The sequence below is a fragment of the Lolium perenne genome, chromosome 3 (assembly GCF_019359855.2).
Source record: "Lolium perenne isolate Kyuss_39 chromosome 3, Kyuss_2.0, whole genome shotgun sequence".
Classification (NCBI taxonomy): domain Eukaryota; kingdom Viridiplantae; phylum Streptophyta; class Magnoliopsida; order Poales; family Poaceae; genus Lolium; species Lolium perenne.
The window spans coordinates 185,659,945-185,804,123 of NC_067246.2; the positions used below are offsets into that span (position 1 = coordinate 185,659,945).

Genomic DNA, 144,179 nt, shown 5'->3' on the forward strand with positions numbered 1-144,179 from the left:
ACTTTTATCCTCGTGATGGAGAGAGTATTTCTCAAGCGTGGGGGAGACTGAAGTCACTAATGCTCAAATGTCCCATTCATGAGCTCCCCCGTAATGTTATTGTTAACAATTTTTATGCGAGGCTTTCAGGACAACACAAGGACTATCTGGACGCGTGTTCGGAGGGATCTTTCACAAGCAAGGAGGTTGAAGCTAGGTGGGATCTTCTTGATCGGATTGAGGACAACGCTGAAGGATGGGAGAACGACAAAGGTAAAGAGTCAGGTATAAATTATGATTATGAATGCATTGAAGCCTTTATGGATACCGATAAATTTCGAAATATGAGTGCTACTTATGGTCTTGACTCTCAAGTTGCTGCAAATCTTTATAAATCCTTTGCTTCTCATTTTGAATTGCCTAAGAAGAATTTTGATAAGTATCATGAACCTTTTAAAGAGGCTTGCATGAAGAATGAAATTGTTGTTAATTATTGCAATAAGCATGCTCAAACTCCTAAGAATGCTATTTCTTATAAGCATGTTAATTTTTGTGGAATGCATAGACCCTGTGGAATTAATCAAGTCAAAGATGAATATTGCATCCATCATATTAATGAAAAAACTAGAAAGTGGCTTAGGGCTCTAGATGATCTTGGTAAAAAAGTTTGTGCCCTCTATCCTTTTATTTGTGAAGTTTGCCATGAAGTGGGTCATTTTAATTTTCAATGCTCCTCCAATGATAACTTGAACCCAATGAGTGCTGCAAACTTGTATTGTGATGATGAAATTACTCCTAATCAGCATGATGAACTCACTTTATTTTTGGGGTGTGAAGAATTGTCGAGAAAAATCTCTTTGTTACATATGAGTGATCTTGATATTGATGATGTCCTGCATGGGTGTTTTTCTTATTGCATTGATAATAGCCATACAAATACTTACATACAAAATATTTTAGAAGATGACACCTTGCCAAAATATGATAGGACCGCTGTGTGTTTTCAACTAATTAATGAAAAGGAGGGATCCTCCCAAGTTTCTTCTATTGTTTCTGAAAGTAAATCAGGTTATGCGGACAAGCTACCCTTCAAGCCTCTTCCTCCTAAAGAAGGAAATGAGGAGAAGGAAGAGAAGAAGAAGAAGAAGGGAACGAAGAAGAAGAAAAAGGAGAATAAAAAGAAAGAGGTAACGGCGTATCCCCGCGTGAATGAGATAACGCTAGGTAACCGTAAGTATGTTGCTCCTAATGATTATTGTGATAATGAATCTGAATACGATGATCTTCCTATGCCCTTTACATACATTAGCAATCATGATTTGAATGAACACACTACTTTTGATATTGCAAATCTCTGGAAACTAATTCTGAAAATGATGATAATAATTGCCATAGTGTCAAGTGCTATCCATGCTTCCTCCCATAATAATATAGAAAGCTGTAAGCTTGGGGAAGAGGTGTTTGAAAATCCTTTTGCTACTGATCATTATGTGTTTGATACATCTCCTTCTAATAACAATGATGGTATGGTCATAGATAAACCGACTGTGAAAGATAACTATTCTATTTCTTATGATGACACTGTGCCTCCGATCTTTGATGATTATTATAAAGAATGCTATGATATAGGTTATAATTATCCTTATGAAACTTGTCATAGTCATGATTGGATTACCAAAAACAATTCTTTTAATATGCAACTTGTTTACCATGTTCAAATTCTTGATAATAATCTTGCTCCAATTACTATTAATGAGAATAACTCTTCTTATGCCAAAATTAATGATACTTCTATGCATATGAACCATGATAAGAATGTTTTAAGTGATGGGTATATTGTGGATTTCATCAATGATGCTACTGAAAGTTATTATGAGAGAGGAAAATATGGTTGCAAAAATTTTCATGTTACTAAAACACCTCTCTATGTGCTGAAATTTTTCAAGCTACACTTGTTTTATCTTCCTATGCTTGTTACTTTGCTCTTCATGAACTTGTTTATTTACAAGATTCCTATTCATAGGAAGCATGTTAGACTTAAATTTGTTTTGAATTTGCCTCTTGAAGCTCTCTTTTGCTTCAAATACTATTTCCCGCGAATGGATTATTAAAACTACTGAGCCCATCTTAATGGCTATAAAGAAAGAACTTCTTGGGAGATAACCCATGTGTTATTTTGCTACAGTACTTTGTTTTATATTTGTGTCTTGGAAGTTGTTTACTACTGTAGCAACCTCTCCTTATCTTAGTTTTGTGTTTTGTTGTGCCAAGTTAAGCCGTTGATAGAAAAGTAAGTACTAGATTTGGATTACTGCGCAGTTCCAGATTTCTTTGCTGTCACGAATCTGGGTCCACCTCCCTGTAGGTAGCTCAGAAAATTAAGCCAATTTACGTGCATGATCCTCAGATATGTATGCAACTTTCATTCAATTTGAGCATTTTCATTTGAGCAAGTCTGGTGCCATTTTAAAATTCGTAAATACGAACTGTTCTGTTTTGACAGATTCTGCCTTTTATTTCGCATTGCCTCTTTTGCTATGTTGGATGAATTTCTTTGATCCACTAATGTCCAGTAGCATTATGCAATGTCCAGAAGTGTTAAGAATGATTGTGTCACCTCTGAATATGTTAATTTTTATTGTGCACTAACCCTCTAATGAGTTGTTTCGAGTTTGGTGTGGAGGAAGTTTTCAAGGGTCAAGAAAGGAGGATGATATACTATGATCAAGAAGAGTGAAAGCTCTAAGCTTGGGGATGCCCCGGTGGTTCATCCCTGCATATTTCAAGAAGACTCAAGCGTCTAAGCTTGGGGATGCCCAAGGCATCCCCTTCTTCATCGACAAATTATCAGGTTCCTTCTCTTGAAACTATATTTTTATTCGGTCACATCTTATGTGCTTTACTTGGAGCGTCTGTATGCTTTTGTTTTTGTTTGTGTTTGAATAAATGCTTGTGTGGGAGAGAGACACGCTCCGCTGGTTCGTATGAACACATGTGTTCTTAGCTCATAATATTCATGGCGAAGGTTGAAACTGCTTCGTTAAATTATTATATGGTTGGAATTGGAAAATGCTACATGTAGAAATTGGTGTGATGTCTTGAATAATGTGATACTTGGCAATTGTTGTGCTCTTGTTTAAGCTCTTGCATCATATACCTTGCACCCATTAGTGAGGAAATACATAGAGCTTGTTAAAATTTGGGTTTGCATGAGTGGTTTCTCTAGAGTCTAGATATTTTCTAGTAAGATGTTTGAACAACAAGGAAGACGATGTATAGTTTTATAATGCTTGTAATATGTCTTTTATGTGAGTTTTGCTGTACTAGTTCGTGCTTGTGTTTGCTTCAAACAACCTTGCTAGCCTAAACCTTGTATCGAGAGGGAATACTTCTCATGCATCCAAATCCTTGAGCCAAACAACACTATGCCATTTGTGTCCACCATACCTACCTACTACATGGTATTTTCCGCCATTCCAAAGTAAATTGCTTGAGTGCTACCTTTAAAATTCCATCATTCACCTTTGCAATATATAGCTCATGGGACAAATAGCTTAAAAACTATTGTGGTATTGAATATGTAATTATGCACTTTATCTCTTATTAAGTTGCTTGTTGTGCGATAACCATGTTCACTGGGGACGCCATCAACTATTCATTGTTGAATTTCATGTGAGTTGCTATGCATGTCCGTCTTGTCCGAAGTAAGAGAGATCTACCACCCTATGGTTAAGCATGCATATTGTTAGAGAAGAACATTGGGCCGCTAACTAAAGCCATGATCCATGGTGGAAGTTTCAGTTTTGGACATATATCCTCAATCTCATATGAGAAAATTATTAATTGATGTTACATGCTTATGCATAAAAGAGGAGTCCATTATCTGTTGTCTATGTTGTCCCGGTATGGATGTCTAAGTTGAGAATAATCAATAGCGAGAAATCCAATGCGAGCTTTCTCCTTAGACCTTTGTACAGGCGGCATAGAGGTACCCCTTTGTGACACTTGGTTAAAACATGTGCATTGTGATGATTCGGTAGTCCAAGCTAATTAGGACAAGGTGCGGGCACTATTAGTATACTATGCATGAGGCTTGCAACTTGTAAGATATAATTTACATGATACATATGCTTTATTACTACCGTTGACAAAATTGTTTCATGTTTTCAAAATAAAAGCTCTAGCACAAATATAGCAATCGATGCTTTCCTCTTTGAAGGACCATTCTTTTACTTTTATTGTTGAGTCAGTTCACCTATCTTTCTCCACCTCAAGAAGCAAACATTTGTGTGAACTGTGCATTGATTCTTATATACTTGCTTATTGCATTTGTTATATTGCTTTGCATTGACAACTATCCATGAGATATACATGTTACAAGTTGAAAGCAACCGCTGAAACTTAATCTTCCATTGTGTTGCTTCAATGTCTCTACTATGAATTTATTGCTTTATGAGTAACTCTTATGCAAGACTTATTGATGCTTGTCTCGAAAGTACTATTCATGAAAAGTCTTTGCTATATGATTCACTTGTTTACTCATTGCATTTACATTGTTTCGAATCACTGCATTCATCTCATATGCTTTACAATGGTATGATTAAGATTATGTTGATAGCATGTCACCTCAGAAATTATCTTTTATCGTTTACCTACTCGAGGACGAGTAGGAACTAAGCTTGGGGATGCTGATACGTCTCCAACGTATCTATAATTTCCGATGTTCCATGCTTGTTTTATGACAATACCAACATGTTTTGTTCACACTTTATATCATTTTCATGCATTTTCTGGAACTAACCTATTAACAAGATGCCACAGTGCCAGTTCCTGTTTTCTGCTGTTTTTGGTTCCAGAAAGGCTGTTCGGGCAATATTCTCGGAATGGGACGAAATCAACGCCAAACCTCCTATTTTTCCCGGAAGCGTCCAGAACACCGAAGAAGAGTCGGAGAGGGGCCAGGGGGCCACCACACCACATGGCGGCGCGGGCCAGGCCTAGGCCGCGCCGGCCTAGGGTGTGGCGCCCCCAGGTGCCCCCCTGCGCCGCCTCTTCGCCTATAAAAGCCCTTTCGACCTAAAAACGCAGTACCAATTGACGAAACTCCAGAAAGACTCCAGGGGCGCCGCCACCGTCGCGAAACTCCAATTCGGGGGACAGAACTCTCTGTTCCGGCACCCTGCCGGACGGGGAATTGCCCCCGGAGCCATCTCCACCGCCGTCTTCACCGCCATCTTCACCGCCATCGCTGCTGCTATGATGAGGAGGGAGTAATCCACCTCCGAGGCTGAGGGCTCCGCTGTAGCTATGTGGTTCATCTCTCTCCCATGTACCTCAATACAATAATCTCATGAGCTGCTTTACATGATTGAGATTCATATGAGTTTGTATCACAATTCATCTATGTGCTACTCTAGCAATGTTATTAAAGTAGTTCTATTCCTCCTGCACGTGTGTAAAGGTGACAGTGTGTGCACCGTGTTAGTACTTGGTTTATGCTATGATCATGATCTCTTGTAGATTGCGAAGTTAACTATTGCTATGATAATATTGATGTGATCTATTCCTCCTACATATGCATGAAGGTGACAGTGTGCATGCTATGTTAGTACTTGGTTTAGTCTGTTGATCTATCTTACACTATAAGGTTACTAAAACATGAGCATTATTGTGGAGCTTGTTAACTCCGGCATTGAGGGTTCGTGTAATCCTACGCAATGTGTTCATCATCCAACAAAAGTGTAGAGTATGCATTTATCTATTCCGCTATGTGATCAATGTTGAGAGTGTCCACTAGTGAAAGTGTAATCCCTAGGCCTTGTTCCTAAATACTGCTATCGCTGCTTGTTTACTGTTTTACTGTGTTACTACTGCTGCAATACCACCACCATCAACTACACGCCCGCAAGCTATTTTCTGGCACCGTTGCTACTGCTCATACTTATTCATACCACCTGTATTTCACTATCTCTTCGCCGAACTAGTGCACCTATTAGGTGTGTTGGGGACACAAGAGACTTCTTGCTTTGTGGTTGCAGGGTTGTATGAGAGGGATATCTTTGACCTCTTCCTCCCTGAGTTCGATAAACCTTGGGTGATCCACTTAAGGGAAAACTTGCTGCTGTTCTACAAACCTCTGCTCTTGGAGGCCCAACACTGTCTACAGGAAAGGAGGGGGAACGTAGACATCAACCACCCCTCTCTCTCTCTCTGTCAGTGGAGAATGCCCACCCCTCTATTTATGTGCAATAACGAGTTTGCCACTTAATATAGTTTGGGATATAGTATTGGTATAAACATGAGGCATACATATTTGCGGATTTCGGTGATTGCATTATTTGTCACCCCTCTAACAATTATCAACTATCTTTAGCTGTCCTTTTCTTTTAGGGAATATAGTTTGGGATATAGTATTGGTATTTTGAAACGGCCTAAAAGTGGTATAATTTTGTTATAAACATGAGGCATACATATTTGCGGATTTCGGTGATTGCTATCAACTATCTTTAGCTGTCCTTTTCTTTTAGGGAATATAGTTTGGGATATAGTATTGGTATTTTGAAACGGCCTAAAAGTGGTATAATTTTGTTATAAACATGAGGCATACATATTTGCGGATTTCGGTGATTGCATTATTTGTCACCCCTCTAACAATTATCAACTATCTTTAGCTGTCCTTTTCTTTTAGGGAATATAGTTTGGGATATTGTATTGGTATTTTGAAGGGACCCTATTTTGAAAGGGATCCCATTTTGAAACGGCCTAAAAGTGGTATAATTTTGTTATAAACATGAGGCATACATATTTGCGGATTTCGGTGATTGCATTATTTGTCACCCCTCTAACAATTATCAACTATCTTTAGCTGTCCTTTTCTTTTAGGGAATATAGTTTGGGATATGGTATTGGTATTTTGAAATGGCCTAAAAGTGGTATAATTTTGGTATAAACACGAGGCATACATATTTGCGGATTTCGGTGATTGCATTATTTGTCACCCCTCTAACAATTATCAACTATCTTTAGCTTTCCTTTTCTTTTAGGGAATATAGTTGGTAATTTCGGTGAATGCAAGCTTACTACCAATCTGTATATGCAATCTCTAAGAATCTGTATAAGTTTTACAACAATCAGGACATTCCCTGGGTTAAATTAATTTGGCAAGCTTACTACCAATATGGAGCTGTCCCAATAACAAGCACTTCCAGAGGATCTTTTTGGTGGCGTGATTGTATTGCATTAATTCCAGAGTTTAAGCAGTTCACCACATGTGCTCCAGGAAATGGTAAAAGTATTATGCTGTGGGATGATAAATGGCAAGATACCATTTTAAAGCATAAATTCCCCCATCTCTTTTCCTTCACCAAGAACAGGAATATTAATATTTTGGATGCATATAATGCTGCTCATGAGAATATATTTGGTATGTTTAATCTCCCTCTGTCCATGATTGCTGCACAGCAGTGTGATGAATTATCACAGGAATTGAACAATTTGCATCTTGATGACTTATCTGTTAATGACAAATGGAAATTTACATGGGGAGGAAATAAATACTCTACCCAGAAGGTTTATATGGCTTTGGTTAATGCCCCGGTGGCACCAGCTCCCTTTAGGTGGATTTGGAAATCAGCATGCTTGCCAAAGCATAAATTTTTCTTCTGGCTCCTCATACAGGACAGATTAAACACTAAAATGCATATGGTCAAAAAGAATTTCTTTGTGGGCAGCCAATATTGTGTCTTATGCAATGAAGATGCACAGGAAAATATGGTACACCTCTTCTTTCAATGTGACTTCAGTCAGAACTTTTGGTGGAGACTTGGGGAGGAATGGAATACTGAACTTGAGGTGATTGATATGATTATGGATACAAAAAGAAGATCAGTTAACAGTTTCTTTAATGAAGCCATGATAGCCGGTTGTTGGAGCATTTGGAACCATAGAAATTCCATTATCTTTGATGGCAAACTAGTTGACCCGGATAGATGTTTTTCTTTCTTCAGAGAGTCTATTTCTCTTATTAGACATAGGGTCAGGCCTAGTTTGAGGGAGGGTATGCAAGACTGGCTGGACATTTTATGAACTATCATAGTTCATCCCATGTACATATTCCTTTTCTTTTTATGAAATATAAAAAATGACACAGTGGGGAACTTCCCCACTGTTTTTGTGTCAAAAAAAAATTTCGGTGAATGCACACACTAACTTTGAAAACAACTACAAGTACATGTAACTGAATAATGGATTTGTAAGGTATCCCTTGTAACAACTTCTAGCGCCTGGTGAGCAATGATAAGAATCCGATCGTAATTATACAACAAAAAAAAAACCAGCCATCAGGTTAGCTTGCTTCTTCAACTCGATCAGCTGCCTTAACTGCTTGTTCATTTTCTTCAGTTCTCCCTTCACTTCCACCAGTTCTGCATTGGGAGCATTAGGCATAATCGGAACGGCTCCTCTCTCCGCCGCATTCTCTACAGCAAGTCCCCCCCTCCCAAATTGCGCCCCCCAATAGCGCCAATTGATTCCTGCAACTGAAGCCTCTGAACGTACACATCGATCCACTCGAAATGCCTGCATTTCTTCAAGATCTGAAAACAACAACGTGAACCCTAAATCCCAAATTCGAGGGAATAACAAGAAAATCGAGAGAAAACAGAGAAATTGGAGCGAGATCTAACCTTATCCCCCTCTCTATATGGCAAGCTCTCGCATGCAACGAACTCACGTCCACGGTTGCCGTTCTCGTCCGTCTTACGTATCGACCGTCAGAGGCTCTGGCACAGGCGATCAGGGCATCTTGTCAAAGGCACGGGTCCATACTGCGGCCATGAAGAACGGGAGGTCGAAGAGAAACTAGACATCACCCGCCTACCGGAGAAGGGCTGCCGCTGGCGGAGAAGAAGAACAATGGGGCGCGGAGAAAGAAAGGGGAAGCAATGGCACGGGCACGGGCGCGGGGCTGGCTCGGGCTCCCATTTTGCAACGGTCACCTGGGTAAGCTGTGGGTCCGGCGCGCTAACGTGGACAAGTTGTGGGTCCCACGATGATCTGGATAAGTGGAGACGTGTCCACTGCGGGGCACCAACAGCGGCCCCACTTGCCAGCACCAACCAATGTCAACTAAACGGGATTCCTTCCGTCCGAGCTCTTTCTGCGGGTTACAGACAAGGGCTTGGGGAAAACTGAGGAAAAACTAAGGAGCTGGGGAAAACTGAGTACAACTAAGGACCCGAGGGCACGAAAATAGAAATCCCTAATTTCAATGGTGAACACTCAAAGTGTTCATCATATCAATCATATGATTCATGCTCTACCTTTTGGTATCACGTGTTCTGAGACCATGTCTGTACATGCTAGGCTCGTCAAGGCCACCTTAGTATCCGCATGTGCAAAACTGGCTTGCACCCGTTGTATGCACTTGTTGATTCTATCACACCCGATCATCACGAGATGCTTCGAAACGACAAGTCTTGGCAACGGTGCTACTAAGGATGAACACTTTATTATCTTGATATTTTAGTGAGGGATCATCTTATAATGCTACCGTCGCGATCTAAGCAAAATAAGATGCATAAAAGGATTAACATCACATGCAGTTCATATGTGATATGATATGGCCCTTTTGTCTTTGCGCCTTTGATCTTCATCTCCAAAGCACGGACATGATCTCCATCATCTTCGGGCATGATCTCCATCATTGATACGTCTCCGACGTATCGATAATTTCTTATGTTCCATGCCACATTATTGACAATACCTACATGTTTTATGCATACTTTATGTCATATTTATGCGTTTTCCGGAACTAACCTATTGACGAGATGCCGAAGGGCCAGTTGCTGTTTTCTGCTGTTTTTGGTTTCATAAATCCTAGTAAGGAAATATTCTCGGAATCGGACGAAATCAACGCCCAGCATCTTAGGATCCCACGAAGCTTCCAGAACACCCGAGAGGAGCCAGAGGGGGGCCACAGGCCCACCAGATGATACCCTGGCGCGGCCAAGGGGGGGCCCACGCCACCCTGTTGTGTCGTCGCCTCGTTGACCTTCTGACGCCGCCTCTTCGCCTATATAAAGGTCCCTAACCTAAAACTTCGATACGAAAAAGCCACGGTACGAGAAACCATACAGAGCCGCCGCCATCGCGAAGCCAAGATCTGGGGGACAGGACTCTCTGTTCCGGCACGCCGCCGGGACGGGGAAGTGCCCCCGGAAGGCTTCTCCATCGACACAACTGCCATCTCCACCGCCATCTTCATCACCGCTGCTGTCTCCCATGAGGAGGGAGTAGTTCTCCATCAAGGCTAAGGGCTGTACCGGTAGCTATGTGGTTAATCTCTCTCCTATGTACTTCAATACAATAATCTCATGAGCTGCCTTACATGATTGAGATTCATATGATGATGCTTGTAATCTAGATGTCATTATGCTAGTCAAGTGGATTTTACTTATGTGATCTCCGGAGACTCCTTGTCCCACGTGTGTAAAGGTGACAGTGTGTGCACCGTGTGGGTCTCTTAAGCTATATTTCACAGAATACTTATTCACTGTTATGAATGGCATAGTGAAGTGCTTATTTATATCTCTTTATGATTGCAATGTGTTTTGTATCACAATTTATCTGTGTGCTACTCTAGTGATGTTATTAAAGTAGTTTATTCCTCCTGCACGGTGTAATGGTGACAGTGTGTGCATCGTGTAGTACTTGGCGTAGGCTATGATTGTGATCTCTTGTAGATTATGAAGTTAACTATTGCTATGATGTTATTGATGTGATCTATGCCTCCTTTCGTAGCGTGAAGGTGACAGTGTGCATGCTATGTTAGTACTTGGTTTAGTTGTGTTGATCTGTCATGCACTCTAAGGTTATTTAAATATGAACATCAAATATTGTGGAGCTTGTTAACTCCGGCATTGAGGGTTCGTGTAATCCTACACAGTTAGTGGTGTTCATCATCCAACAAGAGAGTGTAGAGTCTAGCATCTATCTATTTATTCTGTTATGTGATCAATGTTGAGAGTGTCCACTAGTGAAAGTATGATCCCTAGGCCTTGTTCCTAAATACTTTGCTATCATTGCTTGTTTCTTGTTTTCTTGCATCTCTATCGCCCGCAATATTACCACCATCAACCACACGCCACAAGCACTTTTAAGCGCCGTTACTCTTGCTCATACTTATTCATACCACCTGTATTTCACTATCTCTTCACCGAACTAGTGCACCTATTAGGTGTGTTGGGGACACAAGAGACTTCTTGCTTTGTGGTTGCAGGGTTGCTTGAGAGGGATATCTTTGACCTCTTCCTCCCTGAGTTCGATAAACCTTGGGTGATCCACTTAAGGGAAACTTGCTGCTGTTCTACAAACCTCTACTCTTGGAGGCCCAACACTGTCTACAAGAATAGAAGCACCCGTAGACATCAAGCACTTTTCTGGCGCCGTTGCCGGGGAGGAAAGGTAAAAGGCACTCATACTCCGGTTCCAGGTAACTAAGTACTTTTCTGGCGCCATTGTGTGTGTGCTCGAAGCTATTTCCTTTAGATCCTGCAATTGCATCTTTTTGTTTCTTGTTTACACTAGTAAGGCATAATGGACAACAATGAGCTTCTTATTCTATTTCCTGATTTAAGACATGGATGGTTTGATCCGAAAATTAAAAAACCCATGGAACATATTAATATGAATGCTTTGAACACTATTGTTGCTAATGCTATGGAAAATTCTAAGCTTGGGGAAGCTGGTTTTGATGAGCATGATCTTTTTAGTCCCCCAAGCATTGAGGAGAAAATTTACTTTGATGATACTTTGCCTCCTATTTATGATGATTATAATGATAGTAGTCTTTTGGTTCCACCTGTTATGGAGGATAAATTTGATTATGATTACAATATGCCTCCTACACTTGATGAGAATAATAATGATAGCTACTTTGTTGAATTTGCTCCCACTACAACTAGTAAAATTGATTATGCTTATGTTGGGAGTAGTAATAATTTTATGCATGAGACTCATGATAAGAATGCTTTATGTGATAGTTATATTATTGAGTTTGCTCATGATGCTACTGAAAGTTATTATGAGAGAGGAAAATATGGTTGTAGAAATTTTCATGTTATTAAAATACCTCTCTATGTGCTGAAATTTTTGAAGCTATACTTGTTTTATCTTCCTATGCTTGTCACTTTGCTCTTCATGAACTTGTTTATTTACAAGATTCCTTTTCATAGGAAGCATGTTAGGCTCAAATGTGTTTTGAATTTGCCTCTTGATGCTCTCTTTTGCTTCAAATACTATTTCTTGCGAGTGCATCATTTAAACTGCTGAGCCCATTGATACGTCTCCAACGTATCTATAATTTCTGATGTTCCATGCTTGTTTTATGACAATACCAACATGTTTTGTTCACACTTTATATCATTTTTATGCGTTTTCCGGAACTAACCTATTGACGAGATGCCGAAAGGCCGATTCTTTTTCTGCTGTTTTTGGTTTCAGAAATCCTAGTAAGGAAATATTTTCGGAATCGGACGAAATCAACGCCGAAAGTCTTAGAAATACGCGAAGCTTCCAAAGCACCGGAGAAAGGCCAGAGGGGTGCCAGGGGGGCCCCACACCCTAGGGCGGCGCGGCCCAAGGGGGGGGCGCGCCCCCCTATGGTTTGGGCAGCCCGTGGCCCCTCCGACTCGGATTCTTCGCCTATTTAAGCCGCCGTGACCTAAAACTTCGGGACCGCTTGACGAAACTCCAGAAAGACTCCAGGGGCGCCGCCACATCGCGAAACTCCAATTTGGGGGACAGAAGTCGCTGTTCCGGCACCCTGCCGGGACGGGGAATTGCCCCCGGAGCCATCTCCACCGCCGTCTTCACCGCCATCTTCACCGCCATCGCTGCCTCCATGATGAGGAGGGAGTAATCTACCCCCGAGGCTGAGGGCTCCGCTGTAGCTATGTGGTTCATCTCTCCCATGTACCTCAATACAATAATCTCATGAGCTGCTTTACATGATTGAGATTCATATGTGTTTGTATCACAATTTATCTATGTGCTACTCTAGCAATGTTATTAAAGTAGTTTTATTCCTCCTGCACGTGTGTAAAGGTGACAGTGTGTGCACCGTGTTAGTACTTGGTTTATGCTATGATCATGATCTCTTGTAGATTGCGAAGTTAACTATTGCTATGATGATATTGATGTGATCTATTCCTCCTACATATGCATGAAGGTGACAGTGTGCATGCTATGTTAGTACTTGGTTTAGTCTTTTGATCTATCTTACACTATAAGGTTACTTAAACATGAGCATTATTGTGGAGCTTGTTAACTCCGGCATTGAGGGTTCGTGTAATCCTACGCAATGTGTTCATCATCCAACAAAAGTGTAGAGTATGCATTTATCTGTTCTGTTATGTGATCAATGTTGAGAGTGTCCACTAGTGAAAGTGTAATCCCTAGGCCTTGTTCCTAAATACTGCTGCGCTACTACTGCTTGTTTACTGTTTCACTGTGTTACTACTGCTGCAATACTACCACCATCAACTACACGCCAGCAAGCTATTTTCTGGCACCGTTGCTACTGCTCATACTTATTTATACCACCTGTATTTCACTATCTCTTCGCCGAACTAGTGCACCTATTAGGTGTGTTGGGGACACAAGAGACTTCTTGCTTTGTGGTTGCAGGGTTGCATGAGAGGGATATCTTTGACCTCTTCCTCCCTGAGTTCGATAAACCTTGGGTGATCCACTTAAGGGAAAACTTGCTGCTGTTCTACAAACCTCTGCTCTTGGAGGCCCAACACTGTCTACAGGAAAGGAGGGGGAAAGTAGACATCACCCATCTTAATAGCTATAAAGAAAGAACTTCTTGGGAGATAACCCATGTGTTTATTTTACTACAGCAATTTTATTTTATATTTGAGTCTTGGAAGTTGTTACTACTGTAGCAACCTCTCCTTATCTTAGTTTTGTGCATTGTTGTGCCAAGTAAAGTCGTTGATAGTAAGGTTCATACTAGATTTGGATTACTGCGCAGAAATAGATTTCTTTGCTGTCACGAATCTGGGACTAATTCTCTGTAGGTAACTCAGAAAATTATGCCAATTTACGTGAGTGATCCTCAGATATGTAGGCAACTTTCATTCAATTTGAGCATTTTCATTTTAGCAAGTCTGGTGCCTCAATAAAATTCGTCTTTACGGACTGTTCTGTTTTGACAGATTCTGCCTTTTATTTCGCATTGCCTCTTTTGCTATGTTGGATGGATTTCTTTGTTCCATTAACTTTCAGAAGCTTTGTGCAATGTCCAGAAGTGTTAAGAATGAATGTGTCACCTCTGAACATGTGGATTTTTGATTATGCACTAACCCTCTAATGAGTTTGTTTCGAGTTTGGTGTGGAGGAAGTTTTCAAGGGTCAAGAGAGGAGGATGATACAATATGATCAAGAAGAGTGAAAGCTCTAAGCTTGGGGATGCCCCGGTGGTTCATCCCTGCATATTTCAAGAAGACTCAAGCATCTAAGCTTGGGGATGCCCAAGGCATCCCCTTCTTCATCGACAAATTATTAGGTTCCTTCTCTTGAAACTATATTTTTATTCGGCCACATCTTATGTACTTTACTTGGAGCGTCTGTTTTTTTTTGTTTTTGTTTGAATAAATGCTTGTGTGGGAGAGAGACACGCTCCGCTGGTTCATAGGAACACATGTGTTCTTAGTTTTTAATTTTCATGGCGAAGGTTGAAACTGCTTCGTTAATTGTTGTATGGTTGGAAACAGAAAATGCTACATGTGGTAATTGGTATGATGTCTTGAATAATTTGATACTTGGCAATTGTTGTGCTCATATTTAAGCTCTTGCATCATATACTTTGCACCTATTAATGAAGAAATACATAGAGCTTGCTAAAATTTGGTTTGCATAATTGGTCTCTCTAAGGTCTAGATAATTTCTAGTATTGAGTTTGAACAACAAGGAAGATGGTGTAGAGTCTTATAATGTTTACAATATGTCTTTTATGTGAGTTTTGCTGCACCGGTTCATCCTTGTGTTTGTTTCAAATAACCTTGCTAGCCTAAGCCTTGTATCGAGAGGGAATACTTCTCATGCATCCAAAATCCTTGAGCCAAACACTATGCCATTTGTGTCCACCATACCTACCTACTACATGGTATTTCTCTGCCATTCCAAAGTAAATTGCTTGTTTGCTACCTTTAAATTTCTATCCTTTATCTTTGCAATATATAGCTCATGGGACAAATAGCCTAAAAACTATTGTGGTATTGAATATGTACTTATGCATTTTATCTCTTATAAGTTGCTTGTTGTGCGATAACCATGTTCCTGGGGACGCCATGAACTACTCTTTGTTGAATATCATGTGAGTTGCTATGCATGTCCGTCTTGTCTGAAGTAAGGGCGATTTACCATGAGTTGAATGGTTTGAGCATGCATACTGTTAGAGAAGAACATTGAGCCGCTAACTAAAGCCATGATCCATGGTGGAAGTTTCAGTTTTGGACAAATATCCTCAATCTCATATGAGAAAATTAATTGTTGCTAAATGCTTAAGCATTAAAGAGGAGTCCATTATCTGTTGTCTATGTTGTCCCGGTATGGATGTCTAAGTTGAGAATGATCAATAGCGAGAAATCCAATGCGAGCTTTCTCCTTAGACCTTTGTACAGGTGGCATAGAGGTACCCCTTTGTGACACTTGGTTAAAACATATGCATTGCAATGATAATCCAGGTAATCCGAGCTAATTAGGACAAGGTGCGGGCACTATTAGTATACTATGCATGAGGCTTGCAACTTGTAGGATATAATTTACATAACACATATGCTTTAATACTACCGTTGACAAAATTGTTTCTTGTTTTCAAAACCAAAGCTCTAGCACAAATATAGCAATCAATGCTTCCCTCTGCGAAGGGCCATTCTTTTACTTTTATGTTGAGTCAGTTCACCTATTTCTCTCCATCTCAAGAAGCAAACACTTGTGTGAACTGTGCATTGATTCCTACATACTTGCATATTGCACTTGTTATATTACTTTACATTGACAACTATCCATGAGATATACATGTTATAAGTTGAAAGCAACCGCTGAAACTTCATCTTCCTTTGTGTTGCTTCAATGCCTCTACTATGAATTATTGCTTTATGAGTTAACTCTTATGCAAGACTTATTGATGCTTGTCTTGAAGTACTATTCATGAAAAGTCTTTGTTATATGATTCATTTGATTACTCATGTCATTTACCATTATTTGGATCACTGCATTCATTACATATGCTTACAATAGTATGATCAAGGTTATGATGGCATGTCACTCCAGAAATTATCTTTGTTATCGTTTACCTGCTCGGGACGAGCAGAAACTAAGCTTGGGGATGCTGATACGTCTCCGACGTATCGATAATTTCTTATGTTCCATGCCACATTATTGACAATACCTACATGTTTTATGCATACTTTATGTCATATTTATGCGTTTTCCGGAACTAACCTATTGACGAGATGCCGAAGGGCCAGTTGCTGTTTTCTGCTGTTTTTGGTTTCAGAAATCCTAGTAAGGAAATATTCTCGGAATCGGACGAAATCAACGCCAGCATCTTAGGATCCCACGAAGCTTCCAGAACACCCGAGAGGAGCCAGAGGGGGGCCACAGGCCCACCAGATGATACCCTGGCGCGGCCAAGGGGGGGCCCATGCCCCCCTGTTGTGTCGTTGCCTCGTTGACCTTCTGACGCCGCCTCTTCGCCTATATAAAGGTCCCTGACCTAAAACTTCGATACGAAAAAGCCACGGTACGAGAAACCATCCAGAGCCACCGCCATCGCGAAGCCAAGATCTGGGGGACAGGACTCTCTGTTCTGGCACGCCGCCGGGACGGGGAAGTGCCCCCGGAAGGCTTCTCCATCGACACCGCTGCCATCTCCACCGCCATCTTCATCACCGCTGCTGTCTCCCATGAGGAGGGAGTAGTTCTCCATCAAGGCTAAGGGCTGTACCGGTAGCTATGTGGTTAATCTCTCTCCTATGTACTTCAATACAATAATCTCATGAGCTGCCTTACATGATTGAGATTCATATGATGATGCTTGTAATCTAGATGTCATTATGCTAGTCAAGTGGATTTTACTTATGTGATCTCCAGAGACTCCTTGTCCCACGTGTGTAAAGGTGACAGTGTGTGCACCGTGTGGGTCTCTTAGGCTATATTTCACAGAATACTTATTCACTGTTATGAATGGCATAGTGAAGTGCTTATTTATATCTCTTTATGATTGCAATGTGTTTTGTATCACAATTTATCTGTGTGCTACTCTAGTGATGTTATTAAAGTAGTTTATTCCTCCTGCACGGTGTAATGGTGACAGTGTGTGCATCGTGTAGTACTTGGCGTAGGCTATGATTGTGATCTCTTGTAGATTATGAAGTTAACTATTGCTATGATGTTATTGATGTGATCTATGCCTCCTTTCGTAGCGTGAAGGTGACAGTGTGCATGATATGTTAGTACTTGTTTAGTTGTGTTGATCTGTCATGCACTCTAAGGTTATTTAAATATGAACATCGAATATTGTGGAGCTTGTTAACTCCGACATTGAGGGTTCGTGTAATCCTACACAGTTAGTGGTGTTCATCATCCAACAAGAGAGTGTAGAGTCTAGCATCTATCTATTTATTTTGTTATGTGATCAATGTTGAGAGTGTCCACTAGTGAAAGTATGATCCCTAGGACTTGTTCCTAAATACTGCTATCGCTGCTTGTTCTTGTTTCTTTGCATCTCTATCGCCGCAATATTACCACCATCAACCACACGCCAGCAAGCACTTTTCTGGCGCCGTTACTACTGCTCATACTTATTCATACCACCTGTATTTCACTATCTCTTCGCCGAACTAGTGCACCTATTAGGTGTGTTGGGGACACAAGAGACTTCTTGCTTTGTGGTTGCAGGGTTGCTTGAGAGGGATATCTTTGACCTCTTCCTCCCTAAGTTCGATAAACCTTGGGTGATCCACTTAAGGGAAACTTGCTGCTGTTCTACAAACCTCTGCTCTTGGAGGCCCAACACTGTCTACAAGAATAGAAGCACCCGTAGACATCAATCATCGTCGGCGTAGCGTCAAGGTCAACGACGCCGTCTTCATGGTTGTTCACCTCATGTAGCAACTATTACAACTACTTTGAAATACTACTCAACATGAAATTTAATGACAACCATAAGGCTCCTGCCGGTTTCCACAATACAATAATGATCATCTCATACATATTCATCATCACATTATGGCCATATCACATCACCAAACCCTGCAAAGACAAGTTAGACGTCTCTAATTTGGTTTGCATATTTTACATGGTTTAGGGTTTTCGAGAGAGATCTAATCTACCTACGAACATGAACCACAATGGTGATACTAGTGTTGTCAATAGAAGAGTAAATTGAATCTTCACTATAGTAGGAGAGACAGACACCCGCAAAGCCTCTTATGCAATACAAGTTGCATGTCAAACGAGTAACAAGTCTCATGAACGCGGTCATGTAAAGTTAGTCCGAGCCGCTTCATCCCACTATGCCACAAAGATGCAAAGTACTCAAACTAAAGACAACAAGAGCATCAACGCCCACAAAACCATTGTGTTCTACTCGTGCAACCATCTATGCATAGACACGGCTCTGATACCACTGTAGGGATACGTTGCATAGAAAACAAAAAATTTCCTAGAGCGAGAACACAATCCAAGCCAAGATGAAATCTAGAAGACGGTAGCAACGAGGGGATGATCGAGACTCACCCTTGAAGATTTCCAAAGCCTACAAGAGTAGGCTCTTGTTGCTACGGTAGACGATCACTTGCCGCTTGCAAAAGCGCGTAGAAGATCTTGATCACGGTGCCACGATCGGGCAGCACCTCCGTACTCGGTCACACGTTCGGTGTTGATGAAGACGACGTCCACCTCCCCGTTCCAGCGGGCAGCAGAAGTAGTAGCTCCTCCTTGAATCCGGCAGCACGACGGCGTGGTGGAGGTGGCGATGGAGATCTCCGGCGGAGCTTCGCTAAGCATTGCGGGAGAGGGGGAGGAGTGGGGCGGCTAGGGTTTGGGAGAGGGGGTGGCCGGCCTCCTTGGGGTGCGGCCAAGGTGGTGTTGTTGTGGTGGCCGGCCCCCTCCCCTTGGCCCCTCATTATATAGGTGGAACCCCCAAGTGTTGGACTACAAGTCTTTGAATAAGACCCCAACCCAAAACCTTCCATGTAGTAGGGAAACCTACCCAAGGTGGGACTCCCACCCAAGTGGGATTCCCATCCTTCCATGAGGGGGGGTGGCCGGCCCCCTTGGTGGAGTCCACCTTGGACTCCCCCCTCTAGGGTTGGTCGGCCATGGGAGGTGGAGTCCCTTCGGGACTCCGCCTTCCAAATTGATTTCTTCCGGACTTTTCTGGAACCTTCTAGAACCTTCCATAAAATCTTCCGGATCATTTTAAATCTTATAAAATGACTTCCTATATATGAATCTTATTCTCCGGACCATTCCGGAACTCCTCGTGATGTCCGGGATCCCATCCGAGACTTCGAACAATACTTCGAACTCCATTCCATATTCAAGTTCTACCATTTCAACATCAAACCTTAAGTGTGTCTCCCTACGGTTCGCGAACTATGCGGACATGGTTGAGTACTCTCTCCGACCAATAACCAATAGCGGGATATGGAGATCCATAATGGCTCCCACATATTCAACGATGACTTTAGTGATCGAATGAACCATTCACATACGATACCAATTCCCTTAGTCACGCGATATTTTACTTGTCCGAGGTTTGATCATCGGTATCACTCTATACCTTGTTCAACCTCGTCTCCTGACAAGTACTCTTTACTCGTACCGTGGTATGTGGTCTATTATGAACTTATTCATATGCTTGCAAGACATTAGACGACATTCCACCGAGAGGGCCCAGAGTATATCTATCCGTCATCGGGATGGACAAATCCCGCTGTTGATCCATATGCCTCAACTCATACTTTCCGGATACTTAATCCCACCTTTATAACCACCCATTTACGCAGTGGCGTTTGATGTAATCAAAGTACCTTTCCGGTATAAGTGATTTACATGATCTCATGGTCATAAGGACTAGGTAACTATGTATCGAAAGCTTATAGAAAATAACTTAATGACGTGATCTTATGCTACGCTTAATTGGTGTGTCCATTACATCATTCATATAATGATATAACCTTGTTATTAATAACATCCAATGTTCATGATTATGAAACTAATCATCCATTAATCAACAAGCTAGTTAAGAGGCATACTAGGGACTCTTTGTTGTTTACATATCACACATGTATCAATGTTTCGGTTAATACAATTATAGCATGGTATATAAACATTTATCATAAACATAAAGATATATAATAACCACTTTTATTATTGCCTCTTGGGCATATCTCCAACACTCCCCCCACTTGAAAAAGAGTCGTCCTCGACGATAAATCTTCATGAATGTGTAGAGGAGGTAGATGACACCAACGCTTGAATGTCGCTTCACTTGTCAAGAGCCCTATCAATAGCACAAGAAAAGCCAAGCAACACTCAAAGCATAGCCAATGTTCCACGGGTTTAGCAAGATAGTGTAAGTAGAAGGAGGTCACCTTAGCATAATGTCGGTGTGCTCTTATTGTGAGATCTTGTGTAGTAGATGTGTAGGGTTGAACCCATTTGTTGACGCTCATCCACAAGTCACTTGTACCTTCACACAACAAAGACCAAGCAAAGTATATGTGTGCGTGATAGAGGAGCATATCATCAATGACATGTCCATTCGTGTTCACAACACCGTTAGCACAACACAAATTTATCAATGCATGTGCAAGGTCAATGTGTAAGAACTCCGTATGAACATCTTCCAAATGTGGAAACACAAAAACTCCAAATTGTGAGATGACCGTGGTGTCCATCTCATGTAGAAAGTCATTTTCATTGTTGCTCTCAAGGCATCGGAAAGAGAAATTGTTCAACATCCTTGAAGCAACAAGTGGAGAATTTGGCAAAAACACATACGGAAGAGTGTCCAAAATATCATCAACATGTGTGCACACAAACCATTGGAAAGAGAAATTGGTCCTCATATTTGGTGCAACACACAACATATCTTCCAAAACGTTCATCAAAACAACATTTACACAACCGTGCGTGCCAACAAACCAAAAGAAAGAGCAATTGGTCAACTTGTTTGAGGCAACACCAACGGTAAGAATCACATCATCATGCTTGCAAAAGAACCATAAGAAAGAGAAATTGTTCGGCATGTTCAATGCAAAGCATGGGAAAGGTATTAGAGCCGGGTTCGATCTTGAACTTACGTGTATTATGCTCTCTAGAGCTCTCTTTGTCAACTCGTGTTCAATCGAGGTTGACATTGGCATTCTTGTACCTACACACACAATAGGCAAAGCAAAGAACATGTGTGCATGGTATATGAACACATCATCCATCATGATGATCCATTTCTTTTGCACATCACCATTAGCGTTAAGCAAAGCATCATAATAGATATGGTGAATATGCGGAGTAAACATGGGAACATGCTCAACATGGATATATGCAAAGTCTCCAAAATTTGAGAGAGCTATGGGGGTAATCTCATTTACAAGCGTATTAACATTATGGCAAACCAAGCATTGGAAAGAACAATTGTTCAACACTTTGGTTGCATTAATGGGAGAGTATTGCAAGCATCTAGCACAAAACATGTTCAACATTGTATCATGGTTGTCGACAAACCTAGGGAAAGAGCAATTGTTCATCAAGGTTGTCACAACACAAGAATTAGCATCATCATTTTCATTGCAAGCAATACATGGGAAAGAGCAATTTTTCGACATATTGCAAGCAATAGGATAGAAATCGAAACACTCATAGCATGGCATGGACATATTATCATAAGCAACTACTTCCACATGATCAACAATGGTGGTATCACAAGTATCACAAGGGAATGTGAAAGAAGCATATGACATAGCAATAGGATCATCCAACTCATGCAAGCACTCACAAATCATCATGTCCACTAGTGGGATCATGGCATCATCAACACCTATGTTGGTACCTTTGTAGTCCGACTCCTTTGAAGTAGGTGTTGTGGAAGAGGTAGGCTCCATGTGGCCTCCATGTTCATCTTCAATCAAGCATGGTGTGATAGCATCATCTTCATGCACCATGTACATCTTCTCCATGATCGGGAACTCGTCATCCATGGTACCCTCAATGTGGAGGCACTCAAGCTCATGTATAGTGGATTCACTCATCTCACATATAGTGGAGTCTATCATCTCACATATAGTGGAGTCGCTCATCTCACATATAGTGGAGTCGCTCATCTCACATAGTGGAATCCCTCATCTCCATGGCAATGACGTCGTCGATGTCCGAGCAACCTAGCAAAGAGGAAGACAACACAAGAGGAGTAGAGGTTAATGTGTTAGAAATCAAAGCGTCCTCACTCAACTCATGTGGTGTGTCAAGTAGGATTTGCACTCGGCTTTATCTTGGAGGGTCATGTTGGCTATTTGATCATCTAAGTTGGCGAAGTAGGCTCTCATCTCGGCTTGTTCTTGTGGTGTCATTTTGGGTGGCTCTCACTAGGAAGGTTGTATGTATGGTGGAAAGAGAACTACCAAAAGGTCAAAACTAGCAACACAAAATCGAGAAAATGGTTCAAGTTAGAGAATAACCGATATGTACTCACACACACACTCAAAGCACACGCAAAAGGCTAAGAACTCTATATGGTGGTAGGTGAGGAAGTGGATAGCAAACAAAAAGAACCAAAGAAAACGTCTATTGTCAAATGTGGGTAAGATCCAAAGTCAAATGTCAAAAGTGGTGATCTATGTCAAGGAAACACGGAAACACACACAAGGAAGAACAATGGGGTTAGCGCGACCAAGGAAGTGAGCAAGTAACAAGGATGGTCCTAACGAAGACTATTAGCTCGGTTTCGCGCCAACACAAGAGAGACCGTAGCTTGGTTGCATATGAGAGAAGCAACTAGATTTTCGCAAATGCCACTCTTCTCTTTTCTCTCTTAGTGCTTACAAGTTTTGCACTCCTTTGTATCGGTGGACGCACACTCTTTTTGTATTTCCTTTTTATTTTTCTCTTTTTTTTTCTATGCTTAGAAGCTTTATTTTTCTCTATGTCACACTTTTTCTTCTTTTGTGTATCTTTCTCACCGAGCTTGCTTCGGAGCTTTGCTCAACACAACGCACACACACACCCTCTCACGGTCGTGACACTTGTGCAATGCTTCGCAACACTCAGAAAGCCACTCTCAATGGGATAGGTACACAAAGAAAGAAACGGGGCTACAAGGGGCGGGGGCAAGTTATACCTATTGATGTTAGGCGGTGTCAAGCACACAAACTTGCGATGTTCGAGGTGGTGTCGATGATGGTGTCGAAGTTGCGCCGGAATCCGGGGTGCCAAAGGTGTCGTCGCGGTGTTGATGTAGGCGCGGAAGCGGATTAGACAACCAATGCACTCCACAAGGAAATCCGAACACAAAAGTCAATGACCGAAAAGTTGGTTCAAAACGAGCGATCGAAGTGGTCAAAATTTTGGAGTCAAATGGGCTCGGGAAAATTGTCAAAATTTGGAGTCAAGATGGTGGTATTATGGTCAAAATTTGAGGTCAAACGGCTCCGGAAAGTTGTCAAAAGTTGGGTCAAAGTTGGGTCAAAGTTGGGGTCAAAAGTTGCTGAAATTTGGGTCAAAAACTGCGCCGGGTGGAACTTCCGGTCAAGTTCCGGCCAAGTTCCGGAAATACACTGCTAGTATCCAGGGGCTACTGCGAGGAAAACGCGCAATTCCGGAAGTTGGGCGGAAGTTGGGCGGAAGTACCACCAGGTCGGAAGTACCGGTGATTTTGGCCGGAAGTTCCGGCCTCGAGGAATTTTCTGCAGAACTGGGAAAACAAACGCGCGATTTGGAGCTGGGCGTGATGTTGTACTGCGGCAGGTGGGGATCTGTGCTGCGGGCGCGTGGTTTGGCGCGTGGAGTAGCTGATGCGCGCGCAGATCGAGGCGCTTTGCCGGCGTGCGAGGCGCATTTTGGCGGTAGCGGCAGCGATCGGATCGAGCGAGGCAGGTGGAGATCGAGGCGCGGCCGAAGCGAGCGGGGGCTGTGGTGCGGCGGGGCCTGGAGGCGAGCTGGGCAGCGGGGGCCTGGGGCGAGGCCAGGCGGGAGCGGGCCAAGTGGGCCGGTGAGCTGAGTGAGGCGTGGGGGCACGGGGCGTGCTTGGCGGCGGGCGGCCAGGGGCCTGTGGGCGCGCGTGCAGCTGGTGGCCTTGGGCAGCGAGCGGTTTCCCTGCGAAGCGGAGGCTGGTGGCGGTGGGACCAGGCGGTTTGCAGCGGCGGTGGTTGGCGTGGGTGCGTGCTGCGCGGAGAACACGTTGACCAGATCGAGAAGAAAAACAAATCTGGCGTGAGCAGAAGTTCCGGTGGGTATGACCGGTAGTACCGGAAACAGCAGATTTTCCAGATCTGGATCTGCACGACGAACAGCACGAACACGGGGTGGAAAAGTGGGACGAAAATCGTCGGTTTCGAGGGGCAAACGGTGGAATTTGACGGTGAAAATTGGAGGGATGATAGATCAACACCAATAACAACAGATCTGTGGACCAAAACCACAAACAACGCAACAAATTCAGAGATCCAAATTCGAGCTATTTTTTGGGGAAAATTTTTGGGGAAATTTTTGGGCGAAATTGGAGGAATCGGAGGGTCAAATCCGTGGCAACCTTTTGTTCAGATACCATATGATGCGGGCTAAGCCCGAGGGTGTGCCCAATCTTTACGGTTTGACCCGGGTGAGTGTGATTGCGGAGGGGGATTCGCGGGGAAGTGGATGAACGCGAAGAACACGATACAACACACGCACACAACACAATCGGTTTGTTCTCGTTGGCCCGAACCACCAACTCGATAGAAGTTGCAAGGAAAAGACCTTTCGGTAGAAGTCCCGCAAAAAGATCGACGAATCGAAGATCCTATGAATCTAGAAGGGTGAAAAGACCAAACTCAATAGAAGTGCAAGCAAAAGACCAAATAGGTAGAAGTGCAAGCAAAAGATCAAGATTGGTAGAAGTCACCAAAGAGATACAATAGGATTCGATCGGAGCCCGGGTGATACAATAGGAATTAACCTAAGGTGGGGGTTTCCCAAATCCACTAAGGGATAATAGAGGCATAAGCCAATTCATCTAAACATCATCTCTCCCTCATGAAGGTGGGGGTAGGTGTCTATTTATAGGCAAGGGGATGAAGGGGTAAGTTACAAGCCAAAGGGGGCTGAGATCTGGCTGAAGTTCGATGGGGCGGAAGTTTCGGCCGTCCTGGGCGGAAGTTCCGGTCCTGGGCGGAAGTTCCGGCCATCAGGGGCGGAAGTTCCGGCCACAGCTCTGTTGGTGCGAGCATCTTCAGTCTTGACAGCATCTGGGCGGAAGTTTCGGCGATGTTGGGCGGAAGTTCCGGCCTGGAGCATCCAGCGCTTCTTCCTCCTTCTCTTCCATGCTTCCGTGACATCGGCCTTGCGTCCTCGGGTCTCCATGGCATCCTCTCTTCTCCCCGTACTTGTCATCGGGTTCCTATCATCAAGATATGACGGGATATGAAGTAGTATATCGTCCCAAATAGGCGATTCGAGGCACGCGTAAAGGAGAAGATTCACCTTAGCGTGCCGTCTTGGCGATGAAGCACATGATGCGGTGAAGACCGAAGGTCGCCCCGTATCACAAACGCCACGAAGGCTCACCCTATTCTCCGGAGCCTATCCCACGAAGGAATAACTCACTCACTTGTGGTAGACTTTGAGGTAGCCTCCAAACCTTCACAATCTTGTCAGGAGCAAATCCACAGCTCGGATGCTTCCAGACTTCTTTTGCCCACCTAGGGTTTCCAAGGAAACCTAGAGAGCAAGTATCTCGATGAATACAAGGGAGAACAAGATTTAGCTCGGTGGAACTGTAGATCAAGGCCTCCTCTAGATTTTCCTCGGAGGGATTTGAGTTTAGGTGGAGGAGGAGGGAGATATGAGGTTTTGTGTTTCTATCAATGGAGTATGAGAGAGAGAGCTCAAGAACAGTTTGTAATGTAGTGCCTAACTGTTCAGAGGTGGGAGAAGGGGTATTTATAGTGTCACTTGAAATCTGGTCGTTGCAACTTGACACCTCAGCAATTTCTTTGAGGAGCCCGGTCAACTGGGCCTGGGGCCGGGCCGCCGGCGCAGGGGCCAATCAAACCGGGCCACAGACCGGACCATCCGATCCTGACCGGGCCTAGCGCCGGGCCGTGACCGGGGCTGAAATTGACGCACAATAAATGGCCTCCGGAAGTCACCAGTGCAAGAGCCGGTTTGCGCCAGGGCGTCCGGTCCACAGCCCGGGCCTACCGAGTGAGGGACCGGACCAGTCCGGTCCAAACCGGGCGCCATGTGTGCACCGGTCCAGGGGCCGGTCGGCGTCAGGGCAGCCGGTGCCACGGCCGATCTGACCGGGCCAGAGACCGGCCAATTGCTGAGCAGCCCTTCTTCATTTCTATCGAAGTGGGGGGTCTCCCTTTACCTTCTTGTTCCATTGATACACCATTATGCCTATTTGGCTTATACCTGAGAATAATCTCGTAGACATGTATTAGACCAAATACTCTAGCAACGGTGTCACTGTTACCAAAATAATGGATATGGGTAAAATACCCTTACAATCTCCGCTTTTTGGTATACGATGACAAACCGAGCTAGAGTCACATATAGATATTATGATAAGCTTGAACCTTAATTCCATATAAGGGTGGATGGCAGCGTGTGCGTCATGGCATGAGGTACCCCGGTGTTCCACAATGTCTAACTTATGTTCTCGAATAGATTCTTGAATAAACAGATGCTTAGCGATATCCTTGAAACCTTCGCTATTCCAAATTAACGCTTGCACGATAACTAAATTACCTCATTTGATTTTTTCTTATTCGCGAACTACATCTAACTTTTAAATTATCTACTGCTATTTTGATTTTACGCCCATGTTTTTTCGTTTCAATTTGGCCAGGGAGATCCGCATGATCAGTCAAGTCGATATTGTGTTCCTCGGTTAAATCTTCGTAAAGATCAGAGACTTTAGAAACATATAAATTTTGTGGGTCATCATCATCTGTGTGCAAATTACTTTTTAATATTAGTAGAGACCTATCTCTTTCAACATTTTTAGATTCTTAAATGAAAAAGCTATCTCGTTTGTTGATTTATCAAGTGAAACACCCAAACTACTTGCTCTACGAACAATAACACTATCTGGAAGATCACAAAAAGAAAGTTTCGTACAGTACTTGAATTCATACCAGGAGTGACGTTATGGGCCTTGGCCAAGCCCATAGCCCTTTCCATCTGACTGGGCGAGTGGCGTTATCATTTGGTTGTGCGCGAATGGGATCACTTGAACACAGCCCCACACTCTGATCCCAGGGCCCAGGCGGATACTTGGCATGTTCCCCCTCGCTCAGGTCCATCCCAAGGAAAGCGAAAAGTAGCTTCTGGAATTACCTCCGAAAGCTATAATCTCCTCTTTGGAAGGTTGCTGTGGTGTAGGTGACCGTAACCCACATTGCAGGGAAATTCAATTTTGTTCATTACCATTTTGACTTAGAAATAACAGATTGTATAATTTGTTATTTCCAGGTCAACTAAGCTTACATCATAAAATTTAAACCACCACAGAAACCAATTTTGTTGCGTTGAGTCCACGGATCTTAATATCAGTTAAATTGCCTCTAGTAAGTGCCAACTGGCTTCAAACAGACTAGCATCTAAAGTAAGCTAGGAGTACTGTCTCCTAAGACATTACATAACCCAAATGTATACTGCCTAACACAAGTACTAATATCTGCCACGCGAAGGTGTTCAAGTACTGCTAGTATGAGAACACAAAAGATAGAGCTAGATAAACTAAAGTAAGACTAGAGTAAATGGTAAGCATCACGGCTTGGCACAGCTTGTTACAGAAAATGCATGCTACTCCCACCAGCTAGCACACGAATGAAATGCAGGTATTTAGCTGCTGCAGAGTCTGACGAAAGCCTAGGTACCAGTAGTCTTCCTGTACAGGCTAGCTCGGTTTAACTTGGACACTTACAGAGATTCTGTATAGTAGCCGAGGTCAAAAGGGTCAGGAAACGAGAAATCGGATGCCAGCTCGTGGCAGAAGACTGGAGATGCCACTTCAGGGTGTGGGCTTTTGAAGAGCTCAAGTTTGCAGGCTTTGTTCATCCATTTTGCACCGGTCAGAGGCTTGAGTTTGGCATTGACATCATCCCCTGAAGAGAGACATTCACCGGCCACCACAATCACCATCTTCTCCAGCACCCGAGCTCTCTCAGCGATGAACTTGAGGAAAGTAACCTCGCTTCTCGACCCTCTGAACTCGTAGAAGAACAACTTCTTCATGGACAGGACACATTTAATCGGACCACCTTCCTGCCAGAACTTGAGATTGACCTTTCCAGTTGTCTCATCACGTTTCTCGGACTGCAAAGGTAACCAACGAGCACACATAGTTGAGGATCAGTTATTCAGTTACGTAATCATTGAGTTGATTCACAGCTTCTGGTTATGTTAGTTGCCAATGCAGCAACTGGAGTTTCAGTGAGTTATACCTGGACATGTAGCGTTTCAATATTGGGGAAACATCTGAGGAAGGCAGGCACCTTCTTGACAGCATTACGGACCCCAAATGGCACCTCCATGGCGAAGACCTGGACACTTGGGACAATGTTGTGCTTGGTCCCAGCCTGCAACAATCCACCCAAACGGGCACTAATTCAGATCCATAACAGAGACAGTATATACTAGAATAGATGCATTAGAATGAATGTAGTAGTGAGGTGAGGTGCACACCAGGACGACGGTGTTTGTAATCTCCATCTCATTCTCTCTGGGCTGAAGGTATCCCAGCACGCGCAGGTTGGGTGCATGGCCAATCTGTATCCTCGAGTGCTGGCACATGTTGGGATTGCCCTCGGAGAGGTCACCGAACGTTGTCCACTGGAAGAGCCTCTCCAGACGAGGGGCATCCTCCACGACGATATCGTCCAAGTAGGCGCAGCCTAGCTCGACGCACCGGAGGCTGTGGCTGACGAGGCGAAGGCGCAGCCCGATCTGGTTTGCGATGATGACGAGAATCTCCAGAGCGGGGCTTCTTTCGAGCATGAAGGCGAGGTCCCGGTCCTGCATGACGTTGAAGCAGAGGCCGAGCTCCCGGAGGTTGGGGAAGCTGGCACGGCGCGGCACGGCGGCGGTTTCAGGGAGCCTCCAGAGTCCGAGGTAGAGGCGGGTGAGCGAGGCGCAGCTGAAGATCGTGGTGGGGAGGCGCAGGTCGACCGGCCAGGGACGGTTGACGAAGACGAGGTCGAGGACTCCCTTGGCGGCGAGGACGTCGAGCCATCGCGCCATCTCGCCCCGGTGCTGGTCCATGTTGGTGCAGGTGAGGTGGACGCAGCGGAAGGGCCCCGGGTGCGCCGCGAGCACGCGGGACACCGCGGCGGTGACGGCGCGGGGAGAAGGGGCGCCGGCGACGAGCGGCCCGCTCGCGCCGCAGTCCGGAAGCAGGTGGCTGTCGACGAGGGTGAGGGGCGCGGAGCGCCAGATGGGCCGCCAGCGCGAGGAGAAGGCGGCGGTGCGCGCGGCGTCCTTGACGGGTAGGCGCGAGACGATGTTGCGGAGGACCTCGTCGGGCAGGCGGCTGATGCGGTCGACGCCGTCGTGGATCCACAACGGCCCGGAGAGGGGGAGTTGGGCGGCGGGGGAGACGGGCGGATCCGGGAGGGAATCGTAGACGTACATGAGGAAGACGTTGATGCCAAGGTCCATGGTCTCGGGATCGTCAATTTGACTCATCCTGGTGCCGGTGGTCACCTGCGCAGTGGCGGAGCGCCCATTCTGGCAAGGTATGGCTTCTGCCATAGCTTGTCTCAGCCATTGCTATTAATACTAAGGTTACCTTGACTACTTCCAAGCTGGAACCAGGGCCAACGCTTGTAATATTAACCAATTTTCTAGCTAGAATCAGCATGAAAGCTCATTTTTTTGTCTTACTGATTCCATTAGAGGTAGCTCGTGTATGGATAGCTAGAATTTACAACACGTTTATTCATGTAAGCTATTACCGCCATACCAACCTTTTGATGTGTCCTCCGCCACTGCACCTGCGGGTCCATGGCCATGGCCGCCGGTGGAGGGCAAGCGGGACGACGTCGAGGGTTTGGGTTTGGCATCTGGGTTGGGACTTCGGGAGCAATGAATGTAATGCAAGCGGGTGCTACACTATGTGAATTTGTGATCATCAGTCGGTTGCAGCGGCGAGGGTATCAGGATGGCGATTGTGAATTTGTGATCATGAGCTGGGCTAGCTGCAATCACAGCTACACATTCTTCATGCGGGTTGATCATTTCTAACTATTCCATCACATCCATCAGACCATGATTCCCCTACTTCATATACGTTCCAACCACTGAATGGCTTCATCATAAAATTCAAGACCATTGCAGGAAAATATACATCAACAACAGCTAATTCAGGCATAGTTCGCCTGAAATTACACATGCCCCAAATCATGCCAACGTCAGTTGATGGCATAGTCCTGAAATACATATCTGTGAATAGTATACTTGCTACAATATTTTGACATATCCGTACATGGCAAAATTCCGATAGTTTACATGGTAGAGGTTGATCTCAGCTTCTACCCATTTGCTCGTGTCCAGGAAGCCCAGGTAAGTGCCACTTTCACATAAGCCCTGTCATACAATCTGTCACAAAGTGAGAACCAAGAAACTCTCCACTTCCTTTTGAACAAGAAGGTACAGAAGACTACCCAGATACCCATTATACATCCAGAACCCATGGCCTGGAAAAATGAAACCGCGTCGCTTTATATCATCATAATGTTCACGAGTAGCTGGAATTGGCTCGGGTTGCCAACATTTCCTCGCGAGAGGAGGACCACAAAGGCCTGGGTTGCCAACATAGATATATTCTGGGTCTTCGAGTGTTTGCAACTGATTTCCGGATGGTATCCGCCCCGTCAAATTGTTGTAGGACAGGTTCAAGCGGCTCAATGATGTGAGATCCGATAAACTTAAAGGGATTTCACCAGACAACCCATTGTGTGATAGGTCCAGTGACTCAACTTGCATTAAGGCGCCAATATTCTCAGGAATTTTTCCGCCAAAGGTATTCCATGATAAATTCAGATTCTTCAGTGCGACAAGATTGCCGATCTCTTCAGGAATATCTCCCATCAGATTGTTACAAGACAAGTCGAAGTTCACCATATGTATAATTTCCTGTGCATAAAATCGCTCTTGGCCCTTTGTGATTACCGTGTATTTATTGCCACGGTCAACGTATCGACTCTCAGTGTCATCATTTCTCACAAGCATCATCCCTGTGAAGTTAGCAATGGATTTCGGTATGCTCCCTGATAGGTTGTTGTCGGAAATGTCCAAATATTGAAGATTAACAAGCTTTGTGAGTTCCACCTGAATATGACCAGAAAACATATTGTTTCTCAGCCGTAAGAATTGCAAATAAGGTAGCTTCTCCCCAACCCATGCTGGCAACCCACCCATAAAACGATTATTTGTGAGATCAAGAAACACAAGTTGTCGGCAATTTTGGACAAAGGAAGGAAATTCACCGGACAGTTTGTTGTCCCTTAAATTTATATTCAGAACAACCAGCGGTCTTGTGTTTGCTACGGACGTGTTAAGCGAGCAATCAGGAATTGGCCCAGATAGGTTATTTCTTGATATATCTACAAAAACGTAGATCTCTCAATTTACAAAAAGAAGATGGAATCACATCGGAGATAGAGTTGTCAAACAGAGCAAGTGAATAAAGACGCAATGCTCCAAAGTCTTCCGGTAATGGCCCAGATAAATTGTTTTTACTGAGATCCAAATAAAGGAGACCGGTGGGAAACATACACTAGTGGAAAACGGGGCTATAGGCCCGGTCCATTTGGACCTTCAGTCCCGGTTCCCAAACCGGGACCAATTAGGTGGGACTAAAGGGGGCCCTTTAGTCCCGGTTCAAAGTTGCACCGAGCCTAAAGGCCTCGACACGTGGTGCGGCCAGGGAGCTCGCGGTGGATGGCCTTTGGTCCTGGTTCGTGGTACGAACCGGGCCTAGGTTTCTCTGCCGCGGCAGAGAATTGATATTTCTCTGCCGCGGCACAGGTTTAGGCTGTACCAGCATTTCTCTGCCGCGGTAGAGAAACGGGCAGAGTTTCAGCAATGCATATATATCATTCAAAAAACCACAAAAAATCGTCGTGAATATATATAGACATCGTCAACAGTACACGTAATGCATGCATATTTACAATATAAAGCTAGTCGGATCTCTTTACTAAATCTATTAGCTTCTACGAAGATCCTCAATCGTCACGAGCTGCCCATAGTGCTCTCCACCTGGGGTAATGGCCTCGGTAATAAAGAATCCCGCGATTTCCTCTTGAATTGCTCGTATTTGATCCTCCGTTATGAGAGTGTCCCGCAGGCGTATCATCTATATTTAAAAAAGGAGATCAATATATGAATGGAATTCAATACAATAGATGGTACTAATTAAGATTAATTGTGAAAATTTGTTATCGTACACGAGTATGTTGTATACGGGCATCCCCACCCTTGGGACAGGCCATGTCACGAATGAAGGTGCAGACGTAGTATCCACATAAGTTATTCCCGGGTTCCTGCCTCATACACTTTACGAAAAAATAGTTCGATCAAACTAATAATCAAGCATCGTATTGAAAGTAAATATCATATATAGAGTTTCACGGACATAGCTATATATATAGTACTACTTACAGGGTAATCTTGAAATGTAAGCTCCAGTTTCCATTTACCCGGAACAATATTGATGAACCGTTTCCAAGCCCTGCTCGGCAAAAAATAATGAGTAAATGAGTAATTGATTAGTTAATGATATCTTCGAATTAGAACAGATGAAGATGCCAATACGAAATTGATTGAAACTACCTCTCAAGGATGGCAGCCATGTCCGCCAATTCCGCATATTCTTTACGTTTCGAGTCCATGACTTTTACGACTCCTTGGCGAAGATCAATGATTAGGAGAATAAAGTGGAATCTGCACAAGCATAGCTCAATGATTACGAGAATAAAGTGGAAGGTGCACAAGCATAATGTATGTTATATATAACACTCACTTGAAGTTGTAGGGAAAGAATATATCCTCTTTGTCTGCTTGTTTCTCTAAAAACATTACGATGTTGTCCTCTGTGTCCTTGGTGAAGTCTCGAACCGTAACTTCATGAACTGTGTTTGGGTCTATGAACCCCAGCGGTAGGAGCTTGCCTCTTTTGTATTCGAGCTTCTTCATTCTGCATAATTAAATGTATAGCGTACACAAAGAATATAATGAGGATAATTGTTAGTGCAAATGAATGAGCTAAGCTACAGACTTAATTACATAAATAAATCACTTACAGGCAGTAGCAACTGATGACAGCTTTGTCGAGAGCGTCTTGATTGAATAACTGAAACAGTTCTTCTAAGTCAAGGTTTATCTCCTCCCACCCCCGGAAGTAATGCTCATCTCTAAGATACATCGTGAGGTAGCGATCACATCTTCGACAGGCTTTCAGGTACCATTCATGCAACCTTCGCATCTGAGTCCCTAGACGCGCGAGCTCACCAGGTTTGACGAGATCAGATCCGTATCTATACTTGTTTACCAGTTGAGCCGTTGGATAGTAATCTTCATACTCAACTGATGCTCCCTGAGCTCTAGCCGCCCGTTCGATCATCGATGCCGTCTCTGGATCATGATAGGGCTCCACGACGAAGTGGGGTACGGCCTGAATGTCCTGCTGTCCAAGCTGGGCGACTTTTTTTGCTTCTTTGCTCGCTCTAGAGGACTGTCCAAGAGAGCGATCATAATCAGCTCTCAGCTCAGGTCTCTTCATTCTCGTCTCGGCAAAGTGCTTCACTGTCTGTGGTGGAATAAACATCTTCTTCGGCGCAAGAAACGCCTTTTGCTCTTCAGTCTGCTCATGTGGTAACAACTCTGGAGTCTGTGCCCTCATCAGAGTTGATGATCTCTTCGGAGCTGTAGGAGGTGCCGCGGTTAGCTTCCTCTTTTGCTTAGGTGGAGGCGGCGGAGTCTCCTGACGAGGAGGAGGAGGCGGCGGAGTATTTTCACGCGGAGGAGACTGCTCATGCATAGGGGAATCATCATCGCGCAGAGGAGAATCATCACGCGGAGGAGACTGCACAGGTGGCGGAGGAGGCGGACGAGGTGGCCTGCTTGTTGGCTTCTCACCTGGAAACACAATGTTCTCCTTCCGCCATTGCACGGTGGTTCTACGGGCTTCTCCCAGTTCTTTGATTTCCCCATCTTCACCTGCAGGGTGCTCAAGCACCAACCCCTCATAATCTCTCAACACTTCATCCACCATCACAACAGCAAAGTCATCTTGGACCGGACGGCAATGGTAAGACCTTGTAGGTAAGAGGATGCCGACCGCCGCCTTGAAGGATAGGTTGAAAACTTTGACATGCAGCTCACAAGGACGGCTCTCAGTGAGATCATCCACGGGGGGGTAGCGAGGAGGCTCGACCACCTGGTCATCATCATCATTATCCACCTGCTGAGAGGAAGCATACATAGATCGGGTTCATGTTTATTTAACCCTAATACATCAATCAATACTACAACCTCTCAACCGCGCCGACCGGGTCCTAGAGGGCGCCGATCGGGTCCTAAGCCGCGCCGGGTGAACCCCCAAAGCCACGGAACAATCACGGGAGCATGGCTAACATGAGATCCCCGCATAACGCTCCATCCGGTCCTATACATGTTGTCTAACGCATACATGTAACGGCGAACGTGCTTGTCCTCCGCCGCAATGCGCTGAGCTACCTCCTCCGGCGGGGCCGGCTCCCTCTGAAACGACCGTGGCCCATAAGACCTCCACCAAAGAATATCCGGGTCGACGACGGGACACGGATTCCGCACCAAGGTGCGTGCCCCGGAAGCTAAGACCTCCCAGTGCCACCCCGGCGGAGCCCAGTCCCGGACCTCCCCCATCTTCTCCATCTCCTCGGTGAGAGTCAGACCACGGCGCGGCGGCTGTCGCGGCATCGTAGCTACGAAAACAAATCATATATATATACCAACATTAACATAAATTAAAAAATAACTTCACTACTTTTATGTTAGTCGGCGCCGGCACTACCGTTTGGGCGGGCGCCGGCACTACATACTCTATTTTGGGGGCGCCGGCAGGGGCGTCGGCACTACCGCGTAAGGGGGCACCGGCACAACATCCTCTATTTGGGGGCGCCGGCAAGAGCGCCAGCACACCGCGTAAGGGGCGCCAGCACAACATCCTCTATTTGGGGGGGCGCCGGCAAGAGCGACGGCACTACCGCGTAAGGGGGCGCCGGCGTACATCCTCTATTTGGGGGGCGCCGGCAAAAGTGCCGGCACTAGCGCATAAGGGGGCGCCGACACAACATCCTCCATTTGGGGGCGCCGGCAAGAGCGCCGGCACTACCGCGTAAGGGGGCGCCGGCGTACATCCTCTATTTGGGGGGCGCCGGCGTTTTTGCGCGCTAACTATTTTACACTAACTACACTAACTAATCTAACTACACTAACTAATCTAACTAACAAATAATCTAACAAAAAAAACTTGAAAAAAAGAAGGCCGGTGGCCGGCGGGGCTTACCTTGCCGGCGGCTCGGGCGGCAGCCGATGGTCGTCGAGGAGGAGGCGGCGGGCGCGCGGCGGGCGACGCGGGCGGGCAGAGAGGTCGAGGCGGCGGCGACGGCGGGCGGGCGACGCGCGGGCGATGCGGGCGCGCGGTGTACGACGATGGAGCGGTGGCGGAGACGGAGCGGTGGACGGCGACGGCGGGTGCGGGCGCGGGCGCGGTGGCGACGGCGGGCGCGGTGGCGTGGCGCGCGGGGAGGCGGCGGCGGCGATGGCGCGCGGCGGCGGTGGCGATGGAGCGCGGCGATTCGGCAGCCTGGCGGCGTCCAATGCTTCGTCTCCGCGGGATTGATCTCCGCGGAGACGAAGAGTTGGCTTATATACTCTGGACCCTTTGGTCCCGGTTCGTATTACAAACAGGGACCAAAGGCCCCCCTTTGGTCCCGGTTTGTAATACAAACCGGGACTAAAGGCCATTTTTGCTGCGATTTTCGCTGCGCGCGCAAAAAGGCCTTTAGTCCCGGTTTTTAATACAAACCGGGACCAAAGGCCATTTTTTTAAAAAAAATTGTTCCCGCCTTATTTCAAATAAAAAAAACCACGTACTGGCCACCGCACTGTCACACGTGTCCACCGCCGTGTACTGGCCACCGCCGCCACCGCCACCGCCATGTACAGGCCACCGTCGCCACCGCCGTGTACTGGCCACCGCCGTGTACTGGCCACCGCCGCCACCGCCGTGTACTGGCCACCGCCGCCACCGCCACCGCCATGTACAGGCCACCGTCGCCACCGCCGTGTACTGGCCACCGCCGCCACCGCCGTGTACTGGCCACCACCGCCACCGCCATGTACAGGCCACCGTCGCCACCACCGTGTACTGGCCACCGCCGCCACCGCCACCGCCATGTACAGGCCACCGTCGCCACCGCCACCGCCTGGCCACCACCGTCACCGCCATGTACGGGCCACCGCCGTGTACTGCCCACCACCGCCACCGCCATGTACTGGCCACCACCGCCACACGTGTCCCTTCCCCGTGCCACATGTCCCTTCCCCATGCCACGTGTTGCCGCCGCTTCCACGTGCCTCGCCCCGCCGCCACCGCCATGCGACGTGTAGATCCCGCTTCCACGTGCCACGCCCCGCCGCTTCCCCGCGCCACCTGTCGCCGCCGCTTCCACGTGCCACGCCCCGCCGCTTCCCCGCGCCACCTGTCGCCAAACTTGCCGCGTCGCTGTGCTATAAAGCGCCGCGTGCGCGCGGAACCACACATCGTCGTCGCCTCCGTTCATTCGTCGCCGGGATGCCGCCGCGCCGTCGCGGCTCGTCCGGCTTCCGTGGCGTCCGAGCGCGTCCGAACGGTAGGTTCTACGCCGAGATGCGCGCTGGTGGCTTCCGGCTCATCCTCGACACGTACAACACCCCGGAGCTGGTGGCGCGCGCTTACGACGCGGCCGCATGGCGATTTCGGCGGCCACGGTGCGACATGAACTTCCCAGACGTCGAATCGCTAGAGGAGGCGGAGTTCCTCGCGCTGACGCCGTGCCTCGTCGACGACGAGGACCGTCGCCGCCACCGCCAGGTGTAGCGCCGGATCACCATCGCCGAGCACGACGAGGAGTTGATGCGCCAGTGGAGGGTGCAGTTCCCCAACGATGTCGACAACACCGCCGCGTTCTTCGCTGACCTCCGGGCACAACGCAGGTCCAACAGGCGCCACCGTCGGGCCGTGATACGTCTCCGACGTATCGATAATTTCTTGTGTTCCATGCCACATTATTGATGTTATCTACATGTTTTATGCACACTTTATGTCATATTCGTGCATTTTCTGGAACTAACCTATTAACAAGATGCCGAAGTGCCAGTTGCTGTTTTCTGCTGTTTTTGGTTTCAGAAATCCTAGTAACGAAATATTCTCGGAATTGGACGAAATCAACGCCCAGGGTCCTATTTTGCCACGAAGCTTCCAGAAGACCGAAGAGGAGACGAAGTGGGGCCACGAGGTGGCCAAACCACAGGGCGGCGCGGCCCAAGCCCTGGCCGCGCCGACCTATGGTGTGGGCCCCTCGTGACGCCCCTTGACCTGCCCTTCCGCCTACAAATAGCCTCCGTCGCGAAACCCCCAGTACCGAGAGCCACGATACGGAAAACCTTCCAGAGCCGCCGCCATCGCGAAGCCAAGATCTGGGGGACAGGAGTCTCTGTTCCGGCACGCCGCCGGGACGGGGAAGTGCCCCCGGAAGGCTCCTCCATCGACACCACCGCCATCTCCATCACCGCTGCTGTCTCCCATGAGGAGGGAGTAGTTCTCCATCGAGGCTCGGGGCTGTACCGGTAGCTATGTGGTTCATCTCTCTCCTATGTACTTCAATACAATAATCTCATGAGCTGCCTTACATGATTGAGATTCATATGATGATGCTTGTAATCTAGATGTCGTTATGCTAGTCAAGTGAATTTTACTTATGTGATCTCCGGAGACTCCTTGTCCCACGTGTGTAAAGGTGACAGTGTGTGCACCGTGTGGGTCTCTTAGGCTATATTTCACAGAATACTTATTCACTGTTATGAATGGCATAGTGAAGTGCTTATTTATATCTCTTTATGATTGCAATGTGTTTTGTATCACAACTTATCTATGTGCTACTCTAGTGATGTTATTAAAATAGTTTTATTCCTCCTGCACGGTGTAATGGTGACAGTGTGTGCATCCGTGTTAGTACTTGGCGTAGGCTATGATTATGATCTCTTGTAGATTATGAAGTTAACTATTGCTATGATAGTATTGATGTGATCTATGCCTCCTTTCTTAGCATGAAGGTGACAGTGTGCATGCTACGTTAGTACTTGGTTTAGTTGTGTTGATCTATCTTACACTCTAAGGTTATTTAAATATGAACATTGAATTGTGGAGCTTGTTAACTCCGGCATTGAGGGTTCGTGTAATCCTACGCAATGTGTTCATCATCCAATAAAAGAGTGTAGAGTATGCATTTATCTATTCTGTTATGTGATCAATGTTGAGAGTGTCCACTAGTGAAAGTATGATCCCTAGGCCTTGTTCCTAAATACTGCTATCACTGCTTGTTTACTGTTTTACTGCGTTACTACTGCTGCGTTACTACTGCTTGTTTACTGTCCTGGGCAAAGCACTTTTCTGGTGCCGTTGCTACTACTTATTTATACCATCTGTATTTCACTATCTCTTCGCCGAACTAGTGCACCTATTAGGTGTGTTGGGGACACAAGAGACTTCTTGCTTTGTGGTTGCAGGGTTGCATGAGAGGGATATCTTTGACCTCTTCCTCCCTGAGATCGATAAACCTTGGGTGATCCACTTAAGGGAAACTTGCTGCTGTTCTACAAACCTCTGCTCTTGGAGGCCCAACACTGTCTACAGGAAAAGGAGGGGGCGTAGACATCAAGCTATTTTCTGGCGCCGTTGCCGGGGAGGAAAGGTAAAAGGCACTCATACTCCGGTTCCAGGTAAAGTAATTTTCTGGCGCCGTTGTGTGTGTGCTCGAAGCTATTTCCTTTAGATCCTGCAATTGAATCTTTTTGTTTCTTGTTTACACTAGTTAGGCATAATGGAAAACAACAAAAATATGAGAGATCTTTATGAACTTTATCTTGAATTAGGACATGATGTGTTTCAAGAGAGAATTAAAAAACCCATGGAACTTTATATGCATGCTAATGGGAATGTTATTAATATGAATGCTTTGAACACTATTGTTGCTAATGCTATGGAAAATTCTAAGCTTGGGGAAGCTGGCTTTGATGAGCATGATATTTTTAGTCCCCCAAGAATTGAGGAGAAAATTTACTTTGATGATACTTTACCTCCTATTTATGATGATTATAATGATAGTAGTCTTTTAGTACCGCCTGTTATGGAGGATGAATTTGATTATGAATACAATATGCCTCCTATATTTGATGATGAGAATAATAATAATAGCTACTTTGTTGAATTTTCTCCCACTACAACTAATAAAATTGATTATGCTTATGTGGAGAGTAATAATTTTATGCATGAGACTCATGATAAGAATGCTTTATGTGATAGTTATATTGTTGAGTTTTCTCATGATGCTACTGAAAGTTATTATGAGAGAGGAAAATATGGTTGTAGAAATTTTCATGTTACTAAAACACCTCTCTATGTGCTGAAATTTTTGAAGCTACACTTGTTTTATCTTTCTATGCTTGTCACTTTGCTCTTCATGAACTTGTTTATTTACAAGATTCCTATGCATAGGAAGCATGTTAGACTTAAATGTGTTTTGGATTTGCCTCTTGATGCTCTCTTTTGCTTCAAATACTATTTCTTGCGAGTGCATCATCAAAACTGCTGAGCCCATCTTAATGGCTATAAAGAAAGAACTTCTTGGGAGATAACCCATGTGTTGTTTTGCTACAGTACTTTGTTTTATATTTGTGTCTTGGAAGTTGTTTACTACTGTAGCAACCTCTTCTTATCTTAGTTTTGTGTTTTGTTGTGCCAAGTGAAGCCTCTAATCGAAGGTTGATACTAGATTTGAATTTCTGCGCAGAAACAGATATCTATCTATCACGAATATGGGCTGTTTTCTCTGTAGGTAACTCAGAAAAATATGCCAATTTACGTGCGTGTTCCTCAGATATGTACGCAACTTTCATTAGTTTTGAGTTTTCTGATCTGAGCAACGGAAGTATTTATTAAAAATTCGTCTTTACGGACTGTTCTGTTTTGACAGATTCTGCCTTTTATTTCGCATTGCTTCTTTCGCTGTGTTGGGTGGATTTCTTTGTTCCATTACCTTCCAGTAGCTTTGAGCAATGTCCAGAAGTGTTAAGAATGATTGTGTCACCTCTGAACATGTGAGTTTTTGATTATGTACTAACCCCTCTAATGAAGTTTATGAGAAGTTTGGTGTGAAGGAAGTTTTCAAGGGTCAAGAGAGGAGGATGATATACTATGATCAAGAAGAGTGAAAGCTCTAAGCTTGGGGATGCCCTGGTGGTTCACCCCTGCATATATCAAGAAGACTCAAGCGTCTAAGCTTGGGGATGCCCAAGGCATCCCCTTCTTCATCGACAAATTATCAGGTTCCTTCTCTTGAAACTATATTTTTATTCGGTCACATCTTATGTGCTTTACTTGGAGCGTCTGTATGCTTTTATTTTTGTTTGTGTTTGAATAAATGCTTGTGTGGGAGAGAGACACGCTCCGCTGGTTCGTATGAACACATGTGTTCTTAGCTTTTAATTTTCATGGCGAAGGTTGAAACTGCTTCGTTAATTGTTATATGGTTCGAATTGGAAAATGATACATGTAGTAATTTGCTATAATGTCTTGGGTAATGTGATACTTGGCAATTGTTGTGCTCATGTTTAAGCTCTTGCATCATATACTTTGCACCTACTAATGAAGAAATACATAGAGCTTGCTAAAATTTGGTTTGCATAATTGGTCTCTAAGGTCTAGATAATTTCTAGTATTGAATTTGAACAACAAGGAAGACGGTGTAGAGTCTTATAATGTTTTCAATATGTCTTTTATGTGAGTTTTGCTGCACCGGTTCATCCTTGTGTTTGTTTCAAACAACCTTGCTAGCCTAAGCCTTGTATCGAGAGGGAATACTTCTCATGCATCCAAAATCCTTGAGCCAACCACTATGCCATTTGTGTCCACCATACCTACCTACTACATGGTATTTCTCCGCCATTCCAAAGTAAATTGCTTGAGTGCTACCTTTAAATTTCCATCATTCGCCTTTGCAATATATAGCTCATGGGACAAAATAGCCTTAAAAACTATTGTGGTATTGAATATGTTTTTATGTGTCTTATTTCTTAATAAGTTGCTTGTTGTGCGGTAACCATGTTTCCTGGGGACGCCATCAACTACTCTTTGTTGAATTTCATGTGAGTTGCTATGCATGTTCGTCTTGTCTGAAGTAAGAGCGATCTACCACCTTATGGTTGGAGCATGCATATTGTTAGAGAAGAACATTGGGCCGCTAACTAAAGCCATGATCCATGGTGGAAGTTTCAGTCTTGGACATATATCCTCAATCTCAAATGAGAAAAATAATTGTTGTTACATGCTTATGCATAAAAGAGGAGTCCATTATTTGTTGTCTATGTTGTCCCGGTATGGATGTCTAAGTTGAGAATAATCAATAGCGAGAAATCCAATGCGAGCTTTCTCCTTAGACCTTTGTACAGGCGGCATAGAGGTACCCCATTGTGACACTTGGTTAAAACATGTGTATTGCGATGATCCGGTAGTCCAAGCTAATTAGGACAAGGTGCGGGCACTATTAGTATACTATTCATGAGGCTTGCAACATGTAAGATATAATTTACATAACTCATATGCTTTATTACTACCATTGACAAAATTGTTTCATGTTTTCAAAATAAAAGCTCTAGCACAAATATAGCAATCGATGCTTTCCTCTTTGAAGGACCATTCTTTTTACTTTTATGTTGAGTCGGTTCACCTATTTCTCTCCACCTCAAGAAGCAAACACTTGTGTGAACTGTGCATTGATTCCTACGTACTTGCATATTGCACTTATTATATTACTCTATGTTGACGATTATCCATGAGATATACATGTTATAAGTTGAAAGCAACCGCTGAAACCTAATCTTCCTTTGTGTTGCTTCAATGCTTTTACTATGAATTATTGCTTTATGAGTTAACTCTTATGCAAGACTTATTGATGCTTGTCTTGAAGTACTATTCATGAAAAGTCTTTGCTATATGATTCACTTGTTTACTCATGTCATATACATTGTTTTGATCGCTGCATTCACTACATATGCTTTACAAATAGTATGATCAAGGTTATGATGGCATGTCACTCCAGAAATTATCTTTGTTATCGTTTTACCTGCTCGGGATGAGCAGAACTAAGCTTGGGGATGCTGATACGTCTCCGACGTATCGATAATTTCTTGTGTTCCATGCCACATTATTGATGTTATCTACATGTTTTATGCACACTTTATGTCATATTCGTGCATTTTCTGGAACTAACCTATTAACAAGATGCCGAAGTGCCAGTTGCTGTTTTCTGCTGTTTTTGGTTTCAGAAATCCTAGTAACGAAATATTCTCGGAATTGGACGAAATCAACGCCCAGGGTCCTATTTTGCCACGAAGCTTCCAGAAGACCGAAGAGGAGACGAAGTGGGGCCACGAGGTGGCCAAACCACAGGGCGGCGCGGCCCAAGCCCTGGCCGCGCCGACCTATGGTGTGGGCCCCTCGTGACGCCCCTTGACCTGCCCTTCCGCCTACAAATAGCCTCCGTCGCGAAACCCCCAGTACCGAGAGCCACGATACGGAAAACCTTCCAGAGCCGCCGCCATCGCGAAGCCAAGATCTGGGGGACAGGAGTCTCTGTTCCGGCACGCCGCCGGGACGGGGAAGTGCCCCCGGAAGGCTCCTCCATCGACACCACCGCCATCTCCATCACCGCTGCTGTCTCCCATGAGGAGGGAGTAGTTCTCCATCGAGGCTCGGGGCTGTACCGGTAGCTATGTGGTTCATCTCTCTCCTATGTACTTCAATACAATAATCTCATGAGCTGCCTTACATGATTGAGATTCATATGATGATGCTTGTAATCTAGATGTCGTTATGCTAGTCAAGTGAATTTTACTTATGTGATCTCCGGAGACTCCTTGTCCCACGTGTGTAAAGGTGACAGTGTGTGCACCGTGTGGGTCTCTTAGGCTATATTTCACAGAATACTTATTCACTGTTATGAATGGCATAGTGAAGTGCTTATTTATATCTCTTTATGATTGCAATGTGTTTTGTATCACAACTTATCTATGTGCTACTCTAGTGATGTTATTAAAGTAGTTTTATTCCTCCTGCACGGTGTAATGGTGACAGTGTGTGCATCCGTGTTAGTACTTGGCGTAGGCTATGATTATGATCTCTTGTAGATTATGAAGTTAACTATTGCTATGATAGTATTGATGTGATCTATGCCTCCTTTCTTAGCATGAAGGTGACAGTGTGCATGCTACGTTAGTACTTGGTTTAGTTGTGTTGATCTATCTTACACTCTAAGGTTATTTAAATATGAACATTGAATTGTGGAGCTTGTTAACTCCGGCATTGAGGGTTCGTGTAATCCTACGCAATGTGTTCATCATCCAACAAAAGAGTGTAGAGTATGCATTTATCTATTCTGTTATGTGATCAATGTTGAGAGTGTCCACTAGTGAAAGTATGATCCCTAGGCCTTGTTCCTAAATACTGCTATCACTACTTGTTTACTGTTTTACTGCGTTACTACTGCTGCGTTACTACTGCTTGTTTACTGTCCTGGGCAAAGCATTTTTCTGGTGCCGTTGCTACTACTTATTTATACCACCTGTATTTCACTATCTCTTCGCCGAACTAGTGCACCTATTAGGTGTGTTGGGAACACAAGAGACTTCTTGCTTTGTGGTTGCAGGGTTGCATGAGAGGGATATCTTTGACCTCTTCCTCCCTGAGATCGATAAACCTTGGGTGATCCACTTAAGGGAAACTTGCTGCTGTTCTACAAACCTCTGCTCTTGGAGGCCCAACACTGTCTACAGGAAAAGGAGGGGGCGTAGACATCATGCCGTCGCCGTGTTCGAGCTCGACAACCCGAATACAACTTGGGCCGACAACGACCCTCGGTGGGACGACATTTGGACCGAGACAACCTCCGACGACGATTAGATTGACTAGACTAGTTGTTTATCTATTTTAATTGTATTTTCAATAAAATCGTTGTGGCAGACGCTGATGATGAGAAAAGTTTCCCGCCAGATACATGGAATTAAAGTACAGAGCTCAACTGAAAATTAATTAAGATACATGGCCAGATTCGACTGTTCGAGTCATTCAGTCATACTCGTGCCTAGCCCTATAGTACTCGCCACTGTAGTCGTCGTAGTCGCCGTCATCATCGTCGCTGGCATCGGGGTCGCGGTAGTCAAACCTCGGCGGGAGAGCACGCGTGGGCTGGGACTGAGGGTAGCGCAGGCGGGGGCCACGGTGGGCCATGACGCCCTGGAGAGTCCGGCCGCGCCACCACAGCCGACGGCCGGCCTCGTCGAAGTTCGAAGGAGGCGGGCCGCCCTCCTCGTGCCTGGCAAGCGCCCTCTCACGCCGATTGATGAAGAAGCTTTCCCAAGTCGGGCTGTAGTCGGGATGCCACTGGGGATTCCTCCGCTGCTCTGGCGTGAGCTCGAAGTAGTAGTGGTTCGTGATGGCCATCTCGCGCGCCACACCTAGAGGGACAGGAGGGACCGGTACGCCTCCGACGCTCAGCAACCAGCCGGTAGGGACGCGGTAGCCCGACGGGCAGGGGTAGTTCGACGCGCAAAGCGCCTCCGCCTCCCGGAGGGTTAGAGATACGATGGAAGCCATGTGACCTGGTGATGAGGTTTGCAGATATGAGTCTAGATGTGATATGTAAATGGAGGCCAAGCAAACATATATATAGTGAAAAAATGGCGGGAGGACGGAGGCGGGAAGCAGTGGAAAGCGCGGGAAGAAAAATAGGCGGGAACGCAGTGGCGCCGAAAACATTAGTCCCGGCTGGTGGGTACAACCGGGACTAAAGATCCTTTTTTGTGTCATCTAACAAAACTGTCGGTGGGATAAGGACGTGTGGGTAACCTTTAGTCTCGGCTGGTGGGTACAACCGGGACTAAAGATCCTTTTTTGTATCATCTAACAAAACTGTCGGTGGGATAAGGACGTGTGGGTAACCTTTAGTCCCGGCTGGTGGGTACAACCGGGACTAAAGATGTCGGCAGGATAAGAACGCATGGGTGGACGCACTGCTCGATGAGATAAAGCATGTAGCGCACGACGTCCTGTCGAAGGAACAAGACAAAGTAGAAGAGGTGTTGTGCCTATAAAAGGAGCATCAATACGCCTTGCCAAGCAGATCAACAAGCCAAGCAGAGTTTCATTCCCATGGATGAAGGGAAGGGTTGGGAAATCTCCCGTGGCGCAGCTTCTCGAAGATGTCGTTCGTGCACACGCCCTACGGCATCTTCGGAAGCTGCTCCTCGGAATTTTTCCCTGCAAGCCCCTAAACGACTACATCTCATCTAACAGTGTTGGGGAAAGGGTTGGGAAATCTCCCGTGGCGCAGTTTCTCGAAGATGTCGTTGGTGCACACGCCCTACGGCATCTTCAGAAACTGCGCCTTGGAATTTTTTCCTGCAAGCCCCTGAACGACTACATCTCCTCTAACAGTGTTGGGGAAAGGGTTGGGAAATCTCCCGTGGCGCAGTTTCTCGAAGATGTCGTTGGTGCACACGCCCTACGACATCTTCAGAAACTGCGCCTTGAAATTTTTTCCTGCAAGCCCCTGAACGACTACATCTCATCTAACAGTGTCGGGGAAAGGGTTGGGAAATCTCCCGTGGCGCATCTCCACTTTTAATATCTTACATATAGTTAAATGATTACACAAAAATAAATGGGAAATTGATTGCCATGTTGAGATACTCATTTGTGCCATGAACATTCTTCAATTAACTTGATGATGGAGCATCTTCATCATTTAATCTTCTTCGGCCGTAACCATGGAGCATCTTCATCATTTAACTTGATGCTTGGATCAATGTTCACTCTGAAGGGTGGAATTTCATCAAACTGATTATAATCTTCTGACATGTCTATCTTGTCCTCCACTCCCACGATGTTTCTTTTTCCAGAAAGAACTATGTGGCGCTTTGGCTCATCGTTTGATGTATTTGTTTCCTTATGTTTCCTTTTTCTTAGTTTGGTAGACATATCCTTCACATAGAAAACCTGGGCCACATCCTTGGCTAGGACGAATGGTTCGTCTCTATACCCAAGATTGTTGAGATCCACTGTTGTCATTCCATACAACTTGTCTACCTGAACCCCGCCTCCTGTTTTGTTGACCCATTTGCACCTAAACAAAGGGACCTTAAAAGAAGGTCCATAGTCAAGTTCCCATATATCCTCTATGTAACCATAATATGTGTCATTTGGGCCTTCATTTATTATTGCATCAAATCGGACACCACTGTTTTGGTTGGTGCTCTTTTTATCTTGGGCGATCGTGTAAAATGTATTCCCATTTATCTCGTACCCTTGGAAAGTCACTACAGTCGAAGATGGTGTCTGGGCCAGCAAGTACAACTGATCTTCAATATCTTTGTTATTCAGGAGATGTTTTTGCAACCAACCGCTGAAAGTCGACATGTGTTCACGTCTAATCCAATCGTTCGACTGCCCCGGGTTCTAGGAGCGTAGAAAGTTCTTGTGGTCACCGATATACGGAGCCACCAAGGTGGAACTTTGTAGAACTGTGTAGTGTGCTTGAGTCAAAGAAATCCCGTCCCTACATATCATTGATTTCCTTCCTAGCGTGCCTTTTCCACTTAGTCTCCCTTCATGCCGCGATTCAGGAACACCAATCGGCTTAAGGTCAGGAATAAAGTCAACACAGAATTCAATGACCTCCTCTGTTCCATAGCCCTTGGAGATGCTTCCTTCTGGCCTAGCACGGTTATGAACATATTTATTTAAGACTCCCATGAACCTCTCGAAGGGGAACATATTGTGTAGAAACACAGGACCGAGAATGGAAATCTCATCGACCAGGTGAACGAGGAGATGTGTCATAATATTGAAGAAGGATGGTGGGAACACTAGCTCAAAACTAACGAGACATTGGACCACATCATTCTGCAACCTCGGTAGAATTTCTGGATTTATTACCTTCTGAGAAATTGCATTGAGGAATGCACATAGCTTCACAATGGGCAGTCGAACATTTTCCGGTAGAAGCCCCCTCAATGCAATCGGAAGCAACTGTGTCATTATCACGTCACAGTCATGAGACTTCAGGTTCTGGAATGTTTTCTTCTCCATATTTATTATTCCCTTTATATTGGAGGAGAAGCCAGACGGGACCTTGATACGTCTCCGACGTATCGATAATTTCTTATGTTCCATGCCACATTATTGATGATATCTACATGTTTTATGCATACTTTATGTCATATTTATGCATTTTCCGGCACTAACCTATTAACGAGATGCCGAAGAGCCAGTTGCTGTTTTCTGCTGTTTTTGGTTTCAGAAATCCTAGTAAGGAAATATTATCGGAATTGGACGAAATCAACGCCCAGGGGCCTATTTTCACACGAAGCTTCCAGAAGACCGAAGATGATACGAAGTGGGGCCACGAGCTGGCGACACAGTAGGGCGGCGCGGCCCAGCCCTTGGCCGCGCCGACCTAGCGTGTGGGGCCCCCTTGACGCCTCCTGACCTGCCCTTCCGCCTACATATAGTCTTCGTCGCGAAACCCCCCAGTACCGAGAGCCACGATACGGAAAACCTTCCATAGACGCCGCCACCGCCAATCCCATCTCGGGGGATTCAGGAGATCGCCTCCGGCACCCTGCCGGAGAGGGGAATCATCTCTCGGAGGACTCTTCACCGCCATGGTCGCCTCCGGAGTGATGAGTGAGTAGTTCACCCCTGGACTATGGGTCCATAGCAGTAGCTAGATGGTTGTCTTCTCCTCATTATGCTTCATTGTCGGATCTTGTGAGCTGCCTAACATGATCAAGATCATCTATCTATAATGCTATATGTTGTGTTTGTTGGGATCCGATGGATAGAGAATACTATGTTATGTTGATTATCAATCTATCTATGTGTTGTTTATGATCTTGCATGCTCTCCGTTATTAGTAGAGGCTCTGGCCAAGTTTTTACTCTTAACTCCAAGAGGGAGTATTTATGCTCGATAGTGGGTTCATGCCTCCATTAAATCTGGGACAGTGACAGAAAGTTCTAAGGTTGTGGATGTGCTGTTGCCACTAGGGATAAAACATTGATGCTATGTCCGAGGATGTAGTTATTGATTACATTACGCACCATACTTAATGCAATTGTCTATTGTTTGCAACTTAATACTGGAAGGGGTTCGGATGATAACCTGAAGGTCGACTTTTTAGGCATAGATGCATGCTGGATAGCGGTCTATGTACTTTGTCGTAATGCCCAATTAAATCTCACAATACTCATCATATCATGTATGTGCATTGTCATGCCCTCTCTATTTGTCAATTGCCCAACTGTAATTTGTTCACCCAACATGCTATTTATCTTATGGGAGAGACACCTCTAGTGAACTGTGGACCCCGGTCCATTCTTTTACATCGAATACAATCTACTGCAATACTTGTTCTACTGTTTTCTGCAAACAATCATCATCCACACTATACATCTAATCCTTTGTTACAGCAAGCCGGTGAGATTGACAACCTCACTGTTTCGTTCGGGCAAAGTACTTTGGTTGTGTTGTGCAGGTTCCATGTTGGCGCCGGAATCCCTGGTGTTGCGCCGCACTACATCTCGCCGCCATCAACCTTCAACGTGCTTCTTGGCTCCTACTGGTTCGATAAACCTTGGTTTCTTACTGAGGGAAAACTTGCCGCTGTACGCATCACACCTTCCTCTTGGGGTTCCCAACGGACGCGTGTTGTACGCGTATCAAGCTCTTTTTCTGGCGCCGTTGCCGGGGAAGTGAAGGAAAATTACACCACAGAGATTTCTAACTCCCACGTCAACTACACGCCAGCAAATCTTTTTCTGGCGCCGTTGCCGGGGAGATCAAGACACGCTGCAAGGGGAGTCTCCACAATCCAATCACTTTACTTTGTTTTTGTCTTGCTTTCTTTTATTTACTATTTTGTTTGCTGCACTAAATCAAAATACAAAAAAATTAGTTGCTAGTTTTACTTTATTTGCTATCTTGTTTGCCATATTAAAAACACAAAAAAATTAGTTACTTGCATTTACTTTATCTAGTTTGCTTTATTTACTATTGCTAAAATGGGTACTCCTGAAAATACTAAGTTGTGTGACTTCACAACCACAAATAATAATGATTTTTTATGCACACCTATTGCTCCACCTGCTACTACAGCAGAATTTTTTGAAATTAAACCTGCTTTACTGAATCTTGTTATGCGAGAGCAATTTTCTGGTGTTAGTTCTGATGATGCTGCTGCCCATCTCAATAACTTTGTTGAATTATGTGAAATGCAAAAGTATAAAGATGTAGATGGTGACATAATAAAATTAAAAATGTTCCCTTTCTCACTAAGAGGAAGAGCTAAAGATTGGTTGCTATCTCTGCCTAAGAATAGTATTGATTCATGGACTAAATGCAAGGATGCTTTTATTGGTAGATATTATCCCCCTGCTAAAATTATATCTTTGAGGAGTAGCATAATTAATTTTAAACAATTGGATAATGAACATGTTGCACAAGCATGGGAAAGAATGAAATCTTTGGTTAAAAATTGCCCAACCCATGGACTGACTACTTGGATGATCATCCAAACCTTTTATGCAGGACTGAATTTTTCTTTGCGGAATCTATTGGATTCAGCTGCTGGAGGTACCTTTATGTCCATCACTCTTGGTGAAGCAACAAAGCTTCTTGATAATATGATGATTAATTACTCTGAATGGCACACGGAAAGGGCTCCACAAGGTAAGAAGGTAAATTCTGTCGAAGAAACCTCTTCCTTGAGTGATAAGATTGATGCTATTATGACTATGCTTGTGAATGGTAGGACTAATGTTGATCCTAATAATGTTCCGTTAGCTTCATTGGTTGCTCAAGAAGAACATGTTGATGTGAATTTCATTAAAAATAATAATTTCAACAACAATGCTTACCGGAACAATTCTAGTAACAACTATAGGCCATATCCTTATAATAATGGCAACGGCTATGGTAATTCTTATGGGAATTCTTACAACAATAATAGGAACACACCCCCTGGACTTGAAGCTATGCTTAAAGAATTTATTAGTACACAAACTGCTTTTAACAAATCTGTTGAAGAAAAGCTTGGGAAAATTGATATACTTGCTTCTAAAGTCGATAGTCTTGCTGCTGATGTTGATCTTTTGAAATCGAAAGTTATACCTAATGAAAATCATAATAATAAAATTGTTACTACAGCAAATGCCATCCAAGTTAGAATTAATGAGAATATAAGATTGATGGACGAATTGCGTGCTAGGTGGGAAAGAGAAGAAAATGAAAATGAAGACAATATAGCTAAAGTTTGGACTATTACCACCACTAGCAATGCTAACGCTACACATGTTGATGCACCTCCTACTATTAATGGTAAAAGAATTGGTGTTGGCAATGTTTCCACTTCTAATGCAAAGCGCGAAAAACTGCCTGAAACTGCTAAAACTGCTGAAACTGCCTGTGATAAAACTGCTGAATTTTTTTCCAACATTGGGGATGATGATCCCATTGCTTTAGATTATAATGGTTTGGATTTTGATGATTGCCACATCTCTGAAGTTATAAAGTTCTTACAAAAACTTGCTAAGAGTCCTAATGCTAGTGCTATAAATTTGGCTTTCACGAAACATATTACAAATGCTCTCATAAAAGCTAGAGAAGAGAAACTAGAACGCGAAACTTCTATTCCTAGAAAGTTAGAGGATGGTTGGGAGCCCATCATTAAGATGAAGTTCAATGACTTTGATTGTAATTCTTTATGTGATCTTGGTGCAAGTATTTCCGTTATGCCTAAGAAAATTTATAATATGCTTGACTTGCCACCATTGAAAAATTGTTATTTGGATGTTAATCTTGCTGATAATTCTACAAAGAAACCTTTGGGGAGAGTTGATAATGTTCGCATTACCGTTAACAATAACCTTGTCCCCGTTGATTTTGTTGTCTTGGATATTGAATGCAATGCATCTTGTCCCATTATATTGGGAAGACCTTTTCTTCGAACTGTTGGTGCTATCATTGATATGAAGGAAGGTAATATTAAATATCAATTTCCTCTCAAGAAAGGTATGGAACACTTCCCTAGAAAGAGAATGAAGTTACCTTTTGATTCTATTATTAGAACAAATTATGATGTTGACACTTCGTCTCTTGATAATACTTGATACACACTTTCTGCGCCTAGCTGAAAGGCGTTAAAGAAAAGCGCTTGTGGGAGACAACCCATGTTTTTACTTCTGCACCTTTATTTTATATTTGAGTCTTGGAAGTTGTTACTACTGTAGCAACCTCTCCTTATCTTAGTTTTGTGCATTGTTGTGCCAAGTAAAGTCGTTGATAGTAAGGTTCATACTAGATTTGGATTACTGCGCAGAAACAGATTTCTTTGCTGTCACGAATCTGGGACTAATTCTCTGTAGGTAACTCAGAAAATTATGCCAATTTACGTGAGTGATCCTCAGATATGTACGCAACTTTCATTCAATTTGAGCATTTTCATTTGAGCAAGTCTGGTGCCTCAATAAAATTCGTCTTTACGAACTGTTCTGTTTTGACAGATTCTGCCTTTTATTTCGCATTGCCTGTTTTGCTATGCTCGATGGATTTTTCGATTCCATTGACTTTCAGTAGCTTTGTGCAGTGTCCAGAAGTATTAAGAATGATTATGTCACCTCTGAACATGTAAATTTTTATTGTGCACTAACCCTCTAATGAGTTGTTTTGAGTTTGGTGTGGAGGAAGTTTTCAAGGATCAAGAGAGGGAGATGATACAATATGATCAAGGAGAGTGAAAGCTCTAAGCTTGGGGATGCCCCGGTGGTTCACCCCTGCATATTTCAAGAAGACTCAAGCGTCTAAGCTTGGGGATGCCCAAGGCATCCCCTTCTTCATCGACAACATTATCAGGTTCCTCTAGTGAAACTATATTTTTATTCCATCACATCTTATGCACTTTGTTTGGAGCGTCGGTTTGTTTTTGTTTTTGTTTTGTTTGAATAAAATGGATCCTAGCATTCATTGTGTGGGAGAGAGACACGCTCCGCTGTTGCATATGGACAAATATGTCCTTAGGCTTTACTCATAATATTCATGGCGAAAGTTTCTTCTTCGTTAAAATTGTTATATGGTTGGAATTGGAAAATGATACATGTAGTAATTGCTAAAATGTCTTGCATAACGTGATACTTGGCAATTGTTGTGCTCATGTTTAAGCTCTTGCATCATATACTTTGCACCTACTAATGAAGAAATACATAGAGCTTGCTAAAATTTGGTTTGCATAATTGGTCTCTCTAAGGTCTAGATAATTTCTAGTATTGAATTTGAACAACAAGGAAGACGGTGTAGAGTCTTATAATGTTTACAATATGTCTTTTATGTGAGTTTTGCTGCACCGGTTCATCCTTGTGTTTGTTTCAAATAGCCTTGCTAGCCTAAACCTTGTATCGAGAGGGAATACTTCTCATGCATCCAAATCCTTGAGCCAACCACTATGCCATTTGTGTCCACCATACCTACCTACTACATGGTATTTCTCCGCCATTCCAAAGTAAATTGCTTGAGTGCTACCTTTAAAATTTCCATTCTTCACCTTTACAATATATAGCTCATGGGACAAATAGCCTAAAAACTATTGTGGTATTGAATATGTACTTATGCACTTTATCTCTTATTAAGTTGCTTGTTGTGCGATAACCATGTTCCTGGGGACGCCATCAACTACTCTTTGTTGAATATCATGTGAGTTGCTATGCATGTCCGTCTTGTCTGAAGTAAGGGAGATTTACCACTAAAATGGTTAGAGCATGCATAATGTTAGAGAAGAACATTGGGCCGCTAACTAAAGCCATGATCCATGGTGGAAGTTTCAGTTTTGGACAAATATCCTCAATCTCATATGAGAAAATTAATTGTTGCTACATGCTTATGCATAAAAGAGGAGTCCATTATCTGTTGTCTATGTTGTCCCGGTATGGATGTCTAAGTTGAGAATAATCAATAGCGAGAAATCCAATGTGAGCTTTCTCCTTAGACCTTTGTACAGGCGGCATAGAGGTACCCCTTTGTGACACTTGGTTAAAACATGTGCATTGCGATGATAATCCAGGTAATCCGAGCTAATTAGGACAAGGTGCGGGCACTATTAGTATACTATGCATGAGACTTGCAACTTGTAGGATATAATTTACATAACACATATGCTTTATTACTACCGTTGACAAAATTGTTTCTTGTTTTCAAAACCAAAGCTCTAGCACAAATATAGCAATCAATGCTTCCCTCTGCGAAGGGCCTTTCTTTTACTTTTATGTTGAGTCAGTTCACCTATTTCTCTCCACCTCAAGAAGCAAACACTTGTGTGAACTGTGCATTGATTCCTACATACTTGCATATTGCACTTGTTATATCACTTTACATTGACAATATCCATGAGATATACATGTTATAAGTTGAAAGCAACCGCTGAAACTTCATCTTCCTTTGTGTTGCTTCAATGCCTCTACTATGAATTATTGCTTTATGAGTTAACTCTTATGCGAGACTTATTGATGCTTATCTTGAAGTACTACTCATGAAAAGTCTTTGCTTTATGATTCATTTGTTTACTCATGTCATTTACATTGTTTGGATCGCTGCATTCATTACATATGCTTACAATAGTATGATCAAGGTTATGATGGCATGTCACTTCAGAAATTATCTTTGTTATCGTTTACCTGCTCGGGACGAGCAGAAACTAAGCTTGGGGATGCTGATACGTCTCCGACGTATCGATAATTTCTTATGTTCCATGCCACATTATTGATGATATCTACATGTTTTATGCATACTTTATGTCATATTTATGCATTTTCCGGCACTAACCTATTAACGAGATGCCGAAGAGCCAGTTGCTGTTTTCTGCTGTTTTTGGTTTCAGAAATCCTAGTAAGGAAATATTCTCGGAATTGGACGAAATCAACGCCCAGGGGCCTATTTTCACACGAAGCTTCCAGAAGACCGAAGATGATACGAAGTGGGGCCACGAGCTGGCGACACAGTAGGGCGGCGCGGCCCAGCCCTTGGCCGCGCCGACCTAGCGTGTGGGGCCCCCATGACGCCTCCTGACCTGCCCTTCCGCCTACATATAGTCTTCGTCGCGAAACCCCCAGTACCGAGAGCCACGATACGGAAAACCTTCCAGAGACGCCGCCGCTGCCAATCCCATCTCGGGGGATTCAGGAGATCGCCTCCGGCACCCTGCCGGAGAGGGGAATCATCTCCCGGAGGACTCTTCACCGCCATGGTCGCCTCCAGAGTGATGAGTGAGTAGTTCACCCCTGGACTATGGGTCCATAGCAGTAGCTAGATGGTTGTCTTCTCCTCATTATGCTTCATTGTCGGACCTTGTGAGCTGCCTAACATGATCAAGATCATCTATCTGTAATGCTATATGTTGTGTTTGTTGGGATCCGATGGATAGAGAATACTATGTTATGTTGATTATCAATCTATCTATGTGTTGTTTATGATCTTGCATGCTCTCCGTTATTAGTAGAGGCTCTGGCCAAGTTTTTACTCTTAACTCCAAGAGGGAGTATTTATGCTCGATAGTGGGTTCATGCCTCCATTAAATCTGGGACAGTGATAGAAAGTTCTAAGGTTGTGGATGTGATGTTGCCACTAGGGATAAAACATTGATGCTATGTCCGAGGATGTAGTTATTGATTACATTACGCACCATACTTAATGCAATTGTCTGTTGTTTGCAACTTAATACTGGAAGGGGTTCGGATGATAACCTGAAGGTCGACTTTTTAGGCATAGATGCATGCTGGATAGCGGTCTATGTACTTTGTCGTAATGCCCAATTAAATCTCACAATACTCATCATATCATGTATGTGCATTGTCATGCCCTCTCTATTTGTCAATTGCTCAACTGTAATTTGTTCACCCAACATGCTATTTATCTTATGGGAGAGACACCTCTAGTGAACTGTGGACCCCGGTCCATTCTTTTACATCGAATACAATCTACTGCAATACTTGTTCTACTGTTTTCTGCAAACAATCATCATCCACACTATACATCTAATCCTTTGTTACAGCAAGCCGGTGAGATTGACAACCTCACTGTTTCGTTGGGGCAAAGTACTTTGGTTGTGTTGTGCAGGTTCCACGTTGGCGCCGGAATCCCTGGTGTTGCGCCACACTACATCTCGCCGCCATCAACCTTCAACGTGCTTCTTGGCTCCTACTGGTTCGATAAACCTTGGTTTCTTACTGAGGGAAAACTTTCCGCTGTACGCATCACACCTTCCTCTTGGGGTTCCCAACGGACGCGTGCTGTACGCGTATCAAGCTCTTTTTCTGGCTCCGTTGCCGGGGACGTGAAGGAAAATTACACCACAGAGATTTCTAACTCCCACGTCAACTACACGCCAGCAGACCTTGATACTGCTCAGACATTCAAAAAATATTTCCTTCTCTGCTTTTGTAAGAGCGTAGCTGGAGTAATGACGTCCTTTAACTCTCTCATGCAGTTTTTTGGGGTCTTTCCTACGTTGCTGGTCCTCCTGTGCTTCTGGTGTATCTTTTGTCTTCCCGTACATGCCCAGAAAGCCTAGCAGGTTCACGCAAAGATTCTTCGTCACGTGCATCACATCGATTGAAGAGCGGACCTCTAAGACTTCCCAATAGGGTAGATCCCAAAATATAGATTTCTTCTTCCACATGGGCGCGTGTCCGGCATCGTCATTCGGAACAGACCGTCCGCCAGGACCCTTTCCAAATATTACATCTAGATCCTTGACCATACCAAATATATCAACACCATCACGATGGCACTAGTAGGAAAAGCCTCATCAGTGGCGCACCAAAAATGGATTCTGTGGCGCATGGGAGCTGCGCCACAGAAACGTCGCCACAAAAATAAGGTTTCTGTGGCGCACCTGCCCATGCGCCACAGAATTAAGGTTTCTGTGGCGCACTTGTTCTTAGGTGCGCCACAGAAAAGCGTGCGCCACAGAATTGGTTTTTAGTGCGCCACAGAATTTGCTTGTATTATACACGATTTTGTTCTGCCTGTTATACACATGCAGTTTATAGACAGCAATACAGATACACAAGTTATATACAGCAACATTCAGATATAATATAAATATCATGTACATTGCACAGATATAACATAGACATCATCATCACATTACTTAGAACCCGGTCGAGATACATATATAGTGGCAAGTGTCAAATGTTTTGCATACAACTCTTAATTCATACAAAATTCACAATTTCAAGATACAAAGTAGTCTTCATCCGGTTCCTCCTTTGCTCCGTCATCTCTACCCACCAGGCTCGCTTGCATCGGGGTCCTTCATCCAGTTCCTACTATGATGAAAATGGAAGAAAGTGAGACCAACAAGTCCGATGCACAAGAGAAATGGAATAAATGCCTCATACATTGTTGGTCAACACAAATATTAACATTCAGGGACGGTGTAAGTGAGACCAAGTCCGATGCACAAGAGATTGATATTTGTGCTATCTTACCAGGCTCACTTACGCCGCCCCCGAGTGTACGGTGACCAAACATTTTAATCATCGGCATTTTGAAAATCTCAAAGCAAATGGAATGACAAAATGGAATAAGTGCCTCATACATTGTTGGTCAACACAAATATTAACATTTAGGGATGGCGTAAGTGAGACCAAGTCCGATGCACAAGAGATTGATATTTGTGCTATCTTACCAGGCTCACTTACGCCACCCCCAAGTGTACGGTGACCAAACATTTTAATCATCGGCATTTTGAAAATCTCAAAGCAAATGGAATGACAAAATGGAATAAGTGCCTCATACATTGTTGGTCAACACAAATATTAACATTTAGGGATGGTGTAAGCGAGGCCAGGTAGGATGCACAAGAGATTGATATTTGTGCTATCTTACCAGGCTCACTTACGCCACCCCCGAGTGTACGGTGACCAAACATTTTAATCATCGGCATTTTGAAAATCTCAAAGCAAATGGAATGACAAAATAGAATATGTGCCTCATACATTGTTGGTCAACACAAATACTATGGTCAGAAACCATAGTTGCAGTATACACCGCCGTATACTTTGCAGAAGGGCCCCCTTTCCCCGGTCGGCGTTCCGTCAACGGGTGCTTGACGACACAACAACGCCGATCTGCATCTCCGGCGCAGAACCACGCCAGTCCCTCGCTGTCCAGTGAACGAGTCCTTGATGCAAAGACCGTGCCGGCCTGCCCAGCATTATGCCGGGCCGTGTTGCCGCGCTTCAAGCCGTGTGTCCCGCGCCCTGCACTGTTCGCCTTCTTGCCCGGTGAACCAATAGGCTGATCGTTGGAATAAGGAAACCGATGACAGCCGGTCGCAAGATTAAATTGCGATCGGCCGTCATCGGCTTCCTTATTCCAACGATTAGTCTATTCGTTCACCGGGCAAAAAGGCGAAGAGTGCAGGGCGCGTGATTGACACGGCCTGAAGCGCGACAACAGGGGTCGGCATGATGCTAGGGAGGCTGGCACCGTCTTGGCATTAAGGACTCGTTCACGTACTGGACGGCGAGAGAAGAAAAGTGGTGCTGCGCCGGAGAGGCATGTCGGCGTTGTTGTCTCGTCAAGGACTCGTTCACGGAACGGCGGCTAGGGAAAGGGGAGCTCGTCTACAAAGTATATTGCGGCGTATAGGTGACCAAACATTCTAATCATCGGCACTAAAATGGAAGAAAGAGCCAAGTGGTATCTCAACTAGATATCATATGCCTCATACTTTGTTGGTCGAAAGAAATATTAACATTCCGGGATGGGGTCAGTGAGGCCAGGTAGGATGCACAAGAGATTGATATTTGTGCCATCGCACCAGGCTCACTGGCCCCACCCCAGAGTGTACAAGTGACCAAACAATTTAATCATCGGCACTAAAATGGAAGAAAGGCCAATGCAATTAAGAAGTAGCTAGTATGAACTAAATGGAATGCCTCATACTTTGTTGGTCGAAACAAATATTAACATCCAGGGATGGAGTAAGTGAGGCCAGGTAGGATGCACAAGATATTGATATTTGTGCCATCACACCAAGCCTCACTTTCTCCACCCCCGAGTGTACGAGTGATCGACCAACCATCTAATCATCGACAAGTACAAAAACACCAACAAACCAGCAACCATGGTGACATAAGTCAAGATGCTCAAACACACATAGCATGCATGGAGCAGATGCTCCAAAGGGATTATTCATCACTTGGTATATAGACCAAGTGATGCTGGCAAAAGAGAGGCCAATCAAGAACCAGTAAATCACTTGGGGTAATGTTAAAATGTTTGTCTCCATATTTGGGAGACATTTTTAATATTGGAGTCTATCTAATGGAAATCAAGAACTAGTCTTGATCTCCAAATGGTGATTAGAGGGAATTTATTCATCTTAAGCAACATTAGGGACAAATGGGATCATGCAAGGGACTTGGGTCATTTGGATCATAAGGCATCAATTAAGGAGGCAACCAGGGACAAAGGGAAACATTTGATGATCCATTATCATAGGCAACAAAGCAGCAACTTTTTCCCCTCTAATCTAGCTAGAGTCCTTAAAAGAAATCCATCATAAGCATGGTCAAATACACATATATAGCATGGGGCAGATGCTCCAAAGGGATTATATGTTCATCACTTGGTAATTTGGAGAGCAAACAAGCAGTAGCCATATCACTCAATCCAATAATATAGTAATTTGGATCATAAGGCATCAATTAAGGAGGCAATTAACCAGGGACAAAGGGAAACATTTGATGATCCAGTAAGTGCATGACACTTTGAGCTACCAAGAATAAAGGCCAACAGTGGATAAACATCTGCAAGCAGCTCACACACACATGCAAACACATGTGTTGACAGTAACTAAATAGCAGAAGAACACCACAAGATATTCATGGGTACTTAGGATCAGTAGGGAATTGATAAAGTACAGTGAGGAGCAAGCATACCATCAGAAACTGTCCATTTGAGAGAAATAACATTGGGGTAATGTTAAAATGTTTGTCTCCATATTTGGGAGACATTTTTAATATTGGAGTCTAGCTAATGGAAATCAAGAACTAGTCTTGATCTCCAAATGGTGATTAGAGGGAATTTATTCATCTTAAGCAACATTAGGGACAAATAGGATCATGCAAGGGACTTGGGTCATTTGGATCATAAGGCATCAATTAAGGAGGCAACCAGGGGACAAAGGGAAACATTTTATGATCCATTATCATAGGCAACAAAGCAGCAACTTTTTCCCCTCTAATCTAGCTAGAGTCCTTAAAAGAAATCCATCATAAGCATGGTCAAATACACATATATAGCATGGGGCAGATGCTCCAAAGGGATTATATATTCATCACTTGGTAATTTGGAGAGCAAACAAGCAGTAGCCATATCACTCAATCCAATAATATAGTAATTTGGATCATAAGGCATCAATTAAGGAGGCAATTAACCAGGGACAAAGGGAAACATTTGATGATCCAGTAAGTGCATGACACTTTGAGCTACCAAGAATAAAGGCCAACAGTGGATAAACATCTGCAAGCAGCTCACACACACATGCAAACACATGTGTTGACAGTAACTAAACAGCAGAAGAACACCACAAGATATTCATGGGTACTTAGGATCAGTAGGGAATTGATAAAGTACAGTGAGGAGCAAGCATACCATCGAAACTGTCCATTTGAGAGAAATAACATTGGGGTAATGTTAAAATGTTTGTCTCCATATTTGGGAGACATTTTTAATATTGGAGTCTAGCTAATGGAAATCAAGAACTAGTCTTGATCTCCAAATGGTGATTAGAGGGAATTTATTCATCTTAAGCAACATTAGGGACAAATAGGATCATGCAAGGGACTTGGGTCATTTGGATCATAAGGCATCAATTAAGGAGGCAACCAGGGGACAAAGGGAAACATTTTATGATCCATTATCATAGGCAACAAAGCAGCAACTTTTTCCCCTCTAATCTAGCTAGAGTCCTTAAAAGAAATCCATCATAAGCATGGTCAAATACACATATATAGCATGGGGCAGATGCTCCAAAGGGATTATATATTCATCACTTGGTAATTTGGAGAGCAAACAAGCAGTAGCCATATCACTCAATCCGACAAAGTAATTTCGTCGAGCACTTTGTGCCCGCACGGGAGAGGAAGAGGGAGGGGAGGGGAGAGGTGGAGCTCACCGACGATGCTGTTGGAGGAGCGGCCGGGTAGAGGAAGAGGGAGGGGCCGGGTAGGGGTGGAGGAGGAGGTCGACGATGATGGCAGGGGCGGCGGCTCCTCCTCCTTGACGCGGAGCCGGCCCCTCCTCCTCCATGCGGCGGCCGCCCCTCCTCCTCCACGCCGCAGCGGCTTGTGCTGCTGTTGGCGGGGATGGGTGGAGCGTGGCGGCATGCGGCCCTCGCGGAGGAAGGAGGCGGCGACGGCGACGGCGACGCTCACCATGGAAGGCGGCGGCGCGCGGCGGTAGGGAGAGGAAGAGGGGTGAGGAGGAAGTACGGGCGAGGGGGAGGGGGTACGGGTGGTTATAGAAGGCGCTATTTCTGTGGCGCACCAGCACAAGTGCGCCACAGAATCAACTACTTCTGTGGCGCACCAGAGCCAGTGCGCCACAGAAACACTTATTTCTGTGGCGCAGCAAGCCATGTGCGCCACAGAAATACCTACACTAATAATTGGTGGTGGCAGGATGTGGGCCCCACATAATTTCTGTGGCGCATGGCGCAGTAGTGCGCCACAAAAATAGCTTATTTTTGTGGCGCATTCTTCCTCGTGCGCCACAAAAAATCTTTCTGTGGCGCATTTATTCTGGTGCGCCACAGAACTAAGCTCCGCCTATAAGCATTTCCCTACTAGTGTGGGGAGGCTTCCTCCGGTGATCAGCCTCACCGTTGTAATGCTTGCCTTTCTTTCTTACGGGATGGGTAAGCCTAAGAAATCGACGATGCCCCAGGTACACGACCTTCTTACATTTTTCCAAATAATCACCTTAGAGCTCATGTAAACAGTGCGTGCATGCATTGTATCCCTTGTTTGATTGTCCTGAAATGTTACCAAGAGCAGGCCAGTCATTGATGGTTACGAAAAGCAGCGCTCTTAGGTCAAATTCCTCCTGCTTGTGCTCGTCCCACACACGTACACCTGCTAGGGACCACAGCTGTAGAAGTTCTTCAATTAATGGCTTCAGGTACACATCAATGTCGTTCCCGGGTTGCTTCGGGCCTTGTATGAGCACTGGCATCATAATGAACTTCCGCTTCATGCACAACCAAGGAGGAAGGTTATATATACAAAGAGTCACAGGCCAGGTGCTATGGCTGCAGCTCTGCTCTCCAAAAGGATTCATGCCATCTGTACTTAGACCAAACCATAAGTTCCTTGCATCCTGTGCAAAGTTTGGGAACTCTCTATCAATTTTCCTCCATTGGGAGCCATCAGCAGGGTGCCTCAACATCACGTCTTTCTTATGGTCTTCTTTGTGCCATCGCAAAAACCTAGCATGCTCTTTATTTCTGAACAAGCGTTTCAGCCGTGGTATTATAGGAGCATACCACATAACCTTGGCAGGAACCCTCTTCCTGGGGCGCTCGCCCTCAACATGATGAGGACATCCCTACTACACCATTACCTCCATCATTGATGAATGAAGATGAACCTGCTGTGAAGCTCAAGTCCGATGAAGTTCGGATTGGACCGATTACAAGGGCTCGTGCGAAGCTACTTAAACAACAGGTGAACTTGTTTCTAAACGATACTTTGATTGATGAGAATTTTATACTGCCTAAGTCCTATTACTTATGTATCATCAGGTATCAAGAGGAGACGAGCATCGCACGAGGAGTAGAGAAGCAGCTGGACATGAAGACGGACGTCAAGATGGACGTGAAGCTGGACATGGAGCTGGACATGAAGATATCTCATGGTCGCGCGAGGGAGGAGCGGGAGGAAGGCGCGAGAGGAGAAGACGACGTCCAGGCCGGTCCAGCACCCGGTTAGACCGGCCTCCGGACCGGCCAGCCCGGTCCCTGGCCCGGTTGACCGGGCGCCAACCGGATGGGATTTATCGTACCGGGCAAAAACCGGATTTTTGCGAACTTCCCGGTTTGCCGCCCGGTTGACCGGGTTCTACGCCAGGCAGCCCGGTCACTGGCCCGGTTGACCGGATTCCAGACCGGATCTGTCCGAGTCTGTCTCGACCAGAACTATTCTGGGTCGGTTTTACTTGTATTTTTCGACCAGAACTCGTCCCGGACACCTATATAAGTGCCTTGGACGACCCCCTAGCTGCTTTAGACCAAGTTTAAGATAAACCCTAGTTCATAGTTGTTTGCTAAGCAAAACTATTGTTCCCCAACTCTCCAATTCGTTGCGATCTGGAGTTTTATGCTACTGAAAGTTTGTGTGATCTGCTGTTCCATTGGGGATTAGAAGATTGCAATCTACCGCTTCGTGGTCGGCGGCTACGTGCGCAAGTGTGTGGAGTTGCGAATATCTTGCAGGGTTGAGAGCTGTTGCATTGGCATCAGGAATCAATCGAGAGACTTCGTCGGCGTCATACAAGTTATCCTCCTCATCATCATCGATTCCATCTGCTGCTACCATCGTGTGTTCATCACCACCGTCGCTTACTGAGAAGATCGGGCCACCCCATATCATCTTGGTATCAGATTTCCAGTTTTCCTCGGTAAGCCATCCACAATCCACCCCATAGTTGAGTTGTGAGTGTTTTCCTATCCAGAAAAAGCCATAAAAAGTTAGGGTTAGGGTTTGCCATAGCCTTAGATTGCACTAATTTCAAGTTTTAGTTGCTTTTCGTAGTTGTTTTTGCGTATCTTTTCTTTCCATCTAGTATTTTAGGGTTTGAGTTTACTCTTTCATCTTGTGTTACTTTATCTAGTGGTGTCAGTTTTGTTACTCCGAGTCCACATAGCGTACAGTGTGCTTGTTTCCAACCATAGACATAGCCTTTCGATATAACGTGACTAGGAACGTCCCCAGAAGAGACTAGTTTTACCGCTCGACAGGCTGCTCATTAGGTTATCGGTGCTTTGCATATTGCTGTTGGCCGTGTTATCAAGCAGTTGTGTCAGAAAATCAAAAAAAAAGAGAAAATTGAAAGAAGCAAAAAGAGCTACATCGCTGCGTGTGTTATACAAATAGAAAATCCAAAAAGAAAAGTGAAGTGCTAGTTGATTCAAGTGAAGGCCTAAGTTTACTTTACTGCACCCTTCGTTGAGCAATCTTGTGCCTGTCTCGTTGAGCTTTGCTAGCGTCTCTCTAGTGCATTGCAACCTTTCCTACATATAGTTGCATTGCCCCATTATATCGCCTTGTGTGAGTATCATTGGTTGTCTACGGTCAGCGCTAGAGCTTGTTATTGGTGCAAATAGGTAGCCCACCTACAGCCCCACATATATCCTGCTTTGTCGTGTGATTGTTCTTATACCCTTGATATTCGCTTCGCTACATCCGTGCACTAGTCCGTCAATCCAAGTTGGTAAGCAATACTAATTCACTTTGGAGCGGTAAGATTTACCTTTCTTATCAGTTTTGAGTGAGTTGTGAGAGTACCACCAAAGATTTTTGTTTAGTGCACTAACCTACTACTCATGTCTTCTACCGAGAATGTTGATGTGATGCAGAAAAAGGACGCCGCTACACCAGTTACTTGGCGTGAATTTGAGGCACTTCGTGATCACATGCAACGTGAAATACGAGTTGCTAGTGATGTGTTGGACAATGATATTCAGAGTGTACACTTGAAGGTCGATGAGGCTACTACAGCGGTTAATACCGTTCAAACATCCGTGACGACTCTTCAAGCATCCATACAGACGTTGACTAACGCCGTTGCTGAGATACGTACTATGGTGCAACCACAACAACCACCGCATGATGATGATGGCAGTGTGCAAGGCGACAATGCTGAAGCTGCTAATGCTCAAGGGCGTGGTATGGGTCGTGGTATTGGCCGTGGTGTTGGTGATTTCCGTGGTTGTGGTTTTGTCCCCGTCGGAGCCCAACGTGTTCCTCAACAACAAGAAGATGGTTTGGGTAAGCCCAAGTTCTCAATTCCCAGATTTGAAGGAGGTACTGATGTTGAAGAATATCTTACATGGGAGCTGAAGATTGAGAGATTATGGCGTTTACATCCTGACTATACTGAAGATAGGAAGATCAAGCTTGCTTCCTCTGAATTTGATGGTTATGCATTGCGTTGGTGGGATGGACTTGTGAGTGCTCGAGAAGAAGATGGAGAGCTGCCTATTATTACATGGCGTGCTATGAAGGCGGCAATGAGAGCTCGTTTTGTGCCTACCAATTACTTGCGTTCCGTCTTTGACAAGTTGACCCAATTGAAGCAAGGTGTGTTGACGGTTGATGCTTACTACATGGAGATGGAGATGCTTATGCAGCGTGCCCGTGTCCGTGAGTCTCTTGAGATGACACTACATCGATTTCTGAATGGTCTCAGATTTAACATCAAGGGCATCGTGCGTCATCACACTTATGCTACTATGAATGAGCTGCTACATCATGCAAGAGAAGCTGAATCACAGTTGGCTGAAGAACTGCAGATGAAGAGCCGTGCTACAGGCGCTGGGCGCTACACACCCCGCGCGCCGCCCTCCATGGCGCCCTCATCGCGCCCTGCGGATGTTCCTACTTTGTCTAGCAAGCCGGTCTCTAGTGTCACCAACACAAAGAAGCCCGCTCCTGCAGCAAGTGGAACTAGTTCTAACATGTCGACAGCGCGCAATCGCGATATGGCTTGTCATACATGTGGTGGCAAGGGTCACTTCAAGAGAGATTGTCCTAACCGCAAAGTTATGATCATTAATGAGGACAATGAGTATGAAACTGGAGATGATGTTGATCCAAATGCTCCAGATGAGGATGATTATGACAGTGATGGGTTTGATGCTTTCCCTTCTGAAGCTCAAACTATTGTTGTCTCACAGCGTGTTCTTAATGTGCAGTCAAGTGCATCTACACAGCGCTGTAATTTGTTCCAAACAAAGGCACTAGTTGGTCCTGATAAAGCTTGCAAGGTCATTATTGATGGCGGGAGTTGTCGCAATCTAGCAAGCAAAGAGTTATGTTCCAAGCTGAAACTGAAGTATCTACCGCACCCACATCCATATTATATTCAGTGGTTGAGCAATAATTGTGAGATGAAGGTGAGCCACATGGTGCGTGTGGATTTTGAGATTGGACCGTATAAGGATTCCATTGATTTTGATGTGGTTCCTATGACGGTTTGTCACCTGCTGTTGGGCCGGCCATGGCTCTATGACCGTTCGGTGCAACACAATGGCCGCGCCAATACATATCACTTGGAGTTCAAGGGCAAGAAAATTAACTTACAGCCTATGTCACCACAGCAAATTGTCAATGAGTCTCGTCAGAAGATTGAAGTAAACTTGGAGGATGCATCCATAGATAGGCGAGAGAATTGTAATGCCGTGAGTGATATAACGAAAAGTGAGAGAGTGAATTCCTTAGTCTCATTAGCCACCAAACAAGACATGAGAGAATTTTGTGAGGATCCTACAGCCATGCCTATTGTGCTCATGTACAAGGGTACGGTTTTGGTTTCTAACGACATGACCCCTCTTCCTCTTGGTGTTTCTAATGTTTTGCAGGAATTCAGCGACGTGTTTCCGGAAGAGGTAACCACAGGACTTCCACCATTGCGAGGTATTGAGCATCAAATTGACTTGATTCCCGGAGCATCGCTGCCCAATAGGGCGCCATATAGGACAAATCCCGAAGAGACGAAGGAGATACAGAAGCAAGTACAAGCGCTACTCGACAAAGGTTATATCCGCATAAGCCTTAGTCCTTGTGATGTTCCTGTTATTCTTGTTCCTAAGAAAGATGGTACATGGCGTATGTGCATAGATTGTAGAGCGATAAACAACATTACTATTCGATATCGTCATCCTATTCCCCGTTTAGAGGATATGTTAGATGAATTGAGTGGTGCTGCTGTTTTCACTAAAATTGATTTGTGTAGTGGTTATCATCAAATTAGGATGAAAGAAGGGGATGAGTGGAAAACCGCCTTTAAAACGAAATTTGGTTTATATGAGTGGTTAGTAATGCCTTTTGGTTTGACTAATGCACCTAGCACTTTCATGAGACTGATGAACCATGTTTTGCGTGATTTTATTGGCAAGTTTGTGGTTGTGTATTTTGATGACATATTAATCTACAGCCGCAATGAATCTGATCATATTATACATATTCGACATGTTTTGCAAGTGTTGCGTGATAGTAAACTCTATGGTAATCTTGAGAAGTGCACATTTTGCAAAGATAAGGTCATATTTCTGGGTTATGTTGTCTCTAAGCATGGAGTTGAAGCATGGCTTTGAAATATCTGAAAGCCCAATCTACTTTGCATAAGCGTCTTGCTAAGTGGGTTGAGTTTATTGAGTCTTTTCCGTATATTATTAAGCATAAGAAGGGAAAAGATAATATTATTGCTGATGCTCTATCTAGGAAGACTATGCTATTAACTCATCTTGATATTAAAATTCCTGGATTAGAGGTGTTATGTGATTTATATGCGACTGATCATGATTTTGCTGAACCATACCGCTTATGTGTTATTGGTAAAGCATGGGAAAAATATCACATACATGATGTGTTCTTGTTTAGAGCTAACAAACTATGTGTTCCAGAATCGTCTGTGCGTTTGCTCTTATTGCAGGAATCACATGCTGGAGGTTTGATGGGTCACTTTGGGCGTGAGAAGACGCTACTCATGCTCGCTGATCACTTTTATTGGCCAAAGATGAGGCGGGACGTGGACAGGTATGTGAAGAGGTGCATTACTTGCAACAAGTCCAAGTCCAAGCTGAAGCCTCACGGTTTGTATACTCCATTACCGGAACCTACTACACCTTGGGAAGATATTAGTATGGATTTTGTGTTAGGTTTGCCGCGTACTAAAAGAGGCCATGATTCTATATTTGTGGTAGTGGACAGATTTTCTAAAATGTCACACTTTATTGCCTGCCACAAAAGCGACGATGCGTCGCATATTGCTAACCTGTTTTTCAGGGAGATTGTTCGACTACATGGAGTCCCGAAGACTATTGTTTCTGATCATGATGTGAAGTTCATGAGCTACTTCTGGAAGACACTTTGGGGAAAGCTGGGGACAAAGCTACTATTCAGTACTACTTGTTGTGGTGACCCGGCATACCACTGCATGGTGTAGTATGCAAGTCTGATATAACACCAATGAAACACCGTTCCACTAGTATTATATCGCTCAGAGTGGTACAACAGAAACATATGCGGGTCCAAGGTATGTCTATAGAATTACAACATCGACTACGTACATAAGATCATCACAAACCTCCTACTTTACAATGAGGTAAAACTGCAAATAAACTCCAGAAGAACGACTCGTAGTCTAATCTTATCACGAACTCTATTTGTAGAGTATTTAACTAGCTACAGAGGCTAAGAATAGATTCTAGCTAATTAGGAGCTAGGTTTAGGAAGCTAGTTCCCTTCTATGGCTAAACTAGGTTTTCTCCTTGATGGATGTGGTATCTGACTCCTCTGACAGGGTCTTGTCTCTTGAAGTAGTGGTTGACTCCTCGGTCTTCGAGTTGCACTGTAGATCCTCCTTTGATGCCTCCATATCTAAGCAGGGGATTTAAGAGTGGGATGAGTACGAGCGTACTCAACAAGTTCATTATAGGAAAGAGGTGTTTAATGCACTAGCTACGGCATTAGACCAGAAAGTCTAATACCAATGCAGGTTTTCATAATCATTTCTTCAAGAGGTTGCTTTTATTCAGAAGAACTATGTCCGTCAGCCTTCACCGGTTTACTAGAACTTCATGGAGCTCCTTTCCGGCAGCGTTCGCAGTTCCATATCCCGGAACAGGGAGTGACAGGTCACGATTCATTACACTCTGCAGAGGTGTGTTGCTTTACCCATAAGAGATCTTATCCTTGGTGCCAACCGAGCTTAAGTTCTCGTCCACACTTCCTTTGGTGTGAGGCCCGGTATAAGGTCATAGTCAATCATATTCCTCCGCTACCTCGCACACCCACCCTTTGTTGCATGCCCCGACCCTGGGTCCTCGCCGGTCCCATTATTCCCGTAATTTCAGGGTGGACCCCGGCCATGACGACAGTCTGGGATCGAACCAAACTCCTTCGCCGGTAGCTGCAACCCATCATAGACCACATTACCGTGGGGAATTAGAATGGGATCCCCACCCTCAAGTTGTTCCGCAAGCCGCAACCGCTACGGTATGCACAGCATAACCGTGGGGACTTAGAATGGGTTCCCCACCCTCAAGTTGCTCCGCAAGATACAACTGCTACGGTAAGCGCATCCGTTGATGTACAAGAGGTGGAAATACGATTGACTAGTCCGTCCCACTCCAGATCTTATGGTTAACACGGGTATTACGGCACAAGAATCACTGGCGACATTTGTTGTTTAATCCTAGATGGATATAAACCCTTGCAATGGAACCTCCACCATATCAACACAATCCATGGTTCCATTGCCCACCACATAGTCATATTCATAGTTATGAAAATAGTGGTTTTGCTTTTTATGCAATAGTGATAAACATAGTACTTTGCAAGTAATTTGGTAAAAATACTCAAATGGCATGAGCAAGTGATGAACTTGCCTTTCTTGACTGCAAGATTATGCAGACAAGGTCTTCGATACGCAATAACTCCAAATTCTGAAATAGCATCATCGTCTGGTAAGGACGATGTTTAAAAGATTGGCAAGGATGCAATAATGCATAAGTATGAGATGCATTCGCTCTAAGCGTGATCTAACCCCGATGATTTAGGATTAGTGAGTGGTAATGATTTGTTCAGGGTGTGTTGCACTTTTAGAGTGATCCACAAACAAGGTTCTTATTCAGGTAGTATTACTTGGTATCATGGACAGGTAGATAATAAAACATAGTAATCAATTGAGCACACAAAAATGATATTAGGCATAATGTTAACATGTAAAGAATAGTTGTCAGTTTTAGTACTAGATGTCATGGTTAATGATTAATTATCATATTCTTCAAAAGAATAACTTTTGAAGAACATGTTCTTTAATGAAGAATAATTATGATGATTAGGTTTGTGGAGTTCTATGGTTTTCTATGGTTCTAATTGGTTTCTGGAGTAAGTAATAGATGGATTACAACAATGTTGGATTCATCAATACCTAGGGCTGGTAAGGCTGAGTTAAGCCTAGGTATCCTAAGCAAGTATTTATACATGGTTGCTATCAAGGTTGATTTATCTGGTTGGTGATTGTTAGCTAGTGTTTGTAGGTTCTTATAAGCAGGGTTGATGATGATTCTTTATTTACTTCAAAAGAATAACTTTTGAAGAACATACTACTTAAATAATAAGAAGTATTTCAATTAGAGTTGAGGTGGTCTAGGTTTTACTGTTGGTTCTATTAAGTAAGGAATAATTGGCTCCTATGTAGGATGGTTGATAATTATCTAACATTAGTAAGGTTTAGTGGATATGGGATATGATGTCAATATTAGCATGGTTGCTAATGGTGTTCATCACAATGATGTGATGCCAAATATGGATAATTAAGGTTGTTGCCTCTAAGGATAGGAACTATGGTTGGTTCTATTTGATCATCTAGGTTTGATTAAGATGAATACATGGAATGCTAAAGTCTTAGTGATAGACTCCTATATTTTAGGTGGACCTGGATATGCACTTAGTGGCTAGTTATGGATCTAGGTATGAATACAATGTCTCTTGATCACATGTCTTAACCTAGGTTTTAGGTTTAGAAGCAAATTAAGTTTCAAATAAATTATTGGACCTAGGGTTTCTAATTGGATTAGGGTTTTAGGATTTCACATGAAATGATGAATTCCTGTTTTTCTACCATATGGAACTAGGTTTTTCTAGTTACCCTATAATTCTTGGATTAATAACTTCAATAAAGAAATTGAAATTATTAATAACTTAGAAATAAAACAATGTTGGGTTTGGCATTTTATTATTTTTAATGAATTAATAATTAGGATAAATACTAATCAGGGTTTTAAATCCTTCTAATAAGGATTTAATAAAATAATAAAGAAAAATTAGTTTTAAAGTTTTCTTTATTTATTTACTGGTTTCAATTTAATTTTTAAAGTTTTCCTTATTTATTGAATTAAATTGAATTTAGAATTAATAAATAAGGCTTAAATAACAAATATTTAATATTTAAATTTGTATTAAAAATAAAAATTTCATTTTATATTTTTATTGGATAGTGTTTACTTTTCTAAGAATTTTAATATCTTATTTAAATTTTTCTGACTTAAATTGGATGTTCTAGATTTATTTGAAGTTGCAGTAATATACTGGTATTTGAAATAAAAATAAACGACTAGGGTTACCCGGACAGATCACCCACACAGTCAATGACTGGTGGGGCCGTGTCCACCTCACCTGCCACGGGGCGCTTGACCAAGTCAAAATCGCCACCGCGGCGAGTAGGTTACTGGCCGGCGGGAATTGGCGATGGTCGCCGGTGCTAGGGCGTTTTTGCGAGCGTGAGCAGGGGCGCGTTGGTCAGTACTCGCCGAGGCGAGTCTAGTGGTGGCAGCGCCACCACCAAATGGTCGCCGGAGCGACGGCGGCGGTGATGCCCGACGGCAATGCTCACAGGCAAACGGTACGGCGAGGCTACGATGGTCTAGGGAGCAAGGCGAGCATGCCAGGGAGTTCAGCGGCTCACCATGAGGACGTAGGGCGTGACGGCGAGGTCGGAGATGGCCTGAGTCGCCGGAATCAACACCTCCGGCCGTCGGAGACGATGAGCTCGGTGGGGGAGCTGCGAGGGTTTTCGAGTCGATTCCTTGTGGGGGCTGACCTTGTCGAGGACGGTGATGAAGCTGGTGTGCTCGGCTTGGCTTGGGAAGGCCTCCATCGCCGGCGGTAATGGAGTTTAGCGGCGCCAGGGTTTCGGTATGGGGGAAGAATTGGAGCAAGGAGGAAGAAAACAAGCCAGGGGTTCGTCGTGGGGTATTTATAGGCTCCAGAGACGAGCCTCGTCACGAATTGGCGCCCAGGGGAGTCGACAGCGAGAGAGAGGAGGAAGAGCACGGCGTCGTGCTGGCCGGCATGCGGAAGGAGAGGATGAGGACGAGCTCCTCGTGTTGATATTTCCACGAAGGGGTATTGGGCTGCTAGGTGGGCTGGTTTTGGACTCAGGCTTGGGCCAGTGTTAGGCCACTTCACGGGCTGCACGGCCAGGTAAGTGTTCCTCCTATTTTTCTTTTCTGTTTTTATTTTCCTGTTTTATATTTATCCATTGAAATTCATATTTGGGTTTGGTTTTCTTTTGCAGATCTTTCAATTATGCGAATTTCAATCAAGATTTAGTTTCCTATCTTTCATACCAATATTCTATTGGAACAATTATTTTATATGAGATTATATTGCATATTAGTGACTTATTCAAAATAACAATTTAATCATAAATTTTAGATGTTCCCTTTAATTCTCCTTTTTCTATGCAATCAATTCTGTTTAGAATTATGGGGGTGGATACTTTCATCTCAAAGTTTTTCAGAGATTGTTATTATGTCTTGGTTTCCATTCGAGGAATTAATCACTTGCATATTATTTTATGTGAGCAACATTTTATTAGGGCTTTATGATTTTCTATTACAACCCCCTTGTAAAGTTAATGTTATTATTATCCTTGAAAGGATCTAGGGTAGGCATTGTTCCATCATGGTTGTGCTTGGTTACAAAAATAAATAGTTGATCACTACATATATGGTTTGAACCATATAATGTAGCTGGGTTTTTCTTATGTTCAAGAGTTGAAGCATAAGATTTTAATTAGTGAGCAATTCTAGGGTTATAAGCATATTCACCTAATGGCACAGGGTTTGGAATTTAATTGTGGCTTAGTTTATATTATGATCACCATAGTGATACATAAACTAGGGTTGAGGTTTGAATCTAGGTTATCGGGATGAAATGGCACCATATTGCATGTGCTAAGGTTAATCTCCCCTAACCATGGTATTATGGTTACTTGCTTCATATCTTATGTGATTCTTTAATCATAAAAGATTTGAGAATTGGTTTTATCTTCTACTAATTACTTCTATCATTATCTCCAATTTATCATTAAAGTAACTACATTGGTAATACTTATTTTTATAGTTAACTTTGGTCAAATGGATTGTTGGTTTCTCACCATATAAAGTATGGAGTTTTACTCTAAGGTTTTCCTAGGTTCTTTAATTTATGAAACATAGATATGGTAGGATTCTTCTTATGATCGCCAAGTGATTCACAAGTTAAGGTTGGAACATAAGTTTAGGGTTGCTTATTAATTACCTCCCTATGATTTCATGTGGTGAAGGATATCTACTTATCCTTTTAGGGTTTATCCTCAATACCTCAAGAGCATGATCATGGATTAGGCATGATCATCTTGTTCTCAACATTTTTACCTCAAGTTCTTAGGGTTTATGATCATCACTCAATTTATAATGATCAAGGTTTGAATTCCTAGGGATCTCTCATTAAATGGGTTCTCACTTCCATGATCAAGCACTGTCTAGATCAATCAAGGTATAGCACTTCTAATTAATCTTCTTGTATGGGTCTACTACGATTGTCTCTTTAGTTTATATCCCAGGAGAATGTCTGAGATATTATGTTAGGGTTCTACTAAATCGATGATGATATTATCATCTGGGTATATGGGTAGTTCTCTCCCTTAAACTCAAGTGTTGCCTCAACTAACTTGAGTGTAACACCATAATTGATCCCTCTTATATAAGAATGGATTATTCTAAGTTATGGTGTACTCCTAATACTCTAGTTCAAGTGTTGTCCTTTATTCTTAATTAGGTAAAGCTAGGATTAGTATGAATGGTCTCTCTCATGTGGGAAGGACTTCAACACTAACCTAAGTTTAGGCTCCATAGAGAATGATGTGATCATCAATATCTAGGTTTAACATAATTGGTTTCTCTCTCTAGGGATGGTCTGGAATAATATCCTAGGGTTTCTCTTGAAGATAATGTTTTGAATACTTGGATGTATATCCAAGGTTTAGTTCAAGGTTTGTTATTGCTTCTCTAATAACTATAGTAGAACTCTCACCTCTCTTGGTTTGATGTATAGTAATTTGAAATAGGGAAGAATTATATACTTCTTAAGTTGAATCTCCTTGTCTTGTTTCCAAGGTTAAAGTAGAATGGATATCATAGAGTCTATGATAAGAGCATAGATTAGTTTAAGACATGGAGAAGATAAGTGGAGAATAGTTTCTTCAATTATTGTTACTTGATTTCCAATTACATGGATGTTCACATGTTATGGCTAGGAATATCATGTTGTGATATTTAATAAGATCAGGTAGTTGATCATTGAGTAAAGTGTTGTTGTGTTGATTATTAGTCCATTTGATCTAACCCCTTAGATCAAGTCATCTCTACCCAAAACAAGGTTTTATCAAAGTCACATTGAGGTTTATAGCGCTTGACCTGATGAGCTACTTCAATTCCACCAAGGTCAAGTGAAACTTCAGTTACTGTGACTGTTTTTACTTTAAAGCGCGAAAATTCCCCAGATTTTCTATGCATGAATGCAATGCACACATCTGTTTCCTCTATTTTTGTAACCCCATTTCCTGGGATATTACAGTCTCTACCCCTTAAACAAAACTTCGTCCTCGAAGTTTGAACTCTCTCACGTTTCCGAAGTGTGGTTCTGACTTATGCAGACTTAAACTTTTCTAGAACTCCACAATGATCTCACTGGATATAATTGAATATATCCCTTGTCCAGATTCTTCCTGGAATCCATTAGGGTTTGTCTCTGAACCATGGTTCTTACTTTTATTCTTTGATTTCTTCCAACTCTATAAGCTTGTTTCCTCTCTCATTGAATATTCAATTATTGGGACTTCTTCTTGTCCTGACAGTCTTAATTGAGGACTAATTGGATAACATTCTCCTATTTGATAAAATAGGTCTTTGTTTTTCTCTTACTACCAAAACTGCAATAATGGTACTTAGTAAGGTATTTACCATGGAAATGGTTTTGATTGTTTATTTTCCTAAGAATGGATTAGACTCATTTAGTCCATCCAATCATGGTTTATAATTGATACCTATAACTATTTTGGGTTATTTAGGTTCCATGAAAGGAATCCTTCTATTAGTCTTTAGTTTTGGTATGGTCAATCTTCTTCGGTCTTTGGCCTTTTTGAATTGTATTTGGTCTATGGTATTTCCTTCATCCAACTTCATTATCCTTATTTTACATGAGCTTTCGTACTTCTGAGTAAATATTACTCACTTTCTCAAGTTTTAGTCCACTTCTTACTTCCTCGAGGTATGAACCTCGGCTTCTAGTCTGACATCCTTCTGAGAGTAGTGTTCAATATTCTTATGAAAATAAGATCGAACTTCCTCTCAGTTCAGACCTTCTGTTTCAATCTAGCTTAAAGTATGGAGTCATTGTACATCCAACTCAATCTTTACTCTACCCCTTAGAGTTTTCTTATGTTCTTCAACTCCTTTTCTTCAAATCGTTGTGCTTATGGTTAGAATATTGGTCTGGTTCTAACTTATGGTTTGTATTCTTCTAAGGTCTTGTGAAGAATCCTTGTGGTGTATCCACTCAATTTGTGGACATCCAAGGTTAATCCTTCGACTAAATGATTTTAGGTCATTGTTATTTGGTTGACAAAATTATCTGTTCACAACTTCTTGGTACAATTAATCCAATGGTGGACTACTTGATACCAATTGTGGCTATTTGTTATCTAAAAAAATGGACTCTATTGTAGGTTCTGATCAACTGGACGAGACATCCTCTACTTTATCTCACAGTATTGATCCTATATCAACTATGGTCTTCTGATACCAACTATGGTCTTCTTATATCTGCTATGGTTTCATAAGTCATCTTCCTTTTTCGAGGGTTTATTGTTGCAAGAAAACCACTAGCTAACACTATGATTATAGTATTCGAAGTGATTTCACATGCATTCCCTCTTCTATGTTGACTATGGATCTGCTTCAGCTTCACCATAATCACCAGATTCCTTACCTTCATGCTTCTTATGTACTAAAGTACTCCTCTGTTGAGGCAAAGCATGAGTTTTGATTGGCACTTCCTTCAGAGTATTGTGGTTTCTTCCCACAATTTTACTTCCTTCTTTTGATGAACCTTCATCTTGTCTTAAGAATCTTCAGAATTCGTCACTTCCTCACACGAATACTATTACCCCCTAGATCTATAACATCAAGTAAGGACTTGATATTGCAACATGCATTTGCATACCAAAGTCAAACTTCATGTATGGATCTAGTCAAACAATGAAAATCCAATAAAATCCAAGAAGATTCAGCTTTGTGCATATAATACACACCATCATAAGCCTGAATAATAATAGTTGAGTAAGACATCTCTAAACATCAGGCTCTGATGTGTAGTATATAACACCACATAGTTAGGTTTATATCGTGATACTTAGCACGATTATAAGGGATTCTACTATTTGTCTCAACATTTACCTTAATTGCACAATTGCAATGAGATAAACTTTAAACAAAGTGGTCTAGGATAGTTGAGGTTAACCTAAGTTTGTTTGGAAGTACTAACAAAGTATTATACCATATATAAGTGCTATTGAGGACTATTTTGTATGTTACCACTAGTTATAATATGGTTACTCTAAATACATATTTATTAGGATATAGTTCCTATACTTCTAAGTGTTTGTACCATAAACATATGGTCTTGATGGGCTTGGCACACTTCCCATTGTTTTGGAACACAATTCTTGTACTTATTGTTTTGCACTTGGCTTCTTATTGTACTCCTCTTAATTAATTGTGAGGTTCTAATCCATCACATAATGATTCTCAGGTGAATCATATATGATTAGCAACTCTACCATATAAGTAGACAAATTTTATTCCAATCACTCTTCCTTACCTCCCATGATTGACTCATCATGGTCTATACTACTTCATATAACTCATATTTATCACTTACTATCAATTGTTTCACATGTCTAGATAATTTTACTTACTCATTACTTAACTTGGTCTACATCTTCTATTAGGATATCTTAATTATCTGTATCACTTGATACTACTCCTAGTATAGGTCTGGATAACTTTTATTTATTCATGACAGGTGTTGGTACACATCTTCCAATAGGATATCTTCCTTATGGTTGTATCCTCTCTTTGGACTTCCATGTATTGTATACCAACTGTGATCTACTCATCTATTGTTTTAAGGGCTTAATGGTGTCCTAAATGTTTGGGATTAGCTAACTATCTTTACTTAGGAAAGATAGGTAGGAAAGGTTGACTCAAGTGTGTCAGGATTATTCTCAAGTGAATATCCATCTCAAGTCATAAGAATATTTGGTTTAACTAAGACAACTTCCTATAGACACTACCAATCCTATAGGTCTCCTTTAAAGGGTTTTAATCCTAAGGTCAAAGCATTTGCTCTGATACCAACTGTGGTGACCCGGCATACCACTGCATGGTGTAGTATGCAAGTCTGATATAACACCAATGAAACACCGTTCCACTAGTATTATATCGCTCAGAGTGGTACAACAGAAACATATGCGGGTCCAAGGTATGTCTATAGAATTACAACATCGACTCTGTTACATAAGATCATCACAGCCTCCTACTTTACAATGAGGTAAAACTGCAAATAAACTCCAGAAGAACGACTCGTAGTCTAATCTTATCACGAACTCTATTTGTAGAGTATTTAACTAGCTACAGAGGCTAAGAATAGATTCTAGCTAATTAGGAGCTAGGTTTAGGAAGCTAGTTCCCTTCTATGGCTAAACTAGGTTTTCTCCTTGATGGATGTGGTATCTCGACTCCTTCCGACAGGGTCTTGTCTCTTGAAGTAGTGGTTGACTCCTCGGTCTTCGAGTTGCACTGTAGATCCTCCTTTGATGCCTCCATATCTAAGCAGGGGATTTAAGAGTGGGATGAGTACGAGCGTACTCAACAAGTTCATTATAGGAAAGAGGTGTTTAATGCACTAGCTACGGCATTAGACCAGAAAGTCTAATACCAATGCAGGTTTTCATAATCATTTCTTCAAGAGGTTGCTTTTATTCAGAAGAACTATGTCCGTCAGCCTTCACCGGTTTACTAGAACTTCATGGAGCTCCTTTCCGGCAGCGTTCGCAGTTCCATATCCCGGAACAGGGAGTGACAGGTCACGATTCATTACACTCTGCAGAGGTGTGTTGCTTTACCCATAAGAGATCTTATCCTTGGTGCCAACCGAGCTTAAGTTCTCGTCCACACTTCCTTTGGTGTGAGGCCCGGTATAAGGTCATAGTCAATCATATTCCTCCGCTACCTCGCACACCCACCCTTTGTTGCATGCCCCGACCCTGGGTCCTCGCCGGTCCCATTATTCCCGTAATTTCAGGGTGGACCCCGGCCATGACGACAGTCTGGGATCGAACCAAACTCCTTCGCCGGTAGCTGCAACCCATCATAGACCACATTACCGTGGGGAATTAGAATGGGATCCCCACCCTCAAGTTGTTCCGCAAGCCACAACCGCTACGGTATGCACATCATAACCGTGGGGACTTAGAATGGGTTCCCCACCCTCAAGTTGCTCCGCAAGATACAACTGCTACGGTAAGCGCATCCGTTGATGTACAAGAGGTGGAAATACGATTGACTAGTCCGTCCCACTCCAGATCTTATGGTTAACACGGGTATTACGGCACAAGAATCACTGGCGACATTTGTTGTTTAATCCTAGATGGATATAAACCCTTGCAATGGAACCTCCACCATATCAACACAATCCATGGTTCCATTGCCCACCACATAGTCATATTCATAGTTATGAAAATAGTGGTTTTGCTTTTTATGCAATAGTGATAAACATAGTACTTTGCAAGTAATTTGGTAAAAATACTCAAATGGCATGAGCAAGTGATGAACTTGCCTTTCTTGACTGCAAGATTATGCAGACAAGGTCTTCGATACACAATAACTCCAAATTCTGAAATAGCATCATCGTCTGGTAAGGACGATGTTTAAAAGATTGGCAAGGATGCAATAATACATAAGTATGAGATGCATTCGCTCTAAGCGTGATCTAACCCTGATGATTTAGGATTAGTGAGTGGTAATGATTAGTTCAGGGTGTGTTGCACTTTTAGAGTGATCCACAAACAAGGTTCTTATTCAGGTAGTATTACTTGGTATCATGGACAGGTAGATAATAAAACATAGTAATCAATTGAGCACACAAAAATGATATTAGGCATAATGTTAACATGTAAAGAATAGTTGTCAGTTTTAGTACTAGATGTCATGGTTAATGATTAATTATCATATACTTCAAAAGAATAACTTTTGAAGAACATGTTCTTTAATAAAGAATAATTATGATGATTAGGTTTGTGGAGTTCTATGGTTTTCTATGGTTCTAATTGGTTTCTGGAGTAAGTAATAGATGGATTACAACAATGTTGGATTCATCAATACCTAGGGTTGGTAAGGCTGAGTTAAGCCTAGGTATCCTAAGCAAGTATTTATACATGGTTGCTATCAAGGTTGATTTATCTGGTTGGTGATTGTTAGCTAGTGTTTGTAGGTTCTTATAAGCAGGGTTGATGATGATTCTTTATTTACTTCAAAAGAATAACTTTTGAAGAACATACTACTTAAATAATAAGAAGTATTTCAATTAGAGTTGAGGTGGTCTAGGTTTTACTGTTGGTTCTATTAAGTAAGGAATAATTGGCTCCTATGTAGGATGGTTGATAATTATCTAACATTAGTAAGGTTTAGTGGATATGGGATATGATGTCAATATTAGCATGGTTGCTAATGGTGTTCATCACAATGATGTGATGCCAAATATGGATAATTAAGGTTGTTGCCTCTAAGGATAGGAACTATGGTTGGTTCTATTTGATCATCTAGGTTTGATTAAGATGAATACATGGAATGCTAAAGTCTTAGTGATAGACTCCTATATTTTAGGTGGACCTGGATATGCACTTAGTGGCTAGTTATGGATCTAGGTATGAATACAATGTCTCTTGATCACATGTCTTAACCTAGGTTTTAGGTTTAGAAGCAAATTAAGTTTCAAATAAATTATTGGACCTAGGGTTTCTAATTGGATTAGGGTTTTAGGATTGCACATGAAATGATGAATTCCTGTTTTTCTACCATATGGAACTAGGTTTTTCTAGTTACCCTATAATTCTTGGATTAATAACTTCAATAAAGAAATTGAAATTATTAATAACTTAGAAATAAAACAATGTTGGGTTTGGCATTTTATTATTTTTAATGAATTAATAATTAGGATAAATACTAATCAGGGTTTTAAATCCTTCTAATAAGGATTTAATAAAATAATAAAGAAAAATTAGTTTTAAAGTTTTCTTTATTTATTTACTGGTTTCAATTTAATTTTTAAAGTTTTCCTTATTTATTGAATTAAATTGAATTTAGAATTAATAAATAAGGCTTAAATAACAAATATTTAATATTTAAATTTGTATTAAAAATAAAAATTTCATTTTATATTTTTATTGGATAGTGTTTACTTTTCTAAGAATTTTAATATCTTATTTAAATTTTTCTGACTTAAATTGGATTTTCTAGATTTATTTGAAGTTGCAGTAATATTCTGGTATTTGAAATAAAAATAAACGACTAGGGTTACCCGGACAGATCACCCACACAGTCAATGACTGGTGGGGCCGTGTCCACCTCACCTGCCACGGGGCGCTTGACCAAGTCAAAATCGCCACCGCGGCGAGGAGGTTACTGGCCGGCGGGAATTGGCGATGGTCGCCGGTGCTAGGGCGTTTTCGCGAGCGTGAGCAGGGGCGCGTTGGTCAGTACTCGCCGAGGCGAGTCTAGTGGTGGCAGCGCCACCACCAAATGGTCGCCGGAGCGACGGCGGCGGTGATGCCCGACGGCAATGCTCACAGGCAAACGGTGCGGCGAGGCTACGATGGTCTAGGGAGCAAGGCGAGCATGCCAGGGAGTTCAGCGGCTCACCATGAGGACGTAGGGCGTGACGGCGAGGTCGGAGATGGCCTGAGTCGCCGGAATCAACACCTCCGGCCGTCGGAGATGATGAGCTCGGTGGGGGAGCTGCGAGGGTTTTCGAGTCGATTCCTTGTGGGGGCTGACCTTGTCGAGGACGGTGATGAAGCTGGTGTGCTCGGCTTGGCTTGGGAAGGCCTCCATCGCCGGCGGTAATGGAGTTTAGCGGCGCCAGGGTTTCGGTATGGGGGAAGAATTGGAGCAAGGAGGAAGAAAACGAGCCAGGGGTTCGTCGTGGGGTATTTATAGGCTCCAGAGACAAGCCTCGTCACGAATTGGCGCCCAGGGGAGTCGACAGCGAGAGAGAGGAGGAAGAGCACGGCGTCGTGCTGGCCGGCATGCGGAAGGAGAGGATGAGGACGAGCTCCTTGTGTTGATATTTCCACGAAGGGGTATTGGGCTGCTAGGTGGGCTGGTTTTGGACTCAGGCTTGGGCCAGTGTTAGGCCACTTCACGGGCTGCACGGCCAGGTAAGTGTTCCTCCTATTTTTCTTTTCTGTTTTTATTTTCCTGTTTTATATTTATCCATTGAAATTCATATTTGGGTTTGGTTTTCTTTTGCAGATCTTTCAATTATGCGAATTTCAATCAAGATTTAGTTTCCTGTCTTTCATACCAATATTCTATTGGAACAATTATTTTAGATGAGATTATATTGCATATTAGTGACTTATTCAAAATAACAATTTAATCATAAATTTTAGATGTTCCCTTTAATTCTCCTTTTGCTATGCAATCAATTCTGTTTAGAATTATGGGGGTGGATACTTTCATCTCAAAGTTTTTCAGAGATTGTTATTATGTCTTGGTTTCCATTCGAGGAATTAATCACTTGCATATTATTTTATGTGAGCAACATTTTATTAGGGCTTTATGATTTTCTATTACAACCCCCTTGTAAAGTTAATGTTATTATTATCCTTGAAAGGATCTAGGGTAGGCATTGTTCCATCATGGTTGTGCTTGGTTACAAAAATAAATAGTTGATCACTACATATATGGTTTGAACCATATAATGTAGCACAGGGTTTTTCTTATGTTCAAGAGTTGAAGCATAAGATTTTAATTAGTGAGCAATTCTAGGGTTATAAGCATATTCACCTAATGGCACAGGGTTTGGAATTTAATTGTGGCTTAGTTTATATTATGATCACCATAGTGATACATAAACTAGGGTTGAGGTTTGAATCTAGGTTATCGGGATGAAATGGCACCATATTGCATGTGCTAAGGTTAATCTCCCCTAACCATGGTATTATGGTTACTTGCTTCATATCTTATGTGATTCTTTAATCATAAAAGATTTGAGAATTGGTTTTATCTTCTACTAATTACTTCTATCATTATCTCCAATTTATCATTAAAGTAACTACATTGGTAATACTTATTTTTATAGTTAACTTTGGTCAAATGGATTGTTGGTTTCTCACCATATAAAGTATGGAGTTTTACTCTAAGGTTTTCCTAGGTTCTTTAATTTATGAAACATAGATATGGTAGGATTCTTCTTATGATCACCAAGTGATTCACAAGTTAAGGTTGGAACATAAGTTTAGGGTTGCTTATTAATTACCTCCCTATGATTTCATGTGGTGAAGGATATCTACTTATCCTTTTAGGGTTTATCCTCAATACCTCAAGAGCATGATCATGGATTAGGCATGATCATCTTGTTCTCAACATTTTTACCTCAAGTTCTTAGGGTTTATGATCATCACTCAATTTATAATGATCAAGGTTTGAATTCCTAGGGATCTCTCATTAAATGGGTTCTCACTTCCATGATCAAGCACTGTCTAGATCAATCAAGGTATAGCACTTCTAATTAATCTTCTTGTATGGGTCTACTACGATTGTCTCTTTAGTTTATATCCCAGGAGAATGTCTGAGATATTATGTTAGGGTTCTACTAAATCGATGATGATATTATCATCTGGGTATATGGGTAGTTCTCTCCCTTAAACTCAAGTGTTGCCTCAACTAACTTGAGTGTAACACCATAATTGATCCCTCTTATATAAGAATGGATTATTCTAAGTTATGGTGTACTCCTAATACTCTAGTTCAAGTGTTGTCCTTTATTCTTAATTAGGTAAAGCTAGGATTAGTATGAATGGTATCTCTCATGTGGGAAGGACTTCAACACTAACCTAAGTTTAGGCTCCATAGAGAATGATGTGATCATCAATATCTAGGTTTAACATAATTGGTTTCTCTCTCTAGGGATGGTCTGGAATAATATCCTAGGGTTTCTCTTGAAGATAATGTTTTGAATACTTGGATGTATATCCAAGGTTTAGTTCAAGGTTTGTTATTGCTTCTCTAATAACTATAGTAGAACTCTCACCTCTCTTGGTTTGATGTATAGTAATTTGAAATAGGGAAGAATTATATACTTCTTAAGTTGAATCTCCTTGTCTTGTTTCCAAGGTTAAATTAGAATGGATATCATAGAGTCTATGATAAGAGCATAGATTAGTTTAAGACATGGAGAAGATAAGTGGAGAATAGTTTCTTCAATTATTGTTACTTGATTTCCAATTACATGGATGTTCACATGTTATGGCTAGGAATATCATGTTGTGATATTTAATAAGATCAGGTAGTTGATCATTGAGTAAAGTGTTGTTGTGTTGATTATTAGTCCATTTGATCTAACCCCTTAGATCAAGTCATCTCTACCCAAAACAAGGTTTTATCAAAGTCACATTGAGGTTTATAGCGCTTGACCTGATGAGCTACTTCAATTCCACCAAGGTCAAGTGAAACTTCAGTTACTGTGACTGTTTTTACTTTAAAGCGCGAAAATTCCCCAGATTTTCTATGCATGAATGCAATGCACACATCTGTTTCCTCTATTTTTGTAACCCCATTTCCTGGGATATTACAGTTGTCATCCCCAAACTGATGGTCAAACTGAGGTGGTGAATCGAACCTTGTCACAACTGTTGAGATCCATGATCAAGAAGAACCTGAAGGAGTGGGAAGAGTGTTTGCCGCATGTCGAGTTTGCTTACAACAGGGCGGTACATTCTACCACGGAGTTGTGTCCTTTTGAGGTGGTATATGGTTTCAAACCCATTACTCCACTTGACTTGTTGCCTTTGCCCATACATGAGAGAGTTAATATGGAGGCATCCAAGAGGGCAGATTTTGTGCGAAAAATCCATGTGAAGACTAAAGAGTTGATCAAGAAGAAAGGCAAGAGCAATGCTGCGAGGGTGAACAAGAAGCGCAAAGAGATGCTGTTCAAGCCTGGTGATATGGTCTGGGTACATTTTCACAAGGATAGGTTCCCGAAGCTGCGGAAGTCTAAGTTGAAGCCTCGTGGTGCTGGTCCTTACAAAGTGCTTGCCAAGATCAATGATAATGCATACTCGATAGATCTTCCAGTTGATGAGTTCGGTGTCAGTAATTCTTTCAATGTTGCTGATTTGACACCATATGACGGAGAAGACCTTGGAGCGTCGAGGTCGACGCCTTTTGAAGGGGGGGGGGGGGAGATGATGAGGACATCCCTACTACACCATTACCTCCGTCATTGATGAATGAAGATGAACCTGCTGTGAAGCTCAAGTCCGATGAAGTTTGGATTGGACCGATTACAAGGGCTCGTGCGAAGCTACTTAAACAACAGGTGAACTTGTTTCTAAACGATACTTTGATTGATGAGAATTTTATACTGCCTAAGTCCTATTACATATGTATCATCAGGTATCAAGAGGAGACGAGCATCGCACGAGGAGTAGAGAAGCAGCTGGACATGAAGACGGACGTCAAGATGGACGTGAAGCTGGACATGGAGCTGGACATGAAGATATCTCATGGTCGCGCGAGGGAGGAGCGGGAGGAAGGCGCGAGAGGAGAATACGACGTCCAGGCCGGTCCAGCACCCGGTTAGACCGGCCTCCGGACCGGCCAGCCCGGTCCCTGGCCCGGTTGACCGGGCGCCAACCGGATGGGATTTATCGTACCGGGCAAAAACCGGATTTTTGCGAACTTCCCGGTTTGCCGCCCGGTTGACCGGGTTCTACGCCAGGTAGCCCGGTCACTGGCCCGGTTGACCGGATTCCAGACCGGATCTGTCCGAGTCTGTCTCGACTAGAACTATTCTGGGTCGGTTTTACTTGTATTTTTCGACCAGAACTCGTCCCGGACACCTATATAAGTGCCTTGGACGACCCCCTAGCTGCTTTAGACCAAGTTTAAGATAAACCCTAGTTCATAGTTGTTTGCTAAGCAAAACTATTGTTCCCCAACTCTCCAATTCGTTGCGATCTGGAGTTTTATGCTACTGAAAGTTTGTGTGATCTGCTGTTCCATTGGGGATTAGAAGATTGCAATCTACCGCTTCGTGGTCGGCGGCTACGTGCGCAAGTGTGTGGAGTTGCGAATATCTTGCAGGGTTGAGAGCTGTTGCATTGGCATTATGAATCAATCGAGAGACTTCGTCGGCGTCATACAAGTTATCCTCCTCATCATCATCGATTCCATCCGCTGCTACCATCGTGTGTTCATCACCACCGTCGCTTACTGAGAAGATCGGGCCACCCCATATCACAACATCACCAGGGTCATCTCGTCTGATCTTATACCGCAATGCAGTGCACACCGGACATGCATCCAAATTCTCGTACTCACCGCGGTAGAGGATGCCGTCATTAATGCATGCATGTATCTTTTGCACATCTAATCCTAGAGGGCAGACAATCTTCTTCGCTTCGTACGTACTGGCGGGCAATGCGTTACCCCTTGGAAGCTTCCTCTTAATTATTGTCAGCAACTTTCCAAATCCTGAGTCAGTGACACCGTTCTCTGCCTTCCATTGCAACAATTCCAATGTGCTGCCTAGCTTTTTATGGCCATCTTCGCAAGTTGGGTATAACAATTTATTGTGATCTTCTATCATCTTGTCGAAGGCCAACCTTTCCTTTTCAGTTTCACATTCTCTCCTTGCATCAGCAATGGCCCGGCCAAGATCATCATCAGCAGGCTCATCTGGTGCCTCTTGATCTTCTACTTCATTGTCTCCATTGCCTTCTGCAGTATCATCGTATTCAGGGAAATTGGGATAACCGTCATCATCCTCTTCCTCTTCTTCATTGTCTTCCATCATAACCCCTCTTTCTCCGTGCTTGGTCCAACAATAGTAACTGGGCATGAAACCAGATCGCAGAAGGTGGCTATGAATGAGACTCGAGTGAGCGTAATTTATGGTATTCTTGCAGTCCACACATGGACAATACATGAAGCCACCATGTTTGTTTGCCTCCGCCACGGCCATAAAATTATCCAGGCCCGAAGTGAACTCGTCAAACCGTCGGTCAATGTACATCCATTGCCGATTCATCTGCATGATATAATTAAGCTGATCAAAACCATTACAGAACATCACGATGTATATATACACATGCATTTTATCAATTGTAGATGAAAAGGATAAAGTTGTTAACCTCGATGAAGAAGAAAAAAGCAAGTTAAGTGTGGCTTGATTTGTGTAAACTCAAGTGGCAAATCCTCTTAAGCATTTCATCGAACACCTCTTGTGCATGTGAAGAAGTGAGGAGAGCAATACACCCCTCTTGTGAAGAAAGTGAAAAAATGGCCAAGTGTTTGGACCCTTGGGCAGGGGCAAGGTTATATAGCCAGAGGCGGGGCCTTTGGACCCGGTTTGTATTACAAACCGGGACTAAAGGTTTGCCACGCCTGACACGGCCTGCCGCGCCCTGCCGTGGACCCTTTAGTCCCGGTTTGTAATACAAACCGGGTCCAAAGGCCACTACAGGACAGGCGCCAGCTTGTGGGGTCGCCCTGGGCATTGGTCCCGGTTTGGTTCAGCACTGGGACATTTGGTTGGGACCAAAGGTCTCTTCTCCACTAGTGATAGGTATTGGACCAGTGAAATGGTTTGAGCTGAGATCCATATCAGTTGCTCTCATGAATTCCATTGTAGATGGCAGAGTACCGCTAATTCGGTTATTGGAGATATACAGAGTATTCACCGAAGAAGAAATTATCCAAAACCAATCCGGTACCATGTCTGATATGGTAGTGTTTGATATGTCAAGATATGTTAGACCTTTTTGGCTTCTGAGCCATGATGGAAACTTAGGCCCGAGAAGGCATGACCCAAGAACAGCCTTTGTTAAACGGAATGGAGGAACCCAGGTTGAATTTGTTAAGCTTCATGCACTAGCCACTTGAACCAAAAGTCCGAGAAATTCAACACGTGAAAGAAGAAGAGCACACCGAAACAGCGGTGGCTAAAGAGGGGGGCAACAACAATTTTTAGGCTTAATTGCGAAAACCATGTGAAAGCCAGGATTTGAACTTGAGACCTGGGGCTCTGATACCATGTTAAGCTTCATGCACTAGCCACTTGAACCAAAAGTCCGAACTGATGGAAAGAGCTAGGATTTGAACTTGAGACCTGGGGCTTTGATACCATGTTAAACTTTATGCACTAGCCACTTGAACCAAAAGTCCGAACTGATGGAAAGGTCTAGGCAATCCACATATACACTTCACAACACACTATGATGGCTATGGAATTATAACCCAACGACAATTTCTCCAAGCTTAATAAGCCCGACAAATGACCATCATGTATAACACCATGTAAATTGTTCATGCCTAGATTTAATGAAGTTAGCTCCGTGAGAGTTCCTATCCAAAGTGGCACAGCACCGATGAGCTTGTTTAATGATAGGTCAAGTGTAGTCAAATTTGTAAGGGGTTCTCGGATGGTTGTTGGTTGGCATGCTTCCTCTCAAATTGCAGAAAGGTAGACGCAAGGTTCGCAATTTATTCCATGAGCACCTAGGTAAACGTTGAAATAGTTCTGGTATGCTCCCGTTGATGTTGTTGTAAGCCAAAAGCAACTCTTCCAAGGAACACAAATTCTGCATATTTGATGGTACCATACCCACGAGGTTATTGTAAGACAAATCAATCTTGACCATAGATGTCATGTTCCCTATTTCATCAGCAAAGGGTCCGCTAAATTCGTTGTCGGAGATATCAAGATGCCTCAGGCTAGTCAATTCCCAGAACCAGTTGGGTGTGATAGGCTTATGGAATTGGTTGCCAGAAATGTCGAGTGTTTCAATAGACGTAAGATTCAGATGCAGGATAGCCGTTTAGGTTTTCGTGGTTCTCGTTCCTCTCCTCAGCCGCCATCTGTGGCGACGCTGAACGCTGCGCCCTGTTCTCTCGTCATGGCGAATCGGGGCGGCTTCCCGAACCGAGGTCGTGCTATGCACGGCAGGCGTGGTGGCGCTGCGTGGCAAGAAGGAGATGGAGGAGGCCGTGGAGGTCGAGGGGGAGGCTTTCAGGATGGTGGCCGGGGTCCGAACTTTCATGAGGGAGGTCCAAGTGGAACTGCGGGTGAGGGACAGGGTGCCGGCCATGGTGGTGATCAAGGGAGCAATGTGTTTGCGGATGGAGTTTTCCGGGCAGGACAGGGAAGGCAATTCAACGGCGGTGGCAATCAGAACTATCATGGGTTCAACAATCGGCCTGATGTTCGTCGCCAATACGGTAACAATGGCAACTACAATGCTCGACGTTCGGTTCCAACTAGCAATGCAAATAATTTGGGAGGTATTGGGAATGGTAGGTATGCTGCCAATGTCTCAGGTTTAACAGAGATTCAACAGAAAATGGTGGCAGATGCGGCGGAGGCTTTTGCTCGCCAACTTGCTGGCCAACCTGATTCTTCGCAGCCAGGTGCTCAACAATCGGGTCCACAGCAGTATGTTCCGAAGGTTGCTTCCCAACCGCTGCCCGCGGGGGCGAGACAAGCGGGCATTGCTAGGGCGCCGCCAAGTACTGTGGTACACAACAATGCTAATGAGCAAGTTAATCAGCAGCAAGGGGCTCAGCGAGCGGAGAATGTTCTCTTGGCTGTGGCAGGCTGTGTTCCTGGGGATTTGGAAAACCTCTCTGAAGCCGAGTTTGTGGCTGCAACTAAAAAGAAAGGTCCGAGTTGTTTTCGCTGTCGCAAGGTGGGGCACTTCCTGAATGATTGTGAGGCAGTGTTGTGTGAATGTTGTCAGAAACCGGATCATGATTCAAAGGATTGTCCATTACTTCGTGCTCCTAGATTGCGTCTTGCTATGTATGGTATGGGACACCCAGATCTTGCTTTTTGGGAATTACCTCTGTCGGCGTCAGTTAGGCCAAGGGTGGAAAATACTAGACTTGGTAGAGTGGAAGTGTCTGGTGGTGAGCTATCGGTGGAACAGCTGATTAATCATCTGCAGTGGATTGTTCCTGATCCTCTTTATCAGTGGGAGGTGGAACAGATGGAGGAGAAGGTGTTTAGAGTAAATTTCCCAAGCAAAGTTGAGTTGGTAAGGGTGCAACACTTTGGAAGATTTCATGTACCAGACTCAAATATTGTTCTCCTTTTTGATTCTTGGAAGAAGGAAGTACAACCCGCATGGATACCTGAGGATGTGTGGGTAAGAGTGTCTGGTTTGCCACCGGTAGCTCTCGATGATTATTTAGCTCTTTGGGCACTTGGTGATGTTTTTGGCAAGACAAAAGATCTGGATATTTCCTTCACGAGACAACATAATGTTCTGCGTATCCTTATTACTTGTCTTGACACTAGTCTTATTCCTGAGACATGGGATCTTAAGATCAAACATGAGTTTTTCCGTCTGAGATTTGAGGTAGAAGGAGAGCAAGCCACCAGTACCCTTGATGTTACTATGTCTGAGGCTCCGGGAGATGGAGGTGATGATGATCCTAATATTCATGACAACTCGAAGGGTGCTGATGGGGACCGTAATGTAAAGAGGACAAAAAACATCGGAGAGAAGAAGGATGAAAAAGAAGCACCGAATTCTAAGCAAAATTTAAATGCAAAGTCTGTTGATATGCATGTGTCCGAGACAAGTGATGTTGGCGTTGAGGATGATCTAATCAAAATTGTCTCTGTTTCTAAAAGTGCAACAAGGTATGATGATGTACTATGTAATTCATACAAAGTCGGTATTAGTCCTAAACAACTCTTTTCTACTTTCAGTGATGTGGCGGAGGAAGTCGATGAGTATGTGCCGATAACTCCTGTCACTAATCAGAGGCTCATGCATGCTGAGAAGCTCAATACGGAGTATGTGTCAACACCCGGATTTTTAAGTCCAGATGCCTGTTATGCCATACATCGCAATCCCAGGAATATTGTTGTTGCGAGACATAACAGTTGAATATCATAAGTCATCATTCATTACATATCATAGTCGTCTTACAAATAGATCACATGATCCAATATTACAATAATAGTTGAACTATTGTTTCAACACACGTCACAAATACATAGCGGAAGCGTAGATAGAAGGAGACTCTATAGTCCACAGGCCAACGCTTGACGTCAGGAGTAGTCCTAGTTGTCGTAGACGTCCTGCTGTCCATCCTCTTCATACTGCTGCTCCTCTTCATAGTCTGGCCATTTGAATAGCCAGGGACACAGCCGTGAGTACTTTAAAGTACTCGCAAACTAATACTAATATAAGTACGAACATTTCTGGTAAAGGGGTGCTAAGCTCTAGTTTCTTTTGCATAAAGCCAATTTTAGTTCACAAGTATTTGAAATCAAGACCTTTCATGTGCTAACTAACTCAAGTGGGAACATTAGTGTCATTCCCACAACATTTGTTGTGATTCAAGTCAAACTCACCATTCCCCTTTTCAAGTTCAAGTCACAAATCATATGTCACAGTTTTGTAAAAGGTCTGATGACGGAACAGTATGGCCTTTCCAACCGTCCATAACCGTGGACGCGGCTATTCGAATAGGTTTACACTCTGCAGAGGTTGTACGCTTGTGCCACAACTTTTGATTACATCCGTCAGGGGTAACCCTGAATAATCGTAACTCAGTACGCGGATCATCAACCATAACCTTTCACTTACATATCCTAGTATAGGCACCTCTCCCCATGAGCTTGGCCTCCCAGTGAAGACCAACTGTCAACACGGGAATCGCACAGGGCTTGGGCCGGACATTCACCTCATCTTTAACGTCGTTTCTTTTGTGGTGGAGGCAGCTTTCGGCATAACCCCGATGACGCTTGTTTAGAGGCAACCCATACTAAGACACATAAACTTCCAGTTAAGCCCTACCCATAACCAGGTATTGTGGGGGTACTTGTAAATTGGAAATGGTATCGCATCCGAACCCAACCATCAGTTTTGGTAAAATTCACCAAGTCATTCACCAGTCATATTCACCTTTAAAAATCTTTCAATAGAATGACTCGTCATTCCAAGGTTTTCAAAGTCATTTCACACACACAAGTTCCCATCTAGAATAACCAATTTAATTTAGCACTAGCATCTAGGTATGAGGGGTGCTAAGTAATTTACTTGGCTTCTAGGCTAACTTTGGATACTCTTGTACTAATCCAAGACTAATCAAGTGAATCATAAATCAAAAAGTACCTTGATAAAACAAAAGTAAAAATAAAGCTTGTAAAGTGGAACTGGGAGATAGGATCATAAGCATAAAGTAAATGGGATAAGGCCTTGCTCATGGTGAGCTTTGCACTTTGCAAGAGTATTATCTTGCAAGAATATTAGCTTGCCTTGGTTGGTGTATTGATCAAAATGTTCCTCCTTCTTCTCCGTAGATGTTCTCGTCGTCCCCTTCGTAGCCTTCGGCACTAGCATCTATAAATACGAATACGGGGTATACAATCACCACACAAGTTCAAGAGCTATAAAAAGCACACACATAGACCACACCAACTATTCTAGCATTATCACATTGTCATCATGTGGGTTGATATGGTTTTATTCTTAAGAAAAAATAATTTCCTCTCATTATATATGTAAATGATAGTTTCCTTTTAATTCTTGAGGAATAATTTCCTCTCATTGAATCTTCTTAAGATTTAATTTCTCAAACCATCGCACATGAATTTATGTTGACCTAAGTCAACCATTCATCATCATCATTTGAGAAAATGATTTAAATGAGGTAGAGATACCTCATACCATTTAATAATGCCTATTATGGTTTAAAATCTCCAAGTATTTCATATGAGAGTATTTGACCAGGGGTTCAAACTTCATATGAAAATACTTGGGACAAGATTTAAATGAAGTGAAACACCTCATATAATTTACACAAGTTAAATTAGCATCACACATTACTATTAAGTGGGTAAATGTGTTGTTTTCTTATTTAGGAAAAATAATTTCCTCTCATACTAAATAAGGTGTTACTTTTAATTACTCAGAGAAATAATTTCCTCTCATTAACAATATATGACCTAGGTTGACCCAAGTCAACCTCTTCATACTTATTATTTGAGAAAATGATTTAAATGAGGTTCCATACCTCATGCAATTTAATACTAACAGGGTAGTGATTTAATGTCACTAAATAACTCAACATGAGATTATATAGAATAGTTATTACCTCATGTTAAATTACTTGAGAACAAGGTTTAAATGAGAGGATTACCTCTCATATGATTTAACACATAGTTGTAACTAATTTAATAGAAACTACTATTGAGGTGATTTAATATTCTCAAATAACAGGAATGATACCATGTTGACTAAGGTCAACACTTCACATTTATTATTTGAGGGAAGTGATTTAATTGAGATTCATCATCTCATGTGAATTAAATAACTAAGGTAATTTAAATACTATGTTGATTTAAATTCTACAAGTGAGCAAGCATGAACCTAAGCCTTTAAGGGTCAACACATTACTTCATATAACTTGTGAGAATGATTTAAATGAGGTGCTACACCTCATAGATTTAAATTCTAAAATTGGGCATAATGTAAATGAGGTGGTGCACCTCATGCATTTTAATAACACATAGTAATGATCTAATACCATCAACTAATTCAATATGAGATTTAACTAACCAGGGTATCTAACTCATGTTGAATTAGTTGAGACAAGATTTAAATGAGAGGGAAGCTCTCCTACATTTTAATAAATTATCTTGCCCAAATTTCAAATGATCTAGAACTAGCCATAGGGCCAATCTTTAAACTAGGCCATGATCATGTAAAGCAACTATGTCATATTTTTATATATTCTGGTAGATAATGTGACATGTGATTTTTGAGAGTTGGAAATTATCTTAAAAGCACTTTTCTATAATTTTTAATAATTATTTGAAGTGGAAAAAGGCCCTGCCTTGTTATTTTTGTCACATTTATTCTACAACATATTTTGATTTGAATCCAGTGGGGTTGGATGGGGCCTTTCATGAGCTTTCTAAATATATAAAATTTGTAAAATTTGGCTCAGTAGATTTGTCACTATTAAATTTTGAAACTAGCATCAGATTACAATTTAAATGAAAAGAATTAAACAAGTTTGAATTCAAACGGGGGCGGGAAACTTAATTGGGCCGGCCCAGCTACGCTGACGATGCGGGCGGGCCGCCTGACAGTGGGGTCCACTGTCAGTCTGTTTTAAAAACACCGAACCGGTACGTGGATTGGGGGCCGTGGGATTTAAGGAGATCGAACGGCCAGGGTTTGTCTTCATCGTCGACGAGCTCCGGCGAGGGCTAACCCTACCGGCGGCCAGGAGGGTGGCGATGGGCGGCTTACTGTTGTCCAGCGAGGTCGGCGAGGCGGGCAAACGAACTGGTCGACGAAGGCGAGTCGAGGGAGGGTTGCGGCGGCTCCAGGGGTGCTCGGAATCGTCGCCTCCGTCTGGCTGCTGTCGCGGCGGACTCCGGTGAAATTCCGGTGGCCTCGGGCTTAATTGGAGAGGGGAAGGAGTCAGGGAGGTTCAGGGATGAGAGGAGAAGCAGATGGAGTGAAGAAATCATCCGGGGGGTGCCTTCTTTTATAGCGGGCGAGGGATGGCAGCGCGGCATGGGTTGGTCGGTCATGGCGATGACGGCACAGTGGCGGAGAGGAGTGGGAGGTGATGCTGCTCTCTTCCTTACGTCACGGGGATCACGACGCGCTTGAAGGCACCGAAAACGGTGGTCTGTAGCGAGCAGGAGCGTGACGCGCGCGTGTTGTACCGTGGCGGGCAGTCGTCATCGTGGGCGTCGTCTGCAGCGCGTCCGTGGCCAATTGGCGATGTCAGCGAGCTAGCTGATGTCAAGGTGAGGCTGCAGGCGAAAGGAGAGGTCGAGGGGAGCGCTGAGTCGACGGGGCGAGGTGATGTCCTGGCGTGCTCCGGGGCGTCACCATGCGCGTCCCGTCGCGCATGGGCGTTTCTGGGCGCGTCTGGGCACGCTGGTCCTGGTCAATGCCGACGTCCACTTGGTCAAGGGCAGGCAGGGTCAGCATCAGCAAGGTCTAGGCAAGCTCAGAGACATGGTGGAGTGGCTTGGATGGGAGAGGAGAGGGGGTGAGCATGTGGAGTGACAAGGTGGCCGGCATGGTGTTGTTCTTGTCAAGGTGGTCAAGGTGCAGGGCTGGCAAGGCTTGGCAGTGATGCAGAAAGGTACAGGGATGCAGGGGGAGTGCAGGGTTGGACTTGGTCCAAGCCAAAATCCAGCATGGGCTTCAATTTTACTTCTGCCTGCAAGGTGTTTGAGAAAATGGCCGAAAGAGAAAAGTTTTCAAATTTTGAAAATTCCTTTGGTGGATCTCATTCATATATTCATAGGGATGGAATGGTGGTGGTGGTGGTCAATTTGGTGGAGGTTTGCAAGTTTTCAAAAAGTGGAGGAATCTTCTCTTTGTTTCAAAGTCATCACTTGTCAATTTATTTCTGGTCAACCTGGTCAAAGTCAGCACTGGTGGTCAACATCAAAGTTGTTCACCTTGACATGGTCTTGGATGACATGGTCATAGTTGACCAAGTTTGGTTGAGGAAAAGTCAAAGCCAGAGGGGTAAAGAGGGGATCATGTTAAAAATCACACAAATGACCATCATCACATGTGAGATGGTTTTGAGATTTCCTTTGATTTGATTCTTGTTTCCTTGATGCAATTGTGTTTGTTTATCATATATAAGTATTCTACAAGCAAAGGATCAAGCATTGGTGGCCTTGGTTGAAGATTTGCAAAATTGGCTAAGTGTATGTGAGTGAATTTTGGGGATTTTCTCCCTATTTGATTTCTCCCCATTTGAGTTGACTTTTGTTGACTCTAATGTGATTCTTATTAGTTTAGAAACATTTTCAAACCATTGAATCCATTTCAAAAGGTCTTGTTCAAAGATTTGCAAAATTGGCCATAACACATAAGAGGTGATGTGTCATATTTCATTAAACTTGTAATTTGTTCATCTTGCTTCACTTGGACATGGGTTAGGGTCAATTTAGTGTTATATTAGGTTGAGAGATGGTTTCACACCATTTGGTCAAGGTTTAAAGTCATAGGTCAAAGTTTGGTGAAATGGCTATGTGCCTCATATGCCTCTATGCATATGTTGCATTTGATTTTTGATTTGAGTGTTCTTGGCCCATTTGATGTTGTTGAGTGTTGAAATGGTATATAGGGGTGATCCAACCATTCACCTCAAGTCCTAGGGTCAAGATCCTCAAATTCACAATTTTGCATTTTACTCTCATATGCCTCTATGGCCTTTTTAGTTTCTTTTGATTTTCTTTGGTTTCAACTTGGAATTGGTTTGATAGGTACTAGGTAAGGTGTGTGAAGGTTTTCCAAACCTCTAAGCAAAGTAGAAAAGCTTAGGGTAAAGATTTATAAAATAGCCATAGGCACATATACCTTTTTCTTATTTATTTTCCTTTTCTTTTATTTTAGCTAGGGTGGTGAAAAGAGGGGTGAGGTTTAGGGTTTAGTGGGGTTCATAATGGTTCACCACCATTTAGCATAAATAAAAAAGGTAGGGTTCAAGATTTACCTATTAGGGCTATATGCCCCCATATGTCTTTTATTTTATTTTGGTTTCTCAAAATAGATCCAAATGATTTTTGGAGAAGATTAGGGTTTAAGGTTTTTCTTATTTGATTTCTTTCTCTATTATTTTATTGGGTTGGTGACCTTCACTTGATCACTTTAGGGTTTTAGGGTTTAGCACATAAGCAATAATAACACACATCTTGGCAAAACACAAGATTTAAACAAGATCTATATGTATCAATCTTATTTTAATAAAAGTTTTTGTTGGTTCCAAAATTTGGAACTAGGGAAATTCATTTTGTTTGTTTTGAAATTTTTGGGTTGTTACAAACCCTTCCCCCTTAAACAAATCCCGTCCCGAGATTTTAAGGAAAGTTAGGTTCCTAAGAGAGATTGAGTATTTTCTTAATAGGAAGACATACTTGGCATGGTCTGGGGTGCTTCCTGAGCTTCAGTGGCGGTCATGTGGTAGAAACGTCCGTTGTTGTTGTTCTGGTTCCTTCTTCCAGCAAAGCGGCGCTGTTGCTGAGCAGGTGCTGCGGTATTGGCGGCAATCCTGGCAAGCTTCTTGGGGCATTCATTGGAGTAATGACCCACAGTTCCACATTCATAGCAGGTTACCGTTGACTTGTCCTTTTGGGCAATGGGTACAGCATTGCTTCCAGTCCTTGGGGCATTGTTGGCGGCTTTCATCGGGCACTTTTTAGAGTAATGACCAGTAACACCACATGCATAGCAAATCACAGTGGACTTGTCTCTGGGGGCATGGTTGGGTAATGGGATGAGCTGCTCCAGTGATGCTATCTTCACGCGGAGGCGAGCAATGAGGTAGTCCTTCTTGGCGTGCTGATGACGAAGTGCCTTGCGCTCCATTGCAAGGATGTTGATGGTGTCAGTCATCTTGGCGTGCTTAATGTGCATCTGGTTGGCTTGGGCATGGGGGTTGTTGCGGGTAGGAGGGGCCATCTGAACAATGAGGTAGATCATAAGATAAGGGGGGAATTTCTATGGTTTGGTTGAGATAAAATTTGAAAAGTTCCAAACTTGAGTAGTGTTGAGGGGGTACAACCAACAACACTTTTTCATTCATACCAAGCATCACACATTACAAATCTAACACACCGTTGGTTTGAAGAACCATTCATTCGCTCTACGATACAAGGGGATCCTGATACAACTCACACCTACTTAAGTGCGGGAGTGATACTACTCTTCAGGGTGGATTCTTCTTCTTCACGGGTGAGGTGCTTGGCGAGAGGTGAGGGCGTTGTCCAAATCCCTGCGGGTTTTGTACTGCCTGAAGTCCTGAGGTGCTTCATAGGGGTTCATCTTTGGTTGTGGCGGGGGCATGGTCATCGGTCTTCCCATGGAGTCATGTCTTGGGTAGTAGATGAAACGAGTGTTTTTGATCTTGTCCTCATTTTGTCCACACAGACGGGAAATTGCTTCTTGCATAGCTTTGTCTAGTCCTTCCTTCCAAGTGTTTCCCGTTACAGAAAACCATATGGTTTCCCATACCGGGGCATCAAGCTTCCTTCGTAGATCAGTAGAAACGTCCCACTGAGGTGGTTCTCCTAACTGAGCCTTGAGGGGTATTCCGAAGAACTCGGGATACGGGTGTCCTAGATAGTCCACTAGTTGCTTCAACTCCTTTTCGAACCTTAGGTCGCCTCCGGAACCAAGCTGATAGGACTCCCATTGGTACTTCATCTGTGAGCAATTAGGATAAGTAAGTTAAAGAAGTAGTCAAGTGTGCAACATTTTAGGTAGGCTTGTAAAGAAAGTAAAGTATAGCTTTCTCATTTTTGCAGAAGATCTCAAGGATAAGAGTAAGAACAAGTTTTCACAATTATTCATTTCATTGGTTTTTGAAACTAAGTTTTTCAGACGTCCATTCTAACTAGGGTCTCCTAAGGTCAAACAATGGCTCTGATACCAACTTGTCAACACCCGGATTTTTAAGTCCAGATGCCTGTTATGCCATACATCGCAATCCCAGGAATATTGTTGTTGCGAGACATAACAGTTGAATATCATAAGTCATCATTCATTACATATCATAGTCGTCTTACAAATAGATCACATGATCCAATATTACAATAATAGTTGAACTATTGTTTCAACACACGTCACAAATACATAGCGGAAGCGTATATAGAAGGAGACTCTATAGTCCACAGGCCAACGCTTGACGTCAGGAGTAGTCCTAGTTGTCGTAGACGTCCTGCTGTCCATCCTCTTCATACTGCTGCTCCTCTTCATAGTCTGGCCATTTGAATAGCCAGGGACACAGCCGTGAGTACTTTAAAGTACTCGCAAACTAATACTAATATAAGTACGAACATTTCTGGTAAAGGGGTGCTAAGCTCTAGTTTCTTTTGCATAAAGCCAATTTTAGTTCACAAGTATTTGAAATCAAGACCTTTCATGTGCTAACTAACTCAAGTGGGAACATTAGTGTCATTCCCACAACATTTGTTGTGATTCAAGTCAAACTCACCATTCCCCTTTTCAAGTTCAAGTCACAAATCATATGTCACAGTTTTGTAAAAGGTCTGATGACGGAACAGTATGGCCTTTCCAACCGTCCATAACCGTGGACGCGGCTATTCGAATAGGTTTACACTCTGCAGAGGTTGTACGCTTGTGCCACAACTTTTGATTACATCCGTCAGGGGTAACCCTGAATAATCGTAACTCAGTACGCGGATCATCAACCATAACCTTTCACTTACATATCCTAGTATAGGCACCTCTCCCCATGAGCTTGGCCTCCCAGTGAAGACCAACTGTCAACCTGGGAACTGCACAGGGCTTGGGCCGGACATTCACCTCATCTTTAACGTCGTTTCTTTTGTGGTGGAGGCAGCTTTCGGCATAACCCCGATGACGCTTGTTTAGAGGGAACCCATACTAAGACACATAAACTTCCAGTTAAGCCCTACCCATAACCAGGTATTGTGGGGGTACTTGTAAATTGGAAATGGTATCGCATCCGAACCCAACCATCAGTTTTGGTAAAATTCACCAAGTCATTCACCAGTCATATTCACCTTTAAAAATCTTTCAATAGAATGACTCGTCATTCCAAGGTTTTCAAAGTCATTTCACACACACAAGTTCCCATCTAGAATAGCCAATTTAATTTAGCACTAGCATCTAGGTATGAGGGGTGCTAAGTAATTTACTTGGCTTCTAGGCTAACTTTGGATACTCTTGTACTAATCCAAGACTAATCAAGTGAATCATAAATCAAAAAGTACCTTGATAAAACAAAAGTAAAAATAAAGCTTGTAAAGTGGAACTGGGAGATAGGATCATAAGCATAAAGTAAATGGGATAAGGCCTTGCTCATGGTGAGCTTTGCACTTTGCAAGAGTATTATCTTGCAAGAATATTAGCTTGCCTTGGTTGGTGTATTGATCAAAATGTTCCTCCTTCTTCTCCGTAGATGTTCTCGTCGTCCCCTTCGTAGCCTTCGGCACTAGCGTCTATAAATACGAATACGGGGTATACAATCACCACACAAGTTCAAGAGCTATAAAAAGCACACACATAGACCACACCAACTATTCTAGCATTATCACATTGTCATCATGTGGGTTGATATGGTTTTATTCTTAAGAAAAAATAATTTCCTCTCATTATATATGTAAATGATAGTTTCCTTTTAATTCTTGAGGAATAATTTCCTCTCATTGAATCTTCTTAAGATTTAATTTCTCAAACCATCACACATGAATTTATGTTGACCTAAGTCAACCATTCATCATCATCATTTGAGAAAATGATTTAAATGAGGTAGAGATACCTCATACCATTTAATAATGCCTATTATGGTTTAAAATCTCCAAGTATTTCATATGAGAGTATTTGACCAGGGGTTCAAACTTCATATGAAAATACTTGGGACAAGATTTAAATGAAGTGAAACACCTCATATAATTTACACAAGTTAAATTAGCATCACACATTACTATTAAGTGGGTAAATGTGTTGTTTTCTTATTTAGGAAAAATAATTTCCTCTCATACTAAATAAGGTGTTACTTTTAATTACTCAGAGAAATAATTTCCTCTCATTAACAATATATGACCTAGGTTGACCCAAGTCAACCTCTTCATACTTATTATTTGAGAAAATGATTTAAATGAGGTTCCATATCTCATGCAATTTAATACTAACAGGGTAGTGATTTAATGTCACTAAATAACTCAACATGAGATTATATAGAATAGTTATTACCTCATGTTAAATTACTTGAGAACAAGGTTTAAATGAGAGGATTACCTCTCATATGATTTAACACATAGTTGTAACTAATTTAATAGAAACTACTATTGAGGTGATTTAATATTCTCAAATAACAGGAATGATACCATGTTGACTAAGGTCAACACTTCACATTTATTATTTGAGGGAAGTGATTTAATTGAGATTCATCATCTCATGTGAATTAAATAACTAAGGTAATTTAAATACTATGTTGATTTAAATTCTACAAGTGAGCAAGCATGAACCTAAGCCTTTAAGGGTCAACACATTACTTCATATCACTTGTGAGAATGATTTAAATGAGGTGCTACACCTCATAGATTTAAATTCCAAAATTGGGCATAATGTAAATGAGGTGGTGCACCTCATGCATTTTAATAACACATAGTAATGATCTAATACCATCAACTAATTCAATATGAGATTTAACTAACCAGGGTATCTAACTCATGTTGAATTAGTTGAGACAAGATTTAAATGAGAGGGAAGCTCTCCTACATTTTAATAAATTATCTTGCCCAAATTTCAAATGATCTAGAACTAGCCATAGGGCCAATCTTTAAACTAGGCCATGATCATGTAAAGCAACTATGTCATATTTTTATATATTCTGGTAGATAATGTGACATGTGATTTTTGAGAGTTGGAAATTATCTTAAAAGCACTTTTCTATAATTTTTAATAATTATTTGAAGTGGAAAAAGGCCCTGCCTTGTTATTTTTGTCACATTTATTCTACAACATATTTTGATTTGAATCCAGTGGGGTTGGATGGGGCCTTTCATGAGCTTTCTAAATATATAAAATTTGTAAAATTTGGCTCAGTAGATTTGTCACTATTAAATTTTGAAACTAGCATCAGATTACAATTTAAATGAAAAGAATTAAACAAGTTTGAATTCAAACGGGGGCGGGAAACTTAATTGGGCCGGCCCAGCTACGCTGACGATGCGGGCGGGCCGCCTGACAGTGGGGTCCACTGTCAGTCTGTTTTAAAAACACCGAACCGGTACGTGGATTGGGGGCCGTGGGATTTAAGGAGATCGAACGGCCAGGGTTTGTCTTCATCGTCGACGAGCTCCGGCGAGGGCTAACCCTACCGGCGGCCAGGAGGGTGGCGATGGGCGGCTTACCGGCGTCCAGCGAGGTCGGCGAGGCGGGCAAACGAACTGGTCGACGAAGGCGAGTCGAGGGAGGGTTGCGGCGGCTCCAGGGGTGCTCGGAATCGTCGCCTCCATCTAGCTGCTGTCGCGGCGGACTCCGGTGAAATTCCGGTGGCCTCGGGCTTAATTGGAGAGGGGAAGGAGTCAGGGAGGTTCAGGGATGAGAGGAGAAGCAGATGGAGTGAAGAAATCGTCCGGGGGGTGCCTTCTTTTATAGCGGGCGAGGGATGGCAGCGCGGCATGGGTTGGTCGGTCATGGCGATGACGGCACAGTGGCGGAGAGGAGTGGGAGGTGATGCTGCTCTCTTCCTTACGTCACGGGGATCACGACGCGCTTGAAGGCACCGAAAACGGTGGTCTGTAGCGAGCAGGAGCGTGACGCGCGCGTGTTGTACCGTGGCGGGCAGTCGTCGTCGTGGGCGTCGTCTGCAGCGCGTCCGCGGCCAATTGGCGATGTCAGCGAGCTAGCTGATGTCAAGGTGAGGCTGCAGGCGAAAGGAGAGGTCGAGGGGAGCGCTGAGTCGACGGGGCGAGGTGATGTCCTGGCGTGCTCCGGGGCGTCACCATGCGCGTCCCGTCGCGCATGGGCGTTTCTGGGCGCGTCTGGGCACGCTGGTCCTGGTCAATGCCGACGTCCACTTGGTCAAGGGCAGGCAGGGTCAGCATCAGCAAGGTCTAGGCAAGCTCAGAGACATGGTGGAGTGGCTTGGATGGGAGAGGAGAGGGGGTGAGCATGTGGAGTGACAAGGTGGCCGGCATGGTGTTGTTCTTGTCAAGGTGGTCAAGGTGCAGGGCTGGCAAGGCTTGGCAGTGATGCAGAAAGGTACAGGGATGCAGGGGGAGTGCAGGGTTGGACTTGGTCCAAGCCAAAATCCAGCATGGGCTTCAATTTTATACGCCTGCAAGGTGATTGAGAAAATGGCCGAAAGAGAAAAGTTTTCAAATTTTGAAAATTCCTTTGGTGGATCTCATTCATATATTCATAGGGATGGAATGGTGGTGGTGGTGGTCAATTTGGTGGAGGTTTGCAAGTTTTCAAAAAGTGGAGGAATCTTCTCTTTGTTTCAAAGTCATCACTTGTCAATTTATTTCTGGTCAACCTGGTCAAAGTCAGCACTGGTGGTCAACATCAAAGTTGTTCACCTTGACATGGTCTTGGATGACATGGTCATATTTGACCAAGTTTGGTTGAGGAAAAGTCAAAGCCAGAGGGGTAAAGAGGGGATCATGTTAAAAATCACACAAATGACCATCATCACATGTGAGATGGTTTTGAGATTTCCTTTGATTTGATTCTTGTTTCCTTGATGCAATTGTGTTTGTTTATCATATATAAGTATTCTACAAGCAAAGGATCAAGCATTGGTGGCCTTGGTTGAAGATTTGCAAAATTGGCTAAGTGTATGTGAGTGAATTTTGGGGATTTTCTCCCTATTTGATTTCTCCCCATTTGAGTTGACTTTTGTTGACTCTAATGTGATTCTTATTAGTTTAGAAACATTTTCAAACCATTGAATCCATTTCAAAAGGTCTTGTTCAAAGATTTGCAAAATTGGCCATAACACATAAGAGGTGATGTGTCATATTTCATTAAACTTGTAATTTGTTCATCTTGCTTCACTTGGACATGGGTTAGGGTCAATTTAGTGTTATATTAGGTTGAGAGATGGTTTCACACCATTTGGTCAAGGTTTAAAGTCATAGGTCAAAGTTTGGTGAAATGGCTATGTGCCTCATATGCCTCTATGCATATGTTGCATTTGATTTTTGATTTGAGTGTTCTTGGCCCATTTGATGTTGTTGAGTGTTAAAATGGTATATAGGGGTGATCCAACCATTCACCTCAAGTCCTAGGGTCAAGATCCTCAAATTCACAATTTTGCATTTTACTCTCATATGCCTCTATGGCCTTTTTAGTTTCTTTTGATTTTCTTTGGTTTCAACTTGGAATTGGTTTGATAGGTACTAGGTAAGGTGTGTGAAGGTTTTCCAAACCTCTAAGCAAAGTAGAAAAGCTTAGGGTAAAGATTTATAAAATAGCCATAGGCACATATACCTTTTTCTTATTTATTTTCCTTTTCTTTTATTTTAGCTAGGGTGGTGAAAAGAGGGGTGAGGTTTAGGGTTTAGTGGGGTTCATAATGGTTCACCACCATTTAGCATAAATAAAAAAGGTAGGGTTCAAGATTTACCTATTAGGGCTATATGCCCCCATATGTCTTTTATTTTATTTTGGTTTCTCAAAATAGATCCAAATGATTTTTGGAGAAGATTAGGGTTTAAGGTTTTTCTTATTTGATTTCTTTCTCTATTATTTTATTGGGTTGGTGACCTTCACTTGATCACTTTAGGGTTTTAGGGTTTAGCACATAAGCAATAATAACACACATCTTGGCAAAACACAAGATTTAAACAAGATCTATATGTATCAATCTTATTTTAATAAAAGGTTTTGTTGGTTCCAAAATTTGGAACTAGGGAAATTCATTTTGTTTGTTTTGAAATTTTTGGGTTGTTACAGTATGAATCCAAGATGTTGGGCGCCGGCAAGGGTGCTGGGCAGCTGCAGATGATCATGTCGACGACAATCACTCCGGACGTGCATGCTGCACATCCTCCGGGGCATGCAATGATGGGTCAGTCCTTCGGTGGGGCTTGCACGTCCGGGCATTGGCCTGCGGCGTCGAGCTGCATCCCTACGCCTGTTCAGCGTATTGCGGCGTCGAGCCTCCCTTCATTTGTTCAGCGGCATGCGGCATCGAGTGGTCCAGTAACGCCGATCGTCAAGGCTGGACCAGCAACGCCTATGGGTGGCAGTGCAGCTGCGGCTCGACCAGTGCTGCACGGCAGTAACAACGCCATGCAGGCGCCCAGTGTCACACCGACGTCCTCGACGATCACGTCGATTGCCAAGGTGCATACATTATCTGTTGTATGTCAGGATAATAACTTGTCTGCTGTGCATTTTAAACAATTGCCTCATGATTCACAGGGAGAATCTCTGTCTTTTTCTACTCCGGTTGGTATGCATAAGGAGGTGCCGAATAAAGTTTTTTATACTCAAGAGCAAATTGTTGCTTTCGGGGGGATTCAGGAGGAGTCGAGGCGTGATGTGCGGTCGAGTGGAAGACTGCAGACTCAGCCTAATGCCGACATGACGCAAATGGATAGGGCGATGATGCTCGCCAAAAAACGTGCGGAAGCGCCGGTGATAGGTATGTCCATACCTATACCAACTTCTATTTTGTCTTTTTCCGATGATCAAATTATTGGTGCTGCTCAGTCCTTAGGGGTTTCTTTGGGTAATTCTCGCTATGAGTGCACTAAGGCAGCTAAGTTAATAAAAGATACTGAGTTACAAAGATCAATAACTTTATTAAAATGCAATGACCAATTAGGCAAAAATTCTGATGATGCTTCCTTTTGTTTGGCGGTATCACGAGCGTCGGACTTATGTGATGATTTAGAGGCGGAAGAGGAATTCTTGAGAGATGGTGACGTTGACATACTGCCGCCTACTACTAGGGAGAAAAAAATTCATAAGAAGAAATCGTATGACAAGATAAATGTTAGGAGAAGCAACCGTATTAGAATCAAACCATCCAAACTACAATGACGAATCTTAAAGGAATGACTTGGAATAGTGAGGGGTTTAGAGATCCAGGGAAACATCTATTTGTGAAAGAATCGATTAGGGAGTATGACCTCGATTTTATTGCTTTATTGGAGACAGGACGGTCTAATTTTGCGGTTCATTTCTTAAGAGATTTAGCAGCGGGTAAGGATTTTGCATGGTTTTTCTTACCACCTCATAGTAGATCGGGAGGAATTCTAGTAGGAATTAATACGACCACTTTGGTGGTTAATAGGGTTGACAGTGGAGATTACTGTGTGAAGTTGTCTATTACTTCTAAAATTGATGGTTTTCAGTGGCTGCTTGTGCCGGTATATGGAGCGGCACAAGATAAGAATAAATATGAATTCCTTGCAGAATTGGTGAGGACTTGTGAATCTGAGACGATTCCTTTGTTATTAGCCGGGGATTTTAACATTCTGAGAAAATCAGAGGAGAAAAGTAATGATAATTTTAATCCTCGCTGGCCTTTTATTTTTAATGCGATCATTGAGAATCTTAATCTACGAGAAATTGCTCTGTCTGGGCGGCAATATACCTGGGCAAGTAGAAGAGAAACTCCCACATATGAAAAATTGGATAGAGTACTTGCGAGTGTAGAGTGGGAACAAAAGTTCCCTTTGGTCACTGTTCGGGCTTTGACTCGCTCTGGATCGGACCATACGCCGCTTTTGATTGATGCGGGGATCCAGTCACATGTAGGTAATAAACCTCGGTTCGCGTTTGAGTTGGCTTGGTTAGAACAGGATGGGTTTTATGAGCTCATTGCGACTGAATGGGCAGCCGGACCCACCGGAAAAACACCAATTCAAACTTGGCAAAATAAAATTAGGCATTTGCGCCGCTTTTTACGTGGTTGGGCAAAAAATTTAAGCGGAAAATACAAGAAGGAGAAGCAAAGATTGTTGAATATTATTGATATGTTGGACATTAAGGGGGAAACTATGCCGTTATCACTAGTGGAGCGTAATGAATTAAAACAAGCCAATGAAAAGTTGAATAAACTTCGTCGTGATGAAGAAATTAAGTGGGCACAAAGGGCTAAAGTAAAGTATATTCAGGAAGGGGGAGACAATACCAAATATTTTCATCTTATAGCTAATGGTAAACATAGAAAAAAGAAAATCTATCAACTGGAACAAGATGAGGGTACCATTGTGGGAGATGATAATCTGAGGGTCTACATTTCGGAATATTATAAAAAGTTGTTTGGGGATCCAGAGCCTAGTTCGGTGTCGTTAGACGAAGATAGAACTGAAGATATTCCGCAACTGTCAGCGGAGGAGAATGGAGTGTTAATTGCGAACTTCTCGATGGAGGAGGTTCATGACGCTATTTTCCAGATGGAACATAATAAATCACCTGGGCCGGATGGATTTCCTGCGGAGTTCTATCAACACTTTTGGGGGGTTATCAAAAATGATCTGATGGCTTTATTTGTGAGCTTTCAGAGAGGGGAGTTGCCTTTGTATAAGCTGAATTTTGGGGTGATTACTTTACTACCTAAGAAAGAGAATGCAACTCAGATCCAACAATATAGGCCGATTTGCTTACTTAACGTGAGTTTCAAAAATTTTACTAAAGTGGCCACAACTCGTACCGCTGAGGTTGCTAAAAAGGTAATTAGGCCTACACAGACGGCTTTTATTCCTGGAAGACACATTTTAGAGGGAGTGGTCGTACTTCATGAGACGATACATGAAATGCATAGACGAAAACTTGATGGTGTGATTCTTAAAATTGATTTCGAAAAGGCGTATGATAAAGTTAAATGGAACTTTTTGCAACAGATTCTTCGTATGAAGGGTTTTGATCCCGTTTGGTGTGATAGAATAAAACAATATGTGCAAGGTGGGAGTGTTGGTATAAGGGTTAATGATGTTATCGGTCATAATTTTCAAACCCGGAAGGGATTACGCCAGGGTGACCCTTTATCCCCAATTCTCTTCAATATTGTCGCTGATATGTTAGCGATTCTGATTGCTAGGGCTAAGGATGAAGGTAAAGTAGGGAGTTTGCTGCCTCATCTCATTGATGGTGGAATTTCTATTTTACAATATGCGGATGATACAATCTTATTTCTGGAACATGACATTGCTAAGGCCGTCAATATGAAATTAGTCCTATGCATTTTTGAACAATTATCGGGCTTAAAAATAAACTTTCATAAGAGTGAAATATTTGCTTTTGGCAAGGCAAAGGATATAGAGGACCAATACAGACACATTTTTGGGTGTGAGTCTGGAACTTTACCTTTAAAATACTTAGGGATTCCAGTACATTATAGGTCTTTGAGGAATGCAGAGTGGAGTCCTATTGAAACTAGGTTTGCGTCCAAATTAGGGTGTTGGCGTAGTAAATTGATGTCTTATGGTGACAGGTTGGTTCTGATTAATTCAGTTCTTACAAGTCTTCCAATGTTTATGCTTTCCTTCTTAGAAATCCCAATTGGGGTGAGGAAGAGGTTAGATTATTATAGATCCAATTTTTTTTGGCAATCTGATGAACAAAAGAAAAAATATAGATTGTCTAAATGGAATATTTTGTGTAGACCGAAGGATCAAGGTGGGTTGGGAATTGAAGTACTGGAATTAAAAAACAAATGTTTACTTAGCAAATGGCTGTTTAAACTTCTTTCAGAGGAGGGTATGTGGCAGCAGCTTTTATGTAACAAATATCTTAGAAACAAAACTCTTGCACAAGTGGAGGTCAAACCGACTGATTCTCCATTTTGGAAGGGTCTCATGCATGTTAAAGATGATTTCTTCCAGAGAGGCTTTTTCAGAATAGGAAACGGAACATCTGTCAGGTTCTGGGAGGATGTGTGGTTGGGAGATATGCCACTATCCCATCAATATCCGGCACTTTATAATATTGTTCAACATAAAAATGTGCTAGTATCGACTGTGCTTGCTACTAATCCTATTAATATTTCTTTTAGAAGAGGTTTGAATGACAATAAGTGGGTACAATGGTTACATCTATGCCAACGATTAATTACAATTGATTTAACAACTGAACCTGATAAGTTTATTTGGAAGCTTACGGATTCGGGCATCTTTTCGGTCAAGTCTATGTACCTTGATTGGATGAATGGCCATACTATTTATCTTCGCAAGTACCTATGGAAGTTAAAGATTCCTTTGAAAATTAAAATTTTTATGTGGTTCCTTAGTAATAAAGTGCTATTAACTAAGGATAATTTAGCGAAACGGAAGTGGAAAGGATGCCAAAAATGTTGTTTCTGTGATTCCATGGAAACTGTTAATCATTTGTTTCTCGATTGCCCTTTTGCGAAGATATTATGGCGTATGATGTACCTTACTTATAATATTCCCCCACCAGCTAATACTACTAATATGTTCGGTAGATGGCTGAATGGGGTGAGGAAAGAGGATAAACAAAAAATTAGAATGGGTGTCTCAGCTCTTTGTTGGGCTATTTGGAAAACTAGAAATGATATTATCTTTAACAAATAAAATGGAACTAATTTTTTGCAGGTTATCCGGCGAGCCGCCCATTCAATTCAACAATGGGTTGTACTCCTCCCAGTGGAGCAGCGGGAGGATATGGTTATTGGATGCAACCGGATGCTAGTGGTTGCTCAGGACTTCTTTTTCCAGGCTACTGGGTGGCGGCATCATAATAGAATAGCAAATGCATAGCTTTGGTTGATTCTTGTATCGACCTTAGCTATTCCGTGGTTGTAATAAGTGATGATGAATTGGTTGTGACTTGAGATATTTTGTTTAATAAAGCAAGCCGTGTGCATCTATTGATGCAGAGGCTGGGGCTATGCTCCTTATTCGAAAAAAGATGCAGGATAGAATCGGGGCTGCTGTTAAGCTGGCACCTAAATAGACGAAGGAATTTTAGGGATGGAAGCATGTTCAGCACTGGAACCCAGTTTTGAATGGAACCGAGGTTCACGGAGCTCATGTCTAGATGCTCGAGGGAAGATAACCTTGACAACCAGGTGATATCAGTGGAGTATACGTAGTTGCTACTGTCAATGGAATCAAGAATGAAGTAGCGCAGGTTGGAGAGATTACCGAGCTGCGGTGGTATCATTCCGCTGAAGTAGGACAGGGATAGGTCGAGATGTTCCAAGTTGCGGAGAGAACCAAAGAACTCGGGTATTTTTGCCCCTCGGAAATAGTTGCAGCTGAGGTTGAGATACTGCAGGTGATGCAGATCAACCAATGAGGAGCTTATGATTCCTCCTAGCACCCGTTCACTACCAAGGTTGTAGCTGCAATCGGGGCCATGGAGATCAAGCTCGACGACATGCCCGGTGCTATTGCTGCACCGCACGCCCTTCCATCGGCAGCAGTCCCCGCCATTCCATGACGATAAGAGGTTTGAAGGATCGGAAAGACCTGCTCTCAAGGCGAGAAGGGCGATCCTCTCATCGGCAATGCAACCGGTGGTTGTTTCCTTGGGTGCCTCAGTGGAGCTCTTTGCTTGAGTGAACAAGAGCAGGGCTATTGTTATGTGGATGCAGGAGATAAGCTGGAGCATGTCCATGGTAGCTTCTGCGATTGCTGTATGCTGTAGTTGGTAATTGGTATAGACCTAACTTTGCTGCATGCTATATATATTCAGAGGATAGAACATGTGTCTTTCATATGGTGATGAAGCCTTCATATGGTGATAAGGTTGGATCTTCATCAATCTAGCATATTGCCATATGGCACCAGCTGCAAAGCTCACGGTTTGTTATCCTAGCTTCAAGTGACATGTAGCTACCAAGTTGTTGCATTGTGCCGCTGCTTGTCCACTGTGCCCTGTCAGTTTCTACTTGTCCGTCTCGGTAAGTTCACTAGGATCGGGACATCAATCGCAAAAATTGTTAAGCCGTCTGGTCCTTTGTCGTGTGCCGGCCCAAGTTGTAAGCTGATTGATTTGAGGAGTTGAGCACGGCAGCAAATTTAAGAAGCTTTTTTTTTTTTTGTTAACTGAAGACATGAAGTTCTGCTTTAAATTAATAACTAGTACAAATGCCCGTGCGTTGCCACGGGTGCGGTGCATATATGTAATACAACCTTGTAACGACATGTCATATTTGTTGCAAGTTGCATAAAAATGGAGTCACTGTTCCTATTGTTTCTTTAATATTTGTGTAAACAGATTGTTGTCTGAAATCATAAATTCAGTCACCTGCAATTTTAATTTCCTTAATTTCCGTTGTTGTGAATACAATTGATCTTGAGTCCTGAAATAAGCTACAAATTAGTTTTTAAAAATGTAAGAGAGTACATATACATGGCTTGTCTGCACCTGGATTCCGCTGCGGTTGCATGTTTTCAAGATGTAGAAGAGTGCATTTACCGCGGCTGTGAATACATGGCTTGTCACCTGCAAGATTTAGATGAGAAATGAAATTAGTTTTTCAAGATGTATAAGATACACTAAAAATATATGGCTTGTATTTTGAATTTAACTTGCCTTTTAGTAAAACACATGTTTTTAACTTCAATCTCTTTTTACTGAGTTGTGTTTTATTGCCGGGTCACTTAAATAGGTCTCATAGCCCAACAAACTTGCATTTGAACAATAATCAAAATCTATCTATTAGGTTGGCATTTTTTGGATCGACATATGGTAAAATGACCAATGATTACAATAGAAGGCCGACATTAGAATCCACAATCACACAACCAATTTGTCATCTTTCAAGTCTCAGTTTCTCATGTCGTCGTCATTTAGTTTTAAGTCGAGAAAAATCAATTTTCAACAATGCATCATATGACCCTAGCAAGTAGTAATAAGAATTTGTTTCAAATAAAAAATATCATGATACCGAGTGAGATGTATCCATCTAGGGGTGTTAGACAAAATAATTCTTGTATAGAATTTCATGATATTCTTTTTATGATATACAATTTTTATAAAATTTTTATCAAGAAGTAACCTTAATAATTTTTTATTTCAAATCTTATTTCTTTTTTAGCTAATTCCTTACCATGTGAGAAGCACAATTCCTAAATCTTCACATAAAATTTGTTACCGTATAATATTATCCAATGATGATTACAATGTTTTGATGATACAAAATTTACTCTTCCAACAAAAACTACAGTAATAAATTTTATACTTCATCTATTGTAAATTAAATTATTTGTCTCAAAAAAATCTATTGTAAATTAATTTACACAACTTTGTTAATTTAAAAGGGAGGGAGATATATATACTGTAGCTGTAAATAAATCTCACTTAGCGTTAATAAAAGAAAAATGATGTATTTCTTGTCTAGATTCCTGCATCCCTCTACGTTCTTACCTTGGGCCCCACCAACTCCATTACGTACCTTATATTCGATGCTGAACTTGTGCCAACATTGAGCTTAAACTTGTGCTTTCGGGACAAAGGGTTGCTGAATTCGATGCTAAACTTGTGCATGATGATGGGCATAGTTATTTTGTTCTTGGGATCCTTGCTCGTGTTCTACAAAATCTTAAAAGAGTGAGTATTTTTTTTGTACTTTTGATGCATTCCTTGTCAACACATTTATTTCGTTCTGGTTAGTGAGCACCTGAAGCCCGAAGGTGTAAATAATAAAAATGCCCATATACCTTGTCCTCTCATGTACCGTGTAGATGATGAGACCCTCACTGGCGGTTCTTCGCTTCAAACAACTCTTCGCTATGGGATTCTGATAAGCCTGGTGCAAGGTCTTGGTATCGGATTTACTTATGGGCTTGCCATCTGTTCTTGTGCCTTGCAACTTTGGGTCTACACAGATAGGCTCACACCTAAAAACATACCTCTGTGGACCAACATGCTCAAGCATCGTACTGGCTTTAGTGAATCACACCTACTACTGTAAGCATGCACACCTACTGACTTGACTGAAATCTTTTTTTTTGATTAATTGTGTGATGAAGCAATTTTGATTAATGAAACCTCATTCCCACCAAATCATCCTCACATGAGCATATATCTTTACTACAAATCAGAGGCATAAGCTGATACATGGCATTAAAATTTGATGATATTATAGGGTAACTAAATATCATTCACCCAGCATCCAGCATTCAAATTCAAGCCACGAACACAAAATGTCATCAAAATGAACACAAAATGAACTGTTATACAACTGTTGTTAGGCACATTGCTTCAAGGTAAATCATGTCTTCCATTATCCACGCAAGTAGTAGGAGTAAATTGGTGCCTAATTATAAATATTTTTGTCCCTTGAGCCTTAGTTTGTACTTATATATAGAAGCACAACACACACAGAACAAGGATTGAGACAAGAATTACAAAGTATTCCGTTCTAACATTAATCCATGACCACATATAGTCTTTGTTGTTTAGGAGAATAGGAACCCATCTCATGTACTCACTACCTTCCGAGATGTAGGGTTTTATAGAAACCCATTTTCATATAGGAGTATCTAATTATAAATCATTGGTGAAAAAGATGTCCGTTTGTCGTACTTCCGCACCAAGACCATAGCACCCATGTAGCGACGCCTCTTGTCACGTGGACCACCGATAGATGTTCCCGACAACATTGTACGCTTTCCAATAGCATCGGCACTACCATGAACATCTGTTGAGCTCACCTATGAACATGTGGTAGTCATGGAGTTAAAAAAATACTAAAGATAGTCATCAAGACGATGATTGCCTTGACATGCATTAACATCATTTTTGAACGGTATCATAGAGTTAAAAAAATAAAAAATAAAAGCATAAGCAAGATGATGAATTGCCTTACCTGAGCGATGTCTCCTGATTCACTCTCTTTCTTATCATTTTCCACAATCTCTCCCATCTAAATATCAATTGAACACATATGTGAAAGGTAGTCATGGAGTTAAAAAATAATTAGATAGTTAGGAACATGATGAATTAGTTTGTGCATAGTTTAATTTATACTGTTGTATTTCTTCTGTAATTCTTAAGTTTGCCCCTAGTTAAGATGCAACATTATAATCCAGTTCTTCTAAAAAAAGCATTATAGTCCAGTGTGACTGCAACTCAAATGACTACTTTTAAGATGTTGAATCCAAAAGTGGATGATAGCAATGGCATGTCCCTTGAGCCTTAGTTTGTACTTATATATACAAGCACAGTAGTAGGATGTAACTTTTTTTTCATAATTCTCTTCGTGCACAGGTTGATTTGTGGTAACAAATAGTTTACAACAGTTGTAACATGATCATTTTTGGTGTGTTTTATCTTAGGCAGATAACTAAAGATAACGTGAATATGGCAGTACCATTATCTCATATCTGAATGGCTTACCTAGTGGAAATGAAATTCAGACAATAAAATCAAAAGTATTCATTCTAATATGTCCTCGTGACTGATGAGTACAAAAGCTTGTATTGCAAATAATGAACTCGGTACCCAGATTCAACGGAGAGTACAAAAGGTTGTATTGCAAATATACATGAAGATAATAATAAATTGAAATAATTATAAGGTCGATGTCAACATGGAAGAGAATACAAACAGAATCCAGATCAGTTTGGCCCTAGTTAAATCTGCAGCCAACATGTCGATCATTGTTCCATTTTAACATTTTAACTCACTCTACAGTACTTCCTCTCTAACTAAGCAAATATGCACTACATATAATAACAGATGTTTGCTTAGTTCTGCCAAGTTAAATTTAATACCTGCACAATTGGTTCGTCTCCAGTACAATGCACATAAACTATGTATGAAAGTGTTATAGCTGCAGTTGTACATAATGGAAGATCTTTCTCACATGTCACCATCATAAGTAATTTTAATCTCTCCGAATATTTTACCAAGGACATATTGCTCTACTAATATTTTTACCATTGGAAAATCTATGTATCTCCGGTACTGTGGTAATGCTAAGGCAGTTTAATTTTTATTGTAGTCTCTAATTCTCTAATTCTTCAAAAGTATTTCAGAAAAGCATGCCTGATTCGAGAGGGGGAGAGGGTGTTACATACCTGAACTCCCTGAACTTCTCTGATGATCCGCCTCGTGACACAATGAAATTCGGGAGGGACAGGTTGAACTCCAGATACACGAGATCTCTAGCCCGAGCCATGGTTCAGTGTACCCTTTATATGACTGATTCCTTCTCGCAATTATGGGGTGATTATGGGAAATGTTTTAATTACCATAGCGTAATGTATGAGTCGAGTTAATTTTGGCATGCGGAGAAGTATTGGGGCGAGTTGATTTAAATTATCTGTTCACTGAAATTTAGGGGTTTATTATGTAATTTGTGGGAAGGTGATATTCTATTAATGTGGAGATTACATACCTGAGGAAGGTAATTTGTTAGATTACCATAGCATGATTTCTGGGCTGATGATTCCTAAAGCGGTCAGGCTGATTAAATGCGCGAGTTGATATTCTGGGAAGGTATGGACGACCAAAATGCTTTGATTGATTTGATTTCCTTGATATTCTGGGAAGGTAAGGATGACCAAAAGGACGACGAAAATAGGGGGAGAAGGGGGAACACGTTCATTCTTTTTAAGTAGTAGAGAAATCGTGCGGTCAAGAATGCTGAAATAGCTTACAACACAACACCCAACTCAAACACACAAAGATAAATCAGAAACGCAGCTTGAGCTGGCGATGTCCTCCTCGCAAGAGCATCAAGACAGAAGCAGTAGCATCACCACGTAAGCATTGGCATTGAGGGCAGCACACAGTGATCACCACTGATGTCAACGAAGGAACATCCTCCTCCTCCATAGCCGAAGAGAGTTCCAACCCTCTTGCCCTGGATCGCAGGGCGCCGTACCATCGGTGGGTGGAGATGTTCACCCTAGAACAAGGGGAGATGCATTCCAGGAAACCAACCGGGCAGACCACACAGACCGCCTCGCCATGACAGGCACACCGGTGTGACAAACAGCTTCAACGAGGACACCCAGAAGAGGGGAATGCTTGGGAGCAGCCATAGAACTCAAAGACGCAGCGGAGCCGAGCATCAGCCACGCCGTCAAAAGAATCACACCAACCATAGCATTGCTTGCCGCTACACCACCGGTCCCCAGACGGCGCCTCCAACGAGGAAATGACGCCCATGAGTCGCCGCCATCCAATCCAACGGATTTTGGGCTTTCAACCGGGACGAGGTTAGGAGGTGAGGGGATGGGACCTCACTGGCGCCTCACCAGGTCAGGGTGCCTCAAAGGCGTCGCCGCCACTATGGTCAAAGACCGAGGATTTCTCCCGGCCCTAGCACGCCACACCCGCTCCCCAGCCATCAAACACCGGCACGAAGCCAGCATCCCACTTCTACAAGTTGGTAGAGCTTGCATATAACATGAGAAATAACAAGAATTTAAGAAATATGATATGATTCAACCAATATTACAGCAAGACAATAACCCTAGCGTTGTGTTGATGAGTACTTTTGGTTACCTTACTTTAATTGTGGATGTGGTTGCTTCACGTTGGATCATCCGAGAGTCAAAAGCGGCGACCGTTTCAGCGGGCACACATCAGGGCATCTCCAACGGGGAGACGCAAAGTCAGACACAACTTCTCGTCATGTGTCCAAGGACTCTTCTTCTTCATTTGCCACTGAAGCAAGAAGCCAGAAGATGTACTCTCTCCGTTTTAAAAGTGACAAGTGTTGTGTATACACTAAAATACACCCACAAACAGATTTGAGAATAGTACTGTGGGCGTAAGAGCGTTTTGGATTGGCACTGATAGTGCCATTGGGGTTTAGACACATACTCCCTCCGTCCACAAATAAGTGGACGCGCGCGGATTCCAAGAGACCTTAAATTTTTTTTAAAAAAATCTCATTCCTTAATCAATCTGCTCATTAATCAAAAAGATGCTTTGATTTAGGCGCTAATAAATAGTGTGCATGCCTAGTAACCAATAAAACAACATTGAGAAACCAAAAATGATTAATGGGGGTTGAAATCAAGGCATACACTAGGGATCTAAACGTAAAAAATATACCAAGAAGTCTAGATATACACTTATTTGTGGATTTCTTAGAAAGCTAGATGTGCACTTATTTGTGAACGGAGGAAGTACACGTAACCACGTTCTCATTTCGTGTTGACAAGTCATTTGGGTCTCAGACACGTGGTTTTGCGATTTTGTAGGCAAGGAGACTAGTCTCCTCTTCCAAAGCTTTTAAGGACAAAATGGCTCAATAATTAATTAACCAAACCGTCCTCGTGTTGCAGAGCAGGAACATGGTTGATCATCGTGGCACACCAAAGCAACATCTCGAATTCAGTGTGTTAGACTGTATATATGGTAGCCTCTGTATTGTACCTGTAACTCTTGTACACCTATACACTATAAATATAAACCCAACGCCAACCCTAAGGGGTGTCGAGCGTTCCCCCATCCTTTGTTTCACATGGTATCAGACTAGATCGATCTAACCACGATTTCTTCCGCTGCTTCTACCGACGCCGCCGCCGCGACCTCATCTGCCGGCGCCGCCTCGGTCCCGATCGCGTCGACCACCTCCACGACTCCCGGGATGGGTTCCTCCACAAACCACCCGCTGGTGTCACCGTTCCTTGCGGCGGTCCTTGCCGGGCAACCGCCGCCGCCGCTCGTTCCCTCGCCGATCTCCACCAGGGCGGCGGGCTCGATCGCATCTGGGGCCCCCTCGGTCTCCGCATGGCCGTTTGCCACGCTGCCGGCTCCCTCGCCGCCGCCCCCTGTGAACCCTAATGCCTCGCTCGAGGCGTTTCTTGGCTCGCACGGCACGATCCCGCGCCCCGACGGCTCGTCGTCCTCGCTGATCCCTCATGGCGGGCCGCTCTCCGCCTATGGTGCGGGTCCGTATGGCCAGCCCCTCTTCTATGGCATGCCACAGTATGGTGCCTTGCCGTCGCCACCGCCTGTCTCCACCGTGCCGCCACCCATGGCGCCCCCTGCACCGGCCCCAGCTCCACGTGATCTCCCTCCGATCCACCTGGCACACCTTGTGACTGTGAAGTTGACTCCCGACAACTATCTCCTCTGGCGCGCGCAAGTGCTCCCGCTCCTTCGCAGCTACTATCTTGATGGCTATGTCGATGGCACCCTTCCGTGCCCCTCTGCGTTTGTTCAGCTGACCACTGCCGATGGTCACCCCCTGCCGGTTGCTAACCCGGCGTACCGCCAATGGACGGCTCAGGATCAGGCCATCTTGAGTGCAATTCAGTCCTCGCTGACACCGTCTGTCGCCGGCATGGTGCTCTTTGCCACCACCTCGCGTGACGCCTGGAGCACGCTCGAGGCCAGCTTCTCCTCACAAACCATGGCTCGATCTAATGCCATCCGCAACAAGTTGGCCGATCTACACAAGCTGGACAAGTCGGTGACGGTCTACTACAACCAGGCCAAAGAGTTGGCGGATACCTTGTCCTCCATTGGTCAGCCTCTTCGCGACAACGAGTTCATTGGGTACCTTCTCAAGGGTCTTGGGCAAGACTTTGATTCCCTGGTTGAAAACATTGAAGGACGTGACGCCGACAACCCGATCACGCCGCATGACCTCTACGCTCGTCTCCTCAATACGGAGCAGCGTCTTGGCGCTCGTCGTCCAGATACCTTCTCCGTCGACCATGAGGCGAATGCCGCCTCCCGCGGCGGTGGTGGTGGCCGCCCGTTTCGCCCCCCTGGCGGGCCCCCTCCAACGGCGTCTCAGCCACCTCGTGGTGGTCAGCCCTCGCAGCTCCCTCCCAACTCGGGTGGACGTGGCCGTGCGTGGGTCTATACCACCTGTGGTACCAAGGTGCCGTGTCAGCTGTGCGGCATCGCGGGTCATCTCGCCTCTCGCTGCCACCGTCGTTTCAAGCAGGATTTCCTCGGCATTGGCAATGATGGTCGCGGCAATGACAAGCAAGCCGCTCTCGCCACTCATGGCGCTACCACCTCCTATCCTGTTGATCCAACTTGGTACATGGACACTAGGGCAACGGACCACCCGACGCATGAGCTCTCCAAGCTCAACCCAAGGGAGGTCTACACCGGCCATGATCAAGTCCGCACCGCCGATGGGACAGGTATGCGCATCTCTCATGTTGGCCAGGCTTCGCTTCTCTCACACACTTCCAAACAAATTCACCTCCGTAATGTGCTTCGTGTCCCCTCTGTCTCCCGTAATTTACTCTCTGTGAAAAAGCTTACCATTGATAATGATGTCTTTGTTGAATTTCACCCGTTTCATTTTTTTGTTAAGGACCGAATCACACGGGACATTCTTCTTAGCGGTCGGAGTCACCATGGTCTCTACGTGCTGGATCCTCCCACTGCTCCGCAAGCCTTCACCGGTGTTCGTGCTGCCCCCTCGCAATGGCACGCTCGCCTTGGTCATCCCGCCACCCCTGTCGTCCGCCATGTGTTGCGTCGCCATGAGCTTCCTCTTGTGTCCAATAATAAAGCGTCTTCAGTTTGTGATGCCTGTCAGCAAGGCAAGAGTCATCAGTTAACTTTTTCAGAGTCTACTCATGTAGTTAAGGCTCCCCTTGAGCTTGTGTACACGGATGTGTGGGGTCATGCCCAAACCTCTGTCAGTGGTCATAATTATTATGTCAGTTTCATTGATGCTTATAGTCGTTTTACATGGCTTTATCTTCTTAAACGCAAATCTGATGTGTTTGATGTCTTTATTCAGTTCCAAGCACATGTTGAGCGCCTTCTCAAACATAAAATTATCCATGTTCAGTCCGATTGGGGGGGTGAATACCGTAACCTCAGTTCTTTCTTTCAGAAACATGGGATTGCGCATCGTGTTGCTTGTCCACACACACATCAGCAAAATGGTGCTGCTGAGCGTAAGCACCGCCACATAGTTGAAACTGGCCTAACTCTTCTTGCGCATGCGTCCGTACCTTTTCGGTTTTGGAGTGATGCCTTCACCACTGCTTGTTTTTTGATCAACAGACTCCCCACGCGTCTTCTGCATATGAAAACACCGGTTGAACTCTTGTTTCATGAACCACCTGATTACTCATTCCTCAAAGTGTTTGGGTGTGCCTGTTGGCCTCACTTGCGCCCCTACAATAGCCGCAAACTCGAGTTTCGATCCAAGAAGTGCGTGTTTCTCGGTTATAGTTCCATGCATAAGGGTTACAAGTGTCTACATATTCCCTCTAATCGTGTCTATATTTCACGTGACGTTGTCTTTGATGAACACTTGTTTCCTTTTGCCTCGCCTCCACCCACTGAACCACACACACCTCCTGTTGTTTCGCCCCCTGCTTTGCCTGGTCAATTTGTAGATGTTGCATACTCGCCTGTTTTGTTGCCTAATCATGGTGCAGGTACCGGGAGAGGTGCTCGCCTTGAGCTGCTGGACAGTCCGAGCGGTTCTGCTCCTGCCTCTGCATGTGCTGGCGGCGACGGTGCACACTGCATGGCGCATGCAGCCCCTCCGATCGACGTGAGTCTGGGCGCCCCTGGCTCGCCCGCGCTGACTGCACCCACGCCGCCCTCGCCTGGGCCGCGGTCGCCGGCTGGGCCGTCGCCCCCAGCCTCCCCTGCTCCGACTGCTACTGGGCCATCGCCCCCAGTGTCACCTGCGCCTGGGTCGCCCTCGTCGCCACCGATGCCTCCCTCATCATCAGCTGGGCCGTCGCCATCGGCGGCAACAGCTCCTGCGTCGCCCACTTCTTCAAGTGGGTCTACTGTCTCTGCCTCATCGCCGGTGATACCTGCGTCTTCATCGACTACAGTGACTGCACCTGTGGCTCTTCGTCCTCACACGCGCAGTAAGAGTGGCATTGTTCGTCCCAAGGAACGAACTGATGTCACCGTTGCTTGGCTCGCTGCCTATTTATCTCAAGCTGTGGAGGATCCAACTGCTGAGCCTCGTCACTATACAGCTGTGTTGCACATACCGCATTGGCGCGGTGCTATGGAACTTGAGTATCAGGCTCTTCTGAAGAATGACACATGGACTCTTGTTCCCCCCAGATCTGGTGTCAACATCATTGACTGCAAGTGGGTGTTCAAGGTAAAGCGACATGCTGATGGTTCCATTGAGAGATACAAAGCGCGTTTAGTCACTAAGGGGTTTAAACAGCGCTATGGTCTTGACTATGAGGATACCTTCAGCCCAGTTGTCAAGCCAACCACTATTCGGATTCTGCTTTCATTGGCAGTCACTCGGGGTTGGGCTCTTCGCCAACTTGATGTTCAGAATGCCTTCCTCCATGGTGTTCTTGAGGAGGAGGTTTACATGCGGCAGCCCCCTGGATTCTCTGATCCGATTCGTCCAGATCATCTGTGTCGCCTCGTTAAGGCCCTTTATGGCCTCAAGCAGGCTCCTCGTGCATGGCACGCCCGTCTTGGTGCAGCCTTGCGTGCTCATGGCTTTGTTCCCTCTACAGCGGATACATCTCTGTTTCTGCTCCAGCGTCCAGAAGTCACTATGTACATTCTAGTGTATGTGGACGATATCATCCTGGTCAGTTCCTCTGTTGCTGCTACGGATCGGTTGATCTCCTCTCTTGGTGCTGCCTTTGCTGTCAAGGATCTTGGAAAACTGCATTTTTTCCTTGGTCTTGAGGTCACTCATGATGATACTGGGCTCTCCCTTACTCAGCAGAAGTACTCTCATGATTTGTTACGGCGTGCTGGTTGATACGTCTCCAACGTATCGATAATTTCTTATGTTCCATGCCACATTATTGATGTTATCTACATGTTTTATGCACACTTTATGTCATATTCGTGCATTTTCTGGAACTAACCTATTAACAAGATGCCGAAGTGCCAGTTGCTGTTTTCTGCTGTTTTTGGTTTCAGAAATCCTAGTAACGAAATATTCTCGGAATTGGACGAAATCAACGCCCAGGGTCCTATTTTGCCACGAAGCTTCCAGAAGACCGAAGAGGAGACGAAGTGGGGCCACGAGGCGCCCAAACCATAGGGCGGCGCGGCCTGCCCCTTGGCCGCGCCGACCTGTGGTGTGGGGCCCTCGTGCCGCCTCCTGACTTGCCCTTCCGCCTACTTAAAGCCTCCGTCGCGAAACCCCCAGTACCGAGAGCCACGATACGGAAAACCTTCCAGAGACGCCGCCGCCGCCAATCCCATCTCGGGGGATTCAGGAGATCGCCTCCGGCACCCTGCCGGAGAGGGGAATCATCTCCCGGAGGACTCTACGCCGCCATGGTCGCCTCCGGAGTGATATGTGAGTAGTCTACCCCTGGACTATGGGTCCATAGCAGTAGCTAGATGGTTATCTTCTCCCCATTGTGCTTCATTGTCGGGTCTTGTGAGCTGCATAACATGATCAAGATCATCTATCTGTAATTCTATATGTTGCATTTGTTGGGATCCGATGAATAGAGAATACTTGTTATGTTGATTATCAAAGTTATGTCTATGTGTTGTTTATGATCTTGCATGCTCTCCGTTATTACTAGATGCTCTGGCCAAGTTGATGCTAGTAACTCCAAGAGGGAGTATTTATGCTCGATAGTGGGTTCATGTCTCCGTGAATCTGGAGGGGTGACAAGAACCTCTAAGGTTATGGATGTGCTGTTGCCACTAGGGATAAAACATTGGTGCTATGTTCAAGGATGTAGTTACTGATTACATTACGCGCAATACTTAATGCAATTGTCTGTTGTTAGCAACTTAATACTTTGGAGGTTCGGATGATAACCTGAAGGTGGACTTTTTAGGCATAGATGCATCTTTGGATAGCGGTCTATGTACTTTGTCGTAATGCCCAATTAAATCTCACAATACTCATCATAATATGTATGTGCATGGTCATGCCCTCTCTATTTGTCAATTGCCCAACTGTAATTTGTTCACCCAACATGCTGTTTATCTTATGGGAGAGACACCTCTAGTGAACTGTGGACCCCGGTCCAATTCTCTATACTGAAATACAATCTACTGCAATACTGTTCTACTGTTTTTCTGCAAACAATCATCATCCACACTATACATCTAATCCTTTGTTACAGCAAGCCGGTGAGATTGACAACCTCACTGTTTCGTTGGGGCAAAGTACTTTGGTTGTGTTGTGCAGGTTCCACGTTGGCGCCGAAATCTCTGGTGTTGCGCCGCACTACATCCCGCCGCCATCAACCTTCAACGTGCTTCTTGGCTCCTACTGGTTCGATAAACCTTGGTTTCATACTGAGGGAAAACTTGCCGCTGTACGCATCACACCTTCCTCTTGGGGTTCCCAACGGACGCGTGCTGTACGCGTATCAAGCTCTTTTTCTGGCGCCGTTGCCGGGGAGATCAAGACACGCTGCAAGGGGAGTCTCCACTTCCCAATCTCTTTACTTTGTTTTTGTCTTGCTTAGTTTTATTTACTATTTTGTTTGCTGCACTAAATCAAAATACAAAAAAATTAGTTGCTAGTTTTACTTTAATTGCTATCTTGTTTGCTATATCAAAAACACAAAAAAATTAGTTACTCGCATTTACTTTATCTAGTTTGCTTTATTTACTACTGCTAAAATGGCCACTCCTGAAAATACTAAGTTGTGTGACTTCACAACCACAAATAATAATGATTTCTTATGCACACCTATTGCTCCACCTGCTACTACAGCAGAATTCTTTGAAATTAAACCTGCTTTACTGAATCTTGTTATGCGAGAGCAATTTTCTGGTGTTAGTTCTGATGATGCTGCTGCCCATCTTAATAATTTTGTTGAACTATGTGAAATGCAAAAATATAAAGATGTAGATGGTGACATTATAAAATTAAAATTGTTCCCTTTCTCATTAAGAGGAAGAGCTAAAGATTGGTTGCTATCTCTGCCTAAGAATAGTATTGATTCATGGACTAAATGCAAGGATGCTTTTATTGGTAGATATTATCCCCCTGCTAAAATTATATCTTTGAGGAGTAGCATAATGAATTTTAAACAATTAGATACTGAACATGTTGCACAAGCATGGGAAAGAATGAAATCTTTGGTTAAAAATTGCCCAACCCATGGACTGACTACTTGGATGATCATCCAAACCTTCTATGCAGGACTAAATTTTTCTTCGCGGAATTTATTGGATTCAGCTGCTGGAGGTACCTTTATGTCCATCACTCTTGGTGAAGCAACAAAGCTTCTTGATAATATGATGATCAACTACTCTGAATGGCACACGGAAAGAGCTCCACAAGGTAAGAAGGTAAATTCTGTCGAAGAAACCTCTTCCTTGAGTGATAAGATTGATGCTATTATGTCTATGCTTGTGAATGATAGGACAAATGTTGATCCTAATAATGTTCCGTTAGCTTCATTGGTTGCCCAAGAAGAATATGTTGATGTAAACTTCATTAAAAATAATAATTTCAACAACAATGCTTACCGGAACAATTCTAGTAACAACTATAGGCCATATCCTTATAATAATGGCAACGGCTATGGTAATTCTTATGGGAATTCTTACAACAATAATAGGAATTCACCCCCTGGACTTGAAGCCTTGCTTAAAGAATTTATTAGTACACAAACTGCTTTTAACAAATCTGTTGAAGAAAAGCTTAGGAAAATTGATATACTTGCTTCTAAAGTCGATAGGCTTGCTGCTGATGTTGATCTTTTGAAATCGAAAGTTATGCCTAATAGGGATATTGAAAATAAAATTGTTACTACAGCAAATGCCATCCAAGTTAGAATTAATGAGAATATAAGACTAATGGCCGAACTGCGTGCTAGGTGGGATAGAGAAGAAAATGAAAAACTAGCCAAAGAGAAAAATGTAGCTAAAGTTTGGACTATTACCACCACAAGCAATGCTAATGCTACACATGTTGCTGCACCTCCTACTATTAATAATAAAAGAATTGGTGTTAGCAATGTTTCCACTTCTAATGCAAAGCGCGAGAAACTGCTCGAAACTGCTAAAAAGCTTGAAACCGCTTGTGATAAAACTGCTGAAATTTTTTCCAACATTGGGGATGATGATCCCATTGCTTTAGATTATAATGGTTTGAATTTTGATGATTGCCACATCTCTGAAGTTATAAAGTTCTTGCAAAAACTTGCTAAAAGTCCTAATGCTAGTGCTATAAATTTGGCTTTCACGCAACATATTACAAATGCTCTCATAAAAGCTAGAGAAGAGAAACTAGAACGCGAAGCCTCTATTCCTAGAAAGCTAGAGGATGGTTGGGAGCCCATCATTAAGATGAAGGTTAAAGATTTTGATTGTAATGCTTTATGTGATCTTGGTGCAAGTATTTCTGTTATGCCTAAGAAAATTTATAATATGCTTGACTTGCCACCGCTGAAAAATTGTTATTTGGATGTTAATCTTGCTGATCATTCTACAAAGAAACCTTTGGGGAAAGTTGATAATGTTCGCATTACCGTTAACAATAACCTTGTTCCCGTTGATTTTGTTGTCTTGGATATTGAATGCAATGCATCTTGTCCCATTATATTGGGAAGACCTTTTCTTCGAACTGTTGGTGCTATCATTGATATGAAGGAAGGTAATATTAAATATCGATTTCCTCTCAAGAAAGGTATGAAACACTTCTCTACAAAGAGAATGAAGTTACCTTTTGATTCTATTATTAGAACAAATTATGATGTTGACACTTCGTCTCTTGATAATACTTGATACACACTTTCTGCGCCTAGCTGAAAGGCGTTAAAGAAAAGCGCTTATGGGAGACAACCCATGTTTTTACTACAGTACTTGGTTTTTATTTTGTATCTTGGAAGTTGTTTACTACTGTAGCAACCTCTCCTTATCTTAGTTTAGTGTTTTGTTGTGCCAAGTAAAGTCGTTGATAGTAAAGTTCATACTAGATTTGGATTACTGCGCAGAAACAGATTTCTTTGCTGTCACGAATCTGGGCTGTTTTCTCTGTAGGTAACTCAGAAAATTATGCCAATTTACGTGAGTGATCCCCAGATATGTACGCAACTTTCATTCAATTTGAGCATTTTCATTTGAGCAAGTCTGGTGCCTCGATAAAATTCGTCAATACGAACTGTTCTGTTTTGACAGATTCTGCCTTTTATTTCGCATTGCCTCTTTTGCTATGTTGGATGAATTTCTTTGATCCATTAATGTCCAGTAGCTTTATGCAATGTCCAGAAGTGTTAAGAATGATTATGTCACCTCTGAACATGTTAATTTTTATTGTGCACTAACCCTCTAATGAGTTGTTCTAAGTTTGGTGTGGAGGAAGTTTTCAAGGATCAAGAGAGGAGTATGATGCAACATGATCAAGGAGAGTGAAAGCTCTAAGCTTGGGGATGCCCCGGTGGTTCACCCCTGCATATTCTAAGAAGACTCAAGCGTCTAAGCTTGGGGATGCCCAAGGCATCCCCTTCTTCATCGACAACATTATCAGGTTCCTCCCCTGAAACTATATTTTTATTCCATCACATCTTATGTGCTTTTCTTGGAGCGTCGGTTTGTTTTTGTTTTTGTTTTGTTTGAATAAAATGGATCCTAGCATTCACTTTATGGGAGAGAGACACGCTCCGCTGTAGCATATGGACAAGTATGTCCTTAGTTTCTACTCATAGTATTCATGGCGAAGTTTCTTCTTCGTTAAATTGTTATATGGTTGGAATTGGAAAATGATACATGTAGTAATTGCTATAAATGTCTTGGGTAATGTGATACTTGGCAATTGTTGTGCTCATGTTTAAGCTCTTGCATCATATGCTTTGCACCCATTAATGAAGAAATACATAGAGCATGCTAAAATTTGGTTTGCATATTTGGTCTCTCTAAGGTCTAGATAATTTCTAGTATTGAGTTTGAACAACAAGGAAGACGGTGTAGAGTCTTATAATATTTTCAATATGTCTTTTATGTGAGTTTTGCTGCACCGGTTCATCCTTGTGTTTGTTTCAAATAACCTTGATAGCCTAAACCTTGTATCGAGAGGGAATACTTCTCATGCATCCAAAATCCTTGAGCCAACCACTATGCCATTTGTGTCCACCATACCTACCTACTACATGGTATTTCTCCGCCATTCCAAAGTAAATTGCTTGAGTGCTACCTTTAAAATTCCATCATTCACCTTTACAATATATAGCTCATGGGACAAATAGCTTAAAAACTATTGTGGTATTGAATATATACTTATGCACTTTATCTCTTATTAAGTTGCTTGTTGTGCGATAACCATGTTCACTGGGGACGCCATCAACTACTATTTGTTGAATTTCATGTGAGTTGCTATGCATGTTCGTCTTGTCTGAAGTAAGAGAGATCTACCACCTTATGGTTAAGCATGCATATTGTTAGAGAAGAACATTGGGCCGCTAACTAAAGCCATGATCCATGGTGGAAGTTTCAGTTTTGGACAATATCCTCAATCTCATATGAGAAAATTATTGATTGTTGTTACATGCTTATGCATAAAAGAGGAGTCCATTATCTGTTGTCTATGTTGTCCCGGTATGGATGTCTAAGTTGAGAATAATCAATAGCGAGAAATCCAATGCGAGCTTTCTCCTTAGACCTTTGTACAGGCGGCATAGAGGTACCCCATTGTGACACTTGGTTAAAACATGTGCATTGCGATGATCCGGTAGTCCAAGCTAATTAGGACAAGGTGCGGGCACTATTAGTATAATATGCATGAGGCTTGCAACTTGTAAGATATAATTTACATGATACATATGCTTTATTACTACCGTTGACAAAATTGTTTCATGTTTTCAAAATCAAAGCTCTAGCACAAATATAGCAATCGATGCTTTTCCTCTATGGAGGACCATTCTTTTACTTTCATTGTTGAGTCAGTTCACCTATTTCTCTCCACCTCAAGAAGCAAACACTTGTGTGAACTGTGCATTGATTCCTACATACTTGCATATTGCACTTATTATATTACTCTATGTTGACAATATCCATGAGGTATACATGTTACAAGTTGAAAGCAACCGCTGAAACTTAATCTTCCTTTGTGTTGCTTCAATGCTTTTACTATGAATTATTGCTTTATGAGTTAACTCTTATGCAAGACTTATTGATGCTTGTCTTGAAGTACTATTCATGAAAAGTCTTTGCTTTATGATTCACTTGTTTACTCATGTCATATACATTGTTTTGATCGCTGCATTCACTACATATGCTTTACAAATAGTATGATCAAGGTTATGATGGCATGTCACTCCAGAAATTATCTTTGTTATCGTTTTACCTGCTCGGGACGAGCAGAACTAAGCTTGGGGATGCTGATACGTCTCCAACGTATCGATAATTTCTTATGTTCCATGCCACATTATTGATGTTATCTACATGTTTTATGCACACTTTATGTCATATTCGTGCATTTTCTGGAACTAACCTATTAACAAGATGCCGAAGTGCCGATTCTTTGTTTTCTGCTGTTTTTGGTTTCAGAAATCCTAGTAACGAAATATTCTCGGAATTGGACGAAATCAACGCCCAGGGTCCTATTTTGCCACGAATCTTCCAGAAGACCGAAGAGGAGACGAAGTGGGGCCACGAGGCGCCCAAACCATAGGGCGGCGCGGCCTGCCCCTTGGCCGCGCCGACCTGTGGTGTGGGGCCCTCGTGCCGCCTCCTGACTTGCCCTTCCGCCTACTTAAAGCCTCCGTCGCGAAACCCCCAGTACCGAGAGCCACGATACGGAAAACCTTCCAGAGACGCCGCCGCCGCCAATCCCATCTCGGGGGATTCAGGAGATCGCCTCCGGCACCCTGCCGGAGAGGGGAATCATCTCCCGGAGGACTCTACGCCGCCATGGTCGCCTCCGGAGTGATGTGTGAGTAGTCTACCCCTGGAGTATGGGTCCATAGCAGTAGCTAGATGGTTGTCTTCTCCCCATTGTGCTTCATTGTCGGGTCTTGTGAGCTGCATAACATGATCAAGATCATCTATCTGTAATTCTATATGTTGCGTTTGTTGGGATCCGATGAATAGAGAATACTTGTTATGTTGATTATCAAAGTTATGTCTATGTGTTGTTTATGATCTTGCATGCTCTCCGTTATTAGTAGATGCTCTGGCCAAGTTGATGCTAGTAACTCCAAGAGGGAGTATTTATGCTCGATAGTGGGTTCATGTCTCCGTGAATCTGGAGGGGTGGCAAGAACCTCTAAGGTTATGGATGTGCTGTTGCCACTAGGGATAAAACATTGGTGCTATGTTCAAGGATGTAGTTACTGATTACATTACGCGCAATACTTAATGCAATTGTCTGTTGTTAGCAACTTAATACTGGAGGGGGTTCGGATGATAACCTGAAGGTGGACTTTTTAGGCATAGATGCATGCTGGATAGCGGTCTATGTACTTTGTCGTAATGCCCAATTAAATCTCACAATACTCATCATAATATGTATGTGCATGGTCATGCCCTCTCTATTTGTCAATTGCCCAACTGTAATTTGTTCACCCAACATGTTGTTTATCTTATGGGAGAGACACCTCTAGTGAACTGTGGACCCCGGTCCAATTCTCTATACTGAAATACAATCTACTGCAATACTGTTCTACTGTTTTTCTGCAAACAATCATCATCCACACTATACATCTAATCCTTTGTTACAGCAATCCGGTGAGATTGACAACCTCACTGTTTCGTTGGGGCAAAGTACTTTGGTTGTGTTGTGCAGGTTCCACGTTGGCGCCGGAATCTCTGGTGTTGCGCCGCACTACATCCCGCCGCCATCAACCTTCAACGTGCTTCTTGGCTCCTACTGGTTCGATAAACCTTGGTTTCATACTGAGGGAAAACTTGCCGCTGTACGCATCACACCTTCCTCTTGGGGTTCCCAACGGACGCGTGTTGTACGCGTATCACTGGTATGCTTCAGTGTAAGCCTGCTTCTACACCCATGTGTACATCTGAGCTGCTCACTTCTGTTGATGGTTCACTTCTTTCCTCTGAGGATGCTACAGAGTACCGCAGTGTGGTCGGTGGTCTGCAGTACTTGACCCTGACTCGTCCAGATATCTCCTATGCGGTGAACCGTGTTTGCCAGTACCTTCATGCTCCTCGTGATACTCATTGGACGGCTGTGAAGCGCATATTGCGCTATGTACGCCACACGGCGTCTTTTGGACTGCGCCTATGCTCCTCCTCTTCAGGATTGCTTTCTGCTTTCTCTGATGCTGACTGGGCTGGGAATCCTGATGACAGGCGATCAACGGGGGGATATGCTGTGTTCTTTGGTCCTAATTTGATCGCCTGGAGTTCTCGCAAGCAAGCTACAGTATCTCGGAGTAGTACTGAAGCTGAGTATAAAGCTGTAGGAGATGCCACAGCTGAGCTGATATGGGTACAATGTCTACTGCAAGAGTTGCGTGTTCCGCAAACTCAGTCTCCTGTTCTTTGGTGTGACAACATCGGTGCTACGTATCTGTCATCTAATCCAGTGTTCCATGCCCGAACGAAACACATCGAAGTTGACTATCACTTTGTGAGGGAACGTGTTGCACAGAAGCTACTTCGGATCAGGTTTATCTCATCTAAAGATCAACTTGCTGACATCTTCACGAAGCCACTGTCCTTACCATTGTTTCAAGGCTATAGGCGCAATCTTAACCTGTTAGATGTTCGATGACACGGTTAAGATTGAGGGAGGATGTTAGACTTTATATATGGTAGCCTCTGTATTGTACCTGTAACTCTTATACACATATACACTATAAATATAAACCCAACGCCAACCCTAAGGGGTGTCGAGCGTTCCCCCATCCTTTGTTTCACACAGTGGGATTCCTCTCCCTCTGCCCACAAGAAAATCTCGATCGCGTTTCCAGACCACTGCTCTCGATGCGTGGCTGGACCGCCTATCACGACGGCAGTACGGCGACGCGGGTTGGGCCCTTTCCTTGCCTGCGTGCTCGTTCAAACTGGCGAAAACTAGCACCCATGAACGGTACACTTATGTACGGGAGTACCACTATTGCCGTTGCGTGGGAAGCTGATAATTAGTGATTACTCACTCATTTAGTCTACATTTTAAAAAAATCAGATAAATTAGTAGTGTATTTATTAGTACTACTTAGATATTTGAACAACCAATTCAAGCTACATTGAAAATGATAACATCTACTCCCTTCTGTCGCTTTTAATTGACTTGGATTTAGTACAACTTATACTAAATTTGAGTCAATTAAAAAAGACCGGAGGGAGTAATAAAAAGAGTAGAACCACCTCGTTTTCAGTGTTATTATTGGCTAAAAGTAAACGTAGAGTATTTCAAACAAATTTTAGAGTTAAAATATAGCCTATTTCTAAACAGAGAGAGTAATTAAGAAGAGAATCTAATATGTGCACAATTCGATCGCACCGCACGCTAGGCCACGTACGCCGGTACCAAGCCGACGTACCCAAAGTCGTGGTGACATCCTCACCAATGATGATGGTTGCTTTGTAGTCTGTATTGATTTTACCTTCACATACACGCGTATACACTCACCCCTATAAACGTACACACGCACGCCCTATCCCTATGAGCACCTCCGGAAAACTGAGCCAGTGGATTGGATCTTGAAGTTGACGAAGTCACCACAGGCATCTCGCTGTCGACAGGAACGACATCCCACTGAATAAATATTCCGCCTATGAGACACACAGATGTTAAACCTGGGGCTTGAACTCTGATGGGCTGGGGGACAACCACCCTCCTAACCACCCTACATCAGGTTGGTTCTCTGTATTGAAAAACTTTAAAGGAACAAAGATAATGACTTTCAAATGGACGTAAGAGCCTCTTTTTTGTCCGGCGCGGCTTGATACGGTGTCCGGCACCCCGAGTCCGTCCCCGCTATACAGGGGACGCTCCGGGCACGCCGAACACAACGAAAAACGAGGCGAAGAGACGCGGGCCCAACGCGCCAGTGACTCGGAAGCCTAAAACCCCGCCGTCTACTTTTGGTCAAGTTACGTTAATGGCGTCCCAAATTTCCCAGACGACACAGGGATCTCATCGTGCATTGCCGTGTGGCCGTCCGCGCCGGTGTTTATTGCGTCCAACGACCCGCTGCCGCTTCGCCTGCCACCGCTGTACATTAAGAGCGCCCTTGCGTTTCTTGTTCGTCCCAATCTCTCAGCACTCTCAAATCTTCTCCTCGCCGCTCCAACCTCTACCCAATGTCGTCTTCCTCCCGCAAGATCGCCGCGGCGAACAGCTTCAGCCGCGGCAGCCTCACCGTGCCGGAGGCGTGGGCGCAATACCGCGCGGGATATCCCGTCCCGCCGGACATGCGCCTGCCAAGAAGGGGCGGGTGCAGGATGGTCATCAACGGCATAGGTGTCCCGCCGCCGCCGTCGCCAGGCACGGAGCGTTGGAGGGATTCCATCAGGGCCCGGCGGTCTGCACTCACCGCCGACGAGCGGGCCATCCGACCTGGGAGGCCACCGGCAACGACGCCTGGTGGGTCGTCTACTTCCAGGCGCAGTACGACATGAAGATGAACAGCACCACCGGCCTCGTCGGCCGGCCGAACAGCTGGAACAAGTACGGGCACGTCCTGTTCTGGGGCGTTCCGGAGCGCACCCTGGAGAACGTCATCGACAGCATCCACAATGGTGCTCCAAGGTTGGAGACGCCATCCTCACCGCCACCATCTCTCGCAGCGCGCTGGCAGCCGAGAAGGACATACTCGTCCTCCTCCAACTCTTCCTCGTCAGGGCTGGCCCGATCGACGCCGTCCTCGTCGCACCGCTCCGCGCCCTACACCGTCCCCAAGCGCGGGGTGAAGGAGGAGCCGGAGTTCGCGATGACGCCCGTCAATCCGAGACGCAGCGGCAGCCGGGAGTAGCAAAGGCGCGGCGGCGGCGTCCTCCTCATCCCGAAGCCGGCGCTGAAGGAGGAGCAGGACGACGAGGCAGCGGCGAAGGCGGCGCTGCTGGCGGAGTACGAGCGGCAACATCGGCTCATCGCGAGCAGCGACGACCCCGAGGACTGCCCATGGCTGCGAGCGACGTGCTTGGCGTCGCTGAACGACAAGGACGCCTGGAGGGGCCACCTCGACACGACGATCGCCATGTCCATCCACGACACCGGATAGCCACTCGTGGATCTCACCGACGATGGCGAGGCAGGACCAAGCGGCCTGGTGAAGGACGAGCCCGTCGACGAACCCGACGAGCGCGTCAAGCAGGAGGTCGTCACCGACGACATGTACAACTTCCACCGGTACCACGACGGCTCTGGCCGCCGCAAGTACTTATAGATTAGGGTTTAGTTTAAATTTAATCAAATTTTGTTCGAATCTATGTAATATATAGTAAGTTTAGATGAATTGGCTCAAGTTTGAAATTTTTAAAATTTCGTTTGGGGGACACGGCTGGGAAGCGATGTCCCCCAAACACGACACAAATAAAACATGTCCCCTAAACACTCGATCCGACACCGTTTGAGAGACGGTTTTGAAAACGCGACTGGAGATGCTCTGAAGTCGGAACGTTTCCACCTTATGCGTAGAACAATAGTATATGGAATCGTATGTCTCAGCCATTTTGCTCGCCCGTTGTCAACGATCCATTCGGATTGACGAGCGGATGGAGTGGAGAGCTGCACGTCCGTCCGCGGCAGGAGCGGTACCTGTCTACGCTATGATGGCGCCTGTGCACCCAACCGCAAATGGAGGAGCCGCCAGCGGTACGTATTCATCGTCTCGTGTTTGAGCATCAACAATATACTTCGCATGTTTATCTAGATGCTTCAGACGTCGACATTTCTTTTTGTTTTTATATATCTGTTATTGTTAGTTATATCTAAACCACTTTATAAACTCTAGCTTTAATATAAAGTCAAGCATGCCAGTTGTAGCGCTGTGCAATTCTTCAAGTCAATCTAACTCATAACTAAGAAGAATTCAGCTGAAGTTGACACCCATACTAAGCATTCAGCTGAAGATATTTAACCATTCACACCGTGGTAGGCCAGATAAAATTGCAATAGAATTTGGCAGTATATACTAAAGAAGTGTTACTCCATGCTCTTTACAGCGCCGCACATAAATCATTTAGCAGGGCCAACATGTACTGACCTAAGCAGATCATATACCCAACAACAGTAAAAGATTTGTTACGTACAAATCAAATTCAGAGCACAATTCATGATTTTGGTGCGAGCAAACTATGTTCTGATTTGTATTTCTCCACGTTTTCCTCTCCTGCAATTGCAAACAAAACCAAACCATCTGCAATCATTAATTGCGTAAGTCGAGTAAATCATTTGCAACTGGTTTGATACTATATGGTTGAGTCTTGAGTGTGGTCAGTTGAACTGAGTGGATAAACCAACTGAGGCCTCGTTCGGCAGACCGTGTCTGAAAGGTTTTGTAGTGTAATTTTTCAGGCCAGGCCGTATGTAACACGCTGAAACACTAATGTCTTGTTCGGTACTCAGGTTTTCAACAGATCAAGCCCTCCTTTTGTAGGCTGTAATCTCTCCAAGTCCACGGGAATCGAGTTCAAAAAAAAAAGTCCACGGGAATCAGAAACACGGCACCCACCTCGCGTTTTTTTCGGTCTAAACTTCTGGTTACCCGGCAGATCAGGAGGTGATTAAAGCGAGTTCTGTTACACCCCACCCCAATCTGCGGATAGACGGGGATTGGTGTTCAGATCGGGTCTTTTTTTTCTGCTCGCCCCATCGATGAGCTATTGTGAATACCACTATAGCAGTCTTCTACATACCATGTCATCTCAGCAGCTGATAGTAGTCGTTCTGATCATGCAACGATGTAACCTCTGCACATACCAGCTTCTCGGACGCCTTCTTTCTCTCCGTTGATTCTGGAAAGTACCCAGCTTCTTCACCACCGCCTCGGCCGCCACCGTCGGTACATCAGCGCCCCGCGCTCTTGCGCTGATTCTTGGCAGTAAATGATCATGCTCAGCATGAAAATCTCGAGCTGACACTAAGACACAGCAGAACCAGATTACGTCTGTCCGTTGTCATCGTTCAGTGATGCTTTTTTGACCCATCAACGCATCTTCCCTGCATCTTTGTATGACAAGTACTCCATGAGGTGCTCCGTGTCCGTGTACCATGTTTCCTCCATGCATTGATTGAACGTGCACTAAAACAGGGGCATCGAAGTAAATCTACGGTGGAGCAGCAGCGGCATATGATGATGTCGAGAAGCAGCAGAGATCTTTGCAAGACACGACGGCGTTGTCGGCCTCTGCAGCCACTGGTGACAGCCTAGAGATGACGTTTGCGTGAGTTTTCCATGGCAGGCGTCCATGATATGGACGAGCAGCCAGAGATGGTTGCACAACGCGCTGGCCAGTGGAGAGGACGTTCGCCTGAGTTTCCCGTGGCTGAGAGGATGTTCGCGACAGATTTTCGTGGCCTGCCTCGTCCGCCTCAAGCCCTCCTCCCTCAGGACCTCCTCCGGTAGGTGACACCGGTGGAGAAGCCCGCGTCGGACTTGCCCGTGCGTCGATGAGGATTTAGTGCTGCTACAGTTTTCGACGGGATTTCGATCTAATCTAGAGATTGGAGGAGGGGCCGTTTGTTCCCCGTCATATATGAGGAGGGCATCTGTGCCGTGTTTCTCATGGATTCGTTTTGTCGAACTAAAACCAACACAGATTCCTTTCACGAACGCACAATGTACAAAATCTTAGCTGGACCAGGCAGGATCAATTGGAGGAAACAAACCGGAGAAGCCACGATGCACCCGACATAGGTCGTAGGAAGGAAACATAACTTGACCGACGGACGGTTCTTTTTTACGCACCAACAATTGATTTGGTTTTTTTGACGGACGAAAATTTGTTCCGGTTTTTTTGACCTACCAACACCACCGATCCGTATCTTATTAGTAGAGATTTGAGAGTCTGCTTGCTTGCTCGTCAGTTAAAAGAAAGAGCCAAAACGAAAAAGAGGGCAGAGCTGACTCATTACTCCCTAGAGTCAGACGTGTACTTTTTGGACAGATTTGATTGATGTTCTTGTCTCTTGTTGCTTCTTGGTTTCAACAAATTTAACATTGAGATTTTACACGTTTGCAGATTTCATCGTTAGCTACATACTAGATTTTCTATCGGATTTTCCTGAAAATCACCAATATAAAATCTATTTTTAAAAAAAATAAAGAGCTATGATGTTTCCACTACTTCCTGCCAAATTTTCATATAAGTCCATCATAAATAACATGCGAGATGGATATGTCTTTTTTTCGCAATGCGGAAGCTGAAGCCTCTAGATCAACAAATATCTATCAAGAATATATATCAAAAATTCTGAAGCCTACCACCACGCAGGATCCGACAAGGGGGACACCTTGGCAACGGCACAAGCGGTGCATCAACGATGTTTATTGCCCTCGTTGGCTCCCCAAGCATTTTCACGCGCGTCGATGATGTGACTCCCCACGCCGGTGTGAGTGCCGCACCATCCCGTCCATCTACCGCTGCGTCCTAAAGGGCATTGTAAGAAAATAGAATTTTTCATTGAAAGATTGATGAAATATCATTTGATAAGTTGGAAAATAGATTGTTAACCTAAAGAGTTCGGTGGCTTATGATTAGTAGATCTTGAAGTTATGAATGTGTGCTTCCTAAGTAAATGGTTATGGAAGATGGAGAATGAACAAGGTGTGTGATTAGATATATTGAGAGCTAAATATGTTAAGAATACTCCTTCGGCTTGTGAGAGGAAACCGGGACAGTCACATTCATGGCAAGGGCTACGGAATGTGAAGGATGTTTTCTTCAAGTTTTGTTGTAAAGATATTGGTAATGGTAAGAGAACAAAGTTTTGGTAGAATTTATGGGTAGGAAACAAACTTTTTTGTCTTCAATTCAGTAGGTGGTATTACATCGGATACTAACTTTGGCTTGTAGTTAATATCCAGGTGTATGATTGGACATTTTATGTTCTCACACAACGTGTCGTGGAATAAAAAAATTGTGAAAGAAACAGTTTTGAATGCTCCAAAATAGATTATTACAAGACATTGTTTTGTGTCTTTTACATAGACCGCAAAAAATGACATTTCACCTCAAAATTGTGTGTGCTAACATAGAATGTTCATATGTACATCTAGGATTTGTTTGGGAATTTTTAGACATTTTAAAATAAATTTAATTTTCATTTTACATAATGGGTGCATGTGGATCTATGAGCCAAAACGCCATGTCCGTATTACATCACTTTGAATCCCGGTACCATAGTTGTGGATGCTTTAGGTAGACACTGGAGTGTTGTTAAAATTTAGGTGAACTTTATTTGGAGAGACAAATGTGCCCTGGCAAAAGTTAAAGGATTTTTGTAGCATTGTGTAATCAGGAGGATGCTTATAGATGGTTGCTTACAAAAACTAGTAAGCTCTCAGCAAAGTCCAAGTACTTGGCATTAAAATTTGGTGAGATTAAGTGGCCTCATCGTAATGTTTGGTTGATTAGAATACTTTTGAAAACTAAAGTTTTCCTTTCTGTGGTTAGAATTCAATAAAAGTATTCTGATCAAAGATGTGGTAATTAGGAGGGTGGAATTAAGGGTAAAGATAACAATTGTTGGTTTTGTGATGAGTTAGAAACCCTAGATCATATTTTCTTTGAATTTAAGTTTGTTAAGTTTGTATGGAGTACGTGTAGTGAAATGTGATGCTGGTTTAGTAGCATTTCCATGACATGAGTGAGTGGGTCATTGTAACATTCCAATATTTGAGGCAACAAAATAGAGGAAACAGATGTCTGCATTGCATTCATGTATAGAAAATCTAGAGAATTTTTGGGCTTTTAAGTAAAACTTGTCACAATGATTGAAGTTTTACTTCATTTGATGGAATTGAAGTAGATCATCAAGTTAAGAACTATAAACTTCAATCTGACATTTGCTAAAATTATATTTTGGGTAGACGTGATTGATCTATGGGTTAGATCTAATTGAACCAGAATTATTACAATAACACATTACGAAAGGATCAAATATTAGATCTTCTAAGGGATCATAATATTGTATTCCTTGCAATAACATATTGATACTTATCCAACTAAAAATCAAAGATGAGGAAACTGGGAAACCAATCTTGACTTATCTTTTGCATGTCTTTAACTGAATAAATGTTCTTACCATGATCTTCATGGTATGTCTTAATAAGTGAACCAAGTGATCAAATCAACAAGTTTCGTACAAATGAAATCTCCTTCTTAAGAAAATACATGTCACATGAGAGGCATAGGATATACCCTAAGCATTTCAAGCCAAAGGTTTAATAAAATAATACGAATAACTTTGGAATGGCCCTAAAATAAATTCCAATTCCTTAGATTATTTAGGCACGGGAAATCATGCCCATGAGATCACCATCTTAAACAAGAAATCAAATCATAAATATCATCTTATAAATTATTTATTTGCAAACGAATACAAAATAAAACCATCATCTACCTCTATGTAATTCTACAAGTTTTAGAAAAATACTTTGAACCGCAAAAGAATGAGTATTAGAATTATCACTACTAAAATACCTATTTAAAATTTGGCCATATTCAAAATATAAGTGCAGAAACCAATGTTGTTGGTAAAATACCATGACCTGAGAAATATCTCTGCCAAATTTTGCGAATAATTCACAAATTTCAACTGATTCGAACAGAACTTAATTCAAAAGGAAATAGAAATAAAATCACTAACAAATGTGCCCATTTAAAATTTGAGTAGAATTAAAATACAACTAAAAAGGTTTAAAAACCAATATAATATCTTTGATATAATCTTTGATAAATAGTCATACCTTCAAAGTTATTCAAAACAGAACTAAATTCAAATTGGAAGTTCAAACCAGAAAATAAAATGAGGAAAAAGGAAAAGGAAAAGGAAAAAAGAGGAGAGAGGCAGCCACACCGAGCAGGGATGCAGCCCAGTACCTCGTCCACGCCCGCACCGGCCGACCAGCCAAGTAGCAGCATAGCACCACCATCGCATTAGCCCAGCCTGGCCCAGATACTGCTTCGGTATAAACAGAAGCCAAAGCCAAAGCCAAATGCAGTCGTTTTGTTCCCCGTGAATGACAACGCGATGGAGATCTTCCGTCACGTCCTCGTCGTCGATTCCAGCAATGTCGATCGAACTATCCAGGTCCGTAACCATTGCGCTTCGTGCTCCAATTCAACGCCGACATATGCCCCTATCCCAGCAGTCACCAACGGTGAAATGATGAATCCGACCTCGTCTTGATCTACGAAAGCCCCCAGAGCAGTGCTATGACGTCGTTGATCCTCGACGCCATCTCAATCTCCCTCTACTTGTTTCTACTCCAACTATGTCAGACCACTGAAGATGCCCTTAATTCGGAACAGATGCAGTAAAACTCGTGGCAGCGAAAACAACTGCTCCACGCCCCCGCCGGCCGGCTCCCGGACCCAAACCATACAGCAGCAGCAGAATAGACACAGACCCGACTGCCCCGCCGTTTGGCTGGATGGTGCCGACAAAATTCACTCTTTGGTGGGAGCCACACCGCCCGCCCGTCCTAGCGACGGTAGCTAGCCGCTGCAATGCAGGAACTAATTAATCGATCGGACTTTATTAGCCAGTCGCGGAGTTAGATCATCCTGATTATAATGGACGTTTTTGGAGCGGAGCAGCGTTCTCAATCATTGTCAGCTTCTGCAACTATCTCGCGGGGTGGTGCCAAAGTCAGTCACACCTTCCTTTCCTTCTCGTCATTTTTTTTAATACTGTGCAAGGAATCTTCATTTTTTGTCAGCAAGTACGCTGGCAACCTTGACAAGTAGTACAAAGTATGTGCCTCGAGCCAACGAGGCTGGAGTTCATACCCACACACACAACATGCAGCAAGTTCAGGTGCTAGCTTATTAGTATTGTACAACCAATACGATCAATTAATCGAAATAGAATTGAGACGCATAAACCAGCGACTTAAGCGTTGTCGGTTTCAGTTACATCGATCGATCGGGTCTTGCGACTTTGTGAGGCAACGAAGACCAGTCTATGCTTCCATTGACACAAAGGCTCAAATATGACATCGTTGTTAATCATCGTACGTTCCACACCCTGAATTCAGTGGGAGAAGAATCACGATCCGCATTTGGCGCGCCAGCCACGACGGGCAGTACGGCCACCGGCAGTTATGACGGAACTGGACGTGACGGAAGGCGAGTACGCGCGTGACGCGCTGTTGACGGCGTCAAGTTAGACTAGGAGCTGCTTGTGTGCGCCCGGTGGGGCGCCTGGCGCGCTCGCCTGCACTGCTCGTTCAAACTACACAAAACTCGTAACCAACCATGGGACGGTGGGGGTATTTACGGGAATGCCACTATTACCGTTGCCCTGGCCGCATGGCGGCGGGGCGGGAAGTGTACGTGTGATTACTAATTAGAAACAGTATTAAGCGAAACTAAAACTAGTCACAACGAGAAGTATCATGCATATGATAATAGTTTGTGATATCACCCCTATAATGTATAGTACTATGATGTGGTATTATTATTTTTTTATATTTAATGTTTTATAGAATCTTAATGCAAATGTGTGTCTTTGATTTATTTGCCATGGAACTTTCCAGTTTTACGTGCTATGAAACGGTATCTATCTATAATATCACTATCACCTTTTCCCTCGTTAATTATAGTACAATATTATATTTTTGCCAACATGACATGCATGATACTACTTATGATACCCTCATTGTGGCTAGTCTAATGTATGCACAGTTCCATCGCACCATAGGCCGCGTACACCTACTATTTTCGGCCAGTATTTCTATGATCTACGTCACGCTTTGAGGGTGATCACGGCACCGGCCTGGCTCGGCACAGAGCGATTTACACAGAAATAACCCTTTGCTGCAACTATAGCACAGACTGATCCTCCGGCCAAACTATTTCATCCATCTAACCCTTTTGTGTGGCGCTCCTCACATCAGCGCCACACCTCACTGTGTGGCGCCCGTGCCTGCGGCGCCACTCTCCCAGCCAACATGGCGTCCTCGGCGCTGAGGTGTGCACCGATCTGACGTGGCAGGATGTGTGGCGCCGCTCCCATCGGCGCCACACATCCACTTATAATTGCCCAGAACCTACTGTAAGACAATTCTCCTGGGACTTAGCCGTTTTGGCGAGGCTGTTTGTGTGGCGCCGCTGGCATTGGCGCCACACTGTCTGTGTGGCGCCCGTGGAGTCGGCGCCACATAAAGAGCCTCGCCAAAACGACTAAGGACTAAACTTCCGGAGCGCCGGATGTTTTTGACATATAAGTTCCAATGTGTGGCGCCCATGGCACCGGTGCCACACTGTAAGGTGTGGCGCCCGTGGCAAGGGCGCCACACGTTGACTTGTGTTAAAACCATGAAAATTCTTGCCTTATTTAAACAGTTTTCAACACAACAATAGCAATTTGCAATAGCAATTTCTTACACACATCATACACATAACACACATCATAGCTCACATCGTAGCACATAGATTCAAATAACACGTAGCAACAAGAGACATGGTTCGAAATGATATATAGTTCAGAACACATAGCAATGACATAGAGTTTAGAGCACGTAGCAATGAAGATAGAGTTCACAACACAAATCCATCTATCCTCGACGTCTGATACGTCTCAAACGTATCTATAATTTCTTATGTTACATGCTAGTTTTATGACAATACCTACATGTTTTATTCATACTTTATATCATTTTGATGCATTTTCCGGAACTAACCTATTAACAAGATGCCGAAGCGCCAGTTCCTGTTTTCTGCTGTTTTTGGTTTCAGAAATCTTACACAAGAAATATTCTCGGAATTGTACGAAACAAAAGGCCACGTTCTTATTTTTTCAGGGGCTTCACGGAGTCCGAAGGAGAGACGAAGGGGGGCCACGAGGAGCCTGATACGTCCAAAACGTATCTACTTTCCCGAACACTTTTGCTATTGTTTTACCTCTAATTTGTGTGTTTTGGATACAACTAACACGGACTAACGCTGTTTTCAGCAGAATTGCCCTGGTGTTTCATTTTTGTGCAGAAATCCAACTTTCAGGAAAATCCCCGGAATTTATACCAAAGGGCCTATTTTACCAGAAGAATCACGGAGCCAGAAGGGCAAGCCAGGTGGAGGCCCGAGGCCCCCACACACTAGGCCGGCGCGGCCCAGGAGGGGGGCGTGCCGCCCTAGCGTGTGGCCTCCTCGGCTGGCCTCCGACGCCCTCCTCTGGACTACTTAAGGGTTTCGATCTAAAAACGCGAGAAGGGAAGTCGAAGTCGCCAGAAACCTCCCAGTACGCCGCCACCGTCGCGAAACTCCATCTCGGGACCAGAAACTCCATTCTGGCACTCCACCAGGACGGGGAATTGGAGGAGATCATCGCCATCATCACCACCGACGCCTCTCCATCGACCAGCAATGTTTCCCCCATCCATGTGTGAGTAGTTCCCCCGCTGTAGGCTGAAGGGGATGGTAGGGATTGGATGAGATTGGTCATGTAATAGCATAAGATTGTTAGGGCATAGTGCCTAGTGTCCGTAATTGGTACTTTGATGATATTGTTGCAACTTGTTATGCTTAATTCTTGTCACTAGGTCCCGAGTGCCATGATCTCAGATCTGAACATGTTATTGTTTCATCATGATACGCATTGTTTTATGATCTTACCTGCAAGTTGTATACACATGTCGCTGTCCGGAACCCGAGGCCCCGAAGTGACAGAAATTGGGACAACCGGAGGGGATGGCAGTGATGTGAGGATCACATGTGTTCACGGAGTGTTAATGCTTTGCTCCGGTACTCTATTAAAAGGAGTACCTTAATATCCAGTAGATTCCCTAGAGGCCCGGCTGCCACCGGCTGATAGGACAAAAGATGTTGTGCAAGTTTCTCATTGCGAGCACGTACGACTATATACGGAACACATGCCTATGGATTGCTTAGTACTTGAACTCTGCTGCTGCTATTTCACTACTGCTACTGCTATAAACTGCTACTACTGATAAACTCTTGCGAGCAAGTCTGTTTCCAGGTGCAGCTGAATTGACAACTCCGCTGTTAAGGCTTTCAAGTATTCTTTGTCTCCCCTTGTGTCGAATCAATAAATTGGGTTTTACTTCCCGCGAAGACTGTTGCGATCCCCTATACTTGTGGTTCATCAAGACTATTTTCTGGCGCCGTTGCCGGGGAGCATAGCTTTATTTGGAAGTTCACTTGGATTGATATTGTTCGCTGCAAATTCTCCATCATGGGTAAATCTCGCGATCCTGAAGTCGCCATATTACCATCCACTACAAGAAAAGGTACAACTCTGAGTACGTCTGCTGCTCTTGATTCACCATCTGTGATGAGTCAACTTGTTTCACCGCCGCAAGCTTCACTTGCTGGTACTTCTGCTGAATCTGAAAACTTTTATAATATTGATAATGTTTCTGCTGTGCTTGATGATAGTGGTTCATTGGGATCTTTTCTAGATGCTACAATTTCTAGGTCTAGACAAATTGAAAATACTGAAACTCCTAATGCTGCTACACCTGTTAATTCACCTGAGTCTGTTGATTATTCTAGTGATGATCCTGATGAGGATTATGTGGAGCTTAATGATGATTTTATTGATAAATGCAATGCTATTACTGATGCAAGAAAAATTAAAAAGTTTCTCGCACAACATACTGTTAGGTATAAGTTATCTTCTGATCCTAAATTTGCCACATCTCCTATAAACATTAAGGATAAAGATTATGATTTTTCTCTTGATCTATCTCATATAGCTATTGTAGAGAAAACACCATTTTGTGGTACTGAAAAAGAAAGTGCTGTAGAAAATATGAATGAACTTTCTTCTATGAGTAGCTTGTTTTCTGATGATGTCAAGATGCGTACTTATTTTGTTGCTAAAAAATTTCCTTTCTCATTAAAGGATGATGCTAAAACTTGGTATAATAATTTACCTCCTGGTTCTATTAATAGTCCAGGTGATTTGCTTAATGTTTTCTTTCGGAAATATTTTCCTGCTAGTGCTCAAAATGCTGCTTTGCAGAAAATTTATAGCTTTGACCAGGAAGATGGAGAGAAATTGCCTGAAGCATGGGCAAGATTTTGCTCTCTTATCAGAGCTCGACCTGGACATGAATTGGAAAAGCATGATTTACTTGATATCTTTTATAGCGGACTAACCGTTGAGTCTAGAGCATATTTGGATAGTTGTGCTGGTTGTGTTTTCAGGAAAAGAACTCCAGATGAAGCTGAAGAATTATTGGCTAAAATAGGCCGGAATCATGATGATTGGACTACACCTGAACCAACTCCGACACCAATATTTAAGAAGAGGGGTTTGATTAAATTAAATGATGAAGATATGAGGGAAGCCAAGAAGTCGCTTAAGGAGAAAGGTATTAAATCCGAAGATGTGAAGAATCTACCTTCTATGTGAGATAATTCCCCCTTCATCCATGATTGAGGTAAACTCTCTTCAACGCTTTACTAGGGAAGATATTCCGTATTCAAAACCTCCTGCTCAATGCTTAGATGAGTTTGATAATTATATTGTTAAACAAGAAAATTTTAATATGAGAGTAGAGAATCATCTAATGGAAAATTCTCAAGCTATTAGCAATTTGCATGATATTGTGGAGAGAACCTCCAATGATGTTAAGATGCTTGTTAAACATTTTCAAATGGTGCAAACTCAAATTGATCAACTCACTAAAGTGCAAAATGACCTGTTAAAAAATAATTCTAAAGAGAAACATGCTTATGAAGTAACAACTAGAGGCGGTGTTTCTACCCAGGATCCTCTATATCCTGAAGGGCATCCCAAAAGAGTTTAACAAGATTCTCAATGAATTGAACCTAATGTTCCTTCTAAGAAAAAGAAGAAGAAACAAAAAACTGTTGTAGAATCCTCTGAACCTGTTAATGATCCTAATAGTATTTCTATTTCTGATGCTGAAACTGAAAGTGGTAATGAACATGATAATGATAATGATAAGAATGATGCTTCTGATAAAGAAGAGGTTGAAGATGAACCTGAAAAGCATGCTAAAAATAAAAAGTATACTAAAGAAGATTTTATTGCTAAGAAACATGGTAATGAAAGGGAACCTTGGGTACAAAAGCAAATGCCTTTTCCTGCTAAGAAACTAAAATCAAAGGAAGAAAAACATTATAATAAGTTTTGCGATTGGATGAAACCTTTATTCTTGCAAATCCCTTTGACTGATGCTATTAAATTGCCTCCTTATTCAAAGTATATGAAAGATATTGTCTCTAACAAAAGGAAAATTCCTAATGAGGAGATTTCCACTATGCTTGCTAACTACTCTTTCAATGGCAAAGTTCCAAAGAAGTTGGGCGACCCAGGTATACCTACTATTCCTTGTTCTATTAAGAATAATTATGTTAGAACTGCTGTATGTGATTTGGGAGCCGGTGTTAGTGTTATGCCTTTTTCTCTTTATAAGAGACTTTATTTAGATAAGTTGATACCAACTGATATATCTTTACAAATGGCTGATAAATCTACTGCTATTCCTGTTGGTATATGTGAGGATGTTCCTGTTCAAGTTACTAATAACTGCTTGATATTAACTGATTTTGTTGTGTTGGAAATGCCTGAAGATGATAATATGTCTATTATTCTTGGGAGACCTTTTCTTAACAC

The 144,179-nt window shown here is 43.3% G+C and overlaps 1 protein-coding gene and 1 pseudogene across 1 annotated transcript; both read right to left on the reverse strand.

The window, feature by feature from the left end:
• Nucleotides 1-27,982: 27,982 nt before the first annotated feature.
• On the reverse strand, nt 27,983-30,024 carry LOC127342840 (FBD-associated F-box protein At5g60610). The gene is made up of 3 exons (XM_051368854.1): nt 28,945-30,024; nt 28,704-28,838; nt 27,983-28,575 (listed from the first exon to the last, which is right to left on the reverse strand). Exons 1-3 carry the CDS (start codon nt 30,007-30,009, stop codon nt 28,180-28,182), a joined length of 1,596 nt encoding a protein of 531 aa, XP_051224814.1. The 5' UTR covers nt 30,010-30,024; the 3' UTR covers nt 27,983-28,179.
• Nucleotides 30,025-30,757: 733 nt separating this feature from the next.
• On the reverse strand, nt 30,758-109,252 carry LOC127339714 (receptor-like protein EIX2; annotated as a pseudogene).
• Nucleotides 109,253-144,179: the final 34,927 nt, after the last annotated feature.

Coding starts and splice junctions, on each gene's coding strand:
- LOC127342840 (XM_051368854.1), bottom strand. CDS start 30,009: ATGGCAGAAGCCATACCTTGCCAGAATGGGCGCTCCGCCACTGCGCAG. Junction 28,839..28,944: donor TTACAAACACCGTCGTCCTG/GTGTGCACCTCA, acceptor GGATTGTTGCAG/GCTGGGACCAAGCACAACAT. Junction 28,576..28,703: donor TTGAAACGCTACATGTCCAG/GTATAACTCACT, acceptor TTACCTTTGCAG/TCCGAGAAACGTGATGAGAC.